The 119,437-nt window shown below is 43.7% G+C and overlaps 1 protein-coding gene across 1 annotated transcript; it reads left to right on the top strand.

Annotated features, from left to right (window-relative positions):
* Window positions 1-7,919: 7,919 nt before the first annotated feature.
* On the top strand, window positions 7,920-118,106 carry DAPP1 (dual adaptor of phosphotyrosine and 3-phosphoinositides 1). The gene is made up of 9 exons (XM_030190738.1): window positions 7,920-8,173; window positions 68,876-68,998; window positions 70,581-70,714; window positions 81,834-81,964; window positions 92,859-92,906; window positions 100,079-100,141; window positions 108,141-108,226; window positions 112,794-112,881; window positions 116,213-118,106. The coding sequence occupies exons 1-9, from the start codon at window positions 8,073-8,075 to the stop codon at window positions 116,264-116,266; spliced, it is 828 nt and encodes a 275-aa protein (XP_030046598.1). The 5' UTR covers window positions 7,920-8,072; the 3' UTR covers window positions 116,267-118,106.
* Window positions 118,107-119,437: the final 1,331 nt, after the last annotated feature.

The following is a 119,437-nucleotide window of genomic DNA, read 5'->3' on the forward strand; positions in this document are numbered from 1 at the left end:
TTGATATAATCAATTGCAGCTTAAAATGGCAAAAATGCAGATGTCGGTTTTATCCAGTTTTTCTCTTAGGGAAAGTCCTTCAAATTTTTTTTATTAACAACCCTACACTCACTGTATAACTACATAACCTGATACTCTTGTCTTCTTTTATCCCTTTGTAACACCAATTGTATTCCTTCTCTGTTACGGCGATGCCATAACAGATCTCTGTAAGCCACATTGAGCCTGCAAATAGGTGGGAAAATGTGGGATACAAGTACAATAAATAATAATGTGTCGATTCCAGTTGTTAATACTATTCATAACTTGGGTGTCATGTTGGACTCTGAGCTTACTATCAGGCTCATTTTCGAAAGAGAAGGACACCCATCTTTTGACACAAATCGGAAGATGGGCTTCCTTCTCCCAGGGTCGTCCAAATCGGTATAATGGAAAGTCGATTTTGGACGTCCCCAACTGCTTTCCGTCACAGGGACAGCCAAAGTTCAAGGGGGCGTATCGGAGGCATAGCGAAGGCAGGACTTGGGCATGCCTAACACATGGACGTCCTCGACCGATAATGGAAAAAAAAGGGCATCCCTGACAAGCACTTGGATGACTTTACCTGGTCGTGTTTTTCTTACGACCAAGGCACAAAAAGGTGCCCAAAATGACCAGATGACCACCGGAGAGAATCAGGGATGACCTCCTCTTACTCCCCCACTGGTCACTAACCCCCTCCAACCCTCAATAACTTTCTTTCAAAATATTTTTTTGCCAGCCTCTATGCCAGTCTCAGATGTCATACTCAGGTCCATCACAGCAGTATGCAGGTCCCTGGAGCAGTTTTAGTGGGTGCAGTGTACTTCAGGCAGGTAGACCCAAGCCCATCACCCCACTACCTGTTATGTTTGTGGAGGAAACAGCGAGTCCTCCAAAACCCACCAGAAACCCACTGTACCTACATCTAGGTGCCCCCCTTCACCTGTAAGGGCTATGGTAGAGGTGTACAGTTGTGGGTAGTGGGTTTTGAGGGGCTCAGCACACAAGGTAAGGGAGCTATGCACCTGGGAGCAATTTATGAAGTCCATTGCAGTGCCCCCTAGGGTGCCTGGTTGGTGTCCTAGCATGTCAGGGGGACCAGTGCACTACAAATGCTGGCTCCTCCCATGACCAAAGGGCTTGCATTTGGTCGTTTCTGAGATGGGCGTCCTTGGTTTCTATTATCGCCAAAAATCAGAAAAGACCAAGTCTAAGGACAACCATCTCTAAGGACGACCAAATTTTCAAGATTTGGGCGTCCCCGACCGTATTATCGAAACGAAAGATGGACGTCCATCTTTTTTCGATAATACAGGTTTCCCCGCCCCTCCATCAGGATGTTTTGCAAGGATGTCCTCAACAAAACTTGGGCGTCCCTTTCGATTATGCCCCTCCAAGAAACCTCAAGTACAGAAAATTATTAGAGTAGTGATTATCAGATTGAAATTAATCAGAAGATTAAGGGATCTTTTGACATTTTCCAACTTCAGAATGACTGTCCAGAGTATAGTCATGCCATGCTTTGACTAATGTAATGGTCTGTTAATGGGATTGCATAGAGGACTGCTAAAGGCATTACAGGTTGCGCAAAACACTTCTGCTCGGTCCTTTTTGGTCATCCTTAGAATGTGCACATTTCTCCGATCTTGAAAACTCTCCATTGGCTTCATATCAAACAGAGAATTATTTTCCAAGCTCTACTGTTAGTTTTTAAGGTGCGGAGTAATCTTTTATTTCCCTTTATTGCATCAACTTTACAAATTTATCAACCTGCAAGAGGTCTTCTGATGCAATTTTTTTTTTACATATACCACTGTTTAAGATTATTAGATTGGAAGAATATTGAATGTCTATTTTTAAAGTTCGGGGCCCTAAATTATGGAATGGGATGCCTTTAACCTTGAGATCCATAACATCTGTAGACTAGTTTAAGCGCAAACTGAAAGCATTGCTGTTTTTGACAGGCATATGGCAACTTAGTTGTTGCTGGAGTCATATCAAATTTAATTATTTTGGAGCACATTTTGATGACTGTATTTATAAAGGAACTGAGTCAAGCGATATTTTGGCCTGAGGAGTTAATGCTATTTTACTCTATTTTATTTCCACTTTGTTTTTGTTTCATGTTTTTGTTATGCGTGTACCATTTGTAAGTCACCAAGAACAATTTGGATTGAGCAGGTTATAAGTATTTTAAATAAGTTTACAAAAATATTGACAAGAAACAGATCAAGAACCAATCCTTGCAGCACACCACTGGTAACATCCTTTTCTTCAGAGTGATCCCCATTTTTCACTACCCTTTGTTGTCTTCCATTTATCTAGTTCCTAACTCATTCATTCACTTTAGGGCCTCTATACTGAGGTCAGCCAGTTTATTTTTTAGTTGGCTTAATTGGAACCATGTAAAAAGCTTTCCTAAAAACTAAATACACTACTACTTTTTATTTCTATAGCGCTACTAGATGTACGCAGCACTGTACACTTGAACATGAAGAGACAGTCCCTGCTCGATGGAGCTTACAATCTAGTTAGGACAGACAAACAGGACAAATAAGGGAATTACTAAGGTGGGGATGTTAAAATAAGGGTACTGAACAAGTGAGTAAGGGTTAGGAGTTAAAAGCAGCATCAAAAAGGTGGGCTTTTAGCCTAGATTTGAAGACGGCCAGAGATGGAGCTTGACGGACCAGCTCAGGAAGTTTATTCCAGGCTTATGGTGCAGCAAGATAAAAGGAACAGAGTCTGGAGTTAGCGGTAGAGGAGAAGGGTGCAGATAAGAGAGATTTACCCAGTGAATGGAGTTCCCGGGGAGGAGTGTAGGGAGAGATGAAAGTGGAGAGGTACTGAGGAGCTGCAAAGTGAGTTTGAACTGTATGCGGAATCAGATGGGGAGCCAGTGAAGTGACTTGAGGAGAGGGCTAATATGAGCAGAGCGACACTGGCGGAATATAAATCGTGCGGCAGAATTTTGAACAGATTAAAGAGGAGAGAGATGGCTAAGTGGGAGACCTGTGAGAAGCAAGTACTTTTAGGCATGACTAAAGTTGAAAGAAGCCTTTTACACATGAAAAGGGTTTATAAAATTAACCCTTAACCCCCAGATTCTATATAGCATGACCGAAATTGTGCATGCAAATCCGGCCATATTCTGGATTTGAGTGCACAATTTAATTACTTAACAAGTGTCACGTCTTCCAAAGCAGGAACTGGGTTTGTGAGCCCTTGGGCCACTGCTGAGGAGTGGCAGTGGCAGTGGCAGGCAAAACCACCCCACACAGGGATAAGGCAGAACTCTGACAGGGCCAGCTAGACTTCACCTGCACTTGACCACCATTCCTCAGGAGTTGAGCCCCTGAGTGCAGGTGGCCGGCAGGGCTTACTGGACAGGGCCGGAACTGGATATCAACAGGATACACACAAGGACTAGAACACACAGGGAGGCTAGGCAGAATGCTAGACTAGGACTCTCAGACAGACAAGGGACAGAACTGAAAGCTGCAAGCAGCCACTGAAACAGGGAACAAACACTGATAGATAGGGACAGGACTGAAAGCTGCCAGGCAGCCACTGAAGAAGAAACACAGACAACCTAGAACTAGACAAAGACATACAAACAAGAAACAATACTGAGAAACAAGCAATACAGTACAAGAAACTACACAAAGACTAAACTAGAATCAGGCAAGAATACAGACTAGAAACTGGACTAGGCAGAAGTGCAGCAAGCACCAACAAACCAGGGCCTTGGGCGATGCAAAGGCAAAGGCAGAATCTTCCAGCTGGCTAATAAAGGCCACATACAAGGGAGTTCACCAGGTAAGGGTGCTGCTAAGTTCCAAAACTCCCAAGACAATCTTGGAGGCTGGAAGATCTGGACTGGACCAGCCTGACCTCTGGAACCTGGGAAACAGCCCACAGACACTCCAATGCAGCCACCAGGTCTGACCACCAGGTGGTGAGATGACTGGGAGCCTGAAACATGGGCAGAATCGTAACAACACGCCAATCAGCCTAATTGCCACTTAACAAGTAATTATTGATACTAATTGGCATTAATTAGATTTTATGTGCACAACTTGCTAGGCATATTCTGTAAAGTGATGCATGTAAATTGTAATGCGTGCAGCCAAAAAGGGGACATGGCCATGGGCATGGCATGAATATTCATGAGATTGCTTTACATCTACTGCTTCCACTGCATGCAAATTTCTCTAATGCACCAGGGCAGGTTTGGGGACTACTGCCCTAACCTCTGTGTTGCAGTGAATCAAAGTTTTTATGTGCAGAAGCTAAAACTATTTCTCTCATAGAAATGTACTAGGCCATTTTGGGGGTCCAATATGGCCCATTTTTGAAGTTAATGTGTCTTTTCACCATTTCTTCCTTATTGCCAAATTTGGTCTTGTTACATTAAATATTCAGTTATTTGGCTCCCGGACAGACAGATGGACAAACATTTTTTTTCAATTCCCTTATATATAACTTTTTTTCCAACAAGTGTAAAAAAAAACTTCAGGGTAGTCTGAATCTTTTATTTTCCTCGAATGACTGAGCATTTGGCAGCTCTCCATCTCCCTCTTCCTTATTGTACCTCTGGGGTCTCCCTTCAGGGACACAGAGTAAATCCTCTTCCCTTTTTTGGTAGCTCCATGATGGAAACCCTATGGTTGCTGGAGCCCTTCTTACTAGTGCTAGCCAAGTACGGATCAACACTCTGAACTGCAGTACCTGGGGAGATCAGGAAATATAGCTGCTCACAAATTATGAAATATAACTTTTCAAAGGACCTCAGCAAAGAGATCCGTCTCTCTTTTCTCCCTGGCTAAGACTGGAGCAAAAGCCAGTATATTCTAGATTAAATTGAGCTCCTAGGCCAATCGGAGGGAGGGAGACCCTGGAACTCGGGTGGAGGGAGGGAGACCCTGGAACTCGGAGGGAGGGAGGGAGAGAGAGAGGGGGGGCCTGGAACTCGAGGGGAGGGGGAGGGGGAATGCATCACCTGTAAAAAAAAAAAAAAAAAATTTCAGCACCCCCAATCATTTTGAAAAGTTGGCTCCTATGCATGAGATAGATTCTGGCATACAGCTGACACAGTATGCATACAAATTCATCTCATGCATATTTATTTCAGTTATTCTGAAAGCCTGAGTGGCTTAGGCCCCAATGATCAGAAGCAAACGCAGGCACTAGAGACTATTAATGATATACTAGCACCCATGTTTGCTCTCACCCCATGATCAGAGCTGGCGAGCACACGAAACAATGAGCTTGCCAGCTCTGTCCGCAAGTAGCATACAAATGCATACAAAACAGAGCATTTTACCTACTACTCCCCAATGCTCAATGGGCAGTGCGCCAAATATTGGTGCCCAGTGGCGTAGCCACAGGTGGGCTTGGGTGGGCCTGGGCCACCCACTTAGGGCTCAGGCCCACCTAACAGTAGCACACATTTAGCGGTAGCTGGTGGGGATCCTAAGCTCCACCAGCTGAAGACTTCCCCCATGATGGTAACAAAAATGCTCAGTTTTCAGCACATGCCTGGTGCAGACTGCTAAGGTGGAAAGAAGCATTTTCCTGCCAGCTGGGATATATTTTGGTGGTGGTGGGGGGGGGGGGGGGGGGGGAACACTTGGTGCCCACCTACTTCTTGCCTAGGCCCACCCAAAATCTGTTGTCTGGCTACGCCCCTGTTGGTGCCTGCTCCCGTGGCAAACCTTATGCCAGCTCAGAGCTGGCATTAGGATTTGCGGAGCATTGGGGAGGAATGGGAAGCCCTGTCCAGCATGCATTTGCATGTTTACAGACCCCCACCCTTCCCCCACATACAGGGGGCTGGAGGTCCAGTGGATTTCCAGCCCCCTCTAACCCCCCAACATCAAAAAACATTCCCTGGTGGCCCAGTGGGCCACCAAACCCTCACCCACCCTGGAGGTCTAGTGTCCCCAAAACACTCCCATAGCTTTAAAAGTGGAGTAGCATTCCCTCCTCCTGGGGTGTTGCCTTTAAAATGGCAGTGCCCTGCCCTGCCCAGTGCATCCTGGGATGCAATGAGCAGGGCTTCAATACCACATAAGGGAGTTTTTCCATATATGGTAATGAAGCCCTGCCCAGTACATTCCAACATGCACCGGACAGGGCAGGGCACCACCATTTTAAGAGCGGTGCCCTAGGAGGAAAAAGTGCTACTCCCGCCTCCGCTTCTAAAGGTATGGAAGGGTGGGGTTGCACTCTGGGCCATCAGGGCAAGGTTTTGGTGTCATGGTGGTCAGGGGCTGGAGGTCTACTGGACCTCAAGGCCCCTGTGTCCGAGGGGTGGAGAGTAGCTCACTGGGCCAACAGGGAAACTTGTCCAGGCCGCTAGGGGAGTTGGAGGTCCACTGGACCTGCAGCCCCTTGCATATGGGGGGGGGGGGGCCTCCAATCTGGTCTGTTTGACAGGTCCGGGCTTTGTATTTTTTTTTTTTTTTTGATAGCCCAGACCTGTCAAACCACTTCTTCAAGAGGATTGTGCCTTGGGCCCAGGCAGAATCCTCCCGCAGAGGTACCCCATGATCACAACTAATAGTGTGCATAAATTTGCATGCTATTAGTTTTGATCATCGGGGCTTTAATTCCCCGTGCTGTTCTACTGTTAATTTTTCAGCACTGGGAATTTGATCATCGGCCCCTAAGTGTCCACATGTACTGAGAAGTGGCCTATCTGCAGAAGACAAAAACAGAGCAGAGAGCACAATAGGATATTGCTTCTCAACCCTGGCCTGGAGGCATGCCTAGCCAATTGAGGTTTTTTTTTTTTTTGTTACATTTCTATCCCGTGCTTTCCCACTCATGGTGGGCTCAATGTGGCTTACATGGGGCAATGGAGGGTTAAGTGACTTGCCCAGAGTCACAAGGAGCTGCCTGTGCCTGAAGTGGGAATCGAACTCAGTTCCTCAGGACCAAAGTCCACCACCCTAACCACTATGCCACTCCTCCACTCCTTGTTTTCAGGATTACTACAATGAATATGCATAAGATAAAGACTGTTATATATATGCAAACCTTTCTCAAGCATATTCCTTGTGGAGATCCTGAAAACCTGACTGGCAAGGAGAGACTTGAGAAGCACTGCAATAGGATTATGATGGGGAAAAAGTTTATATACACGGTGTCCGTTAAAAATGGGACCCCTTACATAGTTTTAAAATACTTTGCAATTGTTTAAGCCTTTAGTATAACCTGTGAAAATACATTAGTCCAACCTTCATTAGGAAACTCCCTTAGCAAACACTTTGCACCATATGCCTTATTTTGTCATAAAAATTTAATTGCAACCTTATCTTCTTCGTTAAATGCCATTTTGCTAAAACTGATCTTAATGGTCACTTCCTGAATGATGTCATTTTGAAAACTGGGATCATCCAGTTTTTACAGCATCTTGCAACAACACCTGTCAAAAATAGTAATATATTTTTTAATAGTATATTTGTTTTTGGGTTATTTGGAAAAATTTGGTGGGTTCTGTTTTTGCCAGACTAGATATATATTCTTTCAATTAAATATCTGATAAAAGTTACCATAATATTTTTAAACAATTTTATGTGTAATCTTGTAAATACCTGTCAAAGCTTCAGGTGAGCTCAGCTTCTCCATGTGGCAGTACTCTGCTCTTGTTAGCTACACCTCATACACCATTTGGTAAATGTTGTTCGTGCTGTTTTTTTTTTTTTTATAGCCGAGCAATGAAGACAGAAAGCAGCCCTTTTGCTCCTTCCAGCCTCTTTGAAGTCCACGATCCAAAACCGGGCTGTCTGCAATGTTCCTGTGGGAGCCAAGAGAAGCCTGCACGGAACTACATTACCCAGGCTGCATTGCGTGCTTTCACTTTGCACAGGCCCTGGAGGATTGGGTGTGTGGGCAGGGACATGGGCTGGTGCCACTTCCTTATTCAACCGTGCTGACTTTGCTTGGTTTCACGTAGAAGTTACAGGTGGCAGCCGTCCGGGGGGTTGTAGTGTGAATCGTGGTTTCAGGGAGCATCACGAAGCTCTGATGGGAGACGTGGAAACATGACCAGTCCAGATAACAGGGGCAGCACGAGCTGGGAGGAAGATGAGGACGACGACGACGACGATGAACAGACAGAAGGAGCTGGGCTGAAATCACTGGGGTAAATTTAAACAAAAACTCATTGTGCTTTAGTTTTTGCCTCATCTTGTTGTCCTTGTCCACTGAAGCAAAAGAACGCGTTTCACTTTTGCTTGGTTTAAATCACAGCGCGGGTTAATGTGCTTTTGACTGTCTTGATTGCTAGGAGGTAATATTAAAATGCAAATGACCATAGCAACACTTATTTTAATAAATGAGAAGGAAGTTGCTAAGCGGCATCTTCTGTTTTATGGTCCAAAGTTGATGCTAAAAAAAGTACATGGAACTTGAGGATTTTTCTGCAACGTTATAACTTTTTATAAACCTGATTTTTCCCCCTTTATGCAACTGAACATCCTTCTGAATCTGTTGTTGTCAAACAAGCAGGTGGGTAACAATGTGTTATAATTTTTATCTGTGTTTAATTATATTGTCCAGATTAGGGTTACCATATTTTGTCCCCCAAAAAGGAGGACACATGCCCCGCCCCCTGTCACACCCTCGCTCTGCCCCCTGTCACATCTCCCCCCCCCCCCGTCACATTCCCCCCCCCCCGTCACATACCCTGTTGCCCCCCCTCCCCATCACCCCCCTCCCCTTACTACTGCCCTGGTGGTCTAGTGACCTCTTCGGGGCAGGAAAGAGCCGCTCTGCATGCATCCTTCCTGTTGCTGATCCTCGGCGCCGAGTCAAAATGGCCTCCGAGAGTTGAAGTCTCGCGAGGTCACTTCAACTCTCGGCTGCCATTTTGAATCAGCTCCGAGGATCAGCAACAGGAAGGATGCATGCAGGGCAGCGCTCCAGGCAGGTAAGAGGGGGGCTCTTTCCTGTCCTGAAGGCGGAAGAGGTCACTAGACCACCAGGGCACTAGTAAGTAAGGGGAGGGGAGGCTAGCAATCTGCCCGTTTGTCCAGAAATCTGGACAAACGGGCAGATTGGCAAAACCCGCATGCCCTCAAAAAGAGGACATGTCCGGGTAAATCCGGACATATGGTAACCCTAGTCCTGATTAGCTTTAGCCTGCTAAGGGGTCCTTTTACTTAACTGTGGTAAAAGGGGGCCTGCGCTAGCGTCAGCTCGTGTTTTTTGATGCGCGCTGAGGCCCCCTTTTACAGCAGCGGGTAAAAGGCAAGGCTGTCTTTTTTTTTTTTTTTTTCGTCAAGAAATGGCTGTGCAGTAAGTGAACCACATACCGCGCAGCCATTCCAGGGGGAGCACTTACTGCCATCCATTGAGGTGACAGTAAGGGCTCCTGCGCTAACCCGGCAGTAACTGCTGCCCGATTACCGCCAGGTAAGCACCGGCGCAACAAAAATAGAAAATATTTTTGTAGCTATTTATTTATTTATGTATTTATTGCATTTGTATCCCACATTTTCCCACCTATTTGCAGGCTCAAAGTGGCTTACGTAGTTTTGTTATGGCATTGTCATTCCACGATGTCAGATACAATTAACAATGTGCAGAGGTTAAGTAAGGGAAGAAAGAAGGAAGTATTAAGGGGCGTGCGCTGGGAACTACTGCCAGGCTCCTGCGGTAGCCTGGTGTTAGTTCCAGATTGGCATGCTGCAAGCCCATTGCTGTGCACCAACCCTTTAGTAAAAGGGCCCCTGAGTACTTACATGGACTATATAATTATTCTGAATTGACACTGTGTTGGTTCCGGTTTCCTTCCGTCTGTATTTTATTTATTTATTTGTTACATTTGTATCCCATATTTTCCCACCTATTTGCAGCCTCAATGTGGCTTACATAGTACTGTAAAGGCGTTTGCCAATTCGGTTGATAACAAATACAAGGTTATGTTGTGGTCAAATGAGGTAGGTGTGAATCAGGCGTCAAGGGGTCGAAAGGAATGAAGATTTTAAATTGTTCAGTACGATCATTGGTTATGCTGTGTTGCTGGGTGTGGGGATTTACGTTGGATCGGTGGGATAGGCCTTTTTGAAGAGGTGAGTTTTTAGTGATTTCCTGAAGTTTAGGTGGTCATGGATTGTTTTCACAGCTTTTGGGTGTTCATTCCATAGTTGTGCGCTTATGTAGAAGAAGCTAGATGAGTAAGTTGTTTTGTATTTTAGTCCTTTGCAGTTTGGGTAATGTAGGTTTAGGTATGATCGTGATGATCCGAATCTGTTTCTGGTTGGTAGATCTATGAGGTCTATCATGTATCCTGGGACTACGCCGTAGATAATTTTGTGGACCAAAGTGCAGATTTTGAAGATGATCCGTTCTTTGATTGGGAGCCAGTGCAGCTTCTCTCGCAGGGGTTTAGCACTTTCGAATCGTGTTTTACCATATATCAGTCTGTTTTCGGTGGTATGGAGTTTTTTTTTTTTGTGAGTTGTTCTTTACATCCCGCATAGCACTGACTGAGCACTGGAAATGCAGCCACACATCAATTATTGATTTATCTATCAAATCTGATGGGCTGTTTTATCAGCTGATCTGAGGTGGTGTGTGATATTAAACACAAAATACATGTAGGGCAGTTCTATAATGGCATCTCAGGTTAAGCGCCCCAACGCTATGCTGTTAGCACCAATTCTAGAATGGCATCTTGGCATCAAGATTCTGCTGTAGAATAGTTGTGTGAGGTAACAGGGCTTTTTTTTTTTTGAGGGGGTACTTGGGGGTACTGAGTACTGGCACCTTTTCCATTGTCTGCTAAAATTGGCCCATGGACCGCAAGTTTTAATGAAAGAACTCCGTCTCTACATACCTATTCTGCCTCGTCATAGATTCTGTGACCGGTTGCAGGGGGCCTGGCAATTCTGGGCTGGGTCCCTCAGTGATCACCTCACCCCTAAAGGGTGGCCTGCATTTGAGTACCAGCACCTTTTTTGCTAGAAAACACGCACTGGGTAACATTGACGTGCCGATGTGTAGGCGCACACTTTATACCATGTCATTGGCAGGCGTAAGGTGATGCACATAGTTTAAAGTATTCTGTAAACTTACATGTGTAACTGGAAGAACATAAGAGTAGCCATACTGGCTCAGACCAGTATCCTGCTTCCAACAGTGGCCAATCCCGGTCACAAGTACCTGGCAGAAACCCAATTAGTAGCAACGTTCCATGCAACCAATCCCGGGGCAAACAGTGGCTTCTCACCATGTCTGTCTCAATAACAGACTATGGACTTTTCCTCCAGGAACTTGTCCAACCGTTTTTTTTAAACCCAGATATGCAAACCGCCGTCACCACATTCTCTGGCAACGAGTTCCAGAGCATTGCTATTCTTTGAGTGAAAAAATATTTCCTCCTATTTGTTTTACAAGTATTTCCATGCAGTTTCAGAGTGTCCCCCTGGCCTTTGTACTTTTTGAAAGAGTGAAAATCGATTCACTTCTACACTCCTATGCTCACTCATGTACACCCCCCTTGCAGTTAGATGCTCCCTTATAGAATAGTGCCTACTGGGCATCTGTCAATTAACAGCACCATTGATGCACCTATCTCTAGGCACCACTTTACAGATTTGCCCCTAAAGACCACAGTAAACAGTGTAATAAATAAATAAATATTTTTGCTACATCTCCTTTGAATGGATCAGCTTCATTGACAGCTATGTTTTCAGCCCAGCAGTTTAGTCTAGTTTTTCTGATGTGTCCAGCTCAGTCAGAACAGGTATCAGGGGTGCCAGGGTTCAAATTCAGCATCTCCTGTTGCCCTGGGTACAAATTTAATTGTTAAGGCCTCTGTGGCAGAGAAATACCTGAATGTAACTCACCTTGAACTCGGATTTGGCAAGACAAGTAATTAAATCCAGACCCATCCATAAGTCTTCATCTGCCCAAGGTTTTATCCCACCCCTCCATCTCCCATCTGTCCTAAGCTGCTATGGCATTATGAAGCTCTGGCTCCCTCCAGATCCTTAGTTATGTGTCGGTGGGTACCGCTGACATCCAATAGTTGAGCCTCCGTCCCTCCTGGTGGGGTGTGGGTGCTCTAAATGGCTGACTTTGCAGCTTGCGGAGCTAGCCCAGGAGTTGAGTATACCTGCACCGGTCCAGCTAGATTCATTTCATTCATCTGCTGTATCAAATTCTTAGTGGTTGTATTATCAGTGTTTAAGCTTGCCTCCAACACAGAAACCAGTTTGACAAGATGTAGCTTGGTTTCAAGTAGGCTGCAGGTAGATGGAAAAAAAAAATGAAGTTAACAGACCGCACTTCCTTTTTGTAGTGACTAGTAGATGTATCCATGCATCTGTTCAGACCGTCAGAGCCTTGCCAGCCACTGTATTACCATCTGCCTTTGTGGTCTAGGTAAAAAATAGACCCATAACCAAAAAGGACAATTTTAATTTTATTAATTTATTTAGAAGCATTTGATATACCGCCCATGCCAGGAACTGGCCCTCTAAGCAGTTTACATAATACTAATCGTAATCATGCTGTGCCAGGGAAGGAAAAACACACACAACAGGCACACAAACAATCAGGAAGGGGAGGGACATACAAGAGAAAAAAGATAGGTTTTAATTGCAGTTTTAAATTTCACAAAAGAAGATTCAGAACTAGGCCGGAATAGAGTTCCAAAGTTTTGGACCTGCGTAACTTACAGCAGTGGCGCGAGTAATGTCGAGTCAAAATCTAGATGGGGGTGGAACCTGAAGTAAACCAGCACTTGTAGAACAAGGAATTAGGGAATTAGAAGACAAGACAGATAATCTGGCGCATTAGGTAACTGAGATTTAGAAACAAGTAACAAGAAACCAGTAATTTGAATTGAATGCGTGATGCAAGCAGGAGCCTTAAGAACTGAATTTATTTGATCTTTCACTGTCAGTGATCACCCCCCCAAATTCTCATGAAATCTTGAAAGTCAAGATGGTGCTGATCAATAATGGGACATGAAGGAATCACTGTGCAAGGATTAGGAAAATGGATTGCTTCGCATTTCTTAGTATTCAAAAATAAACAACGATTACATAACCAGCCACATTGCAGGTTGTAATTTCTAAGAGGGTCTCCTAATGTTTTGGGGATAGCAGTGGATTCTAGTTTTCCCTCATCCTCCTTTAGCTGCATATTTGTTACCCATAGGCGTAGTTTGACTGTTTCATTTTGGGGGGGCAAAGAATGGGCGGAGCATATTAGCATATCATTTGCATATATACATATGCAAATGAATATGCTAATATGGAGAAAGGAATTGAAATTTACAGGCAAAATATCACAGATGCACATTTGAAAAAGCTGACACATTTCAATTAATAAATTATGAATAAAATACTTTTATCTACCTTTGTTGTCTGATCATTTAGTTTTTCTATTCGCTTTGGTCCCAGTGTCTTCTGTTTTATGCAGTGTCTTCTTTCCAGTAGGCTTCCCTCTGCTCCCCACCCTCCCAGTCCCATCCATCTCTTGCTCCTTCCCTCTGCTCCCCACCCCTCCCAGTCCCATCCATCTTCTGTTCCTTCCCTCTGCTCACCATCCCTCCGTCCCATCCATCTTCTGCTCCTTCCCTCTGCTGTGCCTGACCTCTCCCAATCCCATCCATCTCCTGGTCCATCCCTCTGCTCCCCACCCCTCGCAGTCCCATCCATCTCTTGCTCCTTCCCTCTGCTCCCCACCCCTCCCAGTCCCATCCATCTTCTGTTCCTTCCCTCTGCTCACCATCCCTCCGTCCCATCCATCTTCTGCTCCTTCCCTCTGCTGTGCCTGACCTCTCCCAATCCCATCCATCTCCTGGTCCATCCCTCTGCTCCCCACCCCTCCCAGTCCCATCCATCTCTTGCTCCTTCCCTCTGCTCCCCACACCTCCCAGTACCATCCGTCTTCTGTTCCTTCCCTCTGCTCACAATCCCTCCGTCCCATCCATCTTCTGCTCCTTCCCTCTGCTGTGCCTGACCTCTCTCAATCCCATCCATCTCCTGGTCCATCCCTCTGCTCCCCACCCCTCCCAGTCCCATCCATCTCTTGCTCCTTCCCTCTGCTCCCCACCCCTCCCAGTCCCATCCATCTCTTGCTCCTTCCCTCTGCTCCCCACCCCTCCCAGTCCCATCCATCTCTTGCTCCTTCCCTCTGCTCCCCCCCCCCCCACGAGGTCCAAGATGGTGACTCCGTTTACCCCCTCTCTTCCTCCCTCCCTCCGGCGCAGGCAACAGTCTTCAGCTTTTTCAGTGTTCCTGGCAGCGGTAGCGATGTACACGCTGCCTTCGGTCTGCTCCGGAAGCCTTCTCTTCAAGTTCCTGTTCCCACCTATGCGGGAACAGGAACTTGAAGAGAAGGCTTTGGGGCAGAGCCGAAGGCAGCGTGTACATCGCTACCGCTGCCAGGAATGCTGAAAAAGACTGCTGCCTGCGCCGGAGGGAGGGAGGAAGAGAGAGGGGTAGACGGACACGCTCCTCTTCGTCCGCTTGGCTTCCCTGCCCTCTCTGTCTGCGTCCCGCCTTCCTCAGAGGAAGACGGGACGCAGACAGAGAGGGCAGGGAAGCCAAGCGGACGGAGAGGAGCGTGTGCCTGCATGTGTTTTTATTTTTTTTTTAACTAATGGCGCTGTGGCGCCTCGTCGTTGTTTGGGGGGGCATTGCCCCCCCCAGTCTACGCCTATGTTGTTACCACAACACAGTTGATGCTCTTTTGAAGCAATGATTGCATGTCCCAATCTGAATAATTTCACAGAAACCATGAGGGGCATAATCGAACGTCGCCAGCGAAATAGGTCACCGGCGATCTATTTTGGCGGCAGCGCAACAGCTGGCCGGAACCATATTTTCAAAAACGATGGCCGGCCATCTTTTTTTTCGATAATACGGTTTAGCCCGGCCAAATGCCAGAGTTCGCCGGGTTTGGGAAGGCCGGTTTTGTTTTTCAGCGATAATGGAAAAAACTGCCGGCCATCTCAAGCCCGGCGAAATCCAAGGCATTTGGTCGTGGGAAGAGCCAGCATTTGTAGTGCACTGGTCCCCCTGACATGCCAGGACACCAACCGGGCACCCTAGGGGGCACTTCTAAAAATGTTTAAAAATATACACAAATAGCTCCCAGGTGCATAGCTCCTTTCCCTTGGGTGCTGAGCCCCCCAGATCCCCCCCCAAACCCACTCCCCACAACTCTACACCATTACCTTAGCCCTTATGGGCAGTGGCGCTCTTAGGGGGGCTGACACCTGGGGCGGATCGCCGATGCGCCCCGCCCCCCCGGGTGCAGCGCCCCCCGGTGCAGCGCGAACCCCCCCCGGCGAAAGACCCCCCCCCGGGTGCACGCCGCTGGGGGGGGTGCCGCGCGCCGGTCAGCTTCATTCGTTTCCATGCTCCCTCTGCCCCGGAACAGGTTACTTCCTGTTCCGGGGCAGAGGGAGCATGGAAACGAACGAAGCTGACGGCGCGCAGCACCCGGGGCGGACCGCCCCCCCTCTTGGTACGCCACTGCTTATGGGTGAAGGGGGGCACCTACATGTGGGTACAGTGGGTTTTGGGGGGGGTTTGGAGGGCTCAACACTTAGCACCACAAGTGTAACAGGTAGGGGGGGGGGGGGGGATGGACCTGGGTCTGCCTGCCTGAAGTGCACTGCACCCATTAAAACCTGCTCCAGGGACTTCCATTCTGCTGTCAGGGAGCTGGGTATGACATTTGAGGCTGGCATACAGGCTGGTAAAAAAAGGTTTTTATTTGTATTTTTTTAGTGTGGGAGGAGGTTGGTGACCACTGGGGGACTGCGGGGAGGTCATCCCCCATTTCCTCTGGTGGTCATCTGGTAAGTTGGGGCACCTTTTTTAGGCTTGGTCGTGAAAATAAAAGGACCAAGTAAACCCGACAAAATACTGATGAACGCCGCTTTTTTTTTTCCATTATCCGCGAAAGCCGGCCATCTGGTAGTCACGCCCATGTCCTGCCTATGTCCTGCCTTCGCTACACCGCCGACACGCCTCCTTGAACTTTCACTGGTGCGGCAACGGGAAAGTGGCGATGGTGTAAAAAAAGCCGCTTTCGATTATACCAATTTCGCCGCTTTTGAGAGATCGCCGGCCATCTCCCGATTTATGTTGGAAGATTGCCGGCGATCACTTTCGAAAATAAGCCTGCATGTGACCGCCTCAGATGTTTGTAGCAGGTCAATAGTTTCAGCAGCCCAGGTCAGATATTGTTAGAATCCTACTGGTGTCACTTACTGCTTTCTTCTTCACAAACACATCACCTTGGTTTACTTTTTTACTGTCTCCGTTTATTAAGCTTATTAAGTTTTAGGTTGGATGGGAGGCAGTGACTGAAAGCTGGACAAATAGACAAAGCAACTGTTCAGAGCTGGAGCACAGGCTGTGTGCAAGACTCGAAGTTTAGATTGAGTGACTGTGAACACATTATGATGCCCTTTGGTCTTCTGTGCTCTGAATAGTGGAACGCATGAACTGACATGTCCATGGTTCTCAGACCTGGTCCTAGAGGCACCCCAGTCTCCACTGCATGCAAATCTCGCTCATGAATATTCATTGTAGATATCCTGAAAACCTGACTGACTGGGATGCCTCCAGGACCAGGTTTGGGAACCACTTCCCTATGTATTAAGCTGATTATCCTTTGTCAGTCCCGTACAAAGAAAGACAGGGGAACCACTGAGCCTTTGATGTCCCTATGAAATAAGGATAAGAAGCCAAAAATGCCTGCTCTCACTTCACACTGCCTCTAATCTGTGGAACACTTATTTGCCTCGGTATCTTAGGAATGAATGGCGAGAGCCCCCGTGATCAGATACTTGAGGAAAAAATGCAAAGGGCCGGGCATGAGGAACTGATAGCACACAAGGCAATCAACCTTTTCAATTGTAAAAAAATATTTAAAAATCACTTTAGAATTTATAGTCTGTATTCTTCACAGCTGTGTTCTTCATAACAGAAGAGCATGCACTGGACATTAGTCCTACATCTTTCCTTTCTTCTTTTGTATAGGTGGGACAAACAGTGGTATCTGTGCAGGGGTTATCAGTAACACATTGGTGTACAGTTGTCTGTTCTTGATGACCGTTTCCAGGTTTAGCAAGAACCGTTTTTCTCAAACCAGTGTCATGCACCAAGGAAAGGTCTACAGCTACCTTGTGGAGGAGTAGCCTAGTGGTTAGTGCAGCGGACTTTGATCCTGGGGAACTGGGTTTGATTCCCACTACAGCTCCTTGTGACTCCGGGCAAGTCACTTTAACCCTGCATTGCCCCAGGTACAAATAAGTACCTGTATATACTATGTAAATCGCCTTGAATGTAGCTGCAAAAACCACAGAAAGGCAGTGTATCAAGTCCCATTTCCTTGCCCAATCCCTTTGTTCTCATTGAAATTGGGTTTGAATATTGCTTAGAGCAGATTTCCACGCCCAACTGTGTGTGAGGACTTGCATGCTAGGATTTACACCATGTTTCAGCAGGGATAAGTTGGGCATGGATCTCCGTTATTCTATAATACCGCATCTAAATTGTGTGAAAGTCATGCCCCTCCCATGAACACGCCCCCTTTTGAGTTGCACATGATCCAATTTAGGTGCCCATTGTTACAGAATAGCACACAGCTCGATCCACACACAATAATTAGGTCCAATTAACTCCCAATAATAAAATCATTGGAGCTCATTAACTAATTATTTTGCACATGGATCTAGGATCCACGCCCAATTTTAGTTGCCCAAATTAGAACAATCTTTATAAAATCCGGGGGTTTGTATATCTGAAAGACAGTTTGCAGCTTGGATTTCAGATGATCTGTCCTTAAATTCTTTCTTGATATGACTGCCTCAGTCTTGTAACCTGCATCCATGCCGGCCAGAGGCAGTATTCAGTAGAGTCACATCATTCACACACAGAGGCTCCTTCAGTGCACCCCCAGCGGTTATGCCTTGATAAAGGGATTCTACCTTAACCCATCCACTTCCCCGGTGAACAACCTGCCACTATTGTACACGTGGAGGGGCATTTTCGAAAGGGACATCCAAGTTTTGATGAGGACGTCCTCGCAAAACGTCCCTATCCAGGGGCGGGGAAACCCGCATTTTCGAAACAAGATGGATGTCCATCTTTCATTTCGATAATATGGTCAGGGATGCCAAAATCCTGATATTTGGTCGCCCTTAGAGATGGTCGTCCGTAGACTTGGTCGTTTCTGATTTTCAGCGATAATCGAAACCAAGGATGTCCATCTCAGAAACAACCAAATGCAAGCCATTTGGTCCTGGGAGGAGCCAGCTTTTGTAGTGCACTGGTCTCCCTGACATGCCAGGACACCAACCAGGCACCCTAGGGGGCACTGCAGTGGACTTCATAAATTGCTCCCAGGTACATAGCTCCCTTACCTTGTGTGCTGAGCCCCCCAAACCCACTACCCATAACTGTACACCATTACCATAGCCCTTACAGGTGAAGGGGGGGCACCTAGATGTGGGTACAGTGGGTTTCTGGTGGGTTTTGGAGGGCTCGCTGTTTCCTTCACAAACGTAACAGGTGGGGGGGGGGGGGGGGCCTGGGTCCGCCTGCCTGAAGTGTTTGACAGCCCAGACCTGTCAAACAAGTGCGGGAGGATTGACACAATCCTCCTGCACTTGTACCCCATGATCAGAGAGAATTGCGTACTTAAATTTGCATGCAATTATCTCTGCTCTTAGGTTTGGTAAAGCCCCGCGTTTTTCCAGCGCTATTTTTAGAGCACTGTTTGGAACACCACGGGGCTTTTGATCATGTGCCCATCAGTCAGTCAGACTTTCAGGATATTCACAATGAATATACATGAGAGAGATTTGCATGCTTTGTCTCCTTGATATGCAAATCTCTCGTGTATATTCATTGTGGGTATCCTGAAAGTACGACTGGCTGGGTGTACCCCAAGGACTGGGTTGAGACTCACTAGACTAGGGAACAATCTATGAATTTACTAAGTAGCGCATTGAAAAAATTATTATTTTTAAAAATTTGTTTTAAATTAACAGATAATTAAGGGGCCTTTTTATTAAGGTGCACTGAAAAATGGCCTGTGCTGTTGTAGGCGCGTGTATTGGATGCACGCAGGTCTATTTTTCAGCGCGCCTGCAAAAAAGGCCTTTTTTTGTGGCCGAAAATGGATGTGCGGCAAAATTAAAATGAGCGCATGTCCATTTTGGGCCTGAAACCTTATCGCCACCCATTGACTTAGCGGTAAGGTCTCGCGTGTTAACTGGGTGGTAATCAGAACGCATACACTGCCAATTACTGCCCGGTTAATGCCACACGGTAGAAAATTGAAAATATTTTCTGCCACACGTTTGGTACATGCGTCAAAAATAGAATTACCACCAGCGGACACACGGTAGCTGGGTGGTAGTTCTAATTTGACCCGCGTTGGATGCAAATAGGCATCTACACGCCTTAGTAAAAGGGCCCCTAAGTTCTGGAATATGTTGCCAGAGGTTATGGTAAAAAAGCTGGGTGTGGAAAGTCCATAAATTGTTATTAACCAGGTAGACTTGGGGAAAGCCCCAGTTTATCTATCCCTAAGGGTAGTACCAATATGAATATCAATGCCCTCTAATATTCCGCAGAATCTTTTATGGCCCCTTTTACAACGGTGCGCTAGGGTTTCTAGTGACGCTAAACACTAGAGATGCCCATATATTCCTAAAAACACTAGCTTGCCTTTGTAAAAGACCCCCTTAAGTTCTATGCGGATAACGTTGCAAGAGTACCAGACAATTACTGGAGAAGAACAACAAACTGACACGTTTCTAATTAAATTTGTATTAAACATTTCTTAAAGAAGAAAGCCTTTAGATGTTTTCTGAATAAATCATATTTCGTAAGTGTTCTTACTTGAATAGGAAGAGCATTCATTCCAAGCATGTGTAGCAAGATAAGCAATGCTGGATAAAAAAATAACCTTGGAATGAAGGCCCTTTGGGCTAGGAAACTGTAGCAATAATGGGTTTCTAGATATAACTGATCTATTTAAAGATGGAAATCCAATCAGCCCTGACATGCAAGGGCTATTTAGTAAATAGACTTCCATATATTACTAACTTTCTCTTTGCTTCATGTACAATTTCTCATTCATAATAGATTTTCTAAATGTTAAATATCCATAGGTATCCCAGTATGTTTATGATATTGTATTGTAAAATTGGATTCTTACAACAAATTACTTTCTTATGCATTATTCTTTGTTATGTATCCTATACTGTTTATTGCAAGCCACATTGAACTCAAACTTGTTTGGGATAATGTGGGATATAAATGTCACATATAAATAAATTTCCATATAATATATTAAAAATCATGGTACATAATGAATAGATGCTTCTATAGGAAGCAAATGCAATGTTCTTAGAATGTGTCACTCTCTTACCCCCCCCCCCCCCCCGTATACTAAGCCGCGCGGCACAGCCTATTCAAAATGTATGGGCTGTGTCAGCGTTAGCGCACTGCCAGTTGTGATTTCACCTATGCTTTATACATATGGAAATGATGTAGAAAGTGTTTGATGTCATATTAGTTGTTTTATCTGTATGTAACCCGCTTCAATTCTAAGCTGATTTAGGTGGGATATAAAAACAGGAATAGAATAGAATTGTCTTAAAATAAGACTCTACACTACTGTTTCAAAAGCTGTTGGATCTTAGCAACTTCTGATTCTTCTCAATTTTCTCATCATGAAAAAAAGTCTTCATTACTAAAGTACTAGTAAAAAAGCCCCGTTTCTGATGCAAATGAAACGGAGGCTAGCAAGGTTTTCTTCAGAGTGTGCATGTGGGAGTGTGTGTGTCCCTGCCCTCTGCCCTCTTTCTCTCTCCCTCCCCCTCCCCCTCCGAGTCCAGTCCTTCAGTGTTAAGTTTCCTGCTGTACTGTGTTTGTGTTACAGAGAGAGTGAGGGCGTCTCTGTCCCCTCCCCCCTCTGAGTCCTTCACTATTACAGAGAGAGGGATTTCATGCTGTGCTGTTTTCCTTCACTCATGGGGAAACCGGATATCTCTGGCGCTTCACACTTCCGGCTGGAGGCTTCATAGAACGTTGGTGGTGCCTTTTATATAGAGAGATTTATCTGTGTAGAATCTATCTAGTTGGGATCCTGCCAGGTACTTGTGACGTGGATTGGCCACTGTTGGAAACAGAATACTTGGCTTGATCTGACCCATTATAACAATTCTTATGTTCTTAAATATTTTTTTTTCACGCAACGCACAATGTAAGTTGTGGAATTTATTGCTGGAGGATGTGGTCAAGGCATCTAATGTAGCTGGGTTGAAATGGAATTTGAAGGAATTCTTGGAGGAAACGGGTAAATACTTATTAGCCACTTAGTCTGAGGAAAAGCAACAAGAAATGGATCTACAGTTTGGCATCTGCCGGGTACTTACTTCCTGGTGTCCCAGATTGACTTTTGTGGGAGATGGGATGCTGAGCTCGATGGCCTTTGATCTGACCTAATTATTCAGTCCAGTGTGAGGATTTTTTTACGGAAGCTTCCTCGTGGTCCTAGGACATTTCATAAGTACTGAAATACTCCAGGTGGCGGCTTATTTCCTGCTTTCTTCTTGCCGTATAACATACTGCGAGACACACAGCCATGGCATCTGCCAATTCTAGCTGCAGTAATGACAAGAGGTGGTGTCTCAGTGTCATCAAGGTCATTGCCATCATCTGTCTTAATCCTGCATATGCAGCATACTCATTCCAGCTGCCCAGCAAAAGAATCCACTCCAGTCAGAGCATCAGCACTCTTCTAAAGCAATAAGAAAACAAAATATTTTGATTGTTTTCATTTTCAATGTTTTGCGTTGTGTGATTGAAACAGAGGCAGTCATATACCTTGGAATAAACACAAGAGGTCTTAATGGTTGAGAAAACCAGTGTCCTTGCAATCATACAAAAACAGTAAATTTCTAAATCTGTCTGCTATCTCAAATCCACCCCTATCCCTTTACTGAGCTATAGTTATAAAGTAGCCTCGAGTGGAGTGGAGGAGTGGCCTAGTGGTTAGGGTGGTGGACTTTGGTCCTGGGGAACTGAGGAACTGAGTTCAACTCCTGGCACAGGCAGCTCCTTGTGACTCTGGGAAAGTCACTTAACCCTCCATTGCCTGCCGCATCGAGCCTGCCATGAGTGGGAAAAAGCGCGGGGTACAAATGTAACAAAACAAAAAAAAAACCTGTATCTTCCTGACGTGTGGGCAAACTCATGTACAGGGTGATTCTGTACACCTTACATCTGCTCTGCCTTCATTAATCTGATAAAGAGAACATAGTGTTTGAGAGCAAGTCATGGATATACCTGAGTCAGTCAAATAAAATGTTTTCCCTACAGTTTATGGTTGACACTTATTTCTACTTGTTAGGTAGACTAACACAGCAACCACCCCTACTCTAGCTGAGATAATATTTAACCATCTCTCTGACCTCACGTGCAACTTTCTTTCAAATCAATCACCTTGCTTTCTAATTCTTCCTACTTTCTTACTCATCTATATGTTACAACTTTGCCTTACCCCTCACTACCAATTATAATGTTCTAGTACATATTGTGTTGTCATTGCAAGTAGTATACCATTCCATACTTGTATTGTTGTTCAAATAGTTTTACTGCTCATGTTTGATCTATTCTTACTATACACCGCCTTGAGTGAATTCCTTCAAAAAGGCGATAAATAAATCCTAATAAATAAATAAATAAATAAAACCATAGTACAAGTCTCTGAAAATTAGCTCGAATATATATTGTTTTTTACTAGTAGTCCCTTTGGTAACTGTCTGTAGGGTGAAGAGAAAAAACTATTTTTGGGCATCTGTAGGGAAAGGAAAGCACTTGGTAATGTCATAGCTACTATTATAGGGTTACCATATGACCAGGCTTCCCCAGACGTGTCGTCTTTTCGAGGGCACTGTCGGGTGTCCAGGCAGTTTTCTGAATTGTAATTGTTGCTCCAATTTCTGGCAAAGACAAAGCAGTGCACAGTCACTAGACACACATGAATGCACCAGCATTATTGAGGTCACAGTCACCTGATCTACTGGCGTGTGCATGTGGCTGAGTCGGGTCATGCAGTCAAGGACCCAGGGACCGTCGTTGGACTCCAACCCAACTTGGACTCGGGATGGTCGGTCATCAAGAGTCCTCCTGCTGCTCCGTTGCACTCGCCCATCACCTGCTGTGACTGGACTGGGTCTGGGTGTCTGGGTCATTGCCGAACTGTTCCCCCACCCCCTCCCAGTGACACACACCACGAGGCTAAGCCTGAGAGGGAAGAAGAAGAGAAGCAAGCAGGCCCGACTTAACACTATCTGTAGTTGTATCCAGCCCTTGGAGGGGGACCAGCAGATATGTCACCTACCTGACCAGGACCATTCCTTTTCCTGCAGCACTGTTGTGATTCTGAGCTCCCCCCCCCCCCCCCATGATACATACACCACAAGGCTGAGAGGGAAGAAGAAGGGAAGCAAGCCTGCCTGACTGACCCTGACACTGTACATCCAGCCCTTCTTTTGGAGGACCAGCTGACCAGGAGGACCATTCATCGTGGCAAACTCTGTTGACTCTCTGAGACACTCGGCCTGTGCTGCAGTGCACCCTCCCCCCCCCCCCCCCCCCCCCGCATCACAATCGTAACCATGGAGTTCCAGCATAGCCCGTCTAATTTGGAGAGATTGTGATCCTGCTGCACTCAAGGTGAGGAATCTTTTGGGTACTGGGATTGGGCCCAAGGGGTGGGGTGGAGGGAGAGGAGAATGGGCATGGAGGAGCGGTTGAACACGGGGAAATACTTAAGTAAAAATAAAATAAATATTTGTATACTGCCTAGACCTAAGCGATTTACAAGTTCATTACAGGTACAGGCACTATCCCTAATGGGCTCAATCTAAGTAGTATATTGTACCTGGGGCAATAGAGGGCTGACTTATCCAGGGTCACACAGAGCTGCAGAGGGGATTGAACCCAGTTCCTCAGGATCTCAGCCCTCTGCTGACCATTAGGCAGCAGCAGGAATCAAACCCAATTCCCCAGGTCCGCAACCCACTGCACTAACCATAGGGCCACTCCTCTGCTCTGTATATATTCTAGATAAAAGCCAGGATCCGCAGCCGTTCATTGATACGTTATGAGTCCAATTAGTACATAGCGGAGAAAAAAACCTCTGTTAAACTTGCTCCAAACAGTGAAAAAAACCTCTGTTAAACTTGCTCCAAACAGTTATACAGGAGTTTCAAAACATTGTCTGCTCCGTGATCTACCAACATGACATGCTGCTTCAATCTTCCATCAGAAAATTGTTTTAAAGATTTGTAATCCAACCGGCCATGGAACAGATGTTTTTCCCTAAAGCAGCTTTGCGAAACAGGGAATCCCTGTCTGGTTTTGGTCAGATTGCCAGTGACTGGTTTAAATGGATTACAAATCTTTGAAACAGTTTTCTGATGGGAGAATGAAGCAGCATATCATGATGGAAGATGGTCATATTTCTTTAGCAAAGGTAGCGACCATTTTATTTATTTATTTATTTTGCCTCTGCAAATATGGTAACACACAAGTGGGACGAGCATGCAGAGCACAACTCATGGAATTCTCTTCAACTCATTGTGCACATGTGTTCAGCCATGTGCATCCTGCCCCTAGATTCTCCAGAAATGCAAAGATATATCCACTCGGCCCATTACATGAAGAAAGGTGAGCAGAGAGAAGACGGCTGATCTTTTTGCACATGGAAAATGTTTACTAAAAATGAGGGTGGAAATATTAGCAGAGATGAGAGAGAAAATAACAGTAACAAAAGTGGGGAGGAAAATCATTGGACCTGCTAGTCTTTGTTGCTGAGCTGGAGACTTTGGTGCACTTCTAGGATGGAAAAAGGACTGGTAGGCCTTCAGCCTTTAGTCTGGTTCTTTCTTTCTCTGATTTACAGAACTAAAACGTAATGGACGCCGTATTGCATCAGTTTTAGGGACTTTCCATCAGACAGTTTTGTGTATTCTGAAATGTTGACTCTTTTAATCACTCCCTTCCTCTGGTATGATTTCCTTGGCTTTGTTCCACAGAAGGTGGTTTAGTGTCCCCTGTGAACTGGTTGTTTGTCTATTGTAGGTGGAAAATAATTGTTATTATATTGCTATTTTTATATTAAAAGAATCACCGCAGCATACCTTTCATATCCTGCAGGCAGGGGAAGGGCGCTATTGCTTTAAGGTTTAGGGTGTAACAATCAGAGATTGAGATCTTGGGGACACATTATATAGGAGGCTGGTCTTCTTAGCTTTGAGAAACAGCTAATCATACCGTACATCATTGGCTGTTGGTATATCACAGGTGACTAGCATATAAGCCTCCATGCTGCAGAATTATTGAGCTGTACAAAGGATTATTAACTGTCAGAAAGATTATTTGGCACTTGCTCATAGTTTTATATACATATTCATAAGCTATAGGACTCTTGCAACACCTCATACAGACGTGGTTTAGATTGCAGTTTCGGTTTTCATACAATTTCCCTTTTCCTTGCTGGTGCTTGGCAAGGAAATGTTAAACTTTGGGGTCACAGAAAAGTCTGCTTTTAGGTTTTCATTATTGAAAGAGAGAAAATTTTGTTTAAAAAAGCAGAGTAAAATTGCAGCTGATTATCTAGCACGGAGGTGTTCAGATTTAGCTGGAGTTTTAAGTGAGTTGAACAGTCTTTTTTTTTTTTTTCTAGTGACCTCAAACTGCAAGCATTTTATTGGTTTGAGGCTAGGATTGTTTGTCGTCCTGCAGAGGTGCAAGAAGAAGGGATTCCTGGGGCTAAAATGCTGCAGGAATAGGGATTTTTTTTTTTTTTGTAATATTTTCTGAACACTGATCAGCTCACATCATTCACTGTTCATTTCAGTAAACAGAATTATTCAAAGCTAAGGGTACATAAGTACATCAGTGTTGCCATATTGGGACAGACCGAAGGTCCATCAAGTCCAGTATCCTGTTTCCAACAGTGGCCAATCCACGCAAGAATTAATAACTTTTTACCATGCAGAATAACATGCAGATGAGTCAATACTCAGTTACTGTGATTAGCATTTTTGTAAACACTGACTGCGGCAGTCAAAAAAATATCCAGATATTCAGCGCCACTGACTGGATACCCAGATAAGGTGGTCAGTGCCGTAACTTATTCAGATACTGGCAATGTTTGTTTATTTATTTATTTGTTACATTTATATCCCACATTTTCTCACCTATTTGTAGGCTCAATGTGGCTTACATAGTACCGGAGAGGCGTTAAAGACTCCGGTGTAAACAAATACAAAGTGATGTTGTGGTAAGATAAAGTTCATGTGGCACAGCCACACTAGGGTTGTACAACGGAAGAGTTGTGTTATGTCCAAGCAGAGATCAGGCATTTATGTTGGATTGGTAGGGTATGCCTTTTTAGACAGGTTAGTTTTTAGTGTTTTCCGGAAGTTTAGGTGGTCGTTCGTAGTTTTCAAGGCTTTTGGTAATGCGTTCCACAGTTGCGTGCTTATGTAGGAAAAACTGGACGCGTAAGTTGATTTGTACCTTGGGTAGTGCAGGTTTAGGTACGTTCGTGTTGATTTGGATGTGTTTCTAGTTGGTAGGTCAATGAAATCTGTCATGTCATGTTCTGTCTGCTATCCAGGGAACTTACCTAGGTAATGTAAGACAGTCTTCTGTCTGCCCTATGTTATCCGGGCCACTATCTGAATAAGTTCCAGAACCCCCTGGCTTGGCCCATGTTCTGCCCCGGTAATTCTCAAAGGGTCACCTAAAGTTAGGTGCCTAAAGTGTGTGCACTAAGCATGAGTTCTGTAATGGCAGTTATGCGCATAATAGCCGTTATAGAATATTAGCATAAGTACGCAGTTACACACCTGACTTCAGGCTAGCTCAATAACTGGTGTAAATGCTCGCTCCTAACTCCTGTCAGTTACTTAGTAGCTAATAGTATTCTGTAGCTGTAGTGTGTAAGTGTGAGGCACGCACCTGACTCACCCATGCCCCTAGCACTATGGGCCAAATACTATAAATGGCGCCTTAAAAATTGCCGCAGAAAAAGCTTGCGGCTAGCATGATTCTATAAACTATGCCTAAAGTTAGGCATAGTTCATAGAATATGCTCATGCGCCGTTCTTGTGATTAAAATTTAGGTGCACCCATGTAGGCCACCTAAAACCAGGCCTAAATACCTGCGCCTAAGTTAGGCTCGGATCGGGTGTATTCACTAATAGTGCACATAGTTTTTTTTAAAAATACCCATTCCGCACTCATGGCCACACCCCCTTTCAGACTGTGCGCATTAGAATTTACGCACACCACGTTATAAAATGTGCCTAGAAAGTGGTGTGTGTAAATTCTAATCAAAGCCAATTAGTGCCGCTAATTGGCTGTTAAATACCAATTATCGGCACTGATTGGCTTGTTAATCAAGTTGTGCGCACAATTTTGCCATGTGGGCAAATTAGCGCGCACAACTTAAGGCGCCATTTTAGAATTTGGGGGTATGTCCACAGCACAAGCACAGTATAAAACAAAGAACCATGTATTTATTTCTTCACATGTGCTTACTATGCAGCTTTTAAAGCCAAAGCATAGCAGAGCGGTTTACAGTAGGTTTAATTAATATGGGGGGGGGGGGGGGGGGGGGACAAAACAAGAAGAAGGGAAGCACTGTTCACATTCTGCCAGCATAGCTTTGGCTGTAATGAAAAGTACAGAGTGTTTTGTAGCAAAAGGTTTGGTCAGATTGTGTCTCTGTAGGTACATACATTATTTTTTATGGATGAGCACCAATTGTCTGCTATACTGCTATATTAAACTGCCGCTGAGGAAGCCTAAGAAGATGGTGAAATGGGCCCTGACAGGTTTTTGATGACTGAAAGATAAGTCATGTGCTCCTTGTTTTTTTGCATAGTTTGTTTTATTTGTTTACACTGAAACAAATTGATAATATTTTTCTGGTGTTTTTGAGGACCAATGAGAGAGAAAGGAACCTACAATTAAAGCAGATTAACATTTGCTTATCTGCATTATAGAAGGTTACAGAGGTCCTTTTCCCCATTTTTTAACAAGCGTAAAAGAATAAATGAGAACACAAGTAGAGTAAAATGTAAAATATGCTTGTAATGATTAAGAATATAAAGAAGAATAAAATGTAAAAAATGTATCTAAAAATAGAATAAACTTATTATTGAAAATCAAAGATGATCATGTTTATCTAAAGTGATTGAATCTTTTTTTTAAATTTTTTATTTATCACCATTTAAATTTTTACAAGTGATAAAACAACTTGCCAGAAATACAGAGAAAGTAATATATAGGAATTATTTCAGTCAGGTAATTCTATTCTCTTCCTTAGACCACTAAATAGGGAGAGTGAAACAAGATAAGGAGATCAATTAAACAGTAAACAGAAAAAAAACCTTGTGGTATTAACCTGATTATCACCAGATATTACTCGTCTAATGCATTATTCCACATTGATCATCTGGTTGGCTTCTTCAAGGCCAATACGGTGTATAGTCAAGTCATTTCATTGAAAAACATACTTATTGTTCAATATTAATTAGAAATAATACATCTGATTACATTCTTTCTCTTTTAAAAACCAGAAGTTATTTAACAATACATATACTTAAGTCTCTAATTCAAATCCCACTGATTAAAGTAATCCCAGTTTTCACAGGCTTTACTCCTTTTAAAGTAATAATTGAGGAAATATTTCTGAGGAAAACTTTAGGAGTCATACCCGGAACTCTGGGAAAAACAATAATCTCGATATTAATCTATAATAATACTCATTTTGTTATTCAAAGTTTCTGGTCTATTATCATTTTCAAAATCATAACCACTTCTTGCTCGTGTAGAATCATTTGTTATAGCACTTTTTCACTCACAAAGGGTTCAGTTAAATTGTCCCATGTAACTCTCTAATAAAATTATATCTGAAACAAAATTATTTACTGCCACCGTTAGGTCCCGAGGCGCCTTCCAGATGGTATTCAATGTAACCTCCACGGGAGCCAAAAACTCCAAGTTGATTTCTCTTAGGTGTTTAGGAGTGGTTCAGCTGATTCGGGTTTTGCTAGAAACGTCCTCCGTTTCAGCATATGCCTCTAACTCACTCCTCCACTCCTTTGGACATGGTGGTTGAATAATTTGGGAGCGATGGAGTGTTTTTTTCCAGGTCCAGGAGCATCGACCTTTTCATCTGTGGGCAGTTCATCGCGCAGCGGCCCCACATTTGCTGTGTGGGACAAAACGCTGGCCATCGGCGGCTGACCGCCGGTTCTCCCCTTCCTCTCAGTTAAGGTAACTGCAATTGCAGAGAGGAAATTTACGTAAAGAATATGAAACTTCAGAGGACAGCTGAGCCATTGGGCATATGAACTTCAGGTCGCCATCTTACCACTCCCAGTTTGGGACACTCTTTATCTGGTTTCTCCTCAGAGGCCTCTCTGATATGGGTAACCCTTCAGCATAGCCCTCTGAGTCATTGAAACACAAAAGCCCCTCCACCACTACAAGGTGGTGTCCCTTCAGAGGGGTAAAGTGATTGAATCTATTGGTACTTGGACCTTTTTGCCGTTTGATAGTTTTGCATACAGTGGGGATGGTGCTTTGTAAATGTATCTCATGCATATTCATTGTGGATATCCTGAAAACCAGAATTGGCTTGGTGTGTGCAGAGGACTGGTTTGAGAGCCCCTGAAACCATCCTGCCTGAGGAACGTGTCATGTGGTATTGGTCGATTGGTCAGTGCTACGGGAATGAGTTGGAATTGTTTAAATCTTCTTGGAGCTGAGTGGGTTGAGATTTTATTGGTTAACATTTTGGGAACCTTTTTAACATTTTGATTGTGAGTAGAGATTGGAATAGGGAAAATGTTGTAACCATGGAGATGGGGATAGAGCCCACGGAGACGGGGCGGGGAGGGGGACAAACTTTGTTCCTGTGTCATTTTCTACTTTGAAGCCTATTAATGAACTGGACTGTTGTTTATGTTTGAGTGATGCAGACGATATTTAGATTTTTTGGAAAAACAAGAAAAAGTGCTGGCCACAACTAGCATAATTTGCATGAGGGATTCTGTACATTCCTGCTACCAGCACATTTCCTGAGAAGACATCTTCTATTGCAGGAAGGACTGTGGAAGACAGGAGAGCTAGACTGAATCCTGAGATTGTTGATGACTTATTCATCCACAGATTAAAAACTCAAAACAGTGCTTCATAGTGCATATTTCTCCCCCACTTGGACATACAGAATGGGCTGTATTTTATACCCCTGAACATTTTAACAGGGTGGATTAGGATTCCTTGAGGCAGGAGAAGTCAGCTGTTGTTGGGATTGGAAGGGTAACGGGTGGTGGGGTTATTATAACTGCTTGTTATTATTTTCTATTTGTGATTTATAAACAGTTGCACAGCATATTGTTCCTTTTTATATTTTAATAAAAAGATTTAAATATAAAATCATAAGTATTTGAGGCTTCTGCAGATGAGAACAGAGCCCACAGGGATGGGGTGGGGATGGGGGCAGAACCTGCATAGACGGGGTGGGGACGGGGACAGGATGGGGACGGAGATAGAGCCTGTGGGGATGGAGACAGAACCCACGGGGACGAGGACAAACTTTGTGCCCATGTCATTCCTTAATTGTGAGCAATTTATTTGTTATTGCCGGGTTATTCATTTATTAGTTGTGCATTATGGACTCAATTCTGTATATGGCGCCAATAAAAATTAGCACTAGATGCTATTCTCTAAACGGTGCTCAGAGTTGGTTGGCATTTATAGAATAATGCTTAGTGCCGGGGATCTGCACCCAATTTTGGGCGGGAGGATTTACACCAAGTAAAACCTGGTGTAAATTCTCGCACCTAATCTCCTTTATTCTATAAAACTGTGCACAAATTCCAGGAATGCCCCTGATCCACCATACCCCTCCCATGGCCACGCCCCCTTTCCAGATCTGCGTGTAAAATATTTGCGATGATCCCAGTGCCTACAGATATATGCATAAATTTAAATTAATAACAGTTAGCACTGATCATTTATTATTAGCTCCCAGTTATCGGCACTGTTGTTTTAATTTGTCAATTAAATTGCGTGCGCATCCAAATTTGTATGCAATTTTAAGCACCATATATAGAATTAGGGTGTATATATATTATCCCCAGGATTCTATATATATCACGCCTTCATTTCCACATGGAAATCAAAACATATTCTATAACAATGTGCGTAACCTAATTGTTTAACTAGCTCATCAGTGCTGTTAATTGGATGTTAAGCAATTATCAGCACTAATTGGCATTAAGATTTATGAGCACAACTCACTAAGGGGCCCTTTTATTAGCCGCGTAGGCGCCTACACACACCCAACATGCATCAATTTTGAGTTACCGCCCGGCTACCATGTGGCCCTTGTAATTTGATTTTTGACGCGCATCCGCTACGCACGCTAGAAAATATTTTTATTTTCTTGCACGCGGGCTGTAATCGGCATTTTACACGCGTAGATCATTACCACCCGGTTACTGTGTGAGACCTTACCGCTAGGTCAATGGCTGGTGATAAAGTTTCAGACCCAAAATGGACGCATGGCAATTTAAATTTTGTCGCACGTCCATTTTCGGCAAAAATTTTAAAAAGGCATTTTTTTACAGGTGCGCTGAAAAATGCTTTTGCGCGCGCCCAAAACTCGTGTCTATATTACCGGAGGCCATTTTTTTGCATGCCTTTGTAAAAAGGCCCCTAAGTTCCCTGTTTACTAAGCCGTGCTAGAGGCATTCTATATATAATAAGGGACTGATGGAGCTGGTCCCAGGGGCTCCTGTCAGGTTGTTGAGACTAAATGCAGGTGGAAGTTAACTGAAGATGGAGACCAATTTAAGTACTTGGCAAATCTATGAGAAATTGAATCTTTGCCCTCCAAACCAGTCTATATAAGAGAAGCAGAGAGAGAGAGAGGGGTGGAAGGGAACCAACAAAGGTAGGACTCATGTCATGCAGCCTTTGGAATTTTTATTTCATATTGCATGGTTTTGCTCAAGGAGGTTGGATAAAAACAGGAGACAGGATGACGTCAAAAAGCTGAAGCCAGTTAGGTTAATCTCTGTCGTTCCCCCCCCCCCCCCCCCAACGCTGCCATCATTCTTGTACACTCAAAGCAAAGCAATCAAACGTATAAGCTGCTGTATTCATGTTGTCCTTTACTATTGGTAGCATTTCTATTTAATCTCACTTATATTTTTAAACATGCCAGTGTGTGCAGCATATGGATGTACACAGAGGAAGTATAATAACAGAATAACTTTTCATATGTAGAGTATTAATTTGTTATAAATCATAATCAATGTGTCATTTGGAGGGGCTGGTTATAGGGACACCCTAGCATGTGTTATATTCATACAGAAATTTTTTTTTCTCCTGGTAAAGGGCCACTAAAACAGACATCATGTTATGAGAATCAGGTGCTCAACAGTCAGAGTTTCTATCTATCTTTTTATTTGCTTACTTATGACATATCCCACATTAAACGTGAATTAGGTTGAAAACTGGGAGCATTTAAAATCTTTTCTTCCTGTGCCTAGATCAAAATAGAAAGATGGTTTGTGGGAACTTGCTCCTTTTCTTTTGTGGAATGCAGTGGTATATTATAAAAATGCACTTAATATTGTTTATTACTACTATTTACTACTGGTTGATATACAGCTGAAGTTAACCAAGTCGACTTCATGCTTTCTAATATAATATTTTAACAGCATTTTCTCAGTTATTACCTAAATGTTAATTAGTAAGTTTTGGAAGTTACTGAATTCTATTATTCTGGCTCACTGTATTTCCAGTTTTGGCACAGTGTAAGTCATCACAAGGACAAAATATAAGAAAACCAGTGGACTACATTAGGGGCTTAAAGCCCATTTAGTTATGTTTAAACAAATGAGAGATCTGTATGAAAGAAAATATTTATTTTTTATTATTTTGACTTATGAAAACCATTTATCCCTGAAACATGCTCAAAACAGAATAATCAATTTGTATAAAAGAGATGAGGTGAAGATGTGATCCCATGTGCTCCAATGAAGGAGTTTAATTTTACTTCCAATGAATCTTTATAACACCAGGCTTCCCAAGGCAGATTACAACAGTTAAGATGAACCAATCAGTAAACAGGATATCCTCGCTGAAATTTGGCCATGTATTACTGTATTGTATAGAACATTGTAGAAAAATGAGCACAAAATACAGCCTTTATTAGTGCTGTTTCCACCAGCTACATTAATTTTTGAAGCTGTTCTAGTGATACTCTGTTTTTATTTCATGATATGTATATCTACATATGGGAAACTTTCAAATAAATTAAAAAGCTGTACAATAAGTTTAAAAAAATCTTTTGTCCTCCACCTTTTAAGGCACTTCCTAGCGCTGCGTATGCCTTGTAGCGCTATAGAAATGATAAGAAGTAGTAGTAGTATCCAACTGGAACAACTTTTGACTTTTTACAGAGGGACCATGCATAGGCAATCCCTTATCTATATATATAAAACTCACCCTCAACGTTCTATTTGCACTGACGTCACTGAAGCCAGGTTCGTAAGTTCAAAGCTCTGAAGCCACAGAAAAACACAGTCTGTGGGCCCCGCACTCGCGTCAAACGTTATGACGTTGAGGGCGGAGCACATTCTCAGCTCCAACGTTGTACTGCACTGTACCTCTGCTCCCCCCTCGCATCAAAACGCGATGACGTCGAGGGCGGAGCACACGGGGGCGTGCCAAAAGAGCCAGGGTCACACATTCGCACGGAGGCTGCAGGGGGGCCGGCGACACACGGAGACACAAAGGGACGGAGGGGAGCCTTGCTAGCGCCTGTTTCATTGCGATTTGAAACGGGCCTTCCTTACTAGTTTCTAATAATCTTTTGCTATTGTTTTCAGTACTGTTTGCTATTATTTTGGGTGAACCAGTGTGGTGGCAATCTCCGCCTATTGCCAGCAAGCTCGGCCCACTGGCTTCAGCCCATATAATGGGTTAGAGAGGCTCACCCCGCCTCCTGTTTTATCTAACCTCCTTGGTTTTGCTCACCCCCCCCCCCCCCCCCCCCATTTTTATGGCTTTTGTAACCCTTGAGAGTAATAGCTTAAGCTTACTGCCGGCGCTCGTGTTTTTTTCCCCCTTCTATTTTGTCTTCGCCGCGCCACTTACCCCTCCACAGCAAAATTTTTCTATTTTCCTGGTTGCCGGAGAATCGGGACGTCCCTTTAGATTAGGCTCCTCTTCCTGGTCTCTTCAGCCAATCAGAGCGCGTTTCGCTGACAACAGCCAGCTAAGCCCGCTTTGATTGGCTGAAGTGTCTTATAGAGTGTCTTATAGAGCGTGGTGCCACCTTTTCCGACAGCATACTTCCAGCCAAAATGGTACAAACTGTTCAGCATTCTACTGTCTTGGGATCAGATGATCCCCTTTTTAATTGTTCTAATGAAAAACATTAGTAAGTTTCAGAAGTACATGTTTGTCATAACAAGATAGCAATTATACAAGATGTTGCTTAGTGAAAGAACGCACAGAAAGCTGGAATTACCAGTTCCTGGTACAGCAGGTTAGCCTGAAAACAAAAGCCAAAGTGTTACTAGCAGGTGCAGTGGGTGTTATCTTACTCTGACTCATATCTGTTTAAAACACCCATACGAGATCACACAGCTAGTTAGACCGTATTAATTTCTTATTCTGCAAGTAGAGAGATGTGGTAGCAGTGTTAGTCCACTTTTAAAGATAATCAATAGAAATAAAATAAAACATGGAAAAGAAAATAAGATGATACCTTTTTTATTGGACATAACTTAATACATTTTTTGATTAGCTTTCATCAGATCAGAAATAAGCAAATGTTGGTAGATGACAGTATATAAAAGTGAAACATCAAAGCATTTCAGTGACAGTCTAACAGGATGAGAGTGGGTTAGGTGAGAGACAGGGAGGGCCGGGTGGATGAGTGACAGGGAGTTATGCATGGAGATAGGAGGGTGACAAAGCAGTACAATTTTATGGTTTATAATGGGCTAGAAAACCCAGATCTTTGTTAAGTCCTGTCTGGTGGGTGTCAAAATATTTAATCATTCTGTTTGATGAGGAGGATGTTTTATAGAGATGATGAGGGTTGTATTTTAGTTTGTCTATAGATGTTTTATTGTAATTCTCTTGAATGAAGGAATTCTTGTTTGTAATCCGTTTAGAATCTTTTTTTTTTTTTAACTTAGCGGAATATAAGAACCACGTAGCATAGCCATGTTTGTCTACTCTTAATGGTAATAGAAATTTTAAAAAGAAAAGAATACCTTTTTTAATTGGACTAACAATACATATTTTGACTAGCTTTCAAAGGCAATACCTTGTTCAGATCAGAAATGAGCAAATGATGATAAATATCAGATTATATAAAAGCATTCCAATGACAGTCTCACAGGGAAAGGTTGAGGGTGGGGGGAGGTAGTGAGACACAAGGGAGAGATGGATGGGTGGGTGACAAAGCAGTATAATTTTATGGTTTATAATGTGACTAGTAAAAGAGGCCCGTTTCTGAGCAAATGAAACGGGCGCTAGCAAGGTTTTCGTCGGCAACACCCCCCCCCCCGCCAACCCCTTCGTTGTTGTGGCATTGCTCTGCCCTCAACGTCATGACGTTTGACGCGAGGGCGGGGCCCGTAGCGATTTCCTACCCCCCGTCTCCCTGCCTCCCTCCCTCCCTGCCAACCCCTTCGTTGTTCTGCCCTTGCTCCGCCCTCGAGGGCGGGGCCCGTAGCGATTTCCCACCCACCCCGCCTCCCTGCCTCCTTCCCTGCCAACCCCTTCGTTGTTCTGCCATTGCTCCGCCCTCGAGGGCGGGGCACGGAGCGATTTTAGTGGCTTCACCACCACGAACCTTCGAACCTTTTTGAGGGAAGTCAGGGCTTGGCTTCACTGACGTCACTGTCTTCAGAACGTTGAGGGTGAGTTTTATATATATAGATAGGATTGCAACATGAATCTGAAATAAGCTATGTATTGTGATTCTGAACTTTAGAAACAGAGAAAAAATGTAGGCAGATAAAGACCGTATGGCCTATCCGGTCTGCCCATCCATGCCATCTACTCTCCCTATCACTCCCTTAGACATCCTACTGTATGTACTTGTCCCAAACTCTCTTGAATTCAGATACTTTTAAATAGATCCATTGTCCTGCTTTTCATTGGGATTTATCATTAGGGGTGAAATTCAGAGCATCCATAAGTCGGCATGCTTTTTTTATCTACATCATAACAATAGTTGTTTGTAGTAACAAGCAAAAGATTAGAAGTTATTCATATGGAAATACAATACGTCAGAAGATTACAGAACTCTGGAACTGGAGTCATCTGAAGTGGTATAGTAAAGGACTGCAGATTAAGATCAATTGTTTAGTGGATTTCTGAAACATTAGGACTGCAGTTTTAGAATACTGCACCTCTTATTATGTCTTTTGCGTACAGCGCTGTATATGTCTAGTAGTGCTATAGGAATAAGAAGTAAGTAGTAGTATTGGTAACCTGGAGGGGAAAATAGAGAGACGGATTGAATGAAGTAGTACACAAAATTATGTTTGTTTGGAAAGAATAATAAATGAAGCAAGCTGGTTATAAATCTTTCCATTGCGTATCACTGTCAATAAATTTCAAAGGATGGATTTTACAGCTTAGCACAAAGTGGCTTCCCCACCATTAACTGACAGTACGTACAGAAGCCAGTAGCAAAGTACACGTCTCAGTCACTCGGTATCACCATATGTAGCAAATGCAAAGTCATATGGTTCAGTCACTGTGTTTCACAGTCGAATTTAGAAAACGAAAATGAAATACAAATGTGAATTGATAAGAATCAGCCCAGCATGGGGAGGTGGGGATGGGTCAAGCATGTGGATTATACTACATTAAATTATTTACAGTACCTCTGTGTCTGTCTGTGTGTGTGTTGTTTGTGTCTGTGAATTGTTTGTTGACTCTTTGGGCCAAATGCACAAAACCTAACGAGCCCACAACTTGCATTTTAAACTGGTTCCAGCCAGTTTAAAACGCAAGTAGTTTACCCGGGGCATGCACTAAGGGCATTTTCCCTGCCACGGTAGCAGGCAACGAAAACGGAATGCAAATGATTCAAAAGCTATTATAATGAGCTGCACTACCATTGCAGCCCATTATAATGAGCTGCACTACCGTTTTTCCGATTCCCTTACCGTAGGAACCCTAAAGGGAAGTCTGCACCTCTCGTTAGGGCTCCTGTGAGGGAATCGGAAAGGAAAAGGGCCCCCAAAAAAAGGTTAAAAAAAAAAAAGCAGGGAGCGCATGTGAGGGGCGTCCTTTAAGGACGTACTCTCCCTGCGCTTGTGAGAGACGTTTTTTTTTTTTCCGCAGTTTTTTGCTCTGCCGGCGCTCGTGTTTTTTTCCCCCTTCTATTTTGTCTTCACCGCGCCACTTACCCCTCCACAGCAAAATTTTTCTGTTTTCCTGGTTGCCGGAGAATCGGGACGTCCCTTTAGATTAGGCTCCTCTTCCTGGTCTCTTTAGCCAATCAGAGCGCGTTTCGCTGACAACAGCCAGCTAAGCCCGCTTTGATTGGCTGAAGAGACCAGGAAGAGGAGCCTAATCAAAAGGGACGTCCCGATTCTCCGACTCAGGTACCGAAGGAATAGAGAATGCAAGTGAGCTACAACGAGTAGCTCATTTGCATTCCCTATCGTTGATGCATTCCCGTTCCCTACCGATTCGCTATGGAATCCGTAGGGAACTGGAATTACCGACGTCTTTAGTGCATCTTGCTCTTTGTGCTTTGGAGAGTAGAGAAGCAGCTAAAAAAGAGCAATTCTCTCACTATTGTGTTTAACTGTAGCAAAATTTCTATACTGCATAAACTAAAACTGCTTCTCCCATTGAAACATATTGGAGGGAGGGGGCTTTTCTCTGGAATCCCCGCTCTAATCTGACCCGAATCCAGATTTGGTGTTTCTATGCACCGTTTTCCTCCCACATCAAATCTGGTCCCGTTCCATTCAGTGTTCAGCCATTTTGTCCCTAGATAGATTTACGTTATCCTTTGTGTATAATATCATTCTAGCTTCCATTGGGTTGGAAGGAAGAAAAAGCACTTGGAACTCAAGTTGGACTTGGAAGGAGCATATATCTGATAGGGGCCCTTTTATTAAGCTACGTTAAATGCTAACATGAGTCCAACGCAGCTTAAAATGGCGTATGATGGGACACGTTCCTGAGGCGTCCTGCGATAACTACCATAATTCAGGCACTAAAAAAATATTTGACATTTTTTCTTGAGGGGCATGTTGGTGGGGGGGGGGGGGGGGGTAGAGAGTAGATATTCCTGTGCTAATCCATTAGCGCTGGATTACCGCATGAGCCCTCATCGCCTACAAAATGGTAAATGATCATGCAGTAATTTTTTTTAATGGCCACACACTAATAGCAATATTAACCCATGGCCATTAATACAAAAACAGAAAATCAGCCATTTTACAACTGTGGTAAAATTGGCCTTTGCACATGGTGAAAACCAGTGCAATGGCGCTCTAAGGCCACTTTTCGCCGCAGCTTAGTAAGAGCACCCCTTAGTTTTTATGGATTCAGGTTTGTTGCTCACAATAACGCTAGTTTCTCTCCGATAATCATCATGGATTTGTTCAGTGTCTTCAGGGTCTGACTTCAGAGTGCAGATACATCTCGGACAAGCTATATACATCCAGAAGGATACTGTATGTCTGCGTAGCTGGATGATGTGTGAAATATAAGGATTCTATTAAATATGTTTTCCCCCCTCCTCCATGCCTTCCCAAGTGAAGCTAGGAATGTGCCAGCCACATTTATTTATTTCTTGCATTTATACCCCGCTCTTTCCCGCTCAATAGCAGGTTCAGTGCGGCTTACAATATATGGGTACAATTATCACATAGATAACACATTGTATGGGTACAAAGTATCATAAAGGTAATACAATGTATGGGTAAACAGTATCACAAAGATAATACAGTTGTATAAGGAAGGACAAGAGGAAAATATGTTGAGGGGAGGGTTGAGGCATGTTTAATGTTAGTGGTGTGGATTAGGGTCACAAATTAAGTTGGGTCGTTTGGATAGGCTTGTTTGAAGAGATATGTTTTCAGCAGCTTTCGGAAGCATAGATGTTCGTTTGTTGTTCGGATGAATCTTGGAATGGCATTCCAAAGTTGGCTGCCTATAACGGAGAAGTTGGATGCATAGTAGGTTTTGTATTTGAGACCTTTGCAATTAGGCAGGTGAAGGTTGAGATATGTTTGAGAAGATTTGGACCTGTTCCTGGCTGGAAGGTCGATTAGATTGGTCATGTAGCTTGGAGATTCTCCGTGGAGAATCTTGTGGATCAGTGTGTGGACTTTGAAGTTTATTTGTTTCTTGATGGGTAGCCAGTGGAGTGATTTACCAAAAATGAGTCTGGCTGCCGTGTTTTGGGCGGTTTGGAGTTTTTTTAGGATTTGGGCTTTGCAACCAATGAAGATACTGTTGCAGTAGTCAGCGGGGTGAGTACTGTGGATTGTACCAGATTGCGGAACGTTTTTTGGGGGAGGAATTGTTTTACTCTTTTCAATACCCACATCATGTTGCACATCTTCTTCGTAATGGCTTTTGCGTGAGTTTCTAGAGTTAGATGGATGTTTAACATTACTCCTAGGATTTTTAAGTTGTCAGATATTGAAATTGTAATGTCAGGGGTGATTAGGGTGGTTGGGAGTAGAGTGGAGTGTCTTGAAGAGAGGATTAAGCATTGAGTTTTTTCTTTATTCAGTTTCATTTTGAAGGCGTTGGCCCAGGAGGCTAGGATGTTCATGCCAGTGATTACTTTTTCAGAGATTTCTGCAAGGTTGGATTGAAAAAGGATGAATATGGTGATGTCATCAGCATAGATGAAGGGGTTTAGACCAGCTTTGGATAGGGACTTAGCCAAAGGAATCTATTTTGGGCATGCTAAGGACTTATAAAAATTATTTTTTCTATAGATGTTTATCAATGCCAGCACATATTGAGGATGAGGAAATTAAAAAGTGGTGGGATACAAGGCAAAGTCCTACTGTAAATTGGGAACTGGTTAAAAGATAGGAAATTAGGATTAAATGATCAGTTTTCTTAGTGGACAAAGATGAATAATGGAGTATCTCGGGGATCTGTACTGGGACCTCAGTTTTGTAATATATTTATAAATGACCTTGAGGAACAACAAGTGATCAAATTTGTAGTCGATAGAAAATTATTCAAAGCTGTTAAATCGTATGTGGATTATGAGAAATTGCAGGAGGACCTTGGGGAAACTGGGAGGCTGGGCATCCAAATGGCAGATGACATTTAATGTAGACAAGTGCAATGTGATAAACAAAGGGAAGAATAACCCAAATTATAGCTAAATGATGCCAGATTCCACATTAGGAGTCACCACCATGGAAAAGGATCTAGGTGTCGTGGATAATATGTTGAAATCCTCTGGTGTGTGGCAGCAGCCAAGAAAAGTTAACAGAATGTTAGGAATATTAGGAAATGAATGAAGAATAAAATAGTATATCGTTGCCCTTATATCATCCAATCGCTGACCTTGAATACTATCAGGCTTATTTTTGAAAGAGAAGGACGCCCATCTTTCAACACAAATCAGGAGATGGCGTCCTTCTCTCCGGGTCGCCCAAATTGGCATAATGGAAAGCCGATTTTGGGCATCCTCAACTGCTTTCCATCGCGGGGACGACCAAAATTCATGGGGGTGTGTTGGCACCGTACTGAAGGCGTGATTGGGGCGTGATTTAGAGATGGGTGTCGTCGACTGCTAATGGAAAAAAGAAGGGCGTCCCTGACGAGCATTTGGATGACTTTACTTGGTCCATTTTTTTTTCATGACCAAGCCTCGAAAAGGTGCCCGAACTGACCAGATGACCACTGGAGGGAATTGGGGATGACCTCCCCTTACTCCCCCAGTGATCACCAACCCCCTCCCCACCCCCCAAAAAATGTAAAAACAGTTTTTGCCAGCTTCTATGCCAGCCTCAAATGTCATACCCAGCTCCATGACAGCAGTATGCAGGTCCCTGGAGCAGTTTTAGTGGGTGCAGTGCACTTCAGGCAGGCGGACCCAGGCCCATCCCCCCCCCCACCTGTTACACTTGTGGTGGTAAATGTGAGCCCTCCAAAACCCACCCGAAACCAACTGTACCCACATCTAGGTGCCCCCCCCTTCATCCCTAAGGGCTATGGTAGTGGTGTATAGTTGTGGGGAGTGGGTTTTGGGGGGTTTGGGGGGACTCAGCACCGAAGGTAAGGGAGCTATGCACCTGGGAGCAATTTGTGAAGTCTACTGCAGTGCCCCCTAGGGTGCCCAGTTGGTGTCCTGGCATGTGAGGGGGGGGGGGGGCAGTGCACTATGAATGCTGGCTCCTCCCACGTCCAAATAGCTTGGATTTGGTCGTTTTTGAGATGGGCATCCTCGGTTTCCATTATCTCCCAAAACCGGGGACGACCATCTCAAAAATGACCTAAGGATGACCATCTGTAAGGTCGACCTAAATTTCATGATTTGGGCGCCCCCGACCGTATTATCGAAACGAAAGATGGACGCCCATCTTGTTTCGATAATACAAGTTGCCCCGCCCCTTTACAGGGCTGTCCTGTGAGGACGCCCTCATGACAACTTGGGCGCCCTGTTCGATTATGCCCCTCCACCTGCAATTCTGGTCTCCACATCTCAAAAAGATATAGAGGCATTAGAAAAGGTACAGAGAAGGATGTCGAAAATTATAAAAGGGATGGAACAACTTCCCTTTGAGGAAAGGCTAACGAGGCTAGGACTCTTCAGCTTGGAGAAGAGATGGCTGAGGGGAGATATGAAATAGGTCCACAAAATCATGAGTGGAGTGGAACAGGTAAACAGAAATCAATTTGTTTATTTCTTCAAGAAGTACAAAGACTTGACATGCCATGAAGTTACTAAGCAGTGCGTTTAAAACAAATCATAGAAAATATTTCTTTTCACTTACTGCTGGATAATGTGATAAAGAGGTTAGTGTGGTAGCTGGTTTAAAAAAAATGGTTTGGACAAGTTCCTAGAGGGAAAAGTTCATAAGCTTTTACTAAGGTGAGTTGGGAAAAGCCACCGCTTATCTTTGGAGATAAGTGGCATAGAATCTACTTTTTGGGATCCTGCCAGGTACTATTAGATGTTGGACTTGATTGACCTTTTGGTCCAACCCAAATTCAAGGAAACTATTAGACTCAGCTGGTTCATGAGCTGCTAAAGGTAATAGCACATTGGGGACTGATTTATTAAATGTTTTCTCCCATTTTGTGTGTACAGGAAAACATTTATACATGGGGCCCTAAGTAATAAATAACTGAGGGTAAGATGCAGTTTGTTTGTTTGCCCTTACTACTGATTATACAGAATTGTTCTGATCTATGTATTCTGGGACAGTTCTTTGTTTCCTCTGTCAGTTTTGGCCAGAAGCCATCTCTTACATTTTTCTTAATACAGTTCTGTTCCTTTGAGCTTCTTGTTTCTCATTTTTGATTATAATGCCCAAGTATGAGTTTCTGAGTTTGTGGTTCTAGTTCTGTGTTGGTGAGGTTTTGCATGTGTGAAATGTTGTGCCAGCTATGCAGGGCTCGATTGGGGAACTAAACCAGTCTGGGAAATTCTGAACAAACCCGACTCACCCACCTCTTCGCTAATTCCCACAGGGCACCTTAGGAGCTTCAGTAGAGTGCAAGAGGGAACACCAACGAAAGAAGTAAGAGCTTTGGCGATGTGTCCTCGTGACTTCTGCTCTTTCTTTCTTTTGCTTGTTAAGTGCTGTTGAAAATGCTGATTGGCTTGTTAAGCCAATTAATTTATGTGCATTGTTATGGAATATGCTTAGATTTCAGCATGGAATGTGGCAGTAACTGGGATCATGTTAAATGTTCGGTTCTGATTTTTAGGCAGTACTTATAGAATTTGGCCCATTATGTTTTCCATGGACAGTTCTTGTACATCCTAACGCTGTCCCAACCTGGATAAAGTGCTCTGACAGATTTCCTGGAAGCTTATAAGGCCTTTCTTGCTACAGTGTCTTTAGAATTGAGTGCAGGGAACATTTCATAAGCGGTAAATCTACCTAGAAGTAGTTTTTATGTTGTAATTTAACCGTTGATCCTTGATGCTTTTCTTTCTTATTGCTTCTTTATTTTGATTTAACATCTGTCTTATTTCTTGATGGATTCCCCCCCACCCCCACCTTAATTATAGGGAACTAATCACTTCATTTTCTTTCTTTTCATGTTGTGAACTTTATTGTTTGTATTTCTTTATTGATTAGAGGCTCTATTCCTGACATTCTGCTGATGCCTTTATGTATTTATAAAGGACAAAATTCTATAAATAGCAACCAAAAAATTGTTGCCGAAAAAAATAGCGCTTAGCGCTATCCTATAAATGGTGCGTAAAGTTAGGCGCTGTTAGCACTGTGAACCACAACTACATTTAGGCACAACCATTTACACTAACTAAACCTTGGTGTAAATCCCCATACCTAAATTAGGCGTAGATCCCCTTTATTCTGTAACAATGTGCATAAATTAAAGGAATGTCCCCAATCTGCCCATGACCCTCCTATGGCTGTGCCCCCTTTTTCGATCCGTGTGTAACATTTACCCTTGTAGATTTTAAATAAATCCAATTAGCACCAATAAGTGCTTGTTAAAATCTCTATTATCGCTGAGAGAAGAGGACATTTCTCTGGGTAAGTGAACATTATTTTGCTCTTTGCTTTGATGACTTAAAGATTAACGCACCCTCAATTAGCACACGTGCTAACTGTGTAGGCGCCTATAGGGATATTGTAGGCACGTACACAGTTAACACGTGTACATGGTTAACGTGCGTTAAAAGTGCTAATGCGCCTATAAAGTGATTTGGTAAACAGGTCCCTTAGGTTTAAAAGAGGAATTGTAGATTATTGATAGTTAAAGAAAAAAAAACAAACAAACTTTATTAACTAGTCTCCATACCCTTCTGCCACAGCATTAACAGCCTCTAGAAGGCACTGATTACTTTTAATTAGATTAGGGTTTTTTTCTATTCCATAATAATACTATGGATAACAGGGTTACAAGCCGCTTCAATCAACAAATGGAACAAAATCTCCTTACTTATTACAGCAAGATGATGCCCCCATAATCAACTGGAAAGACCAAACTATAAAAACCAAAACAAACCAGAGATCAACACCCTAACCAATAGCAGAAAGATAAGCACAAATAACAATCGCAGAGGCCACAACATTAAAAAAGATAGAACGCACAGACGTTTACAGACTGTTAAGTACACAGACATCAACATTGAGTCATACATACCCATTACATAAATGCGAGATCAGCGGTTAACAAGTCAGCCATAATTAGAGACTGGATTAAAACTGAGCAATTAGGTATACTATTCATAACAGAAATGTGGCTACAAATGCGAGACGACCCAGTACTGCTTGACATATGCCCTCCGGGATATAAAATAACACATATCGACAGAACTAAAAAGAAAGGAGGCGGGGTCGCCTTAATATACAAATCCTTCTTTACAGTAGAAACCATAGCTAAGATCTGGAATATGTTGCCAGAGGATATGGTAAAATAGCTGGGTGTGGAAAGTCCGTAAATCTTTATTAACCAGGTAGACTTGGGGACAGCCCCAGTTTATCTTTAAGGATAGTAGCAATATGAATATCAATGCACTCTAATGTTCCGCAGAATCTTTTATGGCCCCTTTTACAAAGGTGCACTAGCGTTTTTAGCGCATGCTAAAAAGCGTGTGCTAAATACTAGAGATGCCCATATATTCCTAAAAACACTAGCTTGCCTTTGTAAAAGACCCCTTAAGTTCTATGCGGATAACGTTGCAAGAGTACCAGACAATTACTGGAGAAGAACAACAAACTGACACGTTTCTAATTAAATTTGTATTAAACATTTCTTAAAGAAGAAAGCCTTTAGATGTTTTCTGAATAAACCATATTTCGTAAGTGTTCTTACTTGAATAGGAAGAGCATTCGTTCCAAGCATGTGTAGCAAGATAAGCAAAGCTGGATAAAAAAATAACCTTGGAATGAAGGCCCTTTGGGCTAGGAAACTGTAGCAATAATGGGTTTCTAGACATAACTGATCTATTTAAAGATGGAAATCCAATCAGCCCTGCCATGTAAGGACTATTTAGTAAATAGATTTCCATATATTATTAACTTTCTCTTTGCTTCATGTACAATTTCTCATTCATAATAGATTTTCTAAATGTTAAATATCCATAGGTATCCAAGTATGTTTATGATATTGTATTGTAAAATTGGATTCTTACAACAAATTACTTTCTTAGGCATTATTCTTTGTTATGTGGCCTATACTGTTTATTGTAAGCTACATTGAACTCAAACTTGTTTGGGATAATGTAGGATATAAATGTCACAAATAAATAAATAGCTGAACATATATACCCTGTGATTGAAATCATGGCATACAAAATCATACCTAATACAAAAACGTACTCCACTAATTTTCATTCTCAAACCATTTTATTACATTCAATACCTCCTAATTATCATTCATACTGCTACCACTCACGCCACTCACAATCAAATGCCTCCTACTCCACCAACTCACTTGAGCACATATTATTTACCTTTTACATACAGTGACTAATATACATATGCATACATAGATATATAGTTTTGATCCTAATGCACATTCGAATCTTTAATGTCCATTTAGTTCACCAAATCTCACTTCAGCGATAACGCTGTAGAGTACGGTTCCAATGCCGCACAGCTGTTTGTTCAATTCAGCAAATTGATACTGTCTCCAGATTTACTCAGACCTCCACCGTTGCATAACTATGTATTCAATGTATATCATTATACATCACCCCCTTCGGGATACAGTCACCAATCCAAGTGAGTAGAGTGTTGGACACTGGAAAGGCTAGCATGTGTGTTCGCCAAAACACCATCCGCCTCCTTCGACGTCTTGCTCACTTCAGTTCCTCTAGTTCTGGAGTCATTCCTCCCTATAGTACACATGCTGATATTGTCTCAACTAGACTACTGTAATGCAGCATATGTAGGCTGAAAAGAAAACCTACTATGATAATTGCAGACCATCCAAAACACTACAGTGAGATTGATATTCAAAAAGTTGAAATATGATAAAGCAACCCCACTACTCATAATGCTACATTGACTTTCAATCAAAGCCAGACTACTTTTAAAAACCAGTACAATCATCTTCAAAATACAGTTTGACATGTCACCAGACCACAAGCTAGACATAATCAAACTATCACCAAGAAATGCAAACCCAGGAACAAGAGGTTACCTACTACTTCACCTGCCCAACTGAAAAACATACTATATAAGTCCACCTATATGGCGGGATTTAGCTACCTGGGCTCAAAATGGTGGAACTCAATTCCCATAGTCGTAAGAAACATCACAGACTATTTCCACTTCAGAAAAGACCTAACAACCTACCTTTTCAGGAAATTCTATGAGTAAAATATGCACTAACCATTCTGGAATAACAATACACAACACAACCTCTAACTGTAATGCAGCTTTTCATTTAAGAAATGAACTAAGACATGTGTTCTCAAGAAACCCAATGACTATTCCACATGCACTAACAGTTATCTTGCCAACCACTGTAAAACACAGCACCATACAACCTTGTAAATGCAGTGGCGTTCCTAGAGGGGCTGACACCCGCCCCCCGGGTGCAGCGCCCCCCCTGGTGCAGCGCGACTCCCCCCCGGCGAAAGGACACCCCCCACCCCAGCGAAAGAACCCCCCCCCCCGGGTGCACGCCGCTGGGGGGGGGGGGGGTGCCGCACGCTGGTCAGCGTTGTTCGTTTCCATGCTCCCTCTGCCCCGGAACAGGTTACTTCCTGTTCTGGGGCAGAGGGAGCATGGAAATGAATGACGCTGACCGGCGCGTGGCACCCCCCCCCCCAGCGGCGTGCACCCGGGGCAGGCCGCCCCCCCTTGGTACGCCACTGTGTAAATGTAATTGAATCAACTGTAATCTGTAACAGTTGTTAAATGTAAGCCACATTGAACTGAAACTCATTTTGGATAATTGTGGGATACAAACATGAATAAATAAATGCTGACGTCACCGTTGCAATTATGCTGTGAACTTCAGAACCCGCAAAAAAAGAAAAAAAAACAAAACATTCCATGCCTCACAGCTGATCCAAGTCCAGCGACCCTCCTCTCTCCCTGCCCCCCCTGCAGCCACCCATGTCCAGTGACCCTCCACTCCCCCTGCCCCCCCTGCAGCCACCCATGTCCAGCGACCCTCCGCTCCCCCTGCCCCCCCCTGCAGCCACCCATGTCCAACAACCCTGCTCTCTCACCTGCCTCCCCTCCAGCCACCCAGGTTGTGTAGCGAATTCTTCGGGGCAGGCAGGAAAGATCCCCGGTCCTGCCTGCCCGCTGCTGGCGCTGACCCTCCCCCGCTGCCGGATCGCTGTTCAAAATGGCCGCCGACACTTACAAGGGTGGCCTCCAAGACTACAGCAGAAGTCTCGCGAGTCCGCCATTGTAAGTCTCGGTGGCCATTTTGAACAGCGATCTGGCAGCGGGGGAGGGCCAGCGCCAGCAGTGGGCAGGCAGGACCGGGGATCTTTCCTGCCTGCCATGAAGAATTCGCTACACAACCTGGGTGGCTGGAGGGGAGGCAGGTGAGAGAGCAGGGCCGTTGGACATGGTTGGCTGGAGGAGGGGCAGGGGGAGAGGAGGGTCGCTGGACATGGGTGGCTGCAGGGGGGGCAGGGGAGAGAGGAGGGTCGCTGGACATGGGTGGCTGCAGGGGGAGAGGAGAGTCGCTCGACATGGGTGGCTGGAGGGGGGGCAGGGGGAAAGGAGGGTTGCTGGACATGGGTGGCTGAAGGGGGGCAGGGGGAGAGGAGTGTCGCTGGACATGGGTGGCTGGAGGGGGGCAGGGGAGAGGGAGGGGGTGAGGGGGGTCCTGAGACCAGAGAGGTGGGGGTAGAAGGGGGTCCTCAGACCATAAATGGGGGGAAGGGGGTCCTGAGAGAAGGGGTTGGGGGCACACACTCACTCACTCTCTGTCTCTTACATACACTCTCTGACACACTCTCTGTCTTTCACACTCTATCTCTGTCACACATACACAGTCTCACACACACAGACACTCTGTCTCTCACACACTCTCTCTCTCACACACAAACACACACACACTCTGTCTCTCTCTCTCTGACACACACACTCCATCTCTCACACATACTCTCTCTCTCTCAAGCATACACTCCGAGGAAAACCTTGCTAGCGCCTGTTTCATTTCTGACAGAAACGGGCCTTTTTTACTAGTACTAAATAAATTACACATTATACCATTTAATATTAAGACTCTTTATATTAATCTAATATCCCTAGTACCTTAAGAAGTTTTAATTAAACAACTCTATAATACTAAGATGAAGACAGCAGTCTAGCAGCAAGAGGGGTGCTGTTCAGTCTTTTGCATTGAGTGTCACAAATATGATTATCTCCCAGTTGGTGAGAGATTATATGAGTGTGCTCGATGCAAAGAGCTCCTAGATATCAGAAAACGAGTCCTTTCTCTTCAGGCTAGAATAGCAAACTTGGAGGAGCTGAGGGAGACAAAGAGGTACATAGAGGAGGTCTACAGGGACGTTGTAGAGAAGTCCTACCTCCAGTCTTGCAGCCCCCGTACTTCCTTGGAGGAGAGAGGTCTCCTAAAAAGAGAGAATCACCCTGGTGAAGTTGAAAGTAATTCTGTAGCCTGGACCAGCCCACCAGGGGATGCAAATTCTCTCGCACCGAGGATGTATCTCCAGGAGGGAAGGGTTAAGATGGCTGTTGTAGTTGGTGATTTGATTATTAGGCATGTAGATAGCTGGGTGGGTGGTGGACATGAAGATCTCTTGGTCACTTGCCTGCCTGGTTTGAAGGTGGTGGACCTCATGCATCACCTAAATAGGATTTTAGATAGTTCTGGGGAGGAGCTGGCTGTCTTGGTACATGTGGATACCAGTGACATAGGAAAATGTGGGAGGGAGATTCTGGAAGCCAAATTTAGGCTGCTAGGTAGAAAGCTAAAATCCACATCCTCCAAGGTAGCATTGTCAGAAATGTTCCCCGTTCCACGTGGAGGACACAAGAGGCAGGCAGAGCTCCGAAGTCTCAATGCTTGATTGAGACGACAGTGCATGGATGAGAGATTTAGATTTGTTAAGAACTGGACAGTATTCTGGGGAAGGGGGAGCCTATTCTGAAAGGATGGGCTCCACCTTAACCGGGATGGAACTGGGCTGCTGGCACTAAGATTTAAAAAGGAACTTGAGAAGCTTTTAAACTGAAATGGTAGGGAAAGCTGACAATCGCCCAAGAGTGCATGGTTAGGTGTGGAGTATCCTTGAAAGATACTATTGAAACAGGATCTTTAGGGAATGCTGATAGAGAGGGTTCAATACTGGTGAAATTGCTTATTTCTGATCTGAAGAAGGGTTACCTTTGAAAGCTAAACAAAAGATGTATTAAGTTAGTCCAATAAAAAAGGTATCATCTTATTTTCTTTTCTATGTTTTGATTTATTTCTATTACAATAATGGTAAAAGAAAGCCAGGAGTATTCAATGGAAGAACAGAGTAAAGGATGCAGATTATCCCCGTTAACTTCAAAGCAGCCTTTAGATGCAAGGAAAAAAGACAGTTTGACGTTATGTACAAATGCTAGATGCCTTAAAGATAAGATTGGAGAATTGGAGTATATAGCACTAAAGTAAGAGGTAAATTTAATAGGCATTTCAGAGACCTGGTGGAATGAGGACAATCGATGGGACACTGTGTTAGCAGGGTACAAATTATATTGAAATGATAGAGTGGATCAAATTGGAGGGGGGGCTTACGCTATATGTTAAAGAGGGAATTGAGTCAAACAAAATAAACGTTCTACATGAAACGGATGGCAGCGTGGAATCCTTGTGGATAGAAATTCCATGTGGGAAGGGAAGGAGTATACTGGTAGGGGTGTTCTACCGTCCACCAGGACAGAACAAACAGATGAAAATATGTTTACAGAAATTAGGAAAGTTGGCAAATTGGGCAACATTATAATAATGGGTGATTTCAATTATCCTAATATTGACTGGATAAATGTTACATCAGGGAGTGCTAGGGAGGTAAAATTTTTATATGTAATAAATGACTGCTTCTTGGAGCAACTGGTCCATTAACCAGCTAGAGGGGCAGCTATTTTGGATAGTGGAATGCGGGGCATAGTATGAGAGGTGAGTGTTGGATCCGCTGGGAAACAGTGATTATAACATGATTAAATTTGAACTGATATCTGGAGTGAAGTCACTAAGGAAATCTACTTAGCAGCTTTTAATTTTCAAAATAGCTACTATGACAGAATGAGAAAAATGGTTAAAAAGAAGCTGAAAGGGTCGGCCACAAAAGTTGTGACTTTAAATCAGGTGGACGTTGGTTAAGAATACCATTGTGGAAGCCCAGACTAGATATATTCCCCGTATTAAGAAAGGTGGAAAAAGAGCAAATGACAGCCAGTATGGTTAAAAGGTGAGGTGAAAGAGGCTATTATAGCCAAAAGAACATCCTTCAAAAAATGGAAAAAGGATCCGAATGAAGAAAATAAGATGCAACATAAAAACTGTCAAGCCAGATTCAAAGCATCGATAAAGAAGGCTAAAAGAGAATACGAAGAAAAACTTGCTGCGGAGACAAAAACTCATAGTAACACTTTTTTTCAGGTATAACAGAAGCAGGAGGCCTGCGAGGGAATCTGTGGGACTATTAGATCAGGAGGAAGCAAAAGGAGCACTCAGGAAGGACAAGGCTATAGCGGAGATATTGAATGAATTCTTTGCCTCGGTCTTTATGGAAGAAAATGGTTTTCAGGGGTGACAATGTGGTGGAACTGAAAGAAATCTTGGTGAACTTGCAAGATGTACTGAGTCAAATTGACAAGTTAAAGAGTGATAAATCACTTGGACTGGATGGTGTACACCCCAGTGTATTGAAAGTACACAAACATGAACTGTTGATGTGCTGCTAGTGAACTGTAATTTGTCATTAAAATCGTCCATAGTACCTGAACACTGGAGGGTGGCCAACGTGATGCTAATTATTAAAAAAGGGTTCCAGGGGTGATCCTGGAAATTACAGACCGGTAAGCCTGACTTCAGTGCAGGGCAAAATAGTGGAAACTATTATAAAGAATAACATTTCAGAACACGTACACAAACATGGTTTAATGGGATAGTTTCAGCATTAATTCAGCCAAGGGAGGTCTTGTCTCGCCAATATGCTTCATTTCTTTGAAGACGTGAATAAACATGTTGATAAAGGTGAGCTGGGTGATGTAGTGTATCTAGATTTTCAGAAAACTTTTGACAAAGTACTTTATGAGAAACTCCTGAGAAAATTAAAGATTCATGGAATAGGAGGCAATCTCCTTCTGTGGATTAAGAGGGTAGGGTTAAATGGCCATTTTTCTCAATGGAAAAGGGTGAATAGTGGGGTGCCAAAGGGATCTGTACTGGGACTGGTACTATTTAACATATTTATAAATGATCTGGAAATCGGAACAACGAGTGAGGTGATTAAATTTGCGGATGATAAGAAAGAATTCGAAGTTGTGAAAATGCATTTGGCTTGTGAAAAACTGCAGGAAGACTTTAGGAAACTGGAAAACGGCGCATCCAAATGGCAGATGAAATTTAATGTAGACAAATGCAAAATGATGCACATTGGGAAGAATAATTCAAATCATAGTTATCTGATGCTATGATCCACTTTAGGAGTCGGCACACAAGAAAAAGCCCTAGGTGTCATTGTAGACACTATTCTGGAGTGGAGGAGTGGCCTAGTGGTTAGAGCACTGGTCTTGAAATCCACAGGTGGCTGGTTCAAATCCCACTGCTGCTCCTTGTGATCTTGGGTAAGTCACTTAACCCTCCATTGCCTCAGGTACAAACTTATTGTGAGCCCTCCTGGGACAGAGAAATATCCAGTGTACCTGAATGTAACTCACATTGAGCTACTACTGAAAAAGGTGTGAGCAAAATCCAAATAAATAAATATTCTGAAATCTTCTGCCCAGTGTGGGGTGGCAGCCAAAAAAGCAAACATGACTCTAGGAATTATTAGAAGAGGGACGCAAAATAAGACCAAAAATAGTATGCCTCTGTATCGCTCCATGGTGCGACCTTACCTTGAGTATTGTGTTAAATTTTGTTCGCAGTATCTCAAAAACTATATAGCGGAATTAGAAAAGGTTCAAAGTAGAGCAAGCAAAATGATAGAGGGAATGGAACTACTCCCCTTTGAATAAAGGCTAAAGAGGTTAGGGCTCCAGCTTGGAAATGAGATGACTGAGGAGAGATATGATTGAGGTGTACAAAATCCTGAGTGATGTGGAGTGTACTCATTCAAAAAGTACAAAGACCAGTGGACACTCAATGAAATGATATGGAAATGCTTTTAAAACAAATAGGAAGAAATATTTTTTCACTCAAAGAAAGCTCTGGAGCTTGTTTCCGGAGGATGTGGTAACGGCAGTTAGCGTATCTGGATTTTTAAAAGATTTGGACAAGTTCCTGGAGGAAAAGTCCATAGTCTGTATGGAATGGTGCTACTAACTGGCTTCTGCTAGGTACTTTTGATCTCAATTAGCCATTGCTGGAAGCAGGATTCTGAGCTAGATGGACCATTGGTCTGACCTAGTATGGCTGTTCTTAGGTAAATTGTGCATGCAAATTGGGCTTGTGCCCAAATTTACGCATGCAGTTTTTATCAATTTGTGTAGAATTTGGGGGAAGGGCATAAAAATACACCAAAAAGGGAGCTTTTTGTACACTCTCCAGCCAATATTTAGCCAGGGGTGGACAGCATCTTTTTGTCTGCCACTGGCGCTAAAACCAGAAATTCATTGCTGGGCCCTATCCGGGCTTCGGCATTGAATTTCCAGGTTTTTTAAAGCTGGCCAGTGCATGACTAGTTAAGTTAATATTCAGACTTAACCGGCCATGTGTTAGCACATAAAGATAGAATAGCTATTTATGGAGTCCTATTTATTTGCGAAACCAGGCTGATTAGGTCTGAATATTGGGACCTAACCAGACTCCAGCCCAGGAACTCCTCTTACATAGCTGGCTTTAAGTTGAGCGCTAACTAATCATTTTCAGCAAGGATGACCGGTTAAGTGCCTCTGAAAATGACCAGATAGCCTCAACCAATCGAGTTATCTGGTCAGCGGCCATTTCCAGCCAGTTAACTTGCTTTGAATATTGGCCGGAGTGAATCTGCCTCTTGATGAATACATTTACTGCAAGTGAGTCTCTTCAGCTGCTGTCCGCAGCCACAGAGGGGCATAATTGAACGGGGACGACCATCTCTAAAGACGCCCATCTCTGAAGACATCCCTGCAAATGGGCGGGGCATCCCGTATTATCAAAACAAGATGGGCGTCCATCTTTTTTTGGGATAATACGGTCGGGGGCGCTCAAATCTCAACATTTAGGTCGACCTTAGAGATGGTCGACCTAAGTGTTGAGATGGTCGACCTTAGAGATGGGCAACCTCAGTTTTCACCGATAATGGAAACCGATGCTGGCCATCTCAAAAATGACCAAATCCAAAGCATTTGGTCATGGGAGGAGCCAGCATTCGTAGTGCACTGGTCCCCCTCACATGCCAGGACACCAACCGGGCACCCTAGGGGGCACTGCAGTGGACTTCACAAATTGCTCCCAGGTGCATAGCTCCCTTACCTTCAGTGCTGAGCCCCAAAACCCACTCCCCACAACTGTACACCACTACCATAGCCCTTAGGGATGAAGGGGGGGGCACCTAGATGTGGGTACAGTGGGTTTCAGGTGGGTTTTGGAGGGCTCACATTTACCAACACAAGTGTAACAGGTGGGGGGGGGGGATGGGCCTGGGTCCGCCTGCCTGAAGTGCACTGCACCCACTAAAAACTGTTCCAGGGACCTGCATACTGCTGTGATGGAGCTGGGTATGACATTTGAGGCTGGCATAGAGCCTGGAAAAAATGTTTTTAATTTTTTGGGGGGGGGTGGGAGGGGGTTGGTGACCACTGGGGGAGTAAGGGGAAGTCATCCCCGATTCCCTCCGGTGGTCATCTGATCAGTTTGGCACCTTTTTGAGACTTGGTCGTGAAAAAAAAGGGACCAAGTAAAGTCGGCCAAATGCTCGTCAGGGACGCCCTTCTTTTTTTTCCATTAATGGCCGAGGATGCCCATCTCTTAACCACGCCCCCGTCCTGCCTTCACTACGCTGCCGACACGCCCCCGTGAATTTTGGTTGTCCCCGCGATGGAAAGCAGTTGAGGACGCCCAAAATCAGCTTTCGATTATGCCAATTTGGAGGACCCTGAGAGAAGGACGCCCATCTTCCGATTTGTGTTGAAAGATAGGCGCCCTTCTCTTTCGATTATGCCACTGACAGTGTCCCTTTTGCCATCCATATGCTGTTATGCCTTCATCCAAACTGATTTGTTTCCTCATTACTCCTTCCAAGCTTCTTCATCCTTTCTGTCTTCCCTTCCATTATTTTAGATACTGATCCTCGTTAATTTACAATTGTTGCCATATATCTCTTACTGGTGCTGACCCACTCACCTTTGTACTCCTTTAGTTCCTAAACCTTTAATGATTTCTCCTGTTCCCTCCTATTCCTGTATACTTTGCACCCATAATTTTCTTTTGCCCCTTTCATCACTTTGCTCTTTCATACCCTTTCCTTCCCCTTTTTAAGATGTCTTGCTGTCCTGCTCCCTGTCTCTGCCCTTCCCTGTACTCTTGTTCACCCCTTATGTGCTTCTGTTCCCTCCCCCCCACATCAGTTTCTCCATTCCCCTTTCCCACAGACAGTCTCCATGTGTAATCCTTGTATCAGAGACACTGCTCAGATGTGTGGTTTAACAAAATTAACCCACAGAAATGTGCCTGAAAGTTACTTTAGTACAGTACCAATAAAAAAGGAAGAGAAACCAAATGTTCCTCCAGATGGTAATCCCATTGTCTTTCTGTAACCTTATTCTGCAATAAGTTTGGCTGACAGTTTTGTTTTGAAATTTGAAAAGCTCTTCAGTTGTCACAGAATATAATTAACAGCTTTATATAAGCTGGGTATATGTGATGACAATGAAAATATTTGTAGTGAAGGCCTCCAGCTAATCACGTTTAATGTTTGTCTGTGCAGTTGTTAAATCATTTATGTGACACTGTAAAACATAAACAAAAAGAGAGGCTAAGGTCTGCAAAATCCAAAGGTAGAAAACAAAAGCAGACAGATTACGACGACTAGATTTTAAAAGACCAAGCTTTATTCACGGCAACTCTTGAAGATCTAAAATTACAATTACCTGACATGGCCATGTTTCGCTGTGCTAAGGGCTGCATCAGGAGTTAATTGCAAAACGAATACTGTAAAACAAATTAATAAAAACTAGTAAAAAAGCCCCGTTTCTGATGCAAATGAAACGGGGGCTAGCAAGGTTTTCTTCAGAGTGTGCATGTGGGAGTGTGTGTCCCTGCCCTCTGCCCTCTCTCCCTCCCCCTCCCCCCTTGGAGTCCAGTCCTTCAGTGTTAAGTTTCCTGCTGTTCTGTGTTACAGAGAGAGTGAGGGCATCTCTCTCCCCTCCCCCTTTGAGTCCTTCACTGTTACAGAGAGAGGGATTTCGTGCTGTGCTGTTTTCCTTCACTCATGGGGAAACCGGATATCTCTGGCGATTCACACTTTCGGCTGGAGGCTTCATAGAACGTTGGTCTTGCCTTTTATATATATAGATTAGACATACATAATTAACTATAAAGGACTATACAATCATATGAAATCAATAAAAACATAAGATATATTCCAAACACACAAATGTAAAAGGAATATAAAACAATAAATCAGTATAACCAAATATAATAATAAAAATGATATAAGATGTTATTGGCACATACCTAGATGGAATAAAAGATCAACACATCTTTAAGGTAAGTGGATTAGAGACAATTGAATATACTGGATGCCTGAGAAAATTAAAGAGTCATGGGATAGAAGGCAGTGTTCTGTTGTGCATTAGGAACTGGTTATTGGACAGAAAACAGAGGGTAGAATTAAATTGCTATTTTTCTCAACGGAGGAGAGTGAATAGTGGAGTGGCCAGCTCTGAACGCAATGAGCATGCAAAGGCATACTAAACAGGCCATTACCTATTCCTCCCCAATGCTCAGCAGACAGTGTGCCAAACAAGGGCACTGCTCCAAAGGCAATCCCTATACCAGCTGGTGTTAGGGTTTGCAAAGCACTGAGGAGAATGGATTGCCCTGCCCAGCATGCATCTGCATGCTAGCAGGTCTCCATATCCCGCCCCAGACAGATGACCTGACACCCCCAGCCACCAACATAGCACCCGACACCTGTCCCTAGAGGGCTCACAATCTGAGTTTTTGTACCTGGGGCAATGGAGAGTTAAGTGACTTGCCCAAGGTAACAAGGAGCTTTAGTGGGAATGAACCCAGGTCGCCAGGATCAAAGCCTGCTCACTAACCATTAGGCTACTCCTCCACTCTGTTTGTATTCATTAGAAAAACAGGTCTAGACCAAAACGTTAAAGTTTTCGCCCAAGACATTTTGGTTTTGTTCCATTATGGCTGTAAAATGTCCAAGTGTTAAGCACGCCATAAACCCACCCTAATCCTGCCTTTGAAACGCCCCTGACACGCCCATTTGTGATTTGGGGTGCACTGCAGACAAAATGCATAGATAGATGTCTGCAAAAAGAGGTTTCAAAATACCAGTTTGGACGGTTTGAGAAGAAATCTATCCAAATGTTGCTTTATGATACTTTTTGGTCATTTTCTATTTTGAAAATGAGCCCCAGAGAGGTCCTTTTACTAAGCAGTTGTAAAATGTACAATTTTCTATTTTTCTCATTAATGGCCTTATGTTAATGTTGCAGGCTGTCCACTGAGTGGATGAACACTAAATCTCATGAGGTATAGATGCACAAAAACAAGTGGGAAGTGGACCAATGACTTCAGGACGTAGAGACTATGATGGTGTGTAAAAGAGTAAACTTTATTGAAGAGAGAGACATTTGGTCGTTTCATTACACTTGAGTTTGACAATCGTTGAGACTTCTAAGTATTGGACATCTCCTTGGTATACTTTGTTGTGTACCGTTATAGACGGACAAGTATCCAAACACTTTTTACTCCAATTAAGACTCCTGAGGCAGGCCTGTGGCCGAAACATAGTATTGTGTCGAGTCTTCAATAAAGTTTACTCTTTTACATACCATCATAGTCTCTACGTCCTGAAGTCAGTGGTCCACTTCCCACTTGCTTTTGTGCTTATGTTAATGTTGCCATTAGCGCGTGGCTGTTTTGTAAAATTACTGTATGATCACTTACCACTACCCATTTTGTAGGCAGGAATGGCTCACACGGCATTCCTACACTAACTAGTTAGCGCACAATAATGTAGATGTGCTAACTGGTTATCACAGGAATGCCCACTCTCGCCCCCCCCCCCCCCGACACAGCCTTAATATTAAAATTAGCGCATGGCTATGTACTGCCTGAGCCCTTAACGCCACCTATTTAGCTGGTAGTAAGGTCTCACGCAATATGGCCGTGCTGCCAATTACCGTCAGGAATGCCCCGCCTCCCTGCGGTAGAAAATCTAAAATTATTTTCTATCGTGGGAAACTGCATGCGCCAACTTTGGAACTACCATCAGGGTTCCCACGCTACCCCGGTGGTAGGGCCGATTTGGCGCACGCTACCCACGCAGTAGCCTTACCACGCCTTTGAGAAAGGGCCTCTTAGTGAAATGTTATTCATTCATCAAACTTTGATTGTTATTGAAGGAAAATTGGAAGTGAAAACAAATGTCTGCTTTGGATTTTCATTGAACCGAAAACTGCGTTAATTGGCCGGTTAGATCCCTTTCTAATTTTAATCAGATTTGCTGCTGAAAATTCATTGAACTCCATGGTGGAGTTAGGTGAAATCTAGAGCTGTACCAAATAGCATATTTTACTATTCGGACGAATACGAATAATGGGCATTGAGCTTTTACATAACAAATAATGAAAGAAGCAACGTGAAAGAGATGTGTTAATTTCAGTAGGATTTAGCACAGTAGAGCCCCGGATTATTCAAATTTAAATCACTATTCGGACAAATACGAATAATGTTTTCAGGACGCTATTTGGGGCTGAATCAAATCGAATACGAATATTCGATATGAAAAGTTCCTAGGAAATCTAATAATTTCATGTTGGGACTGTGAATTGTTTGCTTTTGTGTGCATGATTATGTTGGTAAGTATCAAAGTTCTATAGCAGGACAAAATAAAAAAAAGAAAAACTTTATAATAGTATTGGATGCATAAAGCAGAGATTCCCAACTGGTGTACTACAGCTTGAAACTCAAGTGAAAACTATGTGGGTCATAGTTACCGCCACTGCAAACTGCAGTCTCTATACTCTCTCCCACCTTCACCCTGCCTTCATGTTCCATGACCTGCTGCCAGCAGGATTCATCAGCTGACAGTGCCCAATACCTGCTGCTGCCATAGCCGTCACCTCCTCTGTTGGCCTTCAATCTGAAGTTTTGGATGTGGGAGTTCACAGGTCTCGAGAAACTACATGATGCCGTGTGGTTTTGAGTTTAGAAGGAAGCTGACAGAGAAGGAAGCGGAGGAGACAGTAGCAACAGGTAAACTGTGTTTGCCCAGTTCCTCTTGCCAGCTGGGGGGCATCCTGAGAGGGAAAGGAAAAGTTAATGTTAGTGATTGCCAATATTGGTGGCAAGGAAGGGAGAATGGTGGTGCTGCTAGGGTTGTGGTGGGGTAGGAGAAGTAAAGTCTGGGAGGAGGGAGAAGCAAGATGGTGGTGTACCATGACAAAGTAAACTGAGTAGCACACAACATAAAATATTTAAAAACAAAATACTGGTGATTCTGGTCATATTTTCTTTCTGGAAATACGATGTAACTCAACTTAAGGATTTCCATAGCCATGATTAATTTTATATGTGGGGTTTTGTTTTGGTTTTGTTTGAAGTACAGAGTTCTAGTAGCCAGGTTGGTTGTAGAGAGACGCTGGATTCTTTGTAGATAAATCCTTTTATTGGAACAATGTAAGAGAACTACACAGAGGATGCACTACATCAGCTGTAGAGACCACATAAGTCTGAGTTATATTTAATGATAGGACTGGGATTTATTGAAAGCAGTTGGACATCATCATTTTTGGATGATTGTTAGACTGGTTGAGTAAAAGTTGTCACCACTTCCGAAGAGGCCTTCTAAATGGGGGGAAAAATTGATTTGGATTACAGTGATTGAAACTTATTATCAGAAACATTTGGTGGTCTACATGCAAAGAGTTGACATCTGTCTACTTAGAACTGGACTGATTGCCAATATCATTAAAGCCACCATCATAATTGACTCTAGTTGGGACCCAGTTGACCATCTTAGTAAAGAACACAAGGCCAGAAAATATGAATTCTATATTGTTGCCCATTCAGAATTACTCCTCAAATGACATGATTTAACCCCAGCAGTATGGCAGCATGAAGCATTTGCCACGAAATGTCTTTCAAGGTCTTATACACAAGAACGTGTTCACTCAGTGGAAAATGTTTAACAGTAAATAGATGTCATGCCACATTTGATTGATGGAGGCTCACAATTTAAATACTTTTCATTCTCTATGCTTCAGGTCTTCATCAAATGCTGAAAGGTTCAGACGCAGCCCCCGGGATTCTATATATGGCGCCTTAATTTCCGCACAGAAATCGCATATTCTATAACAAATGTGCAACTTAATTGGTTAACTAGCAAATCAGTCTGTTAATTGGATGTTAACAAGCAATTAGAACTAATTGGCATTAATTAAGGTTTTTGCACACAACTCACTAAGTGTATTCTGTAAAGTGTTGTAACTCTGCTGTTTTAAACTATATTTATAGTTTCACAGGCAACCAGTGTAATTTTCTCAAGAGATGAAGCCCTTTCAAATTTTCTCAAACAGAAAATTAACCTGGCTGCTGTATATTGTAATATGTTCTTATGATGTTCACTTGTGAGGAGGTCTCCTGTCTTGTAATTTTCGTTGTAATTTTAATGAAATTCCACTATATGAAAAATTACAATAAATTGAGGTATGAGAATTGATTCTGAAGTTCTCTGAACTCAGAGAAGATGTAATAGCACGTAATTAATATAATTTTAAAAATACCTTCTTAACATTATTTAAGCAGTATACTTTTAAATGGTTTCAGTGCCATACCAAGGCCGTACAAGCAAAAATTACCTTTCATTAACAGTAGTGAAGAGTGCAGGGTTGGGAGGTTTGCACCTATGCATGAGCCACTCAAGGTGCAACTATAGATCTGTACAGTCCTGCGTGGCTTTATGCTTGGTTTCTCAGGTATGTACACATGGGAAAGCTGCAAATCATGCATAGCTTATCCAAATTTAGAGAATTAGCTATGTGTAAAGAATGAAGTTGTCACTCTCTTTTCACCCACATATCTCCATCCTCACCAGACAATGTTTTCACAAACTAAGACAAATTTGATCAATCAATCTTGATTCATCAGCTCTAAATATACTTGTCCATTCTTTCATTATTAGCAAACTTGATTATTGCAATTCTCTATACATAGGCCTTAGAACTACTGACATTAGACATCTACAATCTGTCCAGAATACAGCCATTAAGCTCATTGATGGAAAAAAAATTGACCACGTTAAAACCCCTCCTGAAAGCAGCCATGCTCTTGGTCTTTAAAATTCTTCAATCAGGTGATCCAGCGTATCTCTGTCATCTGCTTATCCCACATACAACCACTAGAACATTATGCTCGACTTTCCAAAATCTGCGTACAGTTCTAACCTTTTGAGACATATTCCACCAACACACCAGAAAAGCAATCTTCTCAGTCCAAGCCCCTGAGTATTGGAATAAGTTGCCCCAGAACCTCTATCACAAAACATTTCTGAATTACAAAACTAGTCTTCAAACATTCCTCTTTCAAGATGCATACTTTGGGTTCACGCAGAGACGGGTCCTAGGGGACCCACCAGACCAGCCTCAGCCTGCTTCCTCTATTACCTCCTCTGCTTTCCTATAAATTATTGTAGTTCCACCCCTCCCCTTTCTTCTTTATTTTCCGCTAGCTCTCTTTCTCTCTCCTCCTTTATACTATGTAGTCTGTAAGCCGCCCAGACATCCCCTTAATGGGGGTGGGGGTAGTAAGTCCATAAATAAACTTGAAAACTTGATATGAGAAACACACATACTGTACCTTCACTGGTCGCTTAACAAATTTATTTATTGGGATTTATTAACCCCTTTATAGAGAGATTCACTGAAGGTGGTGTTATAGCAGGTACAGTTTAATATGAAACTTACAATTTTGTTAATAGTATAACAATAGTAAAATGATCAAATATAAACATAAATCCAATAAATGAGATACACTTGGAAATAGCAAGTCAGAACCTAATAATAAGAAGCTATGAAGTAGTAAATTTAAAACAAGCTGGAGAAAATATTTCTTCACTTGTAACTGGCACTAATTATTATGCTGCTTGTCCTAGATATAAGCAGTAAATTTTCCCAAGTCCATCTTAATAATGGCTTATTAACTTTTCTTTTAGGAAATTATCTAAAAAGAAAAGTTCATAAGCCATTATTAAGATGGACTTGGGAAAATTCACTGCTTATATCTAGGATACTGTCAAATAAAGTGGCTGATCTCTACTTATACTATTAACAATATCAAATTGATTAGAAGTAGAGCTTCTGTTTGGAGTAATACCCGCTACTGTAGTCCATGATCAAATAGGCCCTTTCTGCCTCACCTCAACCTATGCTTGGAATAAACTCCCTGAGCCCATACGCCAAGCCCCCTCCCTACCCATCTTTAAATCCTTGCTCAAAGCCCACCTCTTCAATGTCGCTTTCAGCACCTAACCATTGTACCTCTATCCAGGAAATCTAGACTGCCTCAATCTTGATTGACTGCACTTTTTGTCCTTTAGATTGTAAGCTCCTTTGAGCAGGGACTGTCCTTCTTTGTTAATTGTACAGCGCTGCGCAACCCTGGTAGCGCTTTAGAAATGTTAAATAGTAGTAGTAGTAGTAATGAAGGAGGAGCCTCATAAACTTACACAGCTGATTTCACTTCACCGTGCGGTGAGTCTTAGCTTTCATGTATATTTATAATCATCGACTCGCCTTCCTCCTCCCTGTTGTTTGGTGGCTCTTACTATGATCACTCTCTGGAGCGGTCTTAACAACATTAATGGCTGCTCTGTACTTATCTGTGTCAGCCAGAGTGCCCTCTTTCCCCGACAGGTGCCTGTTTCGCAAGAACGCTTTGTCAAGGGGAGGTCATAGCACCGGACCGTTACACCTCACTTGTGCCGTCTACTTGCCAAGATATGATAAATATTGATACAATACAAATGATACCATAACAGCATAGAAGAACATTCAAATAAAGATATACGAAGTCAGCATGGTACCAATGAAACACCTAATAAGCATACATTAGAACATTTGAATAACAGGTATGATGCTATTGCTTTTCTACAATACATCTTACCATGTAGTTGAGGGGCCAAGTGCAGATATATAGATGGGGATGAGATGGATAATATAGAGTCAATTGGGATAAATAGACGGGGGGGGTGACTAAACTCAAGGCAAATTCTATTTAAACAAGATATGAGGAACTGGTCTAAGTTATAGGGTGTGCAGCAAGCTAGTCCAGGTGTGAAGTGAGTGGATAGACAGTCACCATATATAAAGGCTTGGGAGAAGAGCCAGGCTTTCACCTACAGATGTTGTCTCAAAATCTTTCCCATAACTAGCTTTAAAATCCTTGTGTGTCTGTTCCAAAAACATTTGAGTCCCTCTTCTGTATGATTAGTGAGCTCTTTCCATGGATTCTGCTGCTGCTTCTTATTATCATTAATAATAATATCATGAGCTCTGCATCACATTCCACAGGTCTGCAGTGTTCTACACATGGGAAAAGCTTTTTAAAAAGATGATCCCTACTTGTTTCTGTAAAGCATGTTTTAAACTCTTCAAATCTGCACACAGACAAGATGGCACATACTTATATTCAGGTTGTGTGTAGGTGTGCCTGGTTTGTGTGGTTTGGCTGGAACTAGGGCCAAACTACAATGTGCTATGTGTCTATGTGCACATTTAAAAAAAAAACCCAAATGTAAATCAGTGGATGGTACAAACCCACCAGAAACACACACATTGCTTTGTACAATAGAGGAAAAGACCTCAGATGTCTGTAGCAAAGCAGTCAAATTGCCACTACAGACTTCTGAGGTCTTTTCCTCCATTATACAAAGCAGTGTGTTTTTTCTAAGTCTGTACGACCTACCTGATTTACATTTTGTTTATTAACTCATTTGTTTTTGGTGGATTTTTCACCCTAGGTTCAGGATTGAATAGTTACATTTTCTAAAAATACACATTTAGACCTTCGGAACAGGTAGAAATTTGTGCAAGAGGATTTGTACACTACAGGGGCTCATTTTCAAAGCACAGACTTACAAAGTTTCATAGACTACTATATAACTTTGTAAGTCTAAGTGCTTTGAAAATACACCTCCACGTAACTTTGTAAGTCTTAAGTGATTTGCTCATATCAAGTGACATCAAACTCGACCACATCAGCTACATGGACACCTGAATGCGGAGTCCCACAGGGATCCCCCCTCTCACCGACCATATTCAACCTAATGATGACACCATTAGCCAAACTACTATCGAAACAGAACCTAAACCCTTACATATACGCTGTTGATGTAACGATCTTTATCCCATTCAAACAAGACCTAAGGGAAATCTCTAATGAAATCAACCAAGGCCTACACATCATGAACTCCTGGGCAGATGCATTCCAGCTGAAACTAAATGCAGAAAAAACTCAATGCTTAATTCTCACCTCGCAATACAATAAGAATAAATTTACCACCATCAACACACCCAAACTAAGTCTACCAGTTTCGGACATCCTAAAAATTCTTGGCGTTACCATTGACCGACACCTAACGCTTGAGAATCATGCGAAAAACATAACTAAAAAGATGTTCCATTCAATGTGGAAACTAAAAAGAGTTAGACCATTTTTTCCAAGGAGCATTTTCCGCAACCTGGTACAATCATTGGTACTTGGCCACTTGGACTACTGTAATTCACTCTACGCTGGCTGTAAAGAACAAATACTCAAAAAAACTCCAGACAGCTCAAAACACAGCAGCCAGACTAATATTCGGCAAATCAAAATACGAAAGTGCAAAAACCCTACGAGAAAAACTACACTGGCTCCCACTCAAAGAATGCATCACTTTTAAACTCTGTACCTTAGTCCATAAAATCATCCATGGTGACGCCCCAGCATACATGTCAGACCTAATAGAACTTCCACCCAGGAACGCAAAAAAATCTTCTCGCACTTTCCTCAACCTTCATCCACCAAATTGCAAAGGCATGAAATACAAATTAATGCACGCATCTACCTTTTCCTATATGAGCACGCAGCTCTGGAACGCGTTGCCACGCAACGTGAGAACTGTCTATGAACTGACAAATTTCCGCAAACTATTGAAAACCTATCTCTTCGACAAGATATACAACAAAGATCAACACATGTAATTATATAATCGTTGACTTATCCAGAAATGTTTTATACTACCTTTTGCTTTAATACCATCATCTAACCCAAAACTCTCAGTTAATAATAAATGTATGTTCCCTTCCATTTCCCACATCCATGATGAATTGTAAGCCACATAGAGCCCGCAAAGAGGTGGGATAATGTGGGATACAAATGCAATAAATAAATAAATTTGAAAATATGCCTTCACGTCACATAGGTATCGGTGAAACACACTCTCTCACACTCACTGTGGCTCACATACACACTTGCACACACTCTCATTCTCACACACACACTCTCTCACAGACACACTCGCACCCACACTCACTCTCTCTCTGTCACACAAACACATTCAGTCTCTCTCTCTCACACACACACATTCACTCTCTCTCACACAGTCACTCTCACACACACTCTCTCAAACATACACACTCCGAGGAAAACCTTGCTAGCGCTCATTTAATTTGTGTCAGAAACGGGCCTTTTTTACTAGTATTCTATAATTGGCGCCTAAATGTAGGTGCCAGTTATAGAATACTAGTAAAAGAGGCCTGTTTCAGAGCAAATGAAACGGGCGCTAGCAAGGTTTTCATCGCCAACACCGCCCCTCCCTCCCTGGCCAACCCCTTCGTTGTTCTGCCATTGCTCCGCCCACAACGTCATGATGTTTGATGCGAGGGCGGGGCCCGGAGAGATTTCCCACCTCCCTGCCTCCCTCCCTGCCAACCCCTTCGTTGTTCTGCCATTGCTCCGCCCTCTAGGGTGGGGCCCGGAGCGATTTTGGTGGCTTCACCACCATGAACCTTCGAACCTTTTTGAAGGAAGTCAGGGCTTGGCTTCACTGACGTCAGTGTCCTCAGAACGTTGAGGGTGAGTAAATGTAAGGGGGGTATTCACAGAGGAAGAGCATGAGTAGGGCAAGGACGGTACCAGCAATTATAAACACAAGGGAAACCTGTGTAGTAAGCTTGGAATCAGTAATTGGGAAGCAAAGCTTGTACTGGTCAGACTTCTAAGGTCTGTGCCCTGATCCTGGCTAGACAGATTCAGCTTCAGTAGCTGGAGAACAAGGTCCGTGTCGAGGATACTTCTACAGTCTCTGCCCTGAAAATGGCAAGGACAAATCAAGATTAAGTATACATATGTAGTATCACATCATACCTTATACTATGAGTTTATCTTGTTGGGCAGACTGGATGGACCATACAGGTCTTTATCTGCTGTCATCTACTATGTTACTATCAGGCTTATTTTCGAAAGAGAAGGGCGCCCATCTTTCAACACAAATCGGGAAAGGCAGGACTGGGGCGTGCCTAACAGATGGGCGTCCTCGAGTGATAATGGAAAAAAGAAGGGCGTCCCTGACGAGCACTTGGACAGCTTTACTTGGTCCATTTTTTCTTACGACCAAGCCTCAAAAAGGTGCGTGAACTGACCAGATGACTACCGGAGGGAATCGGGGATAACCTCCCCTGACTCCCCCAGTGGTGACTAACCCCCTCCCACCCTGAAAAAAAGAACTTTAAAAACTTTTTTTGCCAGCCTGAAATGTCATACACAGGTCTATCGCAGCAGTATTCAGGTCCCTGGGAGGGGAGGTATGTGTGTGTTAGCGGAGGCATAGTGAAGGGTGGACGTCCTTTCAAACATTTTGAACGTCCTGAACTGCCCCTCCCCCCCACAGGGACTGCCAAATTTCAAGGGAGTGGCGTGGAGGAGTGGCCTAGTGGTTAGAGCACTGGTCTTGCAATCCAGAGGTGGCCGCTTCAAATCCCACTGCTGCTACTTGTGATCCAAAATCCAAATAAATAAAGCAGGGGCGTATCTGGAATCCGGCGGTAGGGGGGGCCAGAGCCAGAGAGGGGGGGCACATTTTTGCCTCCCCCCCCCCCCCGCCGCCGCCGCCGCCGCCTCTCTCCACCCCCTCCCCGCCGTCAACCCTCCCCTGCTGCTTACTTTTGCTGGCGGGGTCCGACCCGCAATCTCCATATTTCGGCTTCCTCCGTGGCCATGTGCTTCCAGGAAGTAACGCTGCAGCGCTGATTCGTTGAATCTAGTTCGGCGTCTGACGTGCTGGGACGTCAGACGCCGAACTGGATTCAACGAATCAGCGCTGCAGCGTTACTTCCTGGAAGCACATGGCCACGGAGGAAGCCGAAATATGGAGATTGCGGGTCGGACCCCGCCAGCAAAAGTAAGCAGCGGGGGAGGGTTGACGGAGGGGAGGGGGGCCAGGGTGAAATCTGCGGGGGCCCAGGCCCCTGTGGCCCCACGCAGATACGCCCCTGAAATAAAGGGGGTGTCAGAGGCATAGCAGGCATGGATGTCCTTCTCACAGAACATCCAGGCATGGACTTCCTTCTCACAGAAACATCCACATTTTGGACGTCCTCAACTGTCATCGCAGGGACGGAGTCATAGCGAAGGATGTCCTTCACCCATACTCTAAAAAAAAAAAAAAAAAAAAAAAAGACGTCCCTGACGAGCACTTGGACGTTTTCACCTGGACTTGTATTTTTCTAAGTTTGTAGATGGCAATTTATTTAAGGTTGTAGACGGCATAAATGAATCTTGTTCAGAAGGAATGGATCCTCAGAAGCTTAGCCGAGATTGGGTGACAGAACCGGTGGTGGGAGGTGGGGCTAGTGCTCGGCAGACTTCTAAGGTCTGTGCCCTGAAAATGGCAGAAACAAATCAAGGTCAGGTATACACAAAAAGTAGCACATATGAGTTTATCTTGTTGGGCAGACTGGATGGACCGTGCAGGTCTTTTTCTGCCGTCGTCTACTATGTTACTAAATGTTGAGATTTGGGCGTCCCCGACTGTATTATCGAAATGAAAGATGGACGCCCATCTTGTTTCGATAATACGGGTTTCCCCGCCCCTTCGTGGGGACGTCCTGCAAGGACGCCCTCAGGAAAACTTGGGCGCCCCGTTCGATTATGCCCCTCCATGTTATTTATGTGCCCAACTTAGCGAATACTGTAAGTTACGTGCTAAAGTGCTGTATTTAGGCGTACACATTTATACCTGCTATAGTCAATGGCATAAGTGGGTGCACCTGAATGTAAGCGCATTGATACTGATTGACACTAGTATTCTCTAATGGAATCGTGGTGCCCTGATGCCGTTATAGAATTAGCTCTCAGTGCGCTGCCTTTAAATTTTGACACCCAGTTATAGAATTGCCCCCCTTGAAGGGTCATTAAAAAAAAACATCCTTACACATAAAAGGCCTCATTAAATACCGACTGGTGTCAAGGTATGCTCCATGACAGGATGGTGTGTACAGGACAGAGTTTGGGCAGAGCATGGACGTAGTTCACAGGTACACAGGTAGACTACAAAATGCTCCAAGCTAATCACCCATGTGAATAACCTAAGTGTGGACATTTATACCTGCTCAAGCATAGGTACTAGTGTCTGTGGCTGCAAGGTAGGTGTAATTTCTGCGAGTATTTTTATAAAGATGCCCCGGGCCTATTTAGCTAGCGCTTTAGAAATGTTAAATAGTAGTAGTAGTAGTAATCCAGGCACCCTGTTATAAAATTACCCTTCAGTAGCTCAGTAGTTGCCATCCCTTCAATAGTGCCATACCATTAAAGTCGCTTCTTTGTTACCGGAGAGAGCACTGTGTATACAGTGTATGAACTGCATCTCCACTGAAGGAAAAACTGCTGGGTTCATTCCCAAAACCCTCCAAACATTAAAACTGCATCTAGTAGGATAAAACCTGCATGTATATTTAAGTTAATGAATAGATCGTTTTGCAGTGGTCATGTGAGAGACTCCTGCCTTTGATAAAAATTCTGACCAAAGAGGCAAAGACTGAACACTGCTGATGTAGGCCAAAGCAACACAAACTATGATGGAAGATGTAGGTTTTCAACATCAACTGATCATTTTTTTCCTGTCTGATTTCACTGAAGCTTTTGATGTGATGTCTTCTCAGGTGGTACCATAGCAACCTTTCTCGCCATGCTGCCGAGGCCCTCCTCCTCTCCAATGGAAGTGATGGAAGCTACCTACTGAGGAAAAGCAAAGCAAACGATAATCTCTATTCCCTCTCTGTGAGGTACTAGTACATTTAAAATCACTTTGCCTTCTCTGGACACATCATAATGACCTGTATGATACACAGTGCAAAATGCCAGTCAATATGAAAAGGCATATCTGTAGGGATGCAACTATGACCCCTCCAATGGGAAAGGTACAAGATAGACAAAGACACCATTAGGAATAGCCTAATGGTTAGTGCAGTGGGCTTTGATCCTGGCAACCTGGGTTCGATTCCCACTAAAGTTCCTTGTGACCTTGGGCAAGTCACTTAACTCTCCATTGCCCCAGGTACAAAAAACTTAGATTGTGAGCCCCCTAGGGACAGGGAAAGTACCTGTATATAATGTGTACAGCGCTGTATATGTCTAGTAGTGCTATAGAAATGATTAGTAGTAGTATAGACATGTAAATAGTGGCACTAAATCTAGGGGTAAACAGTCCCAGAAATCAGAATTCCCTATTATTGTTATTCACTGATCAGTCATACATTATTTTTTTTGTGACCTATCTCAAAGATTTGCCCTTGTCCACATGCCATTGATTTAGACACCAGTAGTCCCCCATAATTGCAAACCCAAAAGGAAGAAGCAGATTTTGATTATTCAGGTACAGTGTTTCAAAAACTGTTGCAGGGAGGAAAACAAGGCTCATGTGAAACCCTTCTTGTTGGCCTCCTTGGCTGTTTAAATGAGATATGGATTGTCCAGCTACATTTTGGGATAATTTTGAAAAGACTGAATGAAATCCAGAAAAGCTAGGTTATCTGACTCCTTTTTTATTTCCTTATAAAACCAATAGGGAACTTATTTGCAGACGTGCCTGTAGGAAGTGGAGAGGTCTTGCTAAATATAGATGGGACAGAAAAATGAATAGAAGTCCAGTTCTGAACTGTTTACTTGGGCAACACTTGACAATCCCCTTGTGCATACATGCCAGTTTCTTGTCCTCCCCATGCTTGTAGTTGATGTAACCATATGAATGTCATATATGAGGACTTCTTTAGCAAAAGATGTTCAAATATGCCTGTAAAGTAAGGGCAGATGTTAAACGCCAAAGCCCACTGGCTGCCATCAAGTCTTTTGAAACACACTGTGCATCTCCTTCCATGCAGAAGATAAAATACTGGCTCCAGAGATTTGAATTCAGCCCTTGTACTGGCTGGGATAATTTTCACAGTGGTGGGGAGAAAGGTGTTGTAACCCCAGCACATTCTAGAATTCTTTTCACCAAGTTTCAAGTGAGGGGTGATCTGGTATCCTCTGTGTTGGTGTTTCTGAGACTACTATTTTTGTTCTGTATTCTGCACTTATATTCTGGCATTCCAGCCCCCCAGACAGCCCAAAGCAGCTAACAAGTCAAAATACAATTCAAAAATCCAGTGCATAAAAACATCAATAAATATGTAATTACAATAATAATTTTAATAACAGGTTTTAATTTAACCAGCTAATAAAGCACCAAGCCCCAAATCAATCTAGCCTATCCTACACATGTCATTCTTTGAAAAGTTCAATATTTTACTTACTACAGGGGTATGGTAGCTGAGGGGCTTGTGGGGAAATGAATTAAATGTATTCTTTTTACTGTCTTCCTTTAAGGGCAAAAGATTCTGTCAAACATTTTCACGTAGAGCACACAGGATCTTCATTTAAGTTTGGATTCAATGAATTCTCATCTGTGTCTGAATTCATTAAGCATTTTGCAAATCAGCCATTGATCGGGAGTGAAACAGGTAAAACAACATTATTCTGCTTAATTTTTTGTACTCACTATTTAAACGACTAGAGACGATCCTTTGCTCACCACCTCTCTGTCCCCAACATACAAAACAACCAAGATAGGTATTTCTTTTTTCCAGCTAACGCTACTATCTTGATGTTTTTATTAATCTCGGTAGCTATTTGTGCGTGGAGGAGTAGCCTAGTGGTTAGTGCAGTGGACTTTGATCCTGGGGAACTGAGTTCGATTCCCACTTCAGCTCCTTGTGACTCTGGGCAAGTCACTTAACCCTCCATTGCTCCTGGTACAAAATAAGTAGCTGAATATATGTAAACCGCTTTGAATGTAGTTGCAAACACCTCAGAAAGGCGGTATATGAAGTCCCATTTCCCTTTCCCCTTTCCCTACCTTTCATAGGTCAAGAAACCTCTTAAAAAAAAAATCCTTCTTACTTTTTTTTTTCTTTTTCTTATTTTACTTTTTATTTATCTTCAGTAAATTTAGCCCATCAGTTCAAGAACACTTAAAGGGTAATTCTGTAAAGGGCTCTATTTTTAGGCACCAATTTGCTCCTATAGTATCTAATTTTTAACAGGGCATAAATTTATTATCAGAACAAGCATGCATAGCACTCATCTTAAAACCCGACAGAACACAGAATGAGATGGATCGGTGTTAATTTTGAAGAAGCCGGAGTGTGAAACGGCAAGCCTCTGTCAGGTTTTAAGATGAGTGTAATACATGCTGGTTGTGAACATGAATATAGATACTAAGGGCTGGATTCTATAAATGGTGCTTAAAATTTGAATACCTGTGGATAGTGAGTCATTGGATGTTGCAGGGTGGATGAATAACCCCGTACTAGCGTCTCTACAGCACAGATAAGTGTTTGGTTCTTTTCCACAAAAGAAAGTGTATTTGCCATTTTGAAGAAGTTCTTGTGTTTTCTTCATTTTTTTTTAATCCTATTTGAAACAAGGTTATGTTTATTTGGTAATTTTGTCTATATAGTGTCCCCAAATCCAGTTTTTGAAGCAGTGTTTTTTCCTGGCATTTTTACACTGCTGTTTTTCTGGGCTTGGGGGCAAAGCCTATGATGAGATGTCCAGTAAGGGGGTGTTTAGTAATATGTGATCTCACCCTGGACGATTGAGGCTTGCTTTATTTAATTATATTTTTTATCTGCAGCAATGTAACCGGGTTCCAATTGGATCATGGTAAATGATCCAGTTGGATTTATTAGCTTAAAATTAGGTGCCAGAAAAAATGGATGTGAAGTGCTGTTCTGTAAGGGGCATGTGCCCTTTAAAGAATAGCGCTAAATGCGGATCTTGTACCTAACTTTGGGTGCCAGACTTACGCAGCTTATTCCAAAGCATTGGGGAAGCAACCGAGGCCCCCTTTTACTAAGGCGTGCTCATGTTCTTAGCGCACGCTAAAATTGTAGGCACGCTAAACATTAAAGACGCCAATACATTCCTATGGTCGTTTCTAACGTTTAGCACGCCTACAATTTTAGTGCGCACTAAAAACATGAGTGCGCCTTAGTAAAAGGGGGCCCAAGAAAGCTTATTACCTACAGCAGGCCCCTTGGATATGCACATCTGAAGATACCTCCAAAAGAGCCCCCTGACGGGAATGACATAGCACATAAGGAACCAATTTCCCAGTTCCTACCAATCGTTTATCATTTATTAAATTTAATATACCACCTTCGTTTCAGGCAAATTAAAGCAGTTTACAATACAATGAACGAAACAGCAAATAGAGTATCTTAAACTGAATCAAGGCAACAGCAGAAAACCAGTGTAACACTGTTAAAAGAAGTTGTGCAGAAGACCAACACGGACTACCAAAAATCACATGAGCTGTTGCGCTGTTTACAGGTGGTCCAGAATGTAACTAGCACCCTGGCAGACCTAAATGTAGCATATTACAGAAGTCCAGCACAGGCATGACAATTGAACAACAATGGAGAATAATTCCACAATTAATTTTTCTAAGTGCAGCTGCTGGGCACACTGTCTTTGGGCCATGTAGGAATTTGAAGCTATGTGGAAACTCAGTGTATGGTTTGGCAATGAACCCTAGAATTAATTGACACAACAGCTTAGTGGCATTGAAGACGGAATGTGTTAAGGATGAAAGAGGACACTTTGAACACATATTCTGAATGATCTAAGAAAAAAAAAATTATACTAAACAATTGCAAAATATGTTGGAAACTATGTAATGGATCCATTTTTTCCACATTCTGTGCATTGTGCTCGCAGACAGAGCCAGATTAAAGCATAGGTAAACTAGGCATGTGCCTGAGGCCCAAAGGTTTAAGGGGGCCTTCTGGGATGTAATCAACAGTCAGGCCCCCTGATGTCGCCTGTTTAGACAAAACGTGGCCACGTTGGGTGCATTAATAAACTTACATTTTGAACTCCTCTTTGGTGCTATTCATCTTTTTACTAATTAAAATACTATCCAAAAATACCAAATTTAAGAGTTGGATAACAGACCCACAGTACATGCTTTAGAGGCTTTTGCTTGACATATTTTTGAGGTGGATTATTTTCCTTTTCAAAAGTCACAGGGAGTGTAAACAAGATGCAATATTTCAATATTGTGCTTAGAAGCTGAGTTCAGTAGGCTTTCTGTACATTTTTGCTCTTGTTTTTGCCGGAAAGTTAAATCTGGTCTTGGTGCCTATTATACAACAATATCAAAAGTTGTTAGTGTCGAAAACTTGCATTTCCTTAATATGTTGCGTTTTGAAGTTGTATTTTGCTTAGAAATGCCTGCAGCAGCTGAAGAGGGGCTTGGCATGCATCACTCTAATTTCAGGCATGTTATATTATACACATTGAGTTCAAGCTCTTTAAACATTGTCCCACTCAGCTTAGCCTAAATGTCATCAGGAAGCATATGTTCCTCCCACACTCGACAGATCAGATTTAATTAGAGACTTTATCAGCCCCTTGAAAGCTCCATAGTGCAGATCATGATTCTTGAAATAATGTTTACATAAAAATACTATAAATCTGACAAAAACAACTTTTTTGGATCTGATTGGTGTATTGCCAGGGTGGGTAAGTGTTCTGGAACACCTCTGTATTTTTGGTTGCATAAAAGATTACCTTATTATCATTCTGTCTTGTCAAAAAAGATGGCAAGCATCCAGTGCAATGCATTATTGTAGTGTGGATTTATGGCACTTTTTACAGATATTGATACGACACTTATTCTAATATAAGAACATAAGAATTGCCATACTAGGTCAGACCAAGGGTCCTATTTCCAGCAGTGGCCAGTCCAGTTCACAAGTACCTGGCAAGATTCCAAAAAGTAGATAGATTCCATGCTTCTGACTCCTCAGGATAAGCAATGGATTTCTTCAAGTCCTTATTAAGAACAGTTCATACAGTTTTTCTCCCAAGAATCTCTTCAAACTTTTTCTAAACCTATCTACACTAAATAATGTTGGCCACATCCTGCGCCCAACAAATTCTAAATTAAATCTCGAGTTGGGTTACTTACAGCTTTCCCTATCTTTCTACCTACTGTGGCTCAAGAACATACCCAGGTACCTAGGAGGAACTCCCAAGTTATGGTTGCAGACTTCTAGAAGGACACTTGTGGCCACACTGCCCAAACCCACTGTCACAGGAGTCTATACCTAGACTTCTTATCATCAAGCAGATGAATCCAGAGGCAAGTGGGTTGTGTCCATCCACCAGCATGTAGAGATAGAGGGCAATAGTCAACTCTGATATAGGACAGTGAGCACACCAGTCAGCCAGTATTTTCTTCTATCTCGGCAGGCGGTCCCCAGCAGCTCTTGGATTCTTCTGGAAGTGGCTCCTGTCCTTGATCACTAGTTCAGATGATCCCAGCGGATACTTCAGTTTGTTAGTACCTATTTAGAGGTACACCTGGTGGTGCCAGGTCCCTTCCCCTTCCTGTCACTGGTTTTCTCCTTCCTCACAGCATTTAAAAAAAACCAAAGAAAAGAGGGGAATGTTTTGCTTTCAGGTCACACTGATTTTAGCATGGGTGGCTAAGGCCTTAGAAGGGGGTTGAACTGCATTAGAAAAACCAGCAATTATCCTCAAGCACTTTGGCTGTACATAACAGCTGACCAAATCGTAGTGAGTACACCTTTAAACTTTTTTTTACCTTCGGTTTTTATTTTGCTCGTGGCTTCATTTCTGCTTGTCAGGGGAAGTTTGTGCAGCAGCTCCCGCGATTTTTGTGCTCCAGAACAGCATACCATTTCAGGGCTGCAGTTTTTGTCTACTCTTCTCCCAGGAACATGGCAAGCTTGGTGGCTTCCCGCATGGGGCTTGGTGCGATGCTGTCTCTTCACACAGCTGACTGCGAGTCATCACCATCGGCAGTTCTAGTGGCCATTTTGGATTCCCACAGGTCTGAGAAGTCATCCTTGTTGGGTCCTTCATGAGATGTTCTGTTGACAAGGACCTTGGGGACTCTCCTTCCATCTTCCTCAGCTACACTGGGTTCTCTGGAACCTTTTTCCCCAGTGCTGCTTCTGCACTAGGCTTATCAGCTGAAGTGGTCTCATGCAGTCGGGGGGGGGGGGGGGGGGGCTCCTCCATCTGATTCAGGCACCTCCCAGGTGCAGCCTACCAAGCACGGGCATTTGGAATCCATTTCTGAAGTAGCTTCCATTTCTCCACCTTGGGGGGGGGGGGGGGGCAGCTTCTGCTGCTTCTCTGCAGACCCTTTTGCCAGAGGGAATGGAAGAAAGGGAGATGGTGCCAAATGAAGCTGATGATCCCATGGCTCACCATTTGCTCCATCAGGAGGATCTGCCAGGGTTCGTCACTAAAGCCTTGGAGGTTTTAAACAGTTCATCTCCTCCCCTCCATCTTCCTTGGTAGCTAATCCCATGGTGGTTAGCACAAAGAAGCCTTCTAGAGCCTTCCCAGTTCACGAGGGGATGCAGGAACTCATTTTAGCCCAGTGGACTACTCCGGAAGTGTGTCTCAGGGTCACCAGGGCTATGGCTCACCTTTATCCTCTTTCCCCTGAGGAATTGGATAATTGCAGCTACCCAGAGCAACTCCTTAGTGGTGGCTCTTACCAAGAAGATGACCCTTCTGGTGGAAAGAGGGTATCACCCTCAAGGATGTTCAGGATAGAAAGCTGGTATCCTCTCTGAAGTTGTCCTTTGAGATTGTGGTTCTTTCTCTGTAGGCTGCTATCTGCAGTTCTTTATTCTTTATTGCATTTGCTGTACCGCCTAAACTGACGCAGAGAGCTGAGCAGTTTACAATTTTTAAATATTACATATAAGAGGATGAGAAAAGAACTTCAATAAAAGATAGGAAAGAGGGGAGAAGTAGACAACAATCAGACATTCAGAAGAAAAAACAAAAAGGGAAAGGGAAAAACCAATTAGGATAATGAAAAACTAAAGAGGAAGAAAGGCAAAAGGAAAGAGGGCACCAGGACTCTGTCACCACCCCACTATCACAGTCCAAAAGTCTGTCTAAACAACCAGATGTTGAGTGCAGTTTTAAATTTGAGAAGAGAAAGCTGTCTGTGGATATCCAATGGAAGATTATTCCAAGAAGCAGGGGCCAAAAAATAAAAAGCACTATGACATGTCCATTCATACTTGGCAGCTTTAGGGCCTGGAAGTACCATACGATTATTTATTGAATGTAGCAAACACACAGGAGAACAAAGGATAGTAAGGAAGGAGAGATAAGGTGGGGAACCTATTCTAAAAGCCTTGAATGCCAGAAGAAGTATTTTATATTGAATTTGATAGGAAACAGACAGCCAATGAAGCTTCTGAAAAAGTGGTGAAACTGAATCATATTTACTGGCATGGCAAATGAGATGAGCAGCAGTGTTCTGTAAAGTTTGAAGGTTTTTCAAGAACTTCGATAGTCCTGCAACAACAATATTACAATAATCTATTTTTGTAACCAGTAAAGATAGGACTAGGGAATGAAATGAATTATGATCCAAAAATTTCCTAACACAAAGTAGTTGTCGCAATACAAATAAACCTGACTGAAGCAAAGAAAAGCATGGGGAGCAAAAGAAAGCTGGGAGTTGAGAGTTGCTCCTAGGTAGCAAAATAATTGTACCAGTGTGATAGAAGCTCCCAAAAGTGAAAGATTCTCAACTGAGGTAGAAGAATGTCCAGTAATCCAGCAAGCAACCTTTTTTTTTTTAGGATTGAGAACCTTTTTGTGTGACAATAACCAATGAGTTACCACATTGAGACAGGATTGAAGAAATGCTAGAAGTAACAGAATCTGCATAGATCGTGAAGGATGTCGTCAGTATATATATATATATATATATATATATATATATATATATATATATATATATAAGTAGAGATAAAGAAACTCTGAATAGGGGTCACTAATGGATTAAGAAAGAAATTGAACAGCAAGGGGGAGAGGATAGATCCCTGTGGATAGACAGTTCCTATGCAGCCAGGGCCTCCTTGTCTTGGGTACAAAGGGTGGCAGATTCTGTGGTGACAACGGATGCTCAGGCTGTCAAGGACTTTCCATCTGTTGAGACGGAGTTGGCCTATTTGGATGACTTGTTGTATGTCTTGAAGACAAAAAACAGAGCACCAAGAGCCTCAAAAATAGGGACTTGTGCCCCAAGGAATCCAAATCACCCTGTTTAAAATGTCCAGGGGTATAAAATACAACCCGTTCTGTATGCCCTAGCTGGTGAGAAATATGCCCTATGAAGCACTGTTATGATTTTTTAAATCTGTGGATGAATAAGTCATGAACAGTCTCAGGATTCAGTCAAGCTCTCCTGTCTTCCACAGTCCTTCCTGCAGTGGAAGATGTCTTCTGACAGGTCTTTATCCGCCATCGTTTACTATGTTGCTATGATATGTATATTTTATGCTGGTAGCAGGCATGTACAGGATCCCCCATGCAAATTTTGCTAGTTGTGGCCAACATGTTTGCTTGTTTTTCTAAAAACTGAAAATATCGTTGTCTGCATTGCTCAAACATAAATAACAATCCAGTTCATTAACAGGCTTCAAAGTAGAAAATGACAGGGGAACAAGTCCCCAGGGGCTCTGTCCCCATCCCCGTGGGATCTGTTCCCTCCCCGTCCTCGCAAGCTCTGTCCCTGCCTCGTCCCCGTGGGCTCTGTCCCAATTCCCAGCCCCACATTTACCATAGGCTCTCTCTTGTTTGTGCAGTGTTTCTGATCTCTGCATGTTCTTTTTCTTCCTCCTCAGACTTTGCTGGGGAGCAGTCAGTAGAAAAGGACTCCCCCACCTAGACCTTCAGTCTTCTTTTCTATCTTGTTTTCACTCTGGGCACCTGAAATAGCAGGTCCTAAAGGCTGAGATTTGTACAGGTCAGCTTTGTCCTTCAGACAAATTATGTTGCCAGTTAAAAAGTGAAAAGTCTGAGAGCCAAATTTGTGGGTCAGTAGCAATTTTGTTCTCTGAGGTGCAATGTCTCCAAGTGGTTTAGTTTTGCGCATACCCTGATGAAAACTTGGAGTATTGTGTTCAGTTTTGGAGGCCGTATCTAGGCTAAAGATGTAAAAAGACTGGAAGCGGTGCAAAGAAAAGCTATGAAAATGGTATGGGATTTGCGTTGCAAACCGTACAAGGAGAGACTTGCTGACCTGAACATGTATACCTTGGAGTAAAAGAGAAACAGGGGTGACATGATACAGACATTCAAATATTTGAAAGGTGTTAATCCGCAAACAAACCTTTTCCAGAGACGGGAAGGTGGTAGAACTAGAGGACATGAATTGAGGTTGCAGGGTGGGGGGCAGACTCAGGAGTAATGTCAGGAAGTATTTTTTCACGGAGAGGGTGGTGGATACATCGAATGCCCTCCCGCGGGAGGTGGTGGAGATGAAAACGGTAATTGAATTGAAACATGTGTGGGATAAACACAAAGGAATCCTGTTTAGAAGGAATGGATCTATGGAATCTTAGCGGACATTGGGTGGCGATGCTGGTATTTGGAGAATAAAACCGTTGCAGGGCTGATTTCTACGGTCTGTGCCCTGAGAAAGGCAGGGACAAACCAAACTCGGATATACATATAAAGCATTACATACCATGTAAAATGAGTTTATCTTGGGCAGACTGGATGGACTGTTCAGGTCTTTATCTGCCGTCATTTACTATGTTACTATGAACCTCACTTCTAAGCCAGAGCATGTGGAGTATGATCTCAGATCTCTTAAATTTACTGCTAAAGATTACTGTAAAAGTTGCATTGTGCCAAAGAGAGCTTTCCTGTTGTGTTATCTAGGTGTGCTTGGAAATTCTTTTTGTTGAAACCTGTGACACCCAAAACAATGGGAAATATTTCTGTGTCTTTCAGCCACATTTTATTGGTCTCAGACTGCATTTCTTGATACTTGAAGATCTTCCAGCTATTTACAGAGTAATTGTTTGAGTCTTCCACCTCTATGATTAATGCCATTCTGGTGTTTTTCTCTTTTACCACTTTGGCCAGCTTCCTTGCATCCAGCTTTTTTGTGTTGTGGCACATGGAGGGACTTGGGTTCAATTCCCAGCTCAGACCTTCTGTTCTCTAATTCAGCTAGGCCTAAGGGTTACATTCCCAGTCTTTCAGGGGAGAAGGATTCCTAGTAACTGTTCAGTAGTTGGTGACTGGTGGTCATGTGTGATTGCAGAGAGCCAAAAGGAGCACTGGTGCTTAACATCTGGCCTTGGACTAAGTGACCTGGGAGGGGAGGGGGGGGGGGGGGGGGGGGGGGGAAATTCCAGCTAAATCTGTTTAAAGGTTCATGGTGCCAGACCTCAGCCCTGGTTCTAATTTAGCTAGAAACCAAAGCAAGAGCAGAAAATTGGAAGGGCCAATAAAAATGAAAACACACCAAAAAAACAACAACATTGTTTTGGGAGATGCACAAAGCTTACAGTGCTGGTTGTAGCCAGTCTAAAGCAAATGTTATTTTTCAAGTAATGCACAAAGGGATTTTCCGTAGTTCTAATGTATGCCATTGGTAGCCACCGAGAACCTCATGTAAATGCATAACAGTGAGCTCAGTAGTATTCTAATGAGCATTCCAGAGCACCTAGCTGTAACTAGCTAATTTTACAGCTGCTTTGGAGCTGTTGGAAGAGGAGAGAAACACAAACGGGCAGCTTGCAAAGGCTGCCTGCTTGTGTATTTATGTATTTGTTATATTTGTATCCCACATTTCCCCACATATTTGTAGGCTCAATGTGGCTTACATAGTACTGGAGGGCCTTTGCAGGCTCCGGTGTGAACAAATACAAGGTGATGTCGTGGTAAGATAAAGTGCTCCCTTCCATCCCCCCACCCCCCCGGGCGACTCCCAGTGACACCCCAAATCTTTAAGATTCCCTGTGTCCAATGAACCCCCCCCCCCCCCCCACAGCAAGAATCCGCTGAACCCCCTCCCAACCCCCCTCCCCTGGTGGTCTAGTGACCCCCCCTCTTCCCCTCCCCATACCTTGAAAAAGATGGAGGCAGGAGCATATCTTGAAAAAAATGAAGACACACCTCCTCCCTCCTGCCTCTGGGCCCTCCCTGCACAAAATGGCAGTGCCCAGCCCCTGCCCGGTGCACCCTGTGCAGGGTAGGCCCAGAAGCAGGAGGGAGGAGGTGTGTCTTCATTTTCTTCAAGATATGGAGAGGGAAGGAGGGGGTCACTAGACCACCAGGGCAATTGTTGCTGCAGGGGGGGTCAGTAGGGGATGAAGGGCAAGGAGGGGAGGGGTGACTAGACCACCAGGGTGGTTATTGCTGCGGGGGGGGGGGGGGGAGATTGGGAGGGGTCACTAGACCACCTGGGTGATTCTTGCTGGGGGGGCATGGTCCACTGGGACCACCAGGGATTATGAAATGGAAGGGGTAGGGGGTCACTAGACCACCAGGGAGTTTTTTGAGTTGCATGGGGGGATCAAGAGGGGAGATCAGCTGGACTCCGGTGGACCCCCTTTCGACCCCACCCCCAATCCATGCAATTCAAAACTTAAGTTATGGCAAGCTGTCAAATGCATTTGACAGCTCCAGGTTGCAAACAGTGAGCGATGCTGAGAAGGGGGATCCATGCATTTCATTGCATGCAATACCCTTTGTGTGTTGATTGCTGTTTGCAACCTGGTAAATTTTCCCGCAGCACTTGTATGTAACGGGTGCCACTGTGCATCAGCCACTTAGTATAGATCTTGGAAACTAATATCATTGGACTGTGCTGAATTCTTCATCTTGTCCCCTGAAATATTAACGTTCTGGTCTTTGTCAGCTTCCAGTAAAGCTAAACCACTGCTGCTTAATGAGAGCTCTAGTTAAACAGCAAAGGAGGGAAAGGCTGCACTTGAAAACGCATCCATTGAATTTCATTATGAACAGACACTATTGCATTTTAGCCTACTAGATTATTATCACAACATTGTCTTGGGTCTCACAGCAGGCACCCTGTTTTACTAGGTAAACTTCAGAATCGGTTTGCCTTCATGCCTCCTGATCATTTCTTTAAGGAGGTTCCTCAGCAACACTCAAAGTGGGAGCATGGATAGACAATTGGCTTGGACACAGAAAGACAATTGAAGCCAGACCTTGACATACCCTGCATTTTGCATCTTTTTCAGGGACTCCTCAGTGACCTTTGATGTCACATGGTGACCTTGCCAAGAGAAAGTTTGATAGTCTGTGCAATTGATACCCTAAGGTTAAGTGTACAAACAAGACAGTGACCCCTTCCTCTCTCCCCAAAGGAAGTGCCTAACACAGAGCTAATAAATGTAACTGTTCCAGCGTAGTAGATGACACCCACTCTCACCATAGTTTTTATACTGTAGCAGATATGCATTGTAAGGTGGTTATTCAAGTCAATAAACATAAACCAAAGCAAGACTTGTATTTTTCCACAGGGATTTTTTTTTTACACTAAACTTTTGTTGCGGCAAACATTAAATTCTGTTGTCATTTACATTGCTGAGCACAAATGGGTTACAGAAATATAGGCCGCCCTTGTCTGATATTTTCATAATTCATGTTCTGTGGTTATTTTGTGTCCTGTAGATGAAGATCAGATTTTAAAATAAATTTCCCAAGACACAGAGTTTTCACAGAGTTGGGCTCCTCTTTTTCCAGGGACTCTGATCGTGCTGAAGAAACCCTATCCTCGAAGAGTAGAGGAGCCGTCTATCTATGAATCTGTCCGTGTTCACACAGCCATGCAGTCGGGGCGGACGGAGAGTGACCTCATTCCCAGTGCTCCCTCGGTGAGTTATCCAGCAGTTGCCGTGAGCCGCTCGAATAATTGTGAGATAGGTGCCTACATGTGAATGTTCATCTCATCATTGGGAGGAGCCTTAGTGAATGCAGATACCCTGTAGTGTGAAATTGCAGCACAGTGAATTGTCTATGAAACCTAATTGAGTTGGTTCATTAAAAATAAAGTTACAAGGGCCCTTTTGCTAAACCGCATAAGCATCTATGCGCACCCAACATGCGCCAAAATGGAGTTACCGCCTGGCTACTGCGTGGCTCTTGCAGTAATTTTATTTTTGGCACATGTCCAATACGCGCGTCCAAAAAATAATTTTTATTTTCGGATGTGCATATTGAACGCGCCAAGTGACATTTGACTCGCGTAGGTCATTACCGCACGGTTACTGCATGAGACTTTACCGTTAGGTCAGTGGCTGACGGTAAGGTCTCAGACCCAAAATGGTCGCATGGCAATTTTCATTTTGCTGCACGTCCATTTTCGGCAAAAAATTTAAAGAGCTATTTTTTTGCAGGTGCACTGAAAAATGATTCTGTGCATGCCCAAAACAGGCGCCTACACTACTGCAGGCCATTTTTCAGTGCACCTTAGTAAAAGGACCCCTCAGTTTTGTCTGGGATTGAAGTCTTGTAACACATAATGCTATGCACAGTCATTTACACAGCAGTAGGACTGAAAATAGATGGACCGTACAGGTCTTTATCTGCCATCATTTACTATGTTACTATGTTATGTTAGTATGAACAGAGGTACATCATACATAGTTAACGTGTCAGCTGATAAAGACCTGCACAGTCGATCCAGCCTGCCCAACAAGGTGGCCAGAGTTCAATCTGGCACTCTGCACAAGTTCCACTTCTTCCTGATTGAACATTTAATCTTTATTTCTCCCTGCCAATTTTAGGGCACAGAGTATAGAAGTCTGCCCGGCACCGGTCCTAATTCCCATTTATTGGTGATGCTGTCGAAGCCCACTCCAGCCTTGATCCTGATCTGTTTTAGCCATTTACAGGACCCAGACTGCAGAAGTCTTATTTCCCAACCTCTGAAGCTGCTGTTGAAGCTCAGTCAGTTACGGGGCCATTTAAGTTTTCCTTTAATTGGATTCCATCCTTTTTCTATATAGTGTTCCTCTGTGTTTATTTATTTTTTTACATTTGTACCCCGCGCTATCCCACTCATGGCAGGCTCAATGCGGCTTACATGGGGCAATGGAGGGTTAAGTGACTTGCCCAGAGTCACAAGGAGCTGCCTGGGCCGGGAATCAAACTCAGTTCCTCAGTTCCCCAGGACCAAAGTCCACCACCCTAACCACTAGGCCACTCCTCCACCCACGCATTCTTGAATTTAATGTTTAATTAAGGCTTGATATACCACCTTTCTTAAAAAATAAACCGTACAATACCAAAAATACAACAAACAATGAAAACAACTACAATAATCAGATAGGAAAGGGAAAAAAACCCACACGCAGAGTTGCTGGACCAAAGGACAGCTCCACTGGACCATCAGCCTAACCACCTGATGGGAAGGCAATAGATAACAGATGCATTTTAAAGGCAGCACGAAATCTGAGGTAAGTCTGTTTGGATCTGACTTCAGTGGGAAGGCTATTCCACAGCAGAAGCGTAGCCAGGTTGTGACGTCAGGGGGAGCGGAGAACAGACTGCATAGGCGCGTGCGGACTGATGTGCCACAGAAAAATAGACGCCATAGGAAGTCCATTTGGGGGAGCAGTCACTACCCTGGCAACCCACCTTGCTGCACCACTGTTCCTCAGGGAAGGGGTGCAACAGAGAAACACTGAATGTCTGGTGGAATGAAGAAGAGAACAGTGAAGAGGTGGGGTGGATAATTGATTAGAATAGGCAGAACGGAGTAACCGAGCTGGGGCATAGGGAGTAATAACAGAAGAAAGATAGGCCGGGGTACCCAAATAAAGGACCTTATGAGTCAGTTTTAAGATTCTGTGTTGAATTCAAAATCGAATAGGCAGCCAGTGAAACTGAGCAAGAGGAGAAGAGGCTTGATCAAAACAGTGGGCTATGCTAAAAGTCTGATAGCAGTGTTTTGAACTGTCTGCAACCTTTTCAGTGAATTCCATCTTTGTTGAATGTAACTACTGATTTCTTATAGTACAGCTAAGTTATCTGATGCTGTTGCAGAGTTCAACCCAATTTAAAATACTATTTCAACATCATCTTTCTCATCAACACCTAATACTGAAGTTCAACCTTCGACTGATGCTCTTGCTAGTTACTTTTCTTCTAAAGTAGATAAAATTCATCAATCTTTTGATTCTATGACTAACTGTGATTGTTGTTGGGAAAATAAGGATAAAGCACTGTCTGGGATTCCTGTTGATAGAGAGTGGTCTATTTTTGGGCTAGTCTTTTTTCATGATATAATGCCTTTTATGAGGTGGCTTTCAACCACTTCTTGTCCTTTAGATAGTTGCCTTTCTTTCTTAATGAACAATCCCTCTTAAGATGGCTTAATTGGTGGTTGTTTTGTTTTTGGTTTTTTTTGTTAACCTGATCATGGATGGTTTTCTCCAGCTATGGGGAAAATTGTTCTCTGAGGACAAGCAGGCTGCTTGTCCTCACATGTGGGTCAACGTCCACATCTGCCCAGGAAACAGCAAATTTTCACCAGCAAAATTAAAAAGTTTTGCCAGAGGACCGAACCTGGTCAAATTTCGCTCTCCTCACCGACGATACAGTTACCCAGGAGATTAACAAGTTCTCCAACACTCACTGTCAATTGGATAGCTGCCCCAGCTACCTATTAAAATCCACCCCACACCGCTTCATAATAGACCTCACATCCCATTTAAACTACATGCTTCAACAAGGTCTCTTCCCTAAGGAAAAAGGCAACATCCTACTCACCCCATTACCAAAAGACACCAAGAAAAAAAACAAATGACATTACCAATTATCGCCCGGTAGCATCTATCCCATTGGTAGTCAAATTCATGAAAAGCATGGTAACCAAACAACTCAATGATTAAGTAAACAAATTCACAATACTACACGAATCACAATCAGGATTTCGCCCTCTACACAGTACTGAAACAGTACTAATTACTCTCCTAACTAAATTCAAACAGGAAATAGCAACAGGTAAAAACACACTTCTCCTCCAATTCGACATGCCCAGTGCGTTCGACATGGTCAACCATAAAATACTACTAAGACTCCTTGATTACTTCGGGATTAACGGAAACACACTTAATTGTATCAAGGGATTCCTAACCACTAGAACATATCAAGTGAAATCAAGCTCAAACATATCATCACTGTGGAAAGCAGACTGCGGAGTACCTCAAGGATCACCATTATCACTGATCCTCTTTAACCTGATGATGACCCCACTAGCCAAGTCCCTGTCCAACCAAGGCCTTAATCCATTCATCTATGTGGATGACGTCACAATATACATCCCTTACAAACACGATCTGACAGAAATCACCAATGAAATTAAGCTCAGCTTGAACATCATGGACTCATGGGCAAATGCATGCCAACTAAAACTCAACACAGAAAAAACACACTGTCTCATCATCACATCCCAATACAATACGTATAAACCCACAAACATAAACACCCCAGGCTACACCCTTCCTATCTCAGACAGCCTGAAAATTCTCGGCATTACAACCAAGCAAAATCTACAATAAAGAAAATGTTTCACTCAATGTGGAAACTCAAACCCGTGAAACCATTCTTCCCGAGGGAAATATTTCACAACTTGATACAATCACTGGTACTAAGCCATGCAGACTACTGCAATGGAATCTATGGGGGTTGCAAAGAACAAATCATAAAGAAACTTCAGACTGCTCAAAACACAGCAGCCAGGCTTATATTTGGAAAAACGTGGTTTGAAAGCACCAAACCCCTACAAGAAAAACTACACTGGCTCCCAATCAAAGAACGGATTGCTTTCAAAATCTGCACCCTGGTTCATAAAATTATTCATGGCGAAGCCCCGGGATACATGATAGATCTCATAGACCTACCAACCAGAAACACTACAAGATCAGCACGAACATACCTAAATCTCCACTACCCAACTTGCAAAGGACTCAAATACGCATCCAGCTTTTCGTATCTAAGCGCACAACTATGGAACACACTGCCAAAAGTCATAAAAACAACATATGACCACCTAACTTTCCGGAAATCACTAAAAACAAACCTATTCAAAAAGGCATACCCCACTGACCCAACATAAAAGCCTGAATACCTGCAACACAACAAAACCAAAGCTCAGAATAGACATAACCCAACTCTTCCCCCTAAGATCCCCTAACGAGCTTGTCACACAGGAACCTTATTATTCCACAATATCACCTTGTATTTGTTCATACCAGTATTGTCGAATGCCGATACGTTAATATGTAAGCCACATTGAGCCTGCAAATAGGTGGGAAAATGTGGGATACAAATGTAACATCCTATATAATAATTCTCACCTCCAACAGGATGTGCTTGGGACCGTGCCTGCCGGAAGTGGTCTGCTAGGCAGGCACACACTGACCTCAGTGACATCAGTGACAGACAATTTGGCAAAGCAAAACAATCTGAGTGCTGGTCATTAGGACACAGGGTTGATAGGAGAGTTTTAAAAGACTGAAGGAACCGAAAGTGTTACATGGGGGGAGGGGGGAGTTCTGAACGACTGAAAGACATGAACATTTGGGAAAGGAAAACAATCTGAATGCTGGCCATTAGGACACAGGGTAGATAGGAGAGTTTTAAAAGACTGAAGGAAACAAAAGTGTTAAACTGGAGAAGGGGGGGGGGGGGGGGGGAGTTGTGAATGACTGAAAGACGTGCAAATTTGGGACAGGAAAACAATCTCAATGCTGGCCATTAGCACACAGGGTACATAGGAGAGTTTTAAAAGACTGAAGGAACCAAAAGTGTTTGGGGGGGGGGGGGGGGGGGGGAAGCCTTACGGAACCCAAAGTGTGGGAAGGAGGAGGAAAAGGAGGTGAGGGAACGGGGTGAGGGGCAGGGCCGTGCCGATGCGGTCAGCGGGGTAAGCGCCGCAGGGGGGCGCCCACCTCTGGAGGGCGCCGCCGCGGTGCTTACTCTCGCCCCGCGAGGCCTTTAAATCTTTTACCTGGTCGCAGCAGCGTCAGTGAAAGCGCTGCTGACGTCTCCCTTCCCTTGCACTCATTGGTTCTCTGTGTCCCGCCTTCTTCTGACGTCAGAAAGAAGGCGGACACAGACCAAGAGCGCGAAGGGAAGGTAATGTCGGCAGCGCTCCGCTTTCACTGACGCTCATAGGCGCCCCGTATAAGAGGCTTGGGGAGGCTTAGTGACCTTTCCCGCCCATGCTGCATTGCCTCCCCCCCCCAAACGTAGCCACTTTCCCTCGAGGCCCGCTCATCCAGACCTGCCAAGTCCGGAGTCTCCCGCACTCCCGAGTCTGGGCCGGCAAAGTGGGAATTAAAGTCTCCTCTTCAGCGCGAGTCGCGCGATAAAACAACAAAAAAAAAAGAAGCAAGAGCGGGGCCGTGGCAGCCTTCAAGCATGGGCTGTCTGCGCTGCAGCCGCTCCTCTCTCTGCCCCTGGAGGAGCAGGAAGGAAGTTGACATCGACTTCCTGCTCTGCTCCGGGGACAGAGAGGAGCGGCTGCAGTGCCGATAGCCCATGCTGAAAGCTGCTACGGTACAGCCCCGCGCTTGTTCCAGCAGCCAACTGTTGCTCCTGGGGGCTCCAAAGCGGTTGAAGCTGCGTGTGGTGTCGGTCCTCCCAGCTGATTCCTGCACTTTGGGTGCGTGTAACGTGTGTTACCTTTGTTTTTTTTTGTCTGGACTCGGGGCGCTGCTGCTGAAGAGGAGAAGCAGCAGCAGTGGCCAACAAATTAATGCCAGGTGGAAGGGGGAGCGAGAGGCACTAGGCAGGTATAATGGAGAGAGTGGGAAGATGGGGAGAGAAGGAGGGGACATGGAGAAGGGCTGGAGTCCTGGAGAAAGGGAGAAGCTGCTTAAAATGAGGAGAAAATGGGAGGGGGGGGGTGAAAGAGGGAAGACACTGGAAGGAAGAGTAGGGAGAGAGAAACTAACAGGAGGAGAAACATTGAAGGATGGGGAGAGAGAGGGGGGCATGATGAATGGAAAAGGGTAGAGAGAGAGACACTGGATGGAAAAGGGGATAGAGAGAGAGAGAGACACTGGATGGAAGGATTGGGAGAGAGGGGGTAGATGTTGGATGGCAGGATCGGGAGAGGGGGTAGACGAATGGAAGGACATGGAGAGAAAGAGGGAAGAGGAAGACAGAAGGATGGGGAGATAAAGAGGGAAAACGGATGGAAGGATGAGGAGAGGGGGGGGTAGACGGGACGGGAGAGAAGAGAAATCACTGGACTGGACATGTAGGGGAGGGCAGGGGAGAGAGGAGGATTGCTGGCTATGGATGGAGGAGGGAAGGGCAGAGAGGGACAAGAATGGACATGGATGGGAGGGCAGGACCCAGGGAGAGAGGAGAAATTGCTGGAAATGGATATAGAGCAAGAAATGAAGAAGAAAGGAGAAAAGTAAAGAAACAAATGGAAAGGAAGTCCTGGAAATGGAGTTAAGAGGACAGATAGCAGCAGACTCAGATACTGGCCAGCATGATTGGAAAAAGAAAGTCACCAGACAACAAAGGTAAAAAAAAATCATTTTATTTTCATTTTAGCGTTTGGAATATGTCTACTTTGAGAATTTACATCTGCTATCTTATTTTGCAATGTATAGCAATTTGTTTCTAAGAATATTGCTGACAATTCCTGTCAGTGTAGCAAGTGGTGAGCGATCATTTTCACCGGGGGGGGGGGGGGGGGGGGGGGGGGGCGCCAACTGATAGTCTGCAGGGGGGCGCCAGAGACCCTAGGCACGGCCCTGGTGAGGGGCATTAGGAACAGGGGAGGGGGCCCTGTCACACACTCTTATTCTCACACACACACACTGTCACACAGACAGTCTCACTCTGTCACACACCCGCACATTCACTCTGGCTCTCTCTCTCTCAAACATACACACTCCCAGGAAAACCTTGCTAGCGCCCATTTCATTCGTTCCAGAAACGGGCCTTTTTTACTAGTAAATAAATAAAATCCCTGTATAGAATCTCTATGCTAACCAGAATGTCTGGTCTCAGTCATGCACTTAAAACATAGATAGACCCTCAGAGAGTACAGAGTAAATGACTACAAAGTAAAAATAGAAAGATATACACAAATTAAACTGAACCTCCAAGAAACCACAACTTTGTATGCAGTACAACACCATAGAAAGAGGAACTGCAACTCTCCCTGTACTATGCAAAATATAAAATTAGCAGATATAGGGGTCCCTATACAGCCATCGGCACACAAAATTTTGCTAACTGTCACTGGCATTATGCCTGGAAATTCAGTGCCAGGCCACATCCGAGCTTTGACATTAAATTTCTGGGTTTCCAGAGCTGGCTAACACATAGCTGGTTAAGTGCGATACCCAGGACTTTACTAGCTATGGGTTACTGAATAAAGATAGGACTGACTTTTATGTTGTCCTATTTATGCGGTAAACCTGGACAATTAAGTGGTGAATATAGGCACTTAACTGGCTAAGTTCTGACTCCACCCCCGGAATACCCTAAAATAGTCAGTTTTGAGTTCAGTGCTAATCGGTTATTTTCAACTGCATTAACTGATAAAGTGCCGCTGAAAATGACTGGTTAGCCCTGAACAGCTGATTTAACTGACCAAGAGCTGTTTCTGGCTGGTTAAATCACTTTGAATATCGATCCGTTAAATTCCAAAAAATCTACATATACAAAGCACCAAATTGAACATATTTTTTTCTATCTTTATTGTCTGGCAATTTCATTTTTCTAATCATGTTGATCTCAGTTTCTGGTTTCTGCTGTCCTCTGCCTTCTCTTAACTCTCCTTCCAGGTTCTCCAGTCCAATTTTTCATCTCTTTCCCTATTCCTTGCCACGATTCCCCATCTTTTTTTCCTCAGCCTTTCATTTCTCCCTCTCTGTCCAAAATCTCCCCCTTGCTCTCCTCCATTAAGGGGAAGTTATCAACATTGGCTATGGTTAAGACAGGTTATTTTACCACAGGGTCCCATTTTATACAATGAGACCCTGTGGTAAAACAGCATGTCGTGGTAAAAATAACCCTTCTTAACAGTAGCCCATGTTGATAACTTCCCCCCTGAGCATTTTCCCTCTTTTGCTTTCTCTCTCTCTCTCTCTCTCTCTCCATCCCCCTCCCCCTCCATGTCTGGCATTCCTGTCTTTCTCTTGCTATCCCTTCCCTGTGTCAAGCATCTCTCTCCCTCTCTCTCTCCTCCCTGTGTCTACCAGCTGCCCACCTATTTCTCTCCTCCTATATCCAGCATCTTCCTTCCATCTCCCTATGCTCCCTGAGTCCCCTGAGTTTTGTCTGTCTCTCAATTCCCACCTCCCGTGCCCAGCATCTGCACTGTTTCCCTTTCCCTCCCAATGTCCAGCATTTCCTGTCCATTTTCCTATACCCTCATGTCCAACATTTCCCCTCCATCTCTATTTCCCTCTATGTACAGTCATCTCCCCCTCTATCTCCTTACATATCCTGTTTTCATATGCTCTTCCATATCTAACCCCCTTCATCTGTGTGTCCCATCTCCTTTGCCCCTGTGTTCAACAGCTCCCTATGCCCTCCTTATGTTGAGTATCTCCCCTTCACCATAAAAACATGACGGCAGATAAAGGCCATATGACCTATCCAGTCTGCCCATCCTCTGTAACCCCTAATTCTTCCTGTTCCTAAGCGATCCCACATGCTTATCCCATTCCTTTTTAAATTATGGAACAGTCCTCGACTCCACCACCTCCACCGGGAGGCTATTCCATGCTTCCACCACCCTTTCTGTGAAATAATACTTCCTTAGGTTGCTCCTAAGCCTATTCCCTCTTAACTTTGTCATATGCCTCCTCATTCCAGAGCTCTCCTTCATTTGAAAAAGGCTCTCTTCCTGTACATAAATGCCCTTGAGATATTTAAACGTTTCTATCATGTCTCCTCTCTCCCTCCTCTCTTCCAGCGTATACATGTTGAGGTTCATAAGCCTGTCCCTATCATTTTTGCATTCAAGACCGCTTACTAATTTCGTAGCCGCCCTCTGGACGGACTCCATCCTGTTTATATCTTTCCGTAGGTGCAGTCTCCAGAACTGCACACAGTACTCCAAATGAGGCCTCACCAGAGACTTATACAACGGCACTATCACCTCCTTTTTCCTGCTGGTCATGCCTCTCTTTATGCACCCAAGCATCCTTCTCATATGCCTCACCATGCCCCATCTCTTCCTTTTATCTCTCTGTCATCCTATCCAGAATTTCCTTTCTATCTCCCAATTCACACCTCCCATGTTCCCATTATCTGCACTCGCTCTCTTGATCTCTCCCCATGTCTAGCATCTGCACTCTTCCCATGTACAGCTTCTCTCCATTTCCCTTTCTGTGTCCAAAATCTTCCCTCCATCTCTCCCTCATCATGTTCAACATCTCCCTTTACAACCCACCCATCCCCATTTGATCCAGCATCGGACTCTGTGCACCTTTGACCCACTCATGTCCAACAAATCTCTTCAGTCTCCCTATGTTCCCCCTATGTCCAGCATCTTCTCTCCCTCCCCTCCATCCCATGATCTGACATCTCTCCCTTCCCTCCCCCTCTCCTCTCCACCCTGTGATTTGACATTTCTCCCTCCCTCCCTCCCTTCCATCTCATAGTCTGGCATCTCTCCTTTATTCCCTCTCTCTATCCTTCTCCTCCACCTCATGATCTGACATCTCTCCTTCTCTCTTCCTTCATCTGTCCCCTCTATCCCTCCACCCCATTGTCCAACATCTCTCCATCCTCCCTCCCATTTTTCAACATATCTCCTTCCCCTCTTCCCTGGGGTCCAACATCCCTCCATCTCTCCCCCCCTCCCATTGTCCAGGACCTCCCACTGCTTCCCTCTCCTCAAGCTCTAGATTTAACATATCACCCTCCCCTTTGGGGCCAATATTTGTCTCTATATTTTTCCTTCCCTCTCATTGTTCAGCATGTCTCTCCCCTCCCTGCCCAAGTCAGGTATCTCCCCCTCTCTCACTTAACCCTCCCTCCCTCTCTCTCTCTCAACTCTCTCCCCCCCCCCCCCCCCCCCCCCCCCCCCCGCCAGGCAATCCAGCAGCTCCCCTGGTGTACCTTCCAACACTTCTTCTCTCATCCACACCTGGCAATGGTAGCATGTTATAGAACATTGCCCAGACTGGCCCGACATCTTCCCTCAGAGCTGCCCCCTGCCCCCTTGATGCTGCCCAGGCCAGTCCGATGTCTTCCCTCAGCAGCACCCCTGAGGAAATGGAAAGTTTCCAAAGATAAACTTTTAGAAACACTACTTTCAGGCATGTCTATCAGATTTTCCAGTTGAAGCTGTTAAGTAGAGCTAGGAGATGGAAGTGTGCACAACAAACATACGTGCAAATAGACAAATTGAGCAAAAACTGGTACTGACCATTCTTGTTTGCCTTACTTTCCAAGGCACCCACTGTGCTGACACCAAACTTTTCGGAACAAAAACTGAGAGAGGAAGGAACCCGATTTTTGTTACTTTGATATCTTGATCTGTAAATGTACATGAAAGGAAAAGAAGCTGCTTCCACTGCAGGGTCTGCTAAATGCAGCATGAAACCACTTTTCTAGTCCTCAGGTGCTGAAACTAGATATTCAGAATTTTTATGCATTTGGCTTGAGAACTATCGAGCTTGCCAGTAGAGATCTTAGACATCAAGAAGAAAAAGAATCATGTGTAGTGGAATTGATAACGGACATGATGTTATTTCTCTTTTTCCATTTTCTTTACAGCTGGGCACTAAAGAAGGATATCTCACAAAACAAGGAGGCCGTATAAAGGTACCGTAATGAAACAAGGATATTCTACATGTTCATTTTCTTCCTTGTTCCCCTTGGAGCCTATTCACTAAGCTGCATTGGTGCATACTAACTGCCGCATTAACAGCTAGTTTCCGCACTAACTACCTAACACAGAAAGGGCTGGGAAACAGGTGGAGAATGCACTTTAGGGGTCAACGCACAGGTAGTTAACATGGCAGATAATGAGGCACAGTTAATGCCACCTGAATAGGTGTGACTAAGTACATTTCCCCCAATATTCAGCAGGCAGCGCTTTGACTGTCCGCTGGCAACATTCAACCCAAATATTCAATTTCCTTTTCCGGTGACTGGCATTGAATATCCAGGTTTTTCAATGCTGGCTAGCACATGATTGGTTAAGTTGATGTCAAGACTTAACTAGCCATGGCTTAGCTGGCAAAAATAGGCCCGCTTTTTATTGCCGGTTAAGTTCCGAATATCAGGATTAATCTAGTCATGTCCCTGGAACACCCTCAACATCGCCAACTTTATTTTCAGCACCAATCAGGCATTTTCAGTGGTGCTAACCAGTTAAATGCTTCTGAACATGATCTTCCGAGATGAGAGTTAATCAGTCGGCGGCCTTTCCCAGACAGTTAATGTGCTCTGAATATTGGGCCCATTGTGTTATCTGCAGTGCAGTTCATGCACTCAGTGAAGAACTTGCATTAGCTGCATGGTAGAATGTTGATAACAGCCTCAACTGTTTAACATAAAGGCTTTGCAATTACTCCCTGTTAATTTTGGCTCTTGACCTGCTGTAAGTGCAAAATATTATCTCACTTTAGTAAACAGGCTCCTAACAGTTAGTGCACTCTAATTCCCATGTTAAGTTAACTACTCCTGCCAGAAGTCTGCTCCAAAAAAAAATCAAAATTTTGTGTACAAAATTTGCAAATTCTGCAAAGTTCTGCAAGTTTATTTGTCACAATGTAAACAACAATTTTGCTAATTATTATCCAGAATTTCAGTACAATCCAATATTTTCATTAAATTTTACTAGAAAAAACAAAGAGCCTTCTCACTTGGAGGTGTATTTTCAGAGCGCTTAGATTTACAAAGTTACCTGGAGGGGCATTTTCGATATGACGTCCAAGTCCGACTTTGGCCGTTTTGCAAAAAACGTCCAAAATCTGAATAGAAAAGAAGGTCATTTTCAAAAAAGAAAAACAGCTATCTTTTTTTTTCAAAATGCTGTTTTGAACAAGGTTTTGTGATTTGGATGTTTTGTTTTTTGGTCCATTTTTAAAAAAAAAAGTCCCAAGTGCAAAATGCACAAAATCAAGCCACTGGGATGTAGGAGGAGCCAGCATGTTTATTATTTATTTATTTATTGCATTTCTATCCCACATTCCCCCACCTATTTGCAGGCTCAATTTTTAGTAGACAGGTCCACCAGACATCCCATGAGATAAATGGGGCGTCCTAGGGTGCACTGTAGTGGACTTCAAAAACATGATCCCAGATATACATCTCACCGTTGCTCCCTTATTTTGTCTGCTGAGCCCCCCAAAGCCCACTACCCCCAACTGTACACCACTACAGAAGCCCTCCCTTATGGGTGAAGGGGACACATATTTGTGGGTACAGTGGGTTTCTGGTGAGTTTGGGAGGGCTCATAGTTTCCATCACAAATGTGACAGGTAGAGGTGTGACAGGTAGAGGGAGATAGGGATCTGAGTCCCCCAAGCCAAGGTGCACAGAACTGACCACTACACTACTCCAGGAACCTGCATGCTGCTCTAACAGACCTGGTTCTAACATCTAAGGCTGAGAAGTCACATTTTTGTATTCACATTTTTGGGGGGTGGGAGGAGGTCATTGACCACTGGGGGGGGTATTGGGGGGGTCACCCGATTCCCTCCAGTGGTTATCTGGTCATTTAGGGCACCCTTTTGTGCCTTATTCATTATAAAAACAGGTCTAGCACAAAACGTCATAATTTTAGTCCTGGACGGTTTGGTTTTGTTCCATTATGGCTGTAAAACATCCAAGTCTTAAGAACGCCCAAATCCCACCCTTAACACACCCCTGACACGCCCCCTTGTGTTTTGAACGCACTTCTGATGGACTTCATAGAAAAACATCTAAAAATTGGTTTTGAAAATATTGATTTGGACGTTTTTGTGAGAAAAATGTCCAAATGCTGCTTTATGCCACTTTTTAGACATTTTTTTTCTTTCGAAAATGAACTCCATAGTAATCTATGGAAATTTGTAAGTCTAAGTGCTTTGAAAATGAGCTCCTTAGTAATTCCCTTCTTGGAGAAACTATCATATTGTACAGTGAAAAACATTTCTCTGTGTCTGCGGAATAATTGGAGGTACCATTTATACAACTAAAAAAAAACTGGACCCCCTTCTACAAAACTAGGGTCTATTTTTTTTTGGTTCACGTTGAGTGTAGACTGGCAGGTCAATAGTTACTAGAATCTGTTCATCTGGGAATAGCAGCCAATCAGGTGACAAGCACATGGGCCACTTTGTTGCATCACAGGTGACATGATCCACTGCCATGGAATATCCTCCCTGTACATGCAGCACTCTGAGGGAAAGAGTCTAGGAGACAGCACTCGCTGGGAGCAGACCTTGATAGAAGAGGCAATAATGGGGAAATTTAGGGGCCCTTTTACTAAAGGGCTGCGTGCTAATCCAGAAACTACACAGGGTTAGCGCGGGAGCCCATACTGCCATCTCAATGGCCTCAATGGATGGCGGTAACTGCTGCCCCCGAAATGGCTGCGCAGCAAGTGGTTCAATTACCGCACGGCCATTTCTTTTTGAGAAAAAAAGACAGCTTGTTACCCACTGTGTTAAAAGGGGGGCCTCAGCGTGCGTCAAATCACACGCTGATGCTAGCGCAGGAAAAGGATCCCTCAAAAAAAATCACATGGTACTACTAGTTACTGTTAAGGCCACAGTCTACACTCGGTGTGAACTAAAAAAAAATATAATCCAGTTTTGTAGAAGTTAATATGCTGACCATAACAGGGGTCCAGTTTTTTATTATTTTTTTTTTTTTTGGTTCACATTATAGAATCTGAGTACAATCCAGTATTTTCATTTAAGTTATAGTACAGTAAACAAAGAGCCTTCAAGTGTTTCTCACTATGAGGGTCTTTTACAAAGGCGCATTAGCAGTTCTAGTCAGGGGCGTATCTGCGTGGGGCCTCAGGGGCCTGGGCCCCCGCAGATTTCGCCCTGGACCCCCCCTACCGCTGCCAACCCTCCCCCTCCGTTGCTCGCCTACCTTCGCTGGCGGGGGACCCCAACCCCCGCCAGCCGAGGTCCGCGTCCTCCTGCCGCTGCCGGCTGCCTTTGGTGCTTTCATTTGTCCATTGAAGCTGGCGCCGATGAAAGTTTGTTTTGAGTCTGACGTCGCTGCACGTTGTACGTGCAGGACGTCAGACTCAGAAAATGTTTCTGAGTCTGACGTCCTGCACGTACAACGTGCAGCGACGTCAGAGTCAAAAGAAACTTTAGTTGGCGCCAGCTTCAATGGACAAATGAAAGCACCAAAGGCAGCCGGCAGCGGCAGCGGCAGGAGGACGCGGACCTCGGCTGGCGGGGGTTGGGGTCCCCCGCCAGCGAAGGTAAGCGAGCAACGGAGGGGGAGGGTTGGCAATGGTAGCGGCTGGGGGGAGGGGGATCGGCAATGGCGGCGGCGGCGGCGGCGGCGGCGGGGGGGGGGCTATAATGTGCCCCCTCACTCTGGCCCTGGCCCCCCCTACCGCCGCAGTTCAGATACGCCCCTGGTTCTAGTGCACACTAATGATTATCACGCGCTAAACACTAGAGACGCCCATAGTAACATAAAGCGTTAGTGTGCCTTTGTAAAAGGACCCCTTAGTGATTTCCTTCTAGCAGAAAGTATCAGTTTGTACAGTGAAAAACTTCTCTCTGCATCTACAGAGTTGGAGACAGCATTAATACAACTGAAGGTCAGTCTGGAATTCTCTCTTTCACTATAAGCCAAAACACTTGGAGGTCTAAAACAATCATATTTTAAATAACTTCAGGCACAATCTTTTCCCTGTACATTTTTAGCTCATATTCAGGTACCTCTGCAAAACCAGGTATTGCATGAAAGTATTCAGAATCCTCTGGCAGGACATAAACACAATGAGGACCAATTCCTGCTCCCCAAAAGGCCACTAGATCACCAGGGCATGTGATGGTAGGTCCAGGAAGGGCCCACTGAGGCTCTGGAGGGCAGACAGACAGCCAAAGTGGTGGGAACAGGGGTGGACTGTGAGTGGTCTGGGCACAGAGAATGGCCTGGGTCTCCTGCCCAGCTGCTGCCTGATACCCCCCTACCGCTGCGTTGCTGCCCCCCCTACCACCACAGCCGATGCCCCTGCTGCCCCAGTCCTACCTGAAGGCCCCTGGTGGGCTAGTGGTCTCTGCAGGGGGGGGAGCATGTTCTTTCCTGCCTGCTGTTACCGCTGTGTTTTCAAAATGGCGGCCAAGACCTCCTGTGGTAGTCTCATGGGTCTCAACAGTCTTGCAAGATTTCCGCAGGGAGTCTCGGCCGCCATTTTTAAAGTACCGCGGTGACGGATAGGAAAGATGCCCCCCCCCCCACCCCCACAGAGGCCACTAGATCACAGCAGCATGCCTTTAAATGTAGGACCAGGGAGGGCTGTAGTGTGCGGCAGGCATCCGGACAGAGCCTCTGGGCCCTCGGGCAGCACTGCCTGGTTGCCCAAATGGTCATTCCGCCCCTGGGTTGGAACAGGCAGGAAAGAGTGGGGTTCTTTCCTGCCCTCTCCCCCAAAGAGAACACTAGACCACCAGGTGTGAAGATAGGCCTGTGGAGGGCCCACCGAGGGGCAGGCAGGCGAATAGGTGGGCAGCAGGTGGGCCAGCCAGGCTTCACCATGGCCACTTTACTGCTCGAGGGACATGGTAAACAAAAAAAAAACCTCCGTTGACATTCCCGTGGTACTACCACGGTATTACCGACGAGCCATTTAGATTAAAAAAAAAACAATTTCCCTTTATCACCTCTCGGCCTAACTGTGGCCGTGAATGTGCAGTGTCATTGCTTTTCCTCTCCGAGAGCTGAATAAAGGGAGGTCCCACAGCGGTAGACCATGTGACCAACATGCTTCTTATCACCCCATTAGCATGGATGGCCAGATCACAAGGATTCTGTGAAAATGTTGAATCCTGTGCTCCCGGGGAAGTGTAATCTCTGATTTCACATTACTTCTTTTATTATTTGTTATTTTAACGCTCAATGCCCATTATTAATATTTGGTATTCGTATTCAGCCAAATAATATTTTTCATTATTTGTATTTGGCCAAATAGTAGTATATGCTATTTGGTACACCTCTAGTTAATACTGCATGCAAGTAACTTGGTACCCCATTGGCTTTTAGGGTCTGATTGATGTATTTATTATTTATTCCAATTTGCTATACTGCCGTATCTGGAAAACAGGTCTAGGCAGTTTACATACTAAAACTTAAAGCCAAGGAAAAGAACTACAAATTCTGATAGGACAGCAACATTCATTCTAAGGAAATAGATCAAGGTTCTTGTAAGGGAATGGAAAGAAATCATGTAGGTGAAAACATCCAAAGCTTCCATACCGAATGCCATAGTAAAATAATATGTCTTCAACAGAGTCTTAAATTTCTTAAAAGACAGCTTGATCTATAAATATGGGGGGGAGGGAGGTCATTCCATAATTTTGGGGCTGCAAAATAAAAATCCACATGTCTTGTGGATTGTAGATGTGCATTTCTAGGTGTAGGGAGAACCATGTGGTTACAGTCCAAAAATTGTAACGATCTAGAGGGGGTATATGGAATAATGACAGAGGCTAGGTAAGATGGAGATCTAGAGTAAAAAGCCTTATAAGACAAACAAAGGATTTTGAAAAATATGCAAATAAGAATGGAAGCCAGTGGAGACGCAGAAATAAAGGTGTAACATGATCAAATCTCTTTGCTCCACAAAGGAGTCTTGCAGTATTATGAAGGGTTTGAAGTCGTTTTGTCTGAGCAGCTGTAATGCCTGCGTAAACAGAGTTGGTATAATCAGTTTTTGATATCAAGCAAGAGTGAATTAGAGTGGAGGAGTGGCCTAGTGGTTAGGGTGGTGGACTTTGGTCCTGGGGAACTGAGGAACTGAGTTTAATTCCCACTTCAGGCACAGGCAGCTCCTTGTGACTCTGGGCAAGTCACTTAACCCTCCATTGCCCCATGTAAGCCACATTGAGCCTGCCATGAGTGGGAAAGCGCGGGGTACAAATGTAACAAAAAAATAAACAAATGTAATTGTGGAAAGTCTAGGAATGGGCAAATAGTCTGAAGTCTGCAAGAAACAAAGAATCCTTATTTTAAGACCTGTGAAATATGCTGTTGGAAAGAAAGATGAGAATCTATAATAACACCCAAGTAACAGAAGGAAAGAATAGGGGTAACAGGCAAGTCAAAAAGAGTGAAGGATTCAGCTGGCTGAGATAATGGGCTGATATCTCAACAGGCTGTAGTGTTTTCTAGGGTAAGAACTAATCTATGTTCCGTTAACCAGGTAGAAATAGCCTGTAAGCATGATTGTAATGGGAGAAGATTGATGTGGGAAGGAGAAGTAGGAAAATAAGAATAATAAGTAAGTACATAAGTAATGCCACACTGGGAAAAGACCAAGGGTCCATCGAGCCCAGCATTCTGTCCACGACAGCGGCCAATCCAGGCCAAGGGCACCTGGCAAGCTTCCCAAACGTACAAACATTCTATACATGTTATTCCCGGAATTGTGGGTTTTTCCCAAGTCCCACAATATCTGCATAAAAATAAAAGCTAATATTGAAAGTCTGAATCAGAGTAGCAAATGGACTCAGAAAAACATTAAAAAACAAAGGAGTCAGTGTACATCCATATGTCAAAGGCTTGTACCCTTTTCTGTGTCTATGACAAAAGTTTAGTGAATCAGGCCCCTAGTGCTGCTGTCTCATTTGACCTGAGTTGATCTTAGCAGGTATTCTACTTCAGAGTGGGGGATAAATGTCCTGAACAAAGATGACCCTACAGATATGTCCAGGTGGTTTTTAGCGTGTGCATATTATCTGTCAAACTCATAATGAACTTTCATTTTGTTTGATTTGTGTTATTAGGGCTATTTTGCTTTTGTCTTTCAGAACTGGAAAACAAGGTGGTTTACATTACATCGGAATGAACTTAAATATTTTAAAGATCAGTGGGTAAGTGCCTAGAATAGTCACAAACCCTAGCTCATCAATATCTAATTCATTTTTGAACGTTTGCCCTTTTCCATATGAGATCCAGATGGAGCCATATAGAACCTACCCATTTTGCTTAAGTAACTCTTGCCAACTGCTCCTTTACTTTCTAAACTACTTCTTCACCTAGTAGAGCGGGCCCTACAGTCTCTTGTAGTGTTCTTATGATAGCACACATGACTCTGGTTCAAGTGTGCTATCTCTTGGAGCCCCTGGGGTGCAGAGGTGTCATGACAAGGCACAAGCTCAGCCTTCAATATCAAAGAGAAGAGAAGTAAAGGTGGGGATGGTTGCAGCTGGATGTGCACAATTCTGAAAGATGGAGTCAAGGCCTCCTTTCCCACCCATCTGTAGTGCTGAGAAAAAGTTTGTGAGCTCTTTAGGATGGCCTGTATTTTAGCACAATTTTTACTCAAAACATGACTAGATGCTAGTACAAACCACAATAAGAAAGAGAACCCCATTGAACAAATAACGCAGAAAACAAAGACGGTTTGATTATTTTTTTTCAACTAAGAAATTCATTAATAAATGTCTTTACATGAAAAGGTATTGAAATTCTTCATTCAATAAATGGTGACACCTCTTTGAGCAGCAATTTCTTCAACCAAATATTCCATGCAGTTGTTGATCAGTTACTTCAGATTCCCTGCTCAGAATATACTGAGAGAATCTGAAGTAATTCCGTAAGGCCCTCCGAATTTTGCCAAAAGAGAGACGTAAAAAACAAACAGGCTATTTTGAATTCAATTCGTTTGAATGTCCAATACAAGAAAAGGAAAAGAAAAAGGGAAGGCCCTCGATCACTTGACCTGGGAAACACATAAACTCGGGATTATGAAAGGGCCCAGCCCTCAAAAAGCAGCCAGTCTTGATGAATAGCTGTTAAGAAAATAAAGTCCACAATCTCAAACAGCTTTGGTTTGGTACATGGGCAGTATGCCAACAGCGTGCCAATTCCAGTCTCATTATTACCAAGGCTGCCTTTAAAAACATCTCTGCTGGCCCTGGTCTAGAGGCTCCATGGGAACCTGCAACAAAAAAGCTTTCAAATTATCAGCAACAGAGACCCCCATAATACTTGACAGTAGTTTAGTGCACTCTCCACCAATATCTTTTAACTAGAGGGCAGTCCCAACAAATGTGCTCCAACCTGCCTGGGTGAATTCTCCCTCAATTTAATGCAGTGATGTGCCATCTATATAACAATTTTGATTTCATTAACAACAAATTTGCAGATGGGAGGCCCAAATGCACTGCTCTGTAAATTTGTTCCCATACCTGGGGGGTTCAGCTCGTGTCCCAAATCCTCTTCCCAGCAGATTTGCTTACAGGAACCCTTTCATTACAAGACCCTATATAACTTAGACAAGAGTTTCTCCTGTCTCACCCCAGATAATGCCTTATAAGGAAGTTAGAGATCTTAAAATATCCCCCCGAGATTAGACCCCCCCCCCCCCCCCCAAAAAAAAGTACCTAATCTGCAGGTAAAAGAAAAAAAATCTTGAGTCGAGACCTCCTAAACTTACTTCGCTCCCCTAAAGGACATCATTACCTGTCCAGCAAGCAAAGTATCAGTTCTATAAAGTCCCTGCCCCTCCCAACTACTTAAATGCTCTCCATCTAAAACCAAGATCACATAGTTCAATGAATGCAAGTCCATAATTCTTGAAATCCTCCTGGAACCCAGGTGATCCTTCCATACATCCTCCCAAGTCATCTTCACTAAACTATTACAGGGGGAAGCCCATAAATATCTTCTGGTCCTCTTCCCAGACATCCATAACACAGACTCCATGGGTACACTACCAAAAACTGTTCTATCCAAATCCATTGCTTAGGAGAGGCTCTATGCCATTCCAGGACTTCATACAGTTGGGATTCTGGTAGTATCACCACAAATCTGGAATTCCCATTCCTCCCCTTAATCTAGAACCCGGTAACATTTTCCGAGCTATATGATGAGGCTGCCTTCCCACAGATATTAAAACATTTTCTTAGTAAGTCCAAGAAGAACATGTTTTGGAACTGGCAAGGGGAGTGTCTGACAAAGGTATAAAAACTTTGGAAGAAACATAATTTTCAAGCACACTACTTGACTTACCCAGGAGTGATTGAATTTTACCCAGTGGTCTAGGTTCAACATAAGGAATTTCAAGGGGGGGGGGGGGGGGGTGAATTTAGATCACCTCCAGGTGTTGAAAGGAGCCCTTAGCATCCCAAAAAGGGACGTTTCTAAGAAGATCCCTCAATTCAGTCTCTAGCAAACTCTCATAAACTCCATCTTAGGTTAACCTTGAAACCTAAAAAATGACCATACTGGTGAAACTCTTCCAGCAGTGCAGTCAAAGATGGGTGTGGAGACCTTAGTTATAAGACTATCATCTGCATAAATAGAGATTTTGTACTTCAAGGGTCCCACTGTGATTCCACGAATGGCTTCATTATCTCGAATCCACACAGGCATGAGATCGGACAGTCCTGCATGGTTCCCCGGCCCAGTGGAAACACAAACTCTATCCTAGGGCTTCATATGGAGTGCCTTCACCCACCACATGAAATTAGGTTCAAACCCCATCCACCGCCCCACCCAATCAAAGCTTTCTCCACTTCGATGGCCACAAGGACCATCAATGTGTCCCACTCCCTTCCTCATACCATCAAGTTGACCAGCTGCTGAATGTTATCCCCAGCCACCCTCCCTGGCATAAAGCCCGATTGATTCGCTTGTATATTCTCAAGGATAACCTTATTTAAACAGTTAAATTTTCACTAAAAGCTTCACATCCAAATTCAGTAGCAAAATGTGCCTATATGATTCACATAACATTGAGTCCCTCCTTGCTTTATGAATAGCCATGATCCCAGTTATTGGCAGACTTTGACAGAGCGTCCCTATCCAGAATCAAATTGAAAAGATCAGTCAGGGATGCTACTAACTTGGGGGGGGGGGGGGTTGCAAAGTCTTAAAGACTCATGGAAAGCCTATCCAACCCTGAAGATTTACCAGGTTTAAACTCACAGATAGCTATAAAAAAAAAAAAACTCTGTCTCTGCTACTTCCCCATCCAACCCCTCCACCTGAGTCTGAGACAACTGGGCAAAATATCTGTTTCTGTTGGATGTCCCTGATATTCTGAAGAGTAAAGCTTTTGATAACAACTTGCAAACAAAGCTCTCAAATCTTCAGGGTCTCTAAAGGTGATAGCCCCACTCTTCATCTGAAAAATAACATTTTCCCCTTTTGGTTTCTTAATTGAAACACCACTAACCTACTGGCCTGATTCCATTTCTCAAAATATATCTAAGTCTTGTTGTACCTTCTCTGCCCAGGAAGACTGAAAATTGCCTCCAAAGAGCCTTGATCTTCCTACTAAGCACACATGAAGGGTACTGGCTATTCAACTTATCCAACCACTCCAGCTTCACCTTCCTATCCTTATTTGTTTGCTATCTTCTTTTTGCAGCTAGTGCTAGACTACAGATTTTGCCACTTCCGCTCCTAAATTCCTCTCAAAATATTCAGTAGTCTCCCTCTGAAGCCCAGCAACTATATCCTTCCCGCTCACCATTACTCCCAAACTCTACTATGATCCAACAATATTTGCTTCTACATCCCTGCTTCCTGGATCACTAAACTCAGTCATCTATCTATAAGTAAATAATCTATCTGCAAATATGTACTATGGACATTAGAAAAAGGGGTATATTCCCTTCTTTTGGGACATAAGGACCTCCATGTATCATCCAAACCTAAAAGCTTAATAAAATGTTGAAAGGCCCTCTTTTGCACTTTCCTATACTTCTCCTCTCTTGAAGCATCTGCTTTTCATCACCACTACTGCCATGGAATGGGCTTCTTCCTTGAACAGCAAGCATCACTTAACATTCAGAGATAGGATCTTCAACCCACTACCCATAATGTCTTCCCAAGCAAGGCCTTGGAAAGAGAGCTCTCTCTCTCTCTCTCCAAACATCCCCCTGCCCCCTCCACCCCCCTCAACCAAGCATTGCCTGAAAACTCCCCTCCTTTTCAGGCCTGTCCCAAGAGAAAATGAGCCCAAATCCACCTTCCCAACAAACCCCACCCTTTGTATACCCAGCTATACCATCATACACACATTCAAAAAAACTCACTTACCAGCAGTCATATCCACATGCACACAGCCTTCAATAAAAAAACCCTCAGCCCTCCAAAAGCTCAGAAGATTGTCCAAAGGCACAAGAGACAATAAACCAGTTTAGTAAAGGACAACCCAAAGTCAGCTTGGAGCAAAGCTATGTGGACTCGCATCCACAGAGTGGTGCTAGAGCCTGCCTCTCCTATTGGAGACTCTCTGCCATTGGGATGAACTCAAACAGGTGCGGTAGAAGACTCAGTGGCTGTCTATAGAGACGCCATCTCCCTTCGACAAGAGTGGACATTGCCTCCTGTCTAGTCTTGGTCACATAGGATTTCCCTTCAAAGGTAAAAGCCAAACCAAATGGGTGAAGCCAAAAATACTTTATATGGCCCTCTCTCACTTTTGCCGTAAAATCTTTTACGTTCTCGTCATCACTGCAAGGTGGCTCCTACCAAATCCTGGTAGATCTCAATATTATAAATCTCCCAAGTCAGTCCTCCTGCCTTGCTATAATATCCTTAGACAGGTTCGGACACCATTGCGCTCTCACCCTGTACACCCACTCTATTTTCATCACCGTCTGTAGACATAAGAGCAGAAACAACATGTTGCACAGTCAAAACACAGTGCACATATTCCATAGTCTCCGGGCCCCCCCCTCTCCGAAACAGAAATTAAATCAGCAACTCCTGTTCTGTAGATCCTCTAATTTCAGAGCCATTTCCTCATTATTACTCCCAAGAGCCTCTAGTTGTTTCTTCAGTGCTGAGAAGGCTTCCTTCTATTCTTCCACTCTGGCCTTCAACTCCTCTATGAGATGTTCAAGTTCAGCCAGCTCCACTCTTAGGTCGACTGACTCCCGCAATTTCCTGCTGTTCCACCTTAATATCTGCCTTAATGTCCACCAACCATTGCCAGATCTTATCTAACACTTCAGGACAGGGTCCAACTTCAGCAGTCTCTGGTGTGGAGCCATGTGGCTCCTTGTTCTCGGCACACATGGGGGATGCCACCATGTTACAGCTTTCACACCACAGCATTAGAGAATTCCTGCAAATCGGTCACCTAGCACTTCGCTGTCATCTCCAATGCAATTGAAGTGGAGGAGTAGCCTAATGGTTAGAGCAGTGGGCTGAGAAACTGGGGAACTGGGTTTGATTTACACTGTGACTCCTTGTCATACTGGACAAGTCACTTAACCCTTCATTGCCCCAGGTACAAAAAAATTAGATTGCGAGCCCTCTAGGGACAGAGAAAGTACCTGCATGTAATAAATATAAACCGTTTTGGTTGTACCACAGATAGGCTGTATATCAAATCCAAGACACTTTACCCTTCTGCCAACTGCACCAGCTATTTCAGCCTGGACCAGTTATCAGCTGCTGGGGATGTTGCTATAAAAAGTTTGAGTTGAGGCGGAGCAAACAGCCTAAGCAGCCATTACATCAGGTGACTTCACTTCCTCCAGTCATCACTTTCCTTGTATATTTTTCACATTCTGCTGTCTAAAATATACAGCTCCAAGTGCATTAAAATAAGGGTTTGTTTTACTGACCTACATGACAAAACTGTAAGAGAGTCAGAGAGAGTCATGGATTTTATTATACCACCTTTCTGTGGGTACAACCAAAGCAGTTTACATATATTATATGCAGCTACTTTCTCTGTCCTTAGTGGGCTCACAATCTAAGTTTTGTACCTGGGGCAATGGAGGGGTTAAGCGACATGTCCAAGGTCACAAGGAGCTGCAGTGAGAATTGAACCCCAGGTTCTTGGCACACTGCACTAACCATTAGGCTACTCCTCCACTTTGTAAATACGAAAGAATAATATTTAAAACATTAAAAAATCAATTAATAAAAACATTCTTGACATTTCATTTCATTTATTATCATTTATATACCGCCCTTATCCAGAGTAGTGTACATAACAAACATTCATAATAAAATATTGCAAAAAAGAAAACATCTACAACAGTTCAACAAAACATAACAAAAGCCAAATCAGCTCATACATAAGGTCCATCAGCTGCCTAGGTCCCTGTTTAGCTTGTGCCAACAAGTTCTGCTTCAACAGTTTCTTAAACAATCCTTTTCAGATCCACGTCTTAGAATTTACGTGCATCATTTTATAGAATACACTTAGACATCTGTGCACGTAAATTCTAATAAATGCCAATTAGTGTCAATAATTGCTTGTTAAGTTCAATTATCGGCGCTGATTGGCTTGTTAAGCTAATCCAGAATATTCCTGGATTTCGGCTCGCAACTCAAGTCGCACTGTATAGAATCCGGGGGTTTATGTCTGGCGCTCTTTGAGGCTTTTTCCTCCTATTTATATTATTGGTTTAAAGTCTGGTCATATGCTTTATTAGCTGGGAGAATTGTGTATTATCTTTGAATGGAATCTTGGCGCCAAGATACCGTCTTCATTTTCCCCTCATCTCGGGGCAAGAAGAGACTACTCTTAGACAAATCGCTTGCCATTCAAGCAGCCAGACTTTGGAAAGACATTGCCGGAATGCACTCTCCTACACAATCTTACCTCATGTTCCGGAAAAAGATAAAAGCTTTCTTATTTAAGAAATATGTATTATAGCTAGATCTCTGACCATCTCCAAAACAACCATTGTAATTCTCAGAGGAATGTTCTGATCTCTATATCCCTATAGAAAGTTTCTAAACCACTTAGAACTGAAAAGGTGTTAGCGGGATATAAGCCCAAAATGTAATGTAATTTATACAATTGGCTCTAAGTGCCCAGTATCGGGGCGCTTAACTGAGGTGGCACTTTATACAATTGCCCTTATAGCCTTTAAGGGAAGGTGGCAAGAAGAAAAGCCATCTGTGCTACACAGTGCATTTTTTCTAGCGAAAAGGTGCCGGTACTCAAATGCCAGGCCACCCTTTAGGGGTGGGGTGATCACTGAGGGACCCACCCCACAATAGCCAGGCCCCCTGCAACCAGTCACAGAATTTATGACAAGGCAAAATTGTTGTGTAGAGCCTGAGCTCTTTCATTAAAACTTGGGAACCATGGGTCAATTTTAGCAGACAATGGGAAAGGTGCCGGTAATCAGTACCTTCAAGTACCCCCTCAAAAAAAGCCCTGGTGCTGCAGAACATTTGAAAGAAATATTTAGGGGACACTGCACACACGTGGGAGATTTTGTGGCCTGATGAGTGGAACTTCTTGGTCTTGGCACTATGTAATATTTGTGGTATATGACAAGCACAGCCTGTCACTCTGCTAACTCCATCCCTGCAGTAAAGGAGGTAGTGGCAGCATTACATTATAGGGATGTTTTCCAACAGTGGGGACAAAGAGATTTGAGAAGGTAGAGGGAAAGATGGATAGCGCAAAGTACGGGCAGATCCAGGGAAACTTATTCCAGTCTTCCATAGACCTGGGATTTGGGAGAAGATTCACCTCTTAGTCCTAAATCCAGTAGAAATCTTGAATTCTGCAGCCCACAGATGGTCTCTAGCCTGAAAGAGACTGAACTATCCTGCCAAGAACAGGCAAAATCTGCACCCATCCTGCTGTTCAGAGTTGATTAGACATTTATCCTAAATGACTCATTGCTGTTCTCCCTGCAAAAGGACTTTCCAGCAAGTATTGAGGGGGTGTGAGGACTTGTAATCAACACTTTTTTGTACCTTAGTTTTAGTCAGTTTTTCAGTATTTATATTATTCTTCCATTCTGTTCAAAATGTAAATCAGTTAAACTCCAACTGTAATGCATTTTGTGAAAATGTACAAGATAAGACTTTTTCAAGATACTATGTATGGGATTTCGTTTGAGTACCTATTTTAATACACATTTTATTTTCTAGACCACAGAGCCAATTCGGATGTTAGATTTAACAGAATGTTCAGCAGTACAATTTGATTACTCGCAGGAACGAGTCAATTGTTTCTGGTAAGGTCTTTCTTTGGCCTGGGCTTTCCTGGGGACTGAGAAACATTCATCTTGCAAATGGCCTCTGGACAAAAATATTACCACTTTTCCAGTACCTCTTCTTTAATTGCATTACTGCAGTGTACATTGAGTTAAAATAATAGTACAGTGTCCAAGATATAGCAAGAATTCTCCTGTTTTGTGTGTTGTGGGCAGTGCTTTTTTTGTGCCGGTACGCGCCGGTACGGCATACCGGCACCGTTTTTGTGAGGTCCGACTCACCTGCCCGCTCCCTTCTGTTCGTGCACCCGTGCTCCCCCTCCCTCCCTCCCTCAGCTCCCCGACTTTCCTTAAAATCTTTAATTTACCCGAAGTCGCGGTGAACCGGCAGTAAAAACAGCTGGCAGACAGGCTTGCCTCCTCATCGCTTTCCTTCCCTCTCAGCGCGTCCCACCTTCCTCTGATGTAATTTCCTTTACGCGAGGGCAGGACGTGCTGAGAGGGAAGGGAAGCAACGAGGAGGCAAGCCTGCCTGCCAGCTGTTTTTACTGCCGGTTTGCCGCGACTTCAGGTAAATTAAAGATTTCAAGGAAAGTTGGGGAGCTGAGGGGGGGGGGGGGGACTGCGGTTTGAACGAATCGCTGGACATGGAAGGAACGGAGGGCAGGGGAGAGAGGAGAATTGCTGGACATGGAAGGGAGGGGAGAAAGGAAAATTGCTGGACATGGATTTGAGGGGAAGGCAGGGAAGAGAGAATTGCTGGACATGGATAGGAGGGGAGGGCAGAGGAGAGAGAAGACATGCTGGCCATGGATGGGAGGGGAGGGCAGGGAAGAGAGAATTGCTGGACATGGATGGGAGGGGAGGGCAGGGGAGAAAGGAGAATCGCTGGACATGGAGGGGAGGGCAGGAGAGAGAGGAGAATTGCTGGACATGGAGGGCAAGGGAGAGGAGAATCGCTGGACTTAGATGGCAGGGGAGGACAGGGGCAGAGGAGAATCGCTGCACATGGATGAGAGGGGAGGGGAGAGAGGAGACATACTGCACATGGATGGGAGGGGAGGTCAGCAAAGAGAGATTTGCTGGACATGGATGGAAGGGGAGGGCAGGGGAGAGAGCAGAATCGTTGGACATGGATGAGAGGGAAGGGAAGGGGAGAGAGGAGAATTGCTGGACATGGGAGGGGAGGGCAGGGGAGTGAGGAGACATGCTGGACATGGATGGAGGGGAGGTTAAGACAGGAAGGAGATGCACATGGATGGGAGGGGAGGGCAGGGGAGAGAGGAGAAATGCTGGAAATGGATGGAGAGGAGAGAGCAGGAGATAGAGGAGAATTACTGGACATGCATGGATGGAGGAGTTGGCGGGGAGAGAGGAGAAATGCTAGACTTGGATGGAGGAGAGGGGAGAGAGAATTGTTGCTTTATATGGATACAGGGGAGGGAAGAGAGAGGAGAAATGCTGGACATGGATGGAGGAGAGGAGAGAGGAGAAGTGATGGACATGGATGAAGGGGAGGAAAGAAAAAAGAAGAAGATGCACATGGATGGAGTTGAGGGAAAGGGAAGAGAGGAGAAAAACTGCACATGGATGGAGAAAATAGGCAAAAGCTGGATCCCCGTTTCGCCACCGGCTTTTTCAAGGAAACTGCTTGCTTTTATCTTGTGCCTGTACCCCATCTGCCATTATCTCAGCAGCATTTTCAGACCTGAGGTCTTTTTTCCTCCTAATGAAAAAGTGTAAAACCCTTAAAACAGAAAACATCTGGGGAATACTGATCATGTTAACACTACAAGAGTATATATAATATTGTGAACAGTGTGTGTTTGGAACTTGAGAAAAGAATGTGACAGAGGGGGATTTGCTGAGCAGTACTCAAGTCACTTCAGTGGCTCCCTATCCGTTTCTGCATACAGTTCAAACTCCTCTTATTGACTTATAAGTGCATTCACTCTGCAGCTCCTCAGTACCTCTCCACTCTCATCTCTCCCTACACTCCACCCCGGGAACTCCGTTCACTGGGTAAATCTCTCTTATCTGCACCCTTCTCCTCCACTGCTAACTCCAGACTCTGTTCCTTTTATCTTGCTGCACCATATGCCTGGAATAGACTTCCTGAGCCGGTACGTCAAGCTCCATCTCTGGCCGTCTTCAAATCTAAGCTAAAAGCCCACCTTTTTGATGCTGCTTTTAACTCCTAACCAGTGGTGTGCTGGTAAATTTTTAACAACAGGCTCTCTCCATGGTCCACCTCGGCACCCCCCCAATCCACCTCTGCGCCCCCCCCCAAAAAAAAATTGCAGAGCTGGCTATACCCCGGGGGGGGGGGGGGGGGGGCCGCCAACACATTACTCTCTCCAGGAGAAAAAAATTAATTATTCCAGGTTCCAACCTAATTCATGTTTAATATGGGATAAAATGCCATAAATAAGTAAATAAATATAAACTTTTAACGTTCAGCACCTGATTCTCAAAGTGGACATATTCCAAACACTATAATGAAAATAAAATTATTTTTTTCTACCTTTGTTGTCTGGTGACTTTGTTTCTCTGATCATGCTGGTCCAGTAACTGATCCTGCTGCTCTATATCTGTTCCCTTGACTCCTTTCCCAGGGCTTCCTTTCCATTTATTTCTTTTCTTTCCTCCTTTCTTCTTCATTTCTGGTCCTCTGCAGACTTGACTGTACAGTGGATCCAACTTCTGCCTATTTTCTCCATCCATGTGCAGTTTCTCTCCTCACTTCCTTTTCCCTCATCTAATCTCCTTCCTCTATCTTCCCTCCATGTCCAGCATTTCTTCTCTCTCCCTTGCCTCCCCTCCATCCATGTCCAGAATTTCTCTTGCTCTCCCCTTCATCCATGTCCTGAAACTCTCCTCTCTCCCCTGCCCCTCTCTATCCATCCATACCCGGCAATTCTCTTCTCTCCCCTGTCCCCCTCTACGCACCCATGCCCAGCAGGTCTCTCCCCTGCCCCCCTCTACGCACCCATGCCCAGCAAGTCTCTCCCCTGCCCCCTCTACCCAGCCATGCCCAGCAAGTCTCTCCTCTGCCCCCCTCTACGCACCCATGCCCAGCAAGTCTCTCCCCTGCCCCCCTCTATGCACCCATGCCCAGCAAGTTTCTCCCCTGCCCCCTCTACCCACCCATGCCCAGCAGGTCTCTCCCCTGCCCCCTCTACGCACCCATGCCCAGCAAGTCTCTCCCCTGCCCCCCTCTACCCATCCAGCGATTCTCCTCCCTCCCCTGCCGCTCCAAAGCATGTCCAAAGATGTCCTTTGCTCCCACCCTCCCCTCCCCTCCGTCTTTTTTAATTAACCTCCGTCGAAGCGCGCACCATTTAAAGCCCTGTTGCGTGCTGGCCGTCTCCAGGCTTCCCCTGCTGGATTCGGATGATGTTCGTGCCTTAGTCCCGCCTTCGCGAAAAAAGGAAATGACGTCAGAATGAAGGCGGGACTATGGCACGAACATCATCCGAATCAAGCAGGGGAAGCCTGGAGACGGCCAGCACGCAGCAGGGCTTTAAATGGCGCGCGCTTCGACGGAGGTAATTAAAAAAAGACAGAGGGGAGGGTGGGAGCGAAGGACATCTTTGGACATGCTTCGGAGCGGCAGGGGAGGTAAGCATGGCCTGTGATGGCACCCTCCTGCCATGCTTACCTCCCGCAATGGAGCCGGCTTGCCCCCAACAACAACCGGCTCGCAAGAGCTGTCAAAATTTAACAAGCGGCTCTTGCGAGCCGGTGCGAGCCGGCTCCAGCACACCACTGCTCCTAACCCTTATTCACTTGTTCAGTACCCTTATTTTATCATCCCCACCTTAGTAATTCCCTTATCTTTTATTTGTCCTGTTTGCCTGTCCTAATTAGATTGTAAGCTCTGTCGAGCAGGGATTGTCTCTTCATGTTCAAGTGTACAGTGCTGCGTACGTCTAGTAGCGCTATAGAAAGTAGTAGTACTTGTGTTATCATTTTGGGACCAGTGAAAGACTCTAGCAGACATACCTGCTTTCCCTAGTTGTATGGCAAAGAAAGTGATTTATTTTTTACACAGTCTCTTTCCTAAAATATACATTAAATCTCTGCATTTTAATTATGTGACTAAGACAGGAGTGGGCAACTACAGTCTTTAAAGGCCACAATCCATTCGGGTTTTCAAGATTTGCACAATGAATATGCATGAGATTGATTTGCATGTACTGCTTCCATACATATTCCTCGTTGTGGAAATCTTGAAAACCCTGTTGGGTTGTGGCCTTTGAGGACCGTTGTTGCCTATCTCTGGACTAAGGTAATCCCTTGTGGGTGCCCCAAATTGTCCTCTACATCCTTTCCAATATTGGCATGTGTAGTATTTAATGCAGAATGTCACTGATATGACCAACCAAATGTAGGCTTCACTGCCAGCCAGTGCCCCATGTAATTGTTAGAGGCTGAGGAAAAATATTGGTGTCATATTAACAATAAAAGAACGATTTGTCAGGCTTTTCTTTTTTCTGTCTCATACTGTATTTTACGTAGCAAATTATGACTTATTTTTTTGAAAAAGTAAAAATTATGGATTGTTTGTGTCACTTGCTATTCATAGCTTAGTATTTCCAGTCCGGACATACTACCTATGTGCAAAGACAGGAGCAGAAGCCGATGAATGGATTAAGATTTTACGGTGGAAATTGGTAAGTGGAGGTGGGACCATCGTGGTGGGGTGAGGGGAAAGGGAAGGGAGGTCATAGTTTTGGACCCAGATATAATGGGCGTTCCTGACTTTATGATGTAAAGGTGTGGAGATGAGATTTAAATGTGTGGCATGGTTGTGGAGATATAGGCTGTATTGGTAGGGATGAAGCAAAAGGGCATGACAATGCAAAATAAGAAAAAGGAAAAAACCCAGACATGCCAGAACATGAAAACCTAAGAAATGCCATACTGAGTCAGACGTATGGTCTGTTGAGCCTAGAGTCTTGTCTCCAGCTGTGGCCAATTTACATCATGCAAAAGTATCCACAAATGGGGAGATTCCTTCTTCCTGTCCTATACATACAGTGATGTGAGTTTTCCCCCCATGATGGCATATATGTCATCTGATCTTTAAACAAAATGTAATTTTAAACAAAGGGAACCTGAATAAACATATAATACAGTTTTAAATTAGTACTTCATTTATATACAATGGCCTGACTACAAAGGGCCTGCACTAGCTCCAGTTGATTCAGAATACAGCAGCAAGACTCAAAGAAGATTGCAAGCGACGTGACTACATAACACCATTTTTGCAAAAACTTTATTGGCTACCAGTACAATACAGGGCTAAATTTAAAACTCTATGTCTGATCTTCAAGGCCCTGAAAGGAAATGGCCCTGAGTATTGAAGAATAGGATGATCCTCCACACACCGCCAAGGATACTAAGGTCCTCCCAAGGACTTTCACTAAGCATACCCTCTCCAAAAGACATTACACAGTGTGATACCCGCAAGCGAGCCTTCTCCGAGTAGCCCCCACACTCTGGAATGCATTGCCTGAAAGGCTCCACTTAACACAAGACTATCTCTACTTCAGGAAGTAGGTGAAAGCGTGGCTCTTCAACCAAGCCTTTAATGGACGAAGTAACTAACTTGTTACTCTCACTCACACACACTAGTGACACGGGCTGCACATACTGCAGCAGGACATGTTTATCCAGTCCTACCCCAGCTGAGATAATATTTAACCATCTCTCTGACATCATGTGCAACTTTCTTCAAATCAGTCACCTTACTTTCTAACTCTTCCTACTTTCTTACCCATCTATATGTTACAACTTTGCTTTACCCTTCACAATCAATTATAATGTTCCATTACGTATTGTGTTGACATTGCAAGTAGAATACCATGCCATACTTTGTATTGTTAGTTGAATATTTTTACTGCTGTAATTGCCTGTTGCTCATGTTTGATCTATTCTTACTGTACACCGCCTTGAGTGGATTCCTTCAAAAAGGCAGTAAATAAATCCTAATAAATAAATAAATTTAAGGAACAAATTTATCCAACACCCATATCACCCGTATGAAAAATTAACTGCCCCACTGGCTGCACCACCTTTAGCAGCAATAATTATATTCCAACACTTCCTATAATTTGATATCAGTCTTTTGCACTGCTCTTGAGGAATCTCTACTGGGTTCAAGTCAGGACTTTGACCAGGCCACTCCAAAACGTTAATCATGTTTTTTCTCTGCTATTCAGATGTAGACTTGATTTTGTGTTTTAGATCATTGTCTTACTGCATAACCCAATTGCGCTCAACTTCAGCTCGTGGACTGATGACAGCACATTCCCCTTAAGAATTTTCTGGTGCAGTGCAAAATTCATGGTTCCTTCAATAGTAGCATTTTTCCAGGTCCTGAGCATCCCCACACCATCACACTTTCATCATCATGTTTGGCTGTTGGTATAATGTTCTTCCTGTGGAATGCTGTATTTTGCTTTACAATAGATGTAATGGGGCCTGTGTTGTCCAAAGAGTTCCCCTTTTGGCTTGTCTGCCAATGGAACATTATCCCAAAACACGTGGGAATCATCCAGGTGTGTTTTTGCAAATCTGAGAAAAGCACTGATGTTAATCTTAGATAACAGAGTCCACCTTGCTACTCTCTTATGAATCTCATTTTTGGCCAATCTTTTCTTTTATTGTGCAGTCATGAACATTGATATTAGCTGAGGCTAGAGAGGTCCATAGTTCTTTTGATATTCTGGGATGTTTTGTGACCTCCTGGATGAGTTGTTGCTGCACCCTTGGAGTAATTTTGGCAGGCTGGCCACTCCTGGAAAGATTCACACTGTTCCAAGTTGTCTCCATTTACAGATAGTGGAGTCCCAGAGCTTTAGAAATGGGTTTGTAACCCTTTCCAGACTTTTTTTTTTCTCATCTGTTCTGCAATTTCATTTGATTGCGGCATAGCTTCCTTGTAGAAACTTTGCGATGACTACTTCACTGTCACGGTAAGGTTCAATATATAGTGAGCTTTAGATTAGATTAGACAGTATTGGCTGCAGTCAAGCCTGGCTATGTTCAGTCATCAAAATCTAATTATCAATTAAATTAGGTCAATTGGTTGAGTAAGGAGTGTTGGATAACTTTGTTCCTTAAAAAAATGACTCCTCCGCTTCCCACAACAGCCCTCCTTTCCTTTCCGCCACCGTGCATTTAAAACTTTTATTTTACCTCAAGTCGCAGCGGCAGCGGAGGGCGGCAGTGAAAGCAGCAGGCTCACCTCCAACCTGAGACTTCCCTTCCCTCTCTATGTCCTGCCCTCACGGAAACAGGAACTGACATCAGAGGAGGGCGGGACACTGAGAGGGAAGGGAAGGCTAGAGGTGAGCCTGCTGCTTTCACTGCCGCCCGCTGTGACTTGAGATAAAATGAAAGTTTTAAACGCATGAAGGAAAGGAGGGCTTTTGTGGGAAGCTGAGGCTGGGCAGGTGAAGACCGTGAGCTGCCTGCAGTTGGGGCTGGAACTGTGAGCCTCCCGGTGGCAATAAGCATGACTTGTGGCACCCTCTACCATGCTTACCAGGTTGTGCCGGCCCTGCAAATTAAGTGATAATACTGTGTTGTGTGTTTACTCATTCCCTTTATCTAATACTGCATTTTGTTTAAAGATCAGAAACCATTCAATGTGACACATATAATAATAGGGGAAAGCAAGTGGGGGCACTTTTTCATATCTCTTTAATAGGTGGTGAGTGATAGGTCCCTCCTTGCTAATAATTAATAGACCTCCAGAGACTCGTTAAAACCAAAGCAAATGTAAGGATTCAAACTGAGCCTCGTGGTTTCAGATGTATCCTTTTTCTGTCTTGTTGATATATCCATATTGGGTCAGTACTCTTCTCGGCTGGACCTCTCTCAGAACTTCTCATTGCTTGAAATCAGTTTGTTTCCAGTTGATCCTGGAACTTCTTATTTTTGTAACTTTTCAGCTCATGAACACACTCACAAGGTAATTTATTTCCTCCATTGCAGTCACAGATTAAAAAACAGCATCCAGAGCAGCATGAGGGTACACTGAAACTATGAGATCCTCCAGCGGTTGGAAGAATCACAGCTCACAGGCCACCTTGGATTACTGCCATGGTCGCACCCCTGAAAGGATAGGAGGGGGAGAAGAGGGGAGTAGCATAGTGATTGATGTGTGAAAGCTGCTCCCGGTATTATTCCTGTGGCAGCTACTAATGTTTCTGGATGGACTGGCCTTGTGCTTTCCTGGAATCCCTCACATCAGTGCCCAGGACTACCTTCATCAGTTACTCTCCAGCAAAATTCTGAGGAAGAGTTTAACGCTGTGATAACCGGTGTTGGTATACTCATTCAGAGCATCTAAGAAATGGTTAGCTGGATCCAGAGAATGAACACAAGGGTCTGTAGTAGTTGGACAGAAGCTGTCATTCATAGACATTAATTCCTGTTAAAAACCTTTTCATATAAATTTCATTGATCTCTTTGAAGTTACATCTATATGAGAAGAACATTCATGACATTCCATAGCAGCAAAATTGTGAGGATGTCTCTCAAAGAATCCCTGAAGTGACTCTTGAACCACAGAATACTTAAAACTGAACCAAAAAAAGGCTTGGACATAGTAAAACATAACCAAACACAATCCAATATGTCAGTTGAGTGAATACTGTAAAATATATTTTTCAGTTTTGTTATGGCTGAACAATTTTCTTAACGTATTTTTAGAAATTCATAGTTGAAGCTTATCTAGCATAATCTCTTTGTTTTCCTTTTATCAATTCTCCTTTTTTTCTCTTATCACTGTAGTCCATAACTTTGCTCATTCTCTAGGTGCTGTTTATTATTTCAGCTGAAGCAAAATGGGAAAATTTCCATGTGAACATGTTTGTGATTCAAAGTTGTGTAATATGCTTTGTATGTATCTACATATTTCTCTCACATTGATAATAAAAAATCTCCAGGTAAATATACACACACGTTTTACATATAAAGATTAGTGCTACTGATTAATTGCCATTAACATTTGCAGTTAACTCACAACCTTAGCAATTAAAATTATTAACACCACTAACATTGACTGAGCTGGGCTGAATTCAGCATCCACCCACTGTAGGCCCTCGTCCACCCTCCCTGCCCAGGCTCAGCTTCTGGTTCAAAATGGTGGCTGCAACCTCTAGTGATACTCTTGCTAGACTACCATTACATATTGTGGCTGTTGTTTCAAATCCAGCTTCAGCACATGCAGGAGTGATGGGGGATCACTCCTATCCATCCTACCCTAGACCACCAGGGCATCCTTAATTTAGGTCTGGGGGGGCCTACAGAGGTAATGGGGGGGGGGGGTCTTCAGGAGGGAGATGGATGCTCTTTGGAGAGGATCTTCTAGGGGGCTGGGTGGATCTTCGGGAGGGGGTCTTCAGGGACAGCAATTAAAAATGTGTTCAACTGCAATCAGAATTTTTAATTGGTCAATTAATAGGCAGTTAATGAAAGGAGAACATAAAATGAGATTAGCTGTGTCTAGCATTATCTGACTTGGTAGGTGTCCGACTAAAAATATGTCAGAGTATTAAGGGTGATACAATGGGTGCTTGGTGGCTGACAGAAAATGCATGGTTTCCAAATGTAGCAAAAACTCACCAGCCGCCTGTGCTATGGCAGATGCCTTTTTCACAGCTTATTTGTTTTTGTTTGAGACTAGAATAGCCAGCATTGCTTTCCCATTTATTGGATCCTACCCACAGTCTCTGATGCAAGTGCCACTGGAAGCAGGCAGGGTAAGCTCACTCATATGGGGGAGGGGGGAGTATCGGAGATCCATAGATAAAAATGTCCATATATGTTAGCTGTCCTTCTAGCTTCTGGACACTAATAAAATCTGTAGAATTCAGAAAAAAAAGCCAGCCAGTCTGCAGTCCTAGACTCCTGAGACCTGAACATATACTCCCTTCCCCTCCCCCAATCATTCGAGCCAATCATGTGTCTAATTTATCAATGCGTTAATCCAATCCTGCCCAAAGTAACATGTATTAGTTACAAAGCAGCCGATAAGAAAACTGTATGGTTCAGTGAGGAGAGCATCAACAAAACTAAATACACATCTGCATCACTAAAAGGCTACCCATCAGGGATAGGGAATTATTTCCAATCCAGAGCAGAGAAGAAGGGAGAGGTAGTGTGCAATGAGCAGTCCCCTAAGTGCAATCAAGTTAGGGGGAGCTTATTTCTCTGGAACAATCTTCAAGCTTAAAGCATCTTTTCACTGATTCCTCCTCTCCCCCCCCCCCCCCCCACTACCAAATTTCCATTACATTTTGAGAGAGTACTTTGCCCTCGGACAGCTGCTCTTCATCCCTGGAAGTGGAGTTGCCTAGTGGTTAGTGCAGTGGATTTTGATCCTAGGGAACTGGGTTCAATTCCCACTGCAGCTCCTTGTGACTGTGGGCAAGTCACTTAACCCTCCATTGCCCCAGGTACAAAATAAGTACCTGTATATATGTAAACCGCTTTGAATGTAGTTGCAAAATACCACAGAAAGGTGGTATATCAAGTCTCATTTCCCTTCCCTTAAGTAGGATTCTCTTTCCAGGCCCTCTAGCCATAAGAGTGTGTACTGCAATTTGGGAGTGTGGAGTAGGGAATTCCACCTGTTAAATTCTCTTGCCGTGGTGTCAAACTGCTACACTAAGTTTCTGTTCTATGGAAGCTTAAAGTCCTTTCCCATAGAAATGTATTGAGGACATATTTTATTGGGGGGGGGAGGGGCTTATTTCTTTGGAACCTCTGGTCTGATTTAGCCCATTTTCAAACTGTGTGTCTTTTTTTTTATATTGATTTTCCCAGATCCCTTTCTTGGTCCGTAACTCCTAACGTGGAACCTTGCATGACATAGCTATAATTCGGGTTCTTTTTTACCACATGCATCTCCTTACACTTACTCACATTAAACATCATCTGCCATTTAGCCTCCCAGTCTTGTAAGGTCCTTCTGTAATTTTTCACAATCCTCTCGCGAGTTAATGACTTTGAATAACTTTGTGTCATCAGCAAATTTAATTACCTCGCTAGTTACTCCCATCTCTAAATCATTTATAAATAATAAAGAGCAGCGGTCCTAGCAATGACCCCTGAGGAACCCCACTAACTACCCTTCTCCATTGTGAATACTGCCCATTTAACCCCACATATTCTGTATTTTTATTTCACCAGTAGGTTAAATATTTGTTTCAA

This window comes from Microcaecilia unicolor, chromosome 2, assembly GCF_901765095.1.
Source record: "Microcaecilia unicolor chromosome 2, aMicUni1.1, whole genome shotgun sequence".
Lineage (NCBI taxonomy): Eukaryota > Metazoa > Chordata > Amphibia > Gymnophiona > Siphonopidae > Microcaecilia > Microcaecilia unicolor.

Bases quoted from the DNA above. Each gene is read 5' to 3' on its own strand.
- DAPP1 (XM_030190738.1), top strand. From the start codon at position 8,073: ATGACCAGTCCAGATAACAGGGGCAGCACGAGCTGGGAGGAAGATGAG. The intron at 108,227-112,793 runs GTAAGGTCTTTC...TGCTATTCATAG, and splicing joins GAACGAGTCAATTGTTTCTG to CTTAGTATTTCCAGTCCGGA. The intron at 112,882-116,212 runs GTAAGTGGAGGT...CCTCCATTGCAG, and splicing joins AGATTTTACGGTGGAAATTG to TCACAGATTAAAAAACAGCA.